The sequence below is a fragment of the Triticum aestivum genome, chromosome 7A (assembly GCF_018294505.1).
Source record: "Triticum aestivum cultivar Chinese Spring chromosome 7A, IWGSC CS RefSeq v2.1, whole genome shotgun sequence".
NCBI lineage: Eukaryota > Viridiplantae > Streptophyta > Magnoliopsida > Poales > Poaceae > Triticum > Triticum aestivum.
In genome coordinates, this window is record NC_057812.1 from 24,007,700 (window position 1) to 24,151,878 (window position 144,179).

At 45.0% G+C, this 144,179-nt stretch overlaps 1 protein-coding gene across 1 annotated transcript; it reads left to right on the forward strand.

Moving 5' to 3' along the window:
- The first annotated feature begins 108,475 nt into the window (after positions 1–108,475).
- LOC123152017 (uncharacterized) lies at positions 108,476–110,445 on the forward strand. The gene is made up of 2 exons (XM_044571628.1): positions 108,476–109,902; positions 110,163–110,445. The coding sequence occupies exons 1-2, from the start codon at positions 108,774–108,776 to the stop codon at positions 110,216–110,218; spliced, it is 1,185 nt and encodes a 394-aa protein (XP_044427563.1). The 5' UTR covers positions 108,476–108,773; the 3' UTR covers positions 110,219–110,445.
- The last annotated feature ends 33,734 nt before the right edge of the window (positions 110,446–144,179 follow it).

Here is a 144,179-nt window from a genome sequence, read left to right on the forward strand (position 1 = left end):
GTGCCCCCTTATTCCGGGATTCTCATCAATACGGGCATGGGTAACCCAACCGCGCCTTTGATTACGGCGCTTGGAGATAAGCAAGTTTTACCAGGCTGGTGGGGACATGTAGTCGCGTCCACCCATATATGGGGATAAGGATCCACCTTTTCACCCACGCCTTCTTCCTCCTTTGCCTATCCATTCTTGCACACTCGAGCTCCAGCGCCCAAGTCCGCACTACCACCTCAACCTTCTCCAGTTATGTCCGGAGCGGGAGGCAAGTGGATGGTCTCCTCCGTCACGGAGGGACACATCAAAAAGCTGAGGAAGGCCGGATATCTGGCTAGCGACATCGCGCACCGGCTTCCCGAAAAGGGGCAGCTCATCCCCACTCCTAGGCCCCATGAGAGGGTGGTATTCCTCCCCCATTTCCTCCGCGAACTGGGCTTCCCACTGCATCCATTTGTCCGGGGGCTCATGTTCTACTACGGCCTAGATTTCCACGATCTGGCCCCGAACTTCGTCCTCAACATCTCGGCGTTTATCGTCGTGTGCGAGGCTTTCCTCCGCATCCGCCCCCATTTCGGCCTATGGCTTAAGACTTTCAACGTCAAGCCGAAGGTGGTGCGCGGCAGCCAGGCGGAGTGCGGCGGTGCCATGGTTGGCAAGATGGCCAACGTCCTGTGGCTCGAGGGCTCCTTTGTGGAGACCCTGAAGGGGTGGCAATCATGGTGGTTTTACGTCACCGAGCCACGCGACGCCGAATGGGTCGCACCCCCTGAGTTTCGATCCGGCCCCCCTACGCGGCTCACCTCCTGGAAGGAGACAGGCCGGTCTTGGGGTAAAAAAGGAGAGCTGACCGGACTCCAAACATGCATCCAAACCCTGGTGGACAAGAATCTCAATCTTGTCAACGTAGTCCAGGTTATGCTCATCCGCCTGGTTCTCCCATGTCAACGACGGGCCTTCAACCTGTGGGAGTTCGACCTGGCGCAGCATCGAACTCTAAACAGGCTCTTCGACACGATGTACGAAGATGCCTGGAGGATGCTTTTCAAGGGCGCCGAGGCTCCCGCATCCGCTGCCGAGGATCGCGGATTCAGTACTCAGCATCACGCTCATGCGGTAAGATGTTTTTGTCCTTTTATAGGGTATCATTTTTTCATAGTTTGACTCTATGCGGGATCTAAGCTCCCTTATCTTTGACAGGATTGGGAGGTGACATCCGGACAGATCAACTGTCCGGCTCCTTTGCCCGAAGGCCCAGCGGACGCTCGCTTGGCGAAGCTGCTGGTTCCGGCGCCCTATGTGGTGCCGGAGAAGAAGGCCACGAAAAGGGCCACGGGGACTCGAAAGAGTGCCCAGCGCCAGGAGGTGTCGGATTCATCATCCGACGGTCCCGAAGTGCCTTCCTCTCGTGAAGACGAGGAGGAAGAAGAAGAAACCTCTCCCCCTCCAGCGGGAGGAGAGAAGAAAAGGAAGGCCGCCCTCTCTGAGGAGGCCGGAGGGTCCAAGAAGGGGAAAAGCCTTCCCCCGGACTACTCCACCGATGCCGACGATGGCGGAGAGGAGTGGCAGCCCAGGGCCAAGCCCCTGGCAAAATCGTAAGTATCCGGATACCGGAGTAATTCATAGTACTCGTTTATTGCACAACTTTCTCTTATGTCGAATATGCTTATGCAGCCCACCCAAAGACCGGCTCGACGCGTCGTCGAGCGGCTCACTGGACTCGTCGGATGTGAACTCACTTTCAACGGCTTCCTCCCCCCGCCCTACGGACGACACCGAGGTGTTGTCCCAACAGGTTCCAAGCAGGGAGGAGGTGGTCCCGGAGGCGCCGCAAGGCGACCTCCTGGACTCCAGGAGTAAAGGGGATGAAACCCCCCAGGGCTCCAAGTCCGGCTCTAGGCCGGACACCGCTCCGGAACCTTCAAAGATTCCAGAGTCCGGCGGGGGACCTCCTTCCAAGAGGAGCAAGTCCACCGTGTCGGCGGTCCCCGTCCAACCGGAGGCGCCGGACAATATGTTGGAGGCGCTCCAAGGCGCCTCCATCAACGAGGAGCACCGTGCTATTATGAGTGCGGTGGTCCAGAAGGTTCAGTCCGCTAAGAGCGGACCGACTGAAGCTTGTACTAGCCTCTTGACAGGCTTTGAGGTAAGTAAATAATGTGTAAATAATATTACCGCATAGACAGTAGCCCCTGATGCTCTGTTGGGCGTTCGGGAAGAAAAGCCGAATAGAGGATCAAAGAATTTGCAGGAGTCTAACAAAAGGAGTCAATATGCATATGCAGGCTTCTCTGCTGGCGTCCGCCGTACTGACTGCGGAAGTGGACACGCTGAAGCGGAGCCTCGAGAAGTCCGAGCAAGAGCTCGGGCGTGCAAAGAAGCAGCTCGAGGAGAAGGAAGGTAAGAAATACCTTGGTTGAATATGTATATATAAAAAGGTGCAATTGCGAGAAATGACAGGATTAACATGGCTATTGTAGGGGCCACATCTGAGGTGGCGACCCTTAAGTAGGCGCTGCTCGAGGCCGAGAAGAGTGCGGCCGCGGAGCGCACCGAGCGGGAGAGGTATGAGGCCGAGGTTGGCAAGGTGCGGCAAGAGCTCCAGGTTCTCATGAAGAAACATGGGAGTTTGGAGCTTGACTCGAAGACGCGAGCGTCCGAGCTCGCGGTGGCTATTGAAAATGCCAAGTCTGCCAAGACCGAATCCCAGAAGACCTTCCAGGAGTTGTATGAGGTGAAGAAGATAGCGGCGGGTAAGGCATTCTTTATGCAAAGTAAACACATAAACGTGAGTTACTTGATACTTACCCGAATCTGGAGCTCTCCAGGGGCATTTGCAGATCTTCCCCGGAGTGTATCCGATGTTGCCGCATTCTATCGAGCCGAGGAGGGCAGCTCGACAGAGAAAGTGTTCGGGTCTCAGTATGCTGAGGCCGAACACCCCGTGCCCCTGAGCGACCAGCTGAAGCAACTGGTCGAGCTCCACAAGGCGGCCGAACAGGCCATGAAGGGCCTCCTAGTTCGGCTGTGGCCTGGAGAGGCTCTGCCTGGGAGCTATTTCGGGCTGGTGCGGCGGCTGGTGGAGGCCTGTCCAAGGCTCGAAGTCATCAAGCGCTCCGTCTGTATTGAAGGTGCCCCGTAGGGCCTTTGCCCGTGCTAAGGTGCACTGGGGCAGGCTGGATGCGGAGAAGCTTGTGAAGGACGGGCCACCAGCGGGGAAAGAGCATCGCAAGCCCGAAAATTACTATAAGGATGTTCTAAAGGGTGCCCGCCTTGTGGCAGATGAATGTACTAGGGATGTAATTTTTGAGTAAAACTCGCTCGTTTTTGTCCTGTGCGCTGAAAACTTGTTCATATGCGCTGAGCAATGCTGCTTGAATTTAAAATATTACCTTCTGTGCGGCTGTTTATCAAAACTGAGAGATGGCAAGTCGTCGGCTTCTGCCCCCTTGCCGCTAGTGCTGGGGTGTTCAGGGATAAACCTGGGCGCTCTTTTTCCCATATTTGGGGTCCTTCAAGGGAGGCGCTCAGACCAACGAACGAGGCAATCAGACTATAATGCGTGAACACTCTCACTTAGCCATAGAATTCTATAATTTTAAATTTCGGCGAAGCCCCTAGTATTCGGAAGACCGAGTTCGGGGCGCTATCCACGCCTTGGCCATACAGAGCCGACTCCTCGCCCTAAGCGGCATAAGTCTTTAGGGACTCGAAAAAAACCTCTCGAACAGTGACCAGCTCTCGCTTCATCATGACAGTCAGTTTTAGCTTTCTCCACTGAGGTGCTCGGCCCAGCTCAACTGGGGCACAATCGCAGTGGTTCTCCTAGTGCTACCTTAGCCGATATAGCGGAACGTAAGGCACCAAAACATAGGAGCCGGGCAAACCCAACTATTGACCCAAGACATGATTCGGAGCCGATGCATGTAATGCTATAAGTTCGGGGTGCCGCACTTGTGGAAGTGTTCGGACTTCTCACACCATATTGAGGGGTGTTAAAAGCCCCTGGCGTATTTTGGCCGTACCAAGTTGTACGGGTGCAACATGTCGTTAAGGAACATTTATTTATAAAAAGATAATGCAAAAATAGACAAAAGCTATGCATTGTTTAGTAAAAATAGCTGCGATCAAAGCAGAACGATACAAGTAATGCGATAAACGAAAAGTTGGACTATTTAACATGTCTGCTCCGGGGCAAGCTGCGGAATAGTATGCGAAACAGGTATACTGCTCGTGATAGAGACCACCTGGGATTTCCGTAATGCGGCATGGCTTGTCTGCTTCCCTGGTTCTTGCATCGTTTATGCGGCAATTGAACTGCCGAACAGGCCTTCCGAAGAGTAGAGTCCTGGAAGTAAGAAAAAAGTAAAAAAAATTGGCAGCCCCTGGTGCGGTTTAAGCCATGTTTTGGGCGTGCCGTGATGGTGCCCCTCCCCCTATGCCCATGGTATTTCTAGAGCGTAGTTATGTACGCGAAGTACTGGCGTCGCCTTTTTGCGAGGGTTGGGGTTGGGGCCGCATTGCTACGCCTGCTCAGCACGTGCCAGGCGGTCTTGTTGTAGGTTACTCCAAGCGCGCTTGACGGTGTCCAGGCGTTTAATGGCCGGACTGGAGAACTGCCTGGAGAGGCTGCTTTGTACTTCCGCTTCAAGGGCCGCCATGTGCTCCTCCGTTCGGAGGGAGCGTTCGGTGTTTCCATTGACCGTAATTACTCCACGAGGGTCTGGCATCTTGAGCTTAAGGTATGCGTAGTGCGGTACCGCATTTAATTTGGCGAACGCGGTTCATCCGAGCAGTGCATGATAGCCACTGCAGAATGGGACTATGTCGAAGATTAATTCCTTGCTTCGGAAATTATCCGAGGATCCGAAGACCACTTCAAGTGTGACTGAGCCTGTACAGTTGGCCTCTACACCTGTTATTACGCCTTTAAAGGTCGTTTTGGTGGGCTTAATCCTCGAGGGATCGATGCCCATTTTTCGCACTGTATCCTGGTAAAGCAGGTTCAGGCTGCTGCCGCCGTCCATGAGGACTCTAGTGAGATGAAATCCGTCAATAATTGGGTCTAGAACCAATGCGGCAAATCCGCCATGACGGATGCTAGTGGGATGGTCTCTTCGATCAAAGGTGATCGGGCAGGAGGACCATGGGTTGAACTTTGGGGCGACTGGCTCTATCGCATATACGTCCCTTAACGCGCGCTTCCTCTCCCTTTTGGGGACGTGGGTGGCGTATATCATGTTCACTGTCCGCACTTGTGGGGGAAAACACTTCTGTCCATCGTTGTTCGGCGGCCAGGGCTCCTCGTCGTCATCGCTATGCAACCCCTTGTCTTCATTGTCGGCGCTTAACTTGCCTGCTTGCTTGAACACCCAACAGTCCCTGTTGGTGTGATTGGCCGGCTTTTCGGGGGTGCCATGTATTTGGCACAAGCGGTCGAGTATTCGGTCCAAGCTGGACGGGCCCCTAGGATTCCTTTTGAATGGCTTTTTCCGCTGACCGGATTTAGAGCCTCTGAATCCGGCATTAACTGCCGTATCCTTAGCATTGTAGCCGTTAATGCGGCACTTCTGCTTGTTGCGACGCGACATGCCACTAATGTCCCCGGTGTCCGAACTACCAGGGTTCTTGGTCATATTGTTGCTACGAGCAAGCCAGCTATCTTCTCCCATGCAAAAGCGGGTCATGAGTGTCGTGAGTGCTGCCATAGATTTCGGCTTTTCCTGTCCGAGGTGCCGGGCCAGCCACTCGTCACGGATATTGTGCTTGAAGGCGGCTAGGGCCTCAGCGTCCGGACAATCGACTATTTGATTTTTCTTTTTTAGGAACCGTGTCCAGAATTGCCTAGCCGATTCCTCTGGCTGCTGAATTACGAGACTTAGGTCATCGGCATCTGGGGGTCGCACATAGGTGCCCTGGAAATTGTCGAGGAATGCGGCTTCCAGGTCCTCCCAACAACTGATTGATCCTGTTGGCGAGATGTTAAGCCAATGCCGAGCTGGTCCTTTAAGCTTGAGTGGGAGGTATTTGATGGCGTGAAAATCGTCACCGCGGGCCATGTGGATATGAAGGCGATAATCCTCGATCCGTACCGCAGGGTCTGTGTGCCATCATATGATTCGATGTTTACGGGTTTAAAACCCTCGGGGATTTGATGATCCATTATTTCGTCTGTAAAGCACAGTGGGTGTGCGGCGCCTGTGTACTGGGCGATATCATGACGTAGCTCCAATGAGATTTGTCTACTGTGTTCGGCCCTGCCGAATTTCTGGCCGGCGTGACAGTTACCGTCTCGAGCCCTGGGATGCCCACGCGATCTGTAGATCAATCGTGTTTGCCTTGCCTTGTCCTCCAACATGTCTCGTATGTCCGGCGCATATTCCCGTGCCTTGGTACGGGGTGTGGCTTGAGTGGACGGCTGGGAGGCCTCTCTGTCGCGGCCACGAGGTGGCCGTTCGGCCGCATCAAGTGCTTCCTCCTCTAATCGGGGTAGCAACCTGCGCTTTGGGTAACTCTTGGAGGGGCGTTCGAGTTTATGCTCTTCGGCCGCAAGGACTTCAGTCCATCTATCAACCAGCAAATCTTGATCAGCTCTGAGCTGTTGCTGTTTTTTCTTGAGGCTTCTTGCCGTGGCCATAAGCCTGCGTTGGAAACGCTTTTACTCAACGGGATCCTCTGGCATGACGAATTCGTCGTCGTCGAGGCTTGCCTCGTTTTCGGATGGAGGCATATAATTATCGTCCGCGACCTCTCTGTCTGCCGCTCTCTCATGAGGGCTGGTTGTTGGGGAACGTAGTAATTTCAAAAAATTTCCTACGCACACGCAAGATCATGTGATGCATAGCAACGAGGGGAGAGTGTGATCTACGCACCCTTGTAGATCGACAACGGAAGCGTTTGGTTGATGTAGTCGTACGTCTTCACGGCCCGACCGATCAAGCACCGAAACTACGGCACCTCCGAGTTTTAGCACACGTACAGCTCGATGACGATCCCCGGACTCCGATCCAGCAAAGTGTCGGGGAAGAGTTCCGTCAGCACGACGGCGTGGTGACGATCTTGATGTACTACTGTCGCAGAGCTTCGCCTAAGCACCGCTACAATATTATCGAGGACTATGGTGGCTGGGGGCGCCGCACACGGCTAAGAATAAGATCACGTGGATCAACTTCTGTCTTTGGGGTGCCCCTTGCCTCGGTATATAAAGGATGGAGGAGGAGGAGGCCGGCCAAGGTTGGTGCGGCCAGGATGTGGAGTCCTACTAGGACTCCAAGTCCTAGTAGGAGTCCACCAAGAGGGGAGGAAGGGAGAAGGAAGTGGAGGAGAAGGAGAGGTGGCCGGCCCCCTTTTCCCTAGTCCAATTCGGACTAGAGGGGAGGGGGGGCGCAGCAGCCCCTTGGCCCTTTCTCCTCTTCCCACTAAAGCCCATCAAGGCCCATTGCTTCTCCCGTAACTACCCGGTACTTCGAAAAATACCCGAATCACTCGGAACCTTTCCGATGTCCGAATATAGTCGTCCAATATATCAATCTTTACGTCTCGACCATTTCGAGACTCCTCGTCATGTCCCCGATCTCATCCGGGACTCCGAACTCCTTCGGTACATCAAAACTCATAAACTCATAATATAACTGTCATCGAAACCTTAAGCGTGCGAACCCTACGGGTTCGAGAACAATGTAGACATGACCGAGACACGTCTCCGGTCAATAACCAATAGCGGGACCTGGATGCCCATATTGGCTCCTACATATTCTACGAAGATCTTTATCGGTCAGACCGCATAACAACATACGTTGTTCCCTTTGTCATCGGTATGTTACTTGCCCGAGATTCGATCGTCGGTATCCAATACCTAGTTCAATCTCGTTACCGGAAAGTCTCTTTACTCGTTCTGTAATACATCATCCCGCAACTAACTCATTAGTTGCAATGCTTGCAAGGCTTAAGTGATGTGCATTACCGAGAGGGCCCAGAGATACCTCTCCGACAATCGGAGTGACAAATCCTAATCTCGAAATACGCCAACCCAACATGTACCTTTGGAGACACCTGTAGAGCTCCTTTATAATCACCCAGTTACGTTGTGACGTTTGGTAGCACACAAAGTGTTCCTCCGGCAAACGGGAGTTGCATAATCTCATAGTCATAGGAACATGTATAAGTCATGAAGAAAGCAATAGCAACATACTAAACGATCGGGTGCTAAGCTAATGGAATGGGTCATGTCAATCAGATCATTCAACTAATGATGTGATCCCGTTAATCAAATAACAACTCTTTGTCCATGGTTAGGAAACATAACCATCTTTGATTAACGAGCTAGTCAAGTAGAGGCATACTAGTGACACTCTGTTTGTCTATGTATTCACACATGTATTATGTTTCCGGTTAATACAATTCTAGCATGAATAATAAACATTTATCATGATATAAGGAAATAAATAATAACTTTATTATTGCCTCTAAGGCATATTTCCTTCAGTCTCCCACTTGCACTAGAGTCAATAATCTAGATCACATCACCATGTGATTAACATCGGTAGTTCACATCATCATGTGATTAACACCCATAGTTCACATCGCCATGTGACCAACACCCAAAGGGTTTACTAGATTCAGTAATCTAGTTCACATCGCTATGTGATTAACACCCAAAGAGTACTAAGGTGTGATCATGTTTTGCTTGTGAGAGAATCTTAGTCAACGGGTCTGCCACATTCAGATCCGCATGTATTTTGCAAATTTCTATGTCAACAATGCTCTGCATGGAGCTAATCTAGCTAATTGCTCCCACTTTCAATATGTATCTAGACCGAGACTTAGAGTCATCTAGATTAGTGTCAAAACTTGCATCGGCGTAACCCTTTACGACGAACCTTTTTTCACTTCCATAATCGAGAAACATATCCTTATTCCACTAAGGATAATTTTGACCGCTGTCCAGTGATCTACTCCTAGATCACTATCGTACTCCCTTGCCAAACTCAGTGGTAGGGCATACAATAGATCTGGTATACAACAAGGCATATTTTATAGAACCTATGACCAAGGCATAGGGAATGACATTCATTCTCTTTCTATCTTCTGCCATGGTCGGGCTTTTGAGTCTTACTCAATTTCACACCTTGTAACATAGGCAAGAAACTCTTTCTTTGACTGCTCCATTTTGAACTACTTCAAAATCTTGTCAAGGTATGTACTCATTGAAAATCTTATCAAGCGTCTTGATCTATCTCTATAGATCTTGATACTCAATATGTAAGCAGCTTCACCGAGGTCTTTCTTTGAAAAACTCCTTTCAAACACTCCTTTATGCTTTGCAGAATAATTCTACATTATTTCCGATCAACAATATGTCATTCACATATACTTATCAGAAATGTTGTAGTGCTCCCACTCACTTTCTTGTAAATACAGGCTTCACCGCAAGTCTGTATAAAACTATATGCTTTGATCAACTTATCAAAGCGTATATTCCAACTCCGAGATTCTTGCACCAGTCCATAGATGGATCGCTGGAGCTTGCATATTTAGTTAACACCTTTAGGATCGACAAAACCTTCTAGTTGCATCGTATACAACTCTTCTTTAGTAATCCATTAAGGAATGCAGTTTTGTTTATCCATTTGCCAGATTTCATAAAATGCGGCAATTGCTAACATGATTCGGACAGACTTAAGCATAGATACGAGTGAGAAAATCTCATCGTAGTCAACACCTTGAACTTGTCGAAAACCTTTTGCGACAATTCTAGCTTTGTAGATAGTAACACTACTATCAGCGTCCGTCTTCCTCTTGAAGATCCATTTATTTTCTATGGCTTGCCGATCATCGGGCAAGTCAACCAAAGTCCATACTTTGTTCTCATACATGGATCATATCTCAGATTTTATGGCCTCAAACCATTTCGCGGAATCTGGGCTCATCATCGCTTCCTCATAGTTTGCAAGTTCGTCATGGTCTAGTAACATGACTTCCAGAACAGGATTACCATACCACTCTGGTGCTGATCTCACTTTGGTTTACCTACGAGATTCGGTAGTAACTTGATCTGAAGTTTCATGATCATATCATTAGCTTCCTCACTAATTGGTGTAGGTAGTCACAGAAACAGATTTCTGTGATGAACTACTTTCCAATAAGGGAGCAGGTACAGTTACCTCATCAAGTTCTACTTTCCTCCCACTCACTTCTTTCGAGAGAAACTCCTTTTCTAGAAAAACTCCGAATTTAGCAACAAAAGTCTTGACTTCGGATTTGTGATAGAAGGTGTACCCAACAGTCTCCTTTGGGTATCCTATGAAGACATATTTCTCCGATTTGGGTTTGAGCTTATTAGGATGAAACTTTTTCATATAAGCATCACAACCCCAAACTTTAAGAAATGACAACTTTGGTTTCTTGCCAAACCACAGTTCAGATTGTGTCGTCTCAACGGACTTAGATCGTGCCCTTTTTAACGTGAATGCAGCTGTCTTTAATGCATAACCCCAAAAACGATAGTGGTAGATCGGTAAGAGACATCATAGATTGTACTATATCCAATAAAGTACGGTTATGACGTTCGAACACACCATTACACTGTGGTGTTCCAGGTGGCGTGAGTAGTGAAACTATTTCACATTGTTTTTAACTGAAGGCCAAACTCGTAACTCAAATATTTGTCTCCGCGATCAGATCGTAGAAACTTTATTTTCTTGTCACGATGATTTTCCACTTCACTCTGAAATTCTTTGAACTTTTCAAATGTTTCAGACTTATGTTTCATCAAGTAGATATACCCATATCTGCTCAAATCATCTGTGAAGTTCACAAAATAACGATACTTGCCGTGAGCCTTAACACTCATCGGACCGCATACATCAGTATGTATTATTTCCAATAAGTCAGTTGCTCGCTCCGGAGAATGGAGTCTTAGTCATCTTGCCCATGAGTCATGGTTCGCAAGCATCAAGTGATTCATAATCAAGTGATTCCAAAATCCCATCAGCATGGAGTTTCTTCATGCGCTTTACACCAATATGACCTAAACGGCAGTGCTACAAATAAGTTGCACTATCATTATTAACTTTGCATCTTTTGGTTTCAATATTATGATTATGTGTATCACTACGATCGAGATCCAATGAACTATTTTCATTGGGTGTGTAACCATATAAGGTTTTATTCATGTAAACAGAACAACAATTTATTCTCTTACTTAAATGAATAACTGTATTACAATAAACATGATCAAATCATATTCATGCTTAATGTAAACACCAAATAACACTTATTCAGGTTCAACACTAATCCCGAAAGTATAGGGAGTATGCAATGATGATCATATCAATCTTGGAACCACTTCCAACACACATCGTCACTTCACCCTTAACTAGTCTCTGTTTATTCTGCAACTCCCGTTTCGAGTTACTAATCTTAGCAACTGAACTAGTATCAAATACTGAGGGGTTGTTATAAACACTAGTAAAGTACACATCAATAACATGTATATCAAATATACTTATGTTCACTTTGCCATCCTTCTTATCTGCCAATCACTTGGGGTAGTTCCGCTTCCAGTGACCAGTCCCTTTGCAGTAGAAACACTTAGTCTCAGGCTTAGGACCAGACTTGGGCTTCTTCACTTGAGCAGCAACTTGCTTGCTGTTCTTCTTGAAGTTCCCCTTCTTCCCTCTGCCCTTTTCTTGAAACTAGTGGTCTTGTCTACCATCAACACTTGATGTTTTTTTCGATTTCTACCTTCGTCAATTTCCGCATTACGAAGAGCTCGGGAATCGTTTCCGTTATCCCTTGCATATCATAGTTCATCACGAAGTTCTACTAACTTGGTGATGGTGACTAGAGAATTCTGTCAATCACTATCTTATCTGGAAGATTAACTCCCACTTGATTCAAGCGATTGTAGTACTCAGACAATCTGGGCACATGCTCACTAGTTGAGCGATTCTCCTCCATCTTTTAGCTATAGAACTTGTTGGAGACTTCATATCTCTCAACTCGGGTATTTGCTTGAAATATTAACTTCAACTCCTGGAACATCTCATATGCTCCATGACGTTCAAAACGTCTTTGAAGTCCCGATTCTAAGCCATTAAGCATGGTGCACTAAACTATCAAGTAGTCATCATATTGAGCTAGCCAAACGTTCATAACGTCTGCATCTGCTCCTGCAATAGGTCTGTCACCTAGCGGTGCATCAAGGACATAATTCTTCTGTGCAGCAATGAGGATAAACCTCAGATCACGGATCCAATCCGCATCATTGCTACTAACATCTTTCAACACAATTTTCTCTAGGAACATATCAAAATAAACACAGGGAAGCAACAACGCGAGCTATTGATCTACAACATGATTTGCAAAATACTACCAGGACTAAGTTCATGATAAATTTAAGTTCAATTAATCATATTACTTAAGAACTCCCACTTAGATAGACATCCCTCTAATCCTCTAAGTGATCACGTGATCCAAATCAACTAAACCATGTCCGATCATCACGTGAGATGGAGTAGTTTCAATGGTGAACATCACTATGTTGATCATATCTACTATATGATTCACGCTCGACCTTTCGGTCTCCGTGTTCCGAGGCCATATCTGTATATGCTTGGCTCATCAAGTATAACCTGAGTATTCCGCGTGTGCAACTGTTTTGCACCCGTTGTATTTGAACGTAGAGCCTATCACACCCGATCATCACGTGGTGTCTCAGCACGAAGAACTTTCGCAACGGTGCATACTCAGGGAGAACACTTCTTGATAATTAGTGAGAGATCATCTTAAAATGCTACCGTCAAACTAAGCAAAATAAGATGTATAAAAGATAAACATCATATGCAATCAAAATATGTGACATGATATGGCCATCATCATCTTGCGCCTTTGATCTCCATCTCCAAAGTACTGTCATGATCTCTATCGTTACCGGCATGACACCATGATCTCCATCATCTTGATCTATATCAATGTGTCGTCACACGGTCGTCTCGCCAACTATTGCTCTTGCAACTATTGCTATCGCATAGCGATAAAGTAAAGCAATTATTTGGCGCTTGCATCTTATGCAATAAAGAGACAACCATAAGGCTTTTGCCAGTTGCCGATAACTTTAACAAAACATGATCATCTCATACAACAACTTATATCTCATCACGTTTTGACCATATCACATCACAACATGCCCTGCAAAAACAAGTTAGACGTCCTCTACTTTGTTGTTGCAAGTTTTACGTGGCTGCTATGGGCTTAAGCAAGAACCAATCTTACCTATGCATCAAAACCATAACGATAGTTTGTCAAGTTGGTGCTGTTTTAACCTTCGCAAGGATCGGGCGTAGCCACACTCGGTTCAAATAAAGTTGGAGAAACTGTCACCCGCAAGCCACCTATGTGCAAAGCACGTCGGGAGAACCGGTCTCGCGTAAGCGTACGCGTAATGTCGGTCCGGGCCGCTTCATCCAACAATACCGCCGAACCAAAGTATGACATGCTGGTAAGTAGTATGACTTATATCGCCCACAACTCACTTGTGTTCTACTCGTGCATATAACATCAACACATAAAACCTAGGCTCGGATGGCACTGTTGGGGAACGTAGTAATTTCAAAAAAATTCCTACGCACACGCAAGATCATGTGATGCATAGCAACGAGGGGAGAGTGTGATCTACGTACCCTTGTAGATTGACAACGGAAGCGTTTGGTTGATGTAGTCGTACGTCTTCACGGCCCGATCGATCAAGCACTGAAACTACGGCACCTCCGAGTTTTAGCACACGTATAGCTCGATGACGATCCCCGGACTCCGATCCAGCAAAGTGTCGGGGAAGAGTTCCGTCAGCACGATGGCGTGGTGACGATCTTGATGTACTACTGTCGCAGGGCTTCGCCTAAGCACCGCTACAATATTATCGAGGACTATGGTGGCTGGGGGCGCCGCACACGGCTAAGAATAAGATCACGTGGATCAACTTCTGTCTTTGGGGTGCCCCTTGCCTCGGTATATAAAGGATGGAGGAGGAGGAGGCCGGCCAAGGTTGGTGCGGCCAGGATATGGAGTCCTACTAGGACTAGGAGTCCACCAAGAGGGGAGGAAGGGAGAAGGAAGTGGAGGAGAAGGAGAGGTGGCCGGCCCCCTTTTCCCTAGTCCAATTCGGACTAGAGGGGAGGGGGGGCGCAGCAGCCCCTTGGCCCTTTCTCCTCTTCCCACTAAAGCCCATCAAGGCCCATTGCTTCTCCCATAACTACCCGGTACTCCGAAAAATACCCGAATCACTCGGAACCTTTCCGATGTCCGAATATAGTTGTCCAATATATCAATCTTTACGTCTCGACCATTTCGATACTCCTCGTCATGTCCCCGATCTCATCTGAGACTCCGAACTCCTTCGGTACATCAAAACTCATAAACTCATAATATAACTTCATCGAAACCTTAAGCGTGCGGACCCTACGGGTTCGAGAACAATGTAGACATGACCGAGACACGTCTCCGGTCAATAACCAATAGCGGGACCTCGATGCCCATATTGGCTCCTACATATTCTACGAAGATCTTTATCGGTCAGACCGCATAACAACATACGTTGTTCCCTTTGTCATCGGTATGTTACTTGCCCGAGATTCGATCGTCGGTATCCAATACCTAGTTCAATCTCGTTACCGGCAAGTCTCTTTACTCGTTCTGTAATACATCATCCCGCAACTAACTCATTAGTTGCAATGCTTGCAAGGCTTAAGTGATGTGCATTACCGAGAGGGCCCAGAGATACCTCTCCGACAATCGGAGTGACAAATCCTAATCTCGAAATACGCCAACCCAACATGTACCTTTGGAGACACCTGTAGAGCTCCTTTATAATCACCCAGTTACGTTGTGACGTTTGGTAGCACACAAAGTGTTCCTCCGGCAAACGGGAGTTGCATAATCTCATAGTCATAGGAACATGTATAAGTCATGAAGAAAGCAATAGCAACATACTAAACGATCGGGTGCTAAGCTAATGGAATGGGTCATGTCAATTAGATCATTCAACTAATGATGTGATCCCGTTAATCAAATAACAACTCTTTGTCCATGGTTAGGAAACATAACCATCTTTGATTAACGAGCTAGTCAAGTAGAGGCATACTAGTGACACTCTGTTTGTCTATGTATTCACACATGTATTATGTTTCCGGTTAATACAATTCTAGCATGAATAATAAACATTTATCATGATATAAGGAAATAAACAATAACTTTATTATTGCCTCTAGGGCATATTTCCTTCACTGGTTTCTCCATCCTCCTGTGCTAAACCTTGCTGGAGGGGGTTTTCTTCGGCACTCTTGGAGTGTTATTATCTCCCGTGCTGGAATCACTGTTTTTGTGTTGGCGGGATTTTGGGTGGCGCCGCTGACGCCGGCGCTTTTGCTGTTTCTTGGAGGGGTCATCCTCCGCTGTTCCATCGCCATCTCCCTCTTTTGGGGTGTCCACAATGTATATGTCATATGACGAGGTGGCTTTCTAGGGCCTAGTAGGCGCTGGTTCTTCATCATCTCCTTCATCGGTGTCCATACCGTCGATGTCTTCGGAGTCGAAGTCGAGCATGTCGGTTAAGTCGTCGACAGTGGCTACAAAGTGGGTGGTGGGTGGGTTTTGAATTTCTTCATCGTCCGTACCCCAACCTTGCTGACCGTAGTCCGGCCAGGGCTCTCCTGATAAAGAGAGAGACTTCAGTGACTTCAGGATATCGCCGAAAGGCGAGTGCTGAAAGACGTCCGCGGTCATGAACTCCATGATCGGCGCCCAATCGGATTCGATCGGCAGGGGCGCGGAGGGTTCGGAGTCCGGAGAAGAATCCGGCTCCATGGAGTCACGAGTCTTGCAGAGTACGGGGCTGGTGTTCGGCTTAACTGCCGTTGGGATCACAGCCCCCGAGGGGGCGTCCAACCGTCCATCCTCGATCGGCGTGGTTGGCTCCGAACTAAGGGTCGGAGCCGATGCGGGTGCGGCCTCCAGGGCACTGTTCGGTGGCAGAGCTAGATCATGCTCGTCGTGACAGTGCGGCGCGCTCGGCAGTGGTTCGAATCCGTCGAAGATCAAGTCCCCGCGGATGTCAGCCGTGTAGTTTAAACTTTCCAATCTGACCTGACGGCCAGGGGCGTAGCTTTCGATCTGCTCTAGATGGCCAAGTGAATTGGCCCGCAGTGCGAAGCCGCCAAAGACGAAGATCTGCCCGGGGAGGAAGGTCTCACCCTGGACTGCATCGCCATTGATGATCGTAGGAGCCATCGGGCCTGATGGCGACGGCACAGAGGAACTCTCAATGAAAGCACCAATGTCGGTGTCAAAACCGGCGGATCTCGGGTAGGGGGTCCCGAACTGTGCGTCCAGGCCGGATGGTAACAGGAGGCAAGTGACACGAAGTTTTACCCAGGTTCGGGCCCTCTAGATGGAGGTAAAACCCTACGTCCTGCTTGATTAATATTGATGATATGGATAGTACAAGAGTGGATCTACCACGAGATTAGAGAGGCTAAACCCTAGAAGCTAGCCTATGGTATGATTGTTGATGTGTATGTTGTCCTACGGACTAAAATCCTCCGGTTTATATAGACACCAAAGAGGGTTAGGATTACATAAAGTCGGTTACAATGGAAGGAGATCTGAACATCCGTATCGCCAAGCTTGCCTTCCACGCCAAGGAAAGTCCCTTCCGGACACGGGACGGAGTCTTCAATCTTGTATCTTCACAGTCCAGGAGTCCAGCTGAAGGTATAGTTCGGCTATCCGAACACCCCCTAATCCAGGACTCCCTCACTAACCCTCTCCGGTGTCTATATAAACCGAAGGGTTTTAGTCCGCAGGACAACAACCACAACATACAATCATACCATAGGCTAGCTTCTAGTATTTAGCCTCTTAGATCTACTTTTGTACTTCCCATATCATCAATATCAATCAAGCAGGACGCAGGGTTTTACCTCCATCAAAAGGGCCCGAACTTAGATAAAACATTGTGTCCTCTACCTTCTGTTACCATCCGGCCTAGACGCATAGTTCGGGACCCCCTACCCGAGATCCGCCGGTTTTGACACTGACAGGCCTGTTTGCAAGTCAACGTGAACATGAGGAGTGAGGGCCTTGTAAATGTGGTTCTAAACCTCGTGGAGGGTCTATTCACCCCTTTCTTCTATGATATATGATATACACACTCATGCATATTTTAGAAAAAACACATGAGGGGAGTAGATGCCGTCGGTGCTTCGGTATGACGATCCATGTATGAGACGAGAAACTGAATGGAGGGTGGAGGGGCGGATGGGAGGAAAAGGACGAAGCTCGCCGTACATGTATCGCTGGCGCTGCCCGATGGTTTCACCCCTGTGGACCACTCACTCTTGGCGCGCCGGTGGGGGAGCCCCCCTGGCCTCCGCTCCATCTTGCCTACCTTGCTCGCCACATCTTGCCTTCCTCCACCGCCTCCCCCTCCCTTTTCAAAGGCTCTGGGACAACAACAAACTGACCCGCTCCCCGGGTAATTGACCGCCTCATTTTCCTACGGTTTGGGAATCCAATCCATTTTCCATCTTTCCAGGAAGCGGGTGGCCATTTGTTCACCTCGTTTGGCAATCCAACCATTTTTCATTGTTGGTGATGGGTCGGATTCCTAAACCAGGTTAACAAAAGGCCACCCAAAAACACAAGCCAGCCCCTCCCCGACGGACGACACATGCTAAGATTCGGGCAAGATCCATCGGACCACAATTCGACTGAGAGTGAAATCAAAATCCTGTCCATTGAAGATTACTCCCTTTGTTCATTTTTGTAAGTCAGTTTTAGACAAGTGAAGTTAAACTGTTTTGCATGCTCTCTTAAATCTCTACAGCGCCTTATAAAAGTGGGAAGTAGTAAAAATGAATCCTAAACTTACGGAGTATGGACGTTCCTTGTTTGTAGACCTGGCCATCCTCCGGGCCGGGCCAGGCTTCGGGTCAGGCCTGACCAAGCCCGAGGTAGAAAACTCAGGCCTGAGCCCGGCCGTCGGGCCTAGATTTCAGGCCCGAGCCTGGGCCATCACAGCAAAAAACACATCGGGCCTTGGACCTCGGACCGGGCCTCTTCAGTAAATGGCATAAACAGCGGGCCCAGGCCCGGCCCGACTTAGTCTTCGGGCTTAAAACCTAGGCCCAGGCCTGGCCCGGGAGCAGCGTTGGGCTGGGTCGGGCCGGGCTGTTCGGGCCGGGCGGCCCATGGCCAGGACTACTTGTTTGACAAGGGAAAAGCGCTGCTGCGCCGCGTGGGCGTCCGCACGCGGTCTCTGTTACGCCGATCCGATTTCATCGCCTGCTCCATCGCTGCAGCGATATAGCATACGGTAACCAATCCACAATCCCATTCCTCGGGTCCTCGCCCCCGTGATCGCGTTGTGCTCTGCTGCTCACAAGCCGTATATATAATCTGCCGGGATGACCGACGGCGGCGACCCCGGAGTCTGCGACGAGTGCGTGGAGGCGTGCTGGCTCGCGTGCTGCTGCGCCTTCTTCCTGGACGCCATCGGCGGCAAGGCGCTCACCCGCGTCGCCTGCGCGATCGTCGCATTCGCCGTCCTCGCCGCCGGGGTCACGCTGCTCGCCCGCCACCGCATGTACCGCCCGCCCCTCGGCGTCACCGTCGAGGACGCCGCCCTCGCCCGCCTCGCCCTCGCCGGCCGCAACGCCACGGCCACCGCGCTCGCCTACGACGTCTCGTTCGCCGTCGCCCTGCACAACCACCACTGGCTCAGGCGCGCCCAGCACACCGCGCCGCTCGACGCCGAGCTGCTCTTCGCCGGCGCGCGCTTCGCCCGCGTCGAGCTGGCCGGCAAGGGGGCCGCGGTCCGGGCGGGCAACTCGGAGGCGTACCGCGCCGTCGCGGCGGCCGACAGGGCGGGCGTCGCGCTCGGGAGCGCGGGGGTGGCCGAGTTCGTCAGGGAGAGCACGGCGGGGGTGTTCCGGCTGGAGCTCAAGGTTGTCGGGGAGCTCAGGTACCCGCCGGGCCAACACCTGTACAGGCTCGACGCGCTCTGCCCGCTCGAGTTGCCTCTCTCAACAGCCACGTCGCCGGCCACCTTCAGAAAGGTCAAGTGCGCCGTTTTTAGTAGCTAGCTCATCCATGACATCTCTTCATGCCAACCAGTTTTCTCTCTAAGAATAATAAGGTTCATATATGTAGCTAGCTCATCGATGGCATTTCTTCTCGTGCTCCCCTCTCTATATGTAGAGTCATTACATTGTTTTTCTTTTTCCCATTCTTTTCTATAGAACGATCAGATGGGCAGGCTAGTTATTAGCCAGTCTCTTTTCCTCTTTTTAGTATTTCATAATCTGGGGGCGAATTAAATACGTTATATATTGGGATAGCATTGTTTTCTTCTCGAGGATAATAACACCTTTTATATTCGCCATTTCTTTCAGTTCTATAGGTTACCTAGATTTTTTGTGTGAATTAATTGCTGTCACATAAATTTCTATGTGTGTAAAATTTCGGAATGAAATACCTTGAATTGTGAGCTGCACAAACGAGGATGAACAGTACATATTCTAAAAAGCCATAAAATAATCATTTTTTGTAGCTCTCATTTCAACATATTTCGACCTGAAAATTTACACACATGTACATTATGTGTCTAGGTATATGTGTACATTTTTAGATTCTATTAAAAGTTAAAAGTCTGAATTTTGAACTTTTCAAATTAAGGCATCGATGGAGCCCGACCTCCATTTAGCATTTTCGAGAAGAAGAGCACAAATATGTCATTTGTAGCAAATTGGAGAGTACATCACATAACATAGAGGAAACATTGAAAAATGCTCAAGTTATGGATGTGCTCCATACCAGTAATGCACATTTTCCATTTATCTAAGGCATTACTATAGTATACCAGCTCGTGGAGTGCGAAGTTGACTATTTGAAATAACTTCCTTGTATAGAAGATAATTGAAGAAAATGAGAGAACTTAGAGTAGTATGTTGAAGTAAATTATTTTTGTGACAAAATTTAAACAAAGTTTTATCTCCAATTAGATAAGGTACAATGCAATATAAAACAAAGTTTCTTATCCATTTAGACAAGGTACAACATAATACAAAACATGTCAAAGTACAAGACATGAAGAAATCCTTTTAAGTAGGATATCCATATATACACCCAAATATTTAGACACAACAAGCCACCAAGGATCAACTGCCAACCACTACCATTTGTAATGACATCACTGATAGGAATTCAAGGATGCAAAATTTAATAGCTAGCTCATTGAAAGGTCAAGTGCGCCATTTTAAGTAGCTAGCTCATCGATGACATTTCGTCATCCCAACCAATTTCTCTCTAAGAATAATAAGTTTCGTGTAGCTAGCTGATCGATGACATTTCTTCTCGTGCTCGCCTCTCTAGAGTCATTACATTACTTTTTTTTCCTTTCTTTCCTATAGAACGATCAGATGGGCTAGCTAGTTAGCTAGTCTCTTTTCCTCTTTTTAATTTTTCATAATTTGGGAGCAAATTAAATACTTCCTCTGGAATTACTTGTCGCAAGAATGGATATATCTAGATGTATTTTAGTTCTAAATACATTCATTTCTATCCATTTTCACGGCAAGTAATTTCAGATGGAGGGAGTATGTTATTTGGATGTCATTGTTTTCTTCTCGAGGATAATAAACACCTTTTATATTCACCATTTTTCAGTTCTGTAGGTCACCTAGATTTTTTTGTGAATTGCTCTCACCTATATTTGTATATTGCTACATCTAAAACTGCACTTATCTAACATGTGCAACTGTGTAAGATAAACATGGTTAAATGTTGATCCAAAAGCTTAAAAATGTGTCCAAACCAAAAAGAACTAATGAGCTACCCGACGGCCGAGATGTGCATTTGTACAAAGTAATTTAGTAGTACAGACTATCGAAAGCATTGTCATTTTGCGATTTGAGTTCTGGAGATACACATCCTTTTAAGTAATTACTGTAAGATAAAGATGGGTGTCGCCACGTCAGTTCCTCTATAGGTGACAATAGATGCACAAATAGTAGAGATGAAGAAAAACAATATCGTCGTCATTCCAACTCAGTAGTTCAGCCACTCTTACAAGAACACATTTCACCATAGGGAAGTTAAGAAGAAGCGCACAAATATGTCATTTGTAGCAAATTGGAGAGTACATCACACAACAGAGAGGAAACGTTGAAAAATGCTTTAGTTACGCATGTGCTCCATACCAGTAATCCACATCTTTCATTGATCTAAGGCATTACTATATTAGACCAGCTCGTGGAGTGGGACGTTGACTACTCCCTCCGTCTAGGTGTATAAGTCATATTAGAAGGTGTATCACAACCTAGGTACAAGCTGATTGGAGGAGAAGAAAAATCTGTACCGATCCTCCTTCCAATCAAAGAGTTGATTTCTTTTTTCTAAACATAGCATTTAATCACAACAATTAAGAGGATGGCAGTTTAACTACCGTGCACGCCCACATACGTCTAGAATGCAAAGCCCCTTTGATTTCTTGCCTAGTCAACGCATAGACGTGCTGCGTGCATTGGTCATTGCCTGAGATATAAACGAGAGGAGAGGGGTCTTCGCTCAAAGATAATGAGGCATAGGAGGCAAAGCTGGCTGGCGAACGAGGCTGGGAGGGAATCAAGATGGGGAATTAATGAACGGCGCCTACACGTTTTGGTAAAATATAATTTTCGTAAGGTGACTTACACACCTCGACGGAGGGAGTATTTGAAATAACTTCCCTGTATAGAAGATCATAGAAGAAAATGACAGCACTTTGAGTAGTATGTTGAAGTAAATGTTTTCACGACACAAAGTTTTTTCTCCAATTAGATAAGGTACAATATAGTACAAAACAAAGTTTTATATCCAAATAGATAAGGTAAAGCATAGTACTCCTTCTGTTTCTTTCTACTCTACATAAAAAAAATTGTTTGAAATCAAACTACGTAAAGTTTGACCAAATTTATCTTAAAAGATATCAACATTTCAATAGAAAAATCATATAGTATGAAAAATAATTTCATGATGCATCTAATGACATTGATTTCATATTGTGTATGTTGATATTCTTTTCTTATATAGTTGGTCAAATTTTACGAAGTTTGACTTCTGGTAAATTTTATATGCACTAAAAAGAAACGGAGGGAGTACAAAACATGAGAAATCCTTTTAAGTAGGACATTCATAGATACACCCAAATATCTAGACCCAAGAGCCACCAAGGATCAACTGCCAACCACTGCCGTTTGTAATGACATCATTGACAGGAACTCAAGGATGCAAAATTGAACGGTAAAGAAAGCTTTGTTTGTAATGAAATCACTGACGGGAATTCAAGGATGCAAAATTGAACAGTAAAGAAAGCTTTGTTTGTAATGACATCACTAACAGAAATTCAAGGATGCAAAATTGAGCGGTAAAGAAAGCTTTGTTTGTAATGACATCACTGACGGGAATTCAAGGATGCAAGATTGAACGGTAAAGAAAGCTTTGTTTGTAATGACATCTCTGACAGGAATTCAAGGATGCAAAACTGAACGGTAAAGAAAGCCTTGTTTGCAAAGACGACAATGGTAAGTTTCCGGAATTCATCTTTTGGAATTTTATTTTGGATTTGATTAAGAAACAAAAATCTTAGGGAGAAAATAAAAGAGTCAAGAACACCGGGGCAAGTCAATAGAAGGTTTCGTGAGTCAACCAAAATTAGTACATATGCATGACTAAAAGTATGAACTCACTGTCATTATACTTACAATATAATCCAACAATCTGTAGGGCAAGGATAAAATAATCCATCTGGAAATGTGTGAATGCACCCCTTAATATAACTATAGCGTGAGTGGGAAGTCATAACTTGGGAGATAGAAAATGCAGTGTCACTAAGAGAAGAAGCACAATAGGATAAGCGATGAACTTGTAATCCAAATGTAGTCCCAATGTGAAATGTATTACATCTGAGTCAGTAAACAAACTGGAGGAAATACTCTAACCAAAACCAAGTTTCTATATTCTAATAACCATTCGCTCATTCACAAATCGCCGAGGGAGTATATGATAGCATGACTAGCTTTTATTCTGATACACAAAGCGGCGAACGCAAGCTTTTAGGGCTGGGTCCGCCGGCAGCTTCTTGAGGAATAAGATGGATAGGGAATGGTCGGAGGAACAAGAAGGAAATAATCATTCCTCTGCTGGGAGGAAATAATCATTCCTGATACTACAACGGCTAGGAGTCAAAATGACTGAAGCCAAAACAAAAGTCAGGTACGTGATGGATAGGCAGTCCCTTAATTTCTTTTTCTCGCTGGGTATGTTGATGGAGCGCTTGACAGATAGATCGTGGCATTCCTAAGACGACGCGATGCAGGAGTATCCGCCCGGCCCTCGTGTCACCCCCTTGGGCGACTCGGGGGCGACTAGGGTTCCGCGACCGCCGCCACCCCCTCCACTCCTCTCCTCCCCTCGCCGCTACTGGAGACGGCCGCAGGGAAGCACGCGCGGGCGTCGGTGAAGGTGGTGGCGGGGATCTCAGCGTTCAATCCCCTCTCGGAGGCCAGCGGTTCCTGGGGCGGCGGCCCCAGCCGGAGAGGCGGCGCCGTCGGGCGGTTGGCGGTGTGCGCAGGGGTGCTGGCCAGCGTGCCTGGCCGCGCGGGCGGCGGGTGGCTGGTGGAATCCGGTCGCGGCGCGAAGTTCTTTGTCAGATCTGGAGGTTCAAAACCCCTTTCCTTGCTGCCTCTCTCTCGCCATCGGCGGGGCTAGCGATTTGTTCTCTGGCTCCGGCGTTGGTGCGTGTTGGTGGCCGGCTAGGGGACCGGGGGAAATCTTGGCCGGTCCGGCCGGCCCGGCGGCGGCAACGCCCAAGGGCACTGCTTTCCTCCATGGGGGCGCAGCCGAGGTCCCTTGCTCTTCACCCCGACCCCTCTGCCTGGGTGAAAACCCTTTTATCCTCTGTGGATTTGGCGGCGGCGGCGCCTTGCGCGTCGTGACCTTGCTGGAGGCATCGTCAGGGAGGCTGGATGTGGTCGGGAGGCTCTGCAGGTGAGGGATTGAACTGCCTCCTCTTCGTTATCCGATCCCGTGAAGCCTGTCTCCAACTAGTTGGGCAAGGATTGTGGCGGAGCGGCCGTCTAGGGATATCCCAAATCGAAGTGGTCGCATTGTGCCCACCTTTCGAGGGCGGCATTCTTCTAGCTCTAGGGTGAGCTTCTCGAAATCCCGACGGTGCGGCGCCTACGAGCCATGGCGAGGGGGTAGGGTCCCTCTTCGGTGACAGAGAAGGAAGTTGTTGTTCCCCTTCTTCTTTAGGTGTTCCTGGAGCATGGCCATCTTTGAAGGTCGGCAGTGCTCTGCTGCTCCGCTCTGCTACATCTGATCCTAGTGTGGAGTGCTCGGCCTTTTCTAGCTATAATCGTAATTTCCATGTAATTAGTTGCTGGTGGAGGTTGTAGTCAGTGTTTCAGTCCAGTGTTCCCCATTGTACTTTTCTCACTGTTGTAGTTTGGGTTGTTGGTTGTAACTCCTGGCCGGTTGATAGCTTTGTTAATTTAAAGTCGGTCTCTTCGCTAGCCTTCCTTCTAAAAAAAGAAGACGACGCGATGCACGGTGTGGCTCGTGAAGGTGGTCTGGCCAGGGGTGCATGGTTCGGGAAGTTGCAAATGGTGCCGCGTGCGAGGGGGGCGCGGTGGACGCCAGCCGGACTTGTGTAGTTGTGGAGTACACACTGCCGCGCCCCTCGCAGGCTTGACCCACAGCAATGGAGCCGCCATTAGTTTACCTTTGGGTGTATTAAGAATAGAATAGTTACTTATTAATGAAGCTAATTAGGATTAAGTTAATTGTTAGATATGTTGCTTGGTTCTTAAACAACCATGTACTTCCTTGGCTCTCAAGATAACTATGTAATTTCTTGGCTCTCAAGTAATTATGTGTTTACTTGACCGCCAAGCACCATGTATACTTCCGTCTGGATGTAAATACCCCACTTTTATTATCAATAAAGACTGATGGATCATTTTTCATTCAAACTCTCTCATTCTTTACTTTTCACTCAAAATACATTATCAGCACTTCGCTCTCCGCTCAAGCGATTTGGTCACGGAGAAAAGGGGATCAGCCTAACAGACGAGGCCAACGAAGAACACGCGAACGGCACCGTCCTTGACAAGAACGGATGCAACTCCGGCGATCTTCAACATCGACCACCGGACACAACACTGACATCGAGAAAATAAATCGGAGTCCAACAACGTGCTCCTTTTTCCGATTTAATTCCTGCACATAACAATACTTTTTCTAGGAAGAATAGAGAAGGAGAAGATGCAAGAGGAATCAGCGAAAAATTAGAAACACTATTACGGCGGGCGCTCTTCTCCGAGACGATCAAGCATACCAATGCTTTGATATAATTGCTACAGAAAAAGGTGTTTTCTTTACTGATTTCAATCTTGTACGCAACAAATACTATCGATTGAGTACCTTTGGCCTTCGCCATGACAGCGTGGAGGCCACGGTGCACAAGGCAAAACCATGGCTTTACGCCTCGGCCCTCTGCCTGGCGCTCGGCCAAGAAGCAGCGCCCTCCGGCGCAACTTCCCGCGACTCGTCCCCACACCGGCTCAAGACGACACAGCCTGCGCGGCGTGGAGACTGGAGCGGACCTCCGTTGCGGCGCCCGAGCACTCTTGGTCGGCATCAAGGAAGCGACGAGACGCACGGCGCCTTCCGGCATGGCCGCTTGCAGACACGGCTACTCCCGTGGCATCAGGCCCTCAGCCACGGCCGCAACGTCTACGGCGGCAGTGCTCCATAGCGCGGCAATGCCTGTTACCAACCATGGCCGTCAGCCTGGTCCTGCCCGACGCGAAGGCGGCCTCCCGCAACAGCCAGAGGCGCGCGGCGACTCCCGGCGTCGGCGGTCCTCGGCCCTGGGCCTCCAGGCGCGGTGCCTTCTGACCGGAGTTCCCGACCACCAATGGAGACGGCGTCTAGAAAAATTCCCCACAGGGAATAGTAACTATACCAACGGCGGTGGTTTGCCATGGTCAGAGTCACAAACACGAGACCAGGAATGGGAATATCTTATTCTTTCAGCGTTTTGCATTTAGGCTCCTTCTAAATTTGTTACCCGTGGAAGGCCCATATTTTCTCTATTATGCCTTCATGTCTCCTTATATAATTATATGCATTATTTGTATCATGTAAAATACCATTCGAAGCCTCATGTCTTCAGGTATTACATAAACTGCATCCATATGTATTGCCTTTGGAATTATGTTGCAAATATTCCCTATGACATGTGATTTTAGGACAACAACTACAATTTTGCAATAGACTTTTGTTCATGCAAACATTGATACACATTCAAACAAGAATTATAATGTGTCATAGTTAATACGACTAGCCCAAGTTTTATTTGTGAATCACAAGGTATTGGTGTCATCTACTGCATCATTTGCAGATTATCCATCACTACTGTGAGGTCTACATCTTGCCATTTTAACAAGATCACTACCTTCGAAGTGTTCTTCCAAATATAAAAATTGATGTGACTACCTCAAGATATCATAAGGTAATACTGGCATCTACTACAAAATTTTGCAGACTATCCACTATTACTGCAAGGTCTACATCATGTCACTTTGACAGATGATTACCTTCAAAGTGATTTCATAAATTTAGCATAACATAAGGTAATAGAATTATGAACATCTACTGACAAAAGTCAGATTATGTTTTCTATTACTGCGAGATCTACACCATTGGTGATTATCTTCAAAGTGTTATCCTATATAATTTGAGGTCTACACATATGGTTATAAAGCACCAGATATTTATAAAATTTTCTCCTCTGAAGCATTTGTTGTTGTTGACTAAAATATTTTACTCTCATAGTAAATATTGTTCTTGCACACTCGCTATATGACGAAATGGTATTGTGTGCTAATATCAACTATTCAAGCCTCATTTTGCTTGAATATGTCATAGGAAACTACATAAATATTTGCATATAATCGCGATTGACTTCTATTACATTGGTATAATACATGACAGTGAAGCATATGCCACTATTTATAATTATAGTGTTGTCCATCCATCAAGATGGATCCCATAATTATGGCAACGATTGAGTGTCTCAACACTTTTGCAATGTCCACATCACATTGTGGTTATACTTTCACGGTGACTAACCAATGTCAAACATGCAACATCTATGTTTTTGGCGGTGACTCTAAAGTTCCAACGCTCATATGCATTTTATGTGTCCCAACTTCACTTAGTTCTCAAACTAAGTACATAATGGATGAATTTTTACCCACTTTGAATATTTCCCTTAATATAAACATGATGCATTGAGCACATCGCGAATGATTACCCATTCGTTTTTCAAGACCTCAAGTCTATCGTAGCTCACAATTCTATCACTTAATCAACTTCAAGTTGAGATCTTGTGATCAAATATTTTGATATGCCCTTAATACACTTTACATCCTCTTATGATGGTACCACAATTTTCCATGATGAAGAAACATAGAATTTCTTGAAATCATCAGATTCACCCAACAGGTGATATACCATTATTTGAAATATTTGCTAATACTGAGAATACTATGCATGTCAGTGGTCACAAAAATGAACCACAAGGAATGCAAAATAAAGTGTAGGCTAAAAGATAAAATTACCTCTTAATAGGGAATATATCATTTTCAAACAATCACAATGACAAATCTCAAGTTTGTCCTTAACATATGGTCAAACCAAACCAGAAAATTGGGATAAATTTGAAAATTTGCAAACTTACAACTAGAAAATATTTTGGTAAATGATTGTTCTCAAATCTTCATCAGAAGGAGAGAACCAAAAATCTAGTGCAATAAAAAATGGTGATTTCCTTTACACTGATGATATGTTTGCAATATATATCTAGTGCAATATATTTTGGTTCTCTCCATTGATGATATGTTTGCAATATATATCATGTGTATATGAGTACCATGATACTTCATGGTACTCATATACACATTCATAAAGTGTTTGTAAGTGTGTATCTTACCACACACAACCATGATCTTACCAAATAAATTGCTTAAATTATCAAAGTAGGAGCAAATTCTCCCAAACAAGGCATAAACCCATTTGAATGCGCAATGCCGTACAACTCATTTCACGAGCATTTTCAGCTTGCATTCAGTACTCTATGTACATACCCAGAATGGTTTAACTAAATTTCTTATCAAACATAGTCAAATGAATTACTTAACCATTTTTAAAGAATTGTAAATTTACCAGCCTCTTGCTGGACACATACGACCTTACACACCGTAAGTATGATCTAAATCATACCAGCTGCATATCATACTACTTTCCCCTTGTAGTAACTACGTGGAAATCAACAAAGTATTTCCCATCTGCGATAATTCGGTTACATACTGATATCACCACTCTAGCGTACATCAAATGGCACTCACGAAAAATTAGGGATCTATGTGAGGAATAAAAATTTATCCGTCAATGAACATTATTCATAGCTCGTATGCTGATTGCATCAGCAATAAGGATATTTTCCGGCATTAAGGGGAGATAAGTACCACAAAGTATGCCATGAAATAAATTAGAAATGTTATTGACATTCAATCCTTATATCCACATACTCAAAATCTGAACTAGAAGTTTAGAGAATCATATATTTGCAACACATTGCAAATCTGCCACATACATTTACTGATGACAAGGTGTCACTAAATTCTATATACCTGCAGTAAAGTGTCAGAAAGAGTGGAGGTACCTGATAAACCACTCTTCTCCCCAAATATGAGCAAGAGGGGGAGAAAATATGACAACATGAGATATAACTTCTCATATGCTTCCGTGGAAACAGAGGAAATTAAATCCTCAATAAGTAAATGTAATTCAACATCAAGTTGAAAGACACCTCACTGGATGCTCATCATCCAAAGCCCGTCATAAATGTGCACAAATGTTTCAGTGCCGGGACATCGAAACACCTTGACTCCATTTGTTGTAGGAAATCACAAGGAGTTAAAAAGGAATAAATATATTATCCACAAACTTCAATGATTCCATTAGAATCATATAAACTAAAGACTACATTTGTCGACATATCTTCTCAAATTGCTAAAACCCTTTTGGGACCTTTACCAAAATCCATGGTAGAGTGCCTCTTGCACTCATATTGGTTCACATAAAAGGAAGCAAGTAATGAAGAATAGCACCCGCTCAACAAATGAGTGGTATTTACTACAGTAATACCTACTCCTCATAAGTATCCTCCATATGGAATACTAAAAACTTCTCATTCATAGACAAAGTCTATGAGGTGGTGAGAAAGCGAGGCTTGTAGCAAAAGGGTTCAGCAGAGACCCAACATCAATTATGTAACATACCCTCTTGGCATAAGTGGAATTATGTTTCAATAGTAAATATCATGGGCAATAAAAATAATAATGTTATCCATGCAGTTGGTGGATGAAGTGGCTACATACTCATATGAGTCACTTATTTCCAAAATCTCTATTGAAGTCCCTGAAGGGCTTATACTTCCAAATCCAAAAGCGAATCGCAATAAGTTTTGTGTAAAACTTCATAAGTCACTCTATGACTTGAAATAGTCAAAAATCATATGGTACTACCGACTAAATGAGTTCCTGCTTCAAAAGGATTACTTGAATAATGATGATTGTTTATGTGTTTTAATAAAGAAAGCAGAAATTTTATTTCCTTACATCACCGTGGTGTATATCGATGATTTCGTCATCAATGTCTCTAAAGGACCTAAAAATACATAAAATCATCTCAAGACGGAAAATTTGGATTCAACCAAATTTAGCTTAAGCTTACAACTTGAGCATTCTATCAAGAATACATATATCAGTCTACATATATCCAAAACATATACGAGAAGTTTAATGTGGATATATCATATCAATAAAAGACATGTGATATGGTCATATTACCCCTGGTATGGTACAAATCCATTCATACCTAGGGGTGTTAATGAAGTGATATCAGGACCTAATGTTCTATATCTCACTAATGTCAAAGCACTCATATAATTGCAAACTACGTCAGGCGTGACACTATATTTGCTATCTTTGTTCAGAGTGCAACCCCCAACAAAAGGTATATGGTCGATATAAGAAATATCAGCTTATATCTCAAGCTCACCATAAATCTTGGATATTTCCATCAGGAAATACAAGATATGGCCATGAAATGATATAATGATATTGGCTCTTTCTTTGGTTCCAACAATGCCATATCAATGACTGAATTTGATGGAATAGCCTTCATATGGAAGTCATCTAAATGGGCTTTAATGGCTATTTCCAATTATCATTCTGACATAATTGCTCTATCTAAAAGCATTGCAAAATATGCATGTCTTAGCAGAATGATTAGCCACACTCAAAATCACGTGGTTGAGATTCAACAGAATCACATAACTTGGTTTATCAAGATGCTACCACTTGTGTTACTCAAAAACTACAGGTTATATGAAGAGCAATATCATAAAGTACATTGCTCGAAAATTACTTATCCTCACGAATTATAGAAAGCGTCGAAACAATATGCAAACAACATACTTTGAAAATCCTACAGATTATTCATAATGTCATGATCATATCAATGAAATTTGCATTACACATTCTCCAGGTTTGCAAAGTTTAGGGGGAGTAATTTCCCAAATCTATAACCTATTAACAATCCTAAGATTGCATATATTGTACTCTTTTTCCCTTCATGAGTTTTCCCTAATGGTTTCTCATAAAGGTTTTTAACGAGACAATATAAACACAAGTGCCCGTATATGTCATACACTTTCTCCTTATATTTTCCCACTGGGTTTTAAAGGAGTTTTCAATGGCATATCATATCACACTCTTTTCCCTTATGAGTTTTCTATCAAAGTTTCTCATAATGATTATTAATGAGGCAATATCTTATCAAAGATCATACGTCATACTTTCTATTTTCCCTATCGAGGTTTTAAAGAAAGTACTCAAGACATATTAATTGCTCTCTAAACTCATCGATGATTTTTCTCCTTCTTCAAAGGTTTTTCTCATATGAGTTATCAAGAGACAATAATCATTATATGTTGCATCATTTTCTCCTTATTATTTTTCCCACTGGGTTTAAAGGAGTTTTAGCAACATATTTGCACTATTCTCCTCATATTTTTCCCACAGGGTTTTGGAGGAGACATTCAAGATTATTCAAAGAATTTGTCAAGATGATGGATGTACCAAAGAAGAGGCGTTGTACAAGGGGGAGTGTTAAGAATAGAATAGTTTCTTATTAATGAAGCTAATTAGGATTAAGTTAATTGTTAGATATGTTGCTTGGTTCTCAAGCAACCATGTACTTCCTTGGCTCTCAAGGCAACTATGTAATTTCTTGGCTCTCAAGTAACTATGTGTTTACTTGACCGCCAAGCACCATGTGTACTTTCGTCTGGGTATAAATACCCTACTTCTATCATCAATAAAGATTGATGGATCATCTTTCATTCAAACTCTCTCGTTCTTTACTTTTCATTCAAAATAGGGTGGACTTGGAAGAGAGGGTTGGATGGATGGGAGACGTGACCGAGACGACGAAGCACAGCTGCCTACGCATGCATGCGTGCTTTGGACGTCGCACGCGCCAGCGAGGGACATTAATTAGCCGAGCCGAATCCGAAGAGACGAGTCCTCACTCCTCACTCCTCACAAGACAGGACTGTGGCCGCGTCTCCATTCCACATCCCCTCGGCCCCACCCACCTGCTCAAACTATTCCCCTCCCGAAACCCTCCCTCGCCTCCATAGTCCACACCGGCCGACCATGCCGGAGCTGCCGGACGAGCTCGTTGAGGAGATCTTCCTCCGCCTCTCGCCGGACGAGCCCGCGGCGCTCGTGCGGGCTTCCCTCGCCAGCAAGCCCTGGCACGGCGTCCTCATCGGCCCCGCCTTCTGCAGCCGCTACCATGAGTTCCACGGTGTTGCCCCCATGCTGGGCTTCTTCTACTCCTGGCCCGACGGTTCCGACGACGGGGAAGACCCCGTCCCGCCCTTCGTCCCCACCACAAAATTTGGCCCGCGCATACCAGACCTCACCACGGTCACACACCGTAGGTTGGATGCCCTGGGTTGCCGCCATGGACGGGTTCTCCTCAGGTGTACCAGCTCAGATCCTACGACTACGATAGTCGTCGTATGGAACCCCATGACGGGATGCACTCGGGAGGCGCACATCGGCGGCGATGGCTACCAGGCTGCGGAGCTCTACACCGTGAGCGGCTGCGACCACCGCTCGTGTCATGTGGGCCCCTTCAAGATTGTCTACGTGGGCGTGAGCAGGCTTGCAGACGGTGAGTGTGTTGCATTCTCGTTCGTGTCGTCGCTCAACATGGGTGACTGGAGCAAGCCATCTGATGACTTTGATCTTGAACTTGAGGAGTGGGAGTGGGACGACGAACCGTGCGATGATCTTGATCTTGCAGCTGATGCATTCATCTATTCAAGGCCCGCTATGCCCGTCGACGACACACTTCACTTCATGCTTGGGTACAAAGATGGTAATGCCCGTGTAGGAATTCTCAAGTACAACTTGGGCTCTGATTCGTTATCAGTGATCGATGCGCCGCTTGCGGAGTCTGTCATTGTCCGTGCCGGTATCCTCATGGCAATGCAGGATGGCACTTTGGGATTTGCACATGTGGATGCACTAGTAGAAAAGAGGGCTTTGGTTCAGGCCGGGTCAGCCCATTACTCCCTGTTCAGTCCAGAACCGGGACCCATGGGGGCATTGGTCCCGGTTCGTGAGGCCAGGGGCCTGCCAGGCCTCGTGGGGGCATTGGTCCCGGTTCATCATGCCCCTTTGGTCCCGGTTGGTGGGACGAACCGGGACCAATGGGCCTCGCTCCTGGCCCACTACCATTGGTCCCGGTTGGTGGCTTGAACCGGGACCACATGCTTCCCTTTAGTCCCGGTTCATGCCACGAACCGGGACCAATGAGGTGCCTATATATACCCCTCGCCCGCGAGCAGAGTACCCCCAGTGCTCTATTTTTCTCTGGCCGGCGAGGGGAGGGCTTTGTGGTGCTCTAGCTCACCTCCTATGCACATGAGGTGTTCGATGAAATGCCTGAGCCACACTAGTTAAGCTTTCTCCTCTCGAAGCTTGACCTCAAAGCTCCATTTTCCTCGAGATTTGTCTAGGTTTAGCGGCCCGTCACGTCCCACTCCCGTCTTCACCGCCGTCGATCTCGTCGCCGGCACCACCGTGGTGAGCCTCTTGTTCTTATCTTCTTTCTGAAAGGAAAAATATTCTTACTTTAGATAGATACTTGTCTAATTTTCTTACTTTTATTATTGCTTGTTATTATATAGTGCGATGGTTTTGGTATCCGCCGCCGTCGGCCCTCGTCCTGGCTATGATTCGGATGTGGTATATATTATCTTTTTATAACTATTTGGTTCATTTATTGTTTATGACAATTATGCCGACCAACGTGACATAGATTTTATTTATCTAGGAGGTAGTTGAACCGGAAATTCCAACCGACCCTATTGTCGAGAGATTAAATTTAGTTGAAGAAGAAAACAATTACTTGAAGGAAAAAATAAAAAAATTGAGGAGGAGAAGATGATATTGGAGTTGCATGTTGCGGATGTCATCACAAGATCAAGATGGATGCAATGCGGTTGAAGATGAGAAAGATTAGAAAATATGCCATTCATACCGAGGCTTGGTATCATTATGCCGTTGGATCAATTGTTACCTTGGTTGTGATTATGATCGCATTTTTTTTCACATTGAAATGTTTTACATAGTTTCAATGTATGTTTTAATTAATTAGATGCTCTGGAGAGCTATATGTTGTTAGATGAGAACTATGTATGTACTTTGGTTTTAATGTGATGATGAACTTCTATTAATTTGGTCACTTAATTATCTATTCATGATGTTCTGTAATGGTTTTTGACACACTTAATTTTATATAATGCACGTAGATGAACCGGCAATGGATGTACGGTGATAGACACACCTCCGAGTACATTAAGAGCGTGCATGATTTTCTCGAAGTGGCTGAGGCAAACAAGCAGAATGGTTTTATGTGCTGTCCATGCCCTAAATGTGGGAATACGAAGTCTTACTCTGACCGGAAAATCCTTCACACCCACTTGCTTTACAATGGTTTCATGCCACACTATAATGTTTGGACGAGGCACGGAGAAATAGGGGTTATGATGGAAGACAGTGAAGAAGAAGAGGACGATGACAACTATGTGCCCCCTGAATACGATGATGCTGCAACGGGGGAAGCTGCTGAAGATTAAGAGGAACCAGACGATGTGCCCAATGATGCTGCAATGGGGGAAGCTGCTGAAGATCATGAGGAACCAGACGATGTGCCCGATGATAATGATCTCCGCCGGGTCATTGTCGATGCAAGGACGCAATGCGAAAGTCAAAAGTAGAAGCTAAGTTCGATCGCATGTTAGAGGATAACAAAAAAGGGTTGTACCCCAATTGCGAAGATGGCAACACAAAGCTCGGTACCGTACTGGAATTGCTGCAGTGGAAGGCTGAGAATGCTGTGCCTGACAAAGGATTTGAGAAGCTACTGAAAATATTGAAGAAGAAGCTTCTAAAGGATAACGAATTGCCCGATAGTACATACGCAGCAAAGAAGGTCGTATGCCCTTTAGGATTGGAGGTGCAGAAGATACATGCATGCCCTAATGACTGCATCCTCTACCGTGGTGCGTACAAGGATTTGAACGCATGCCCGGTATGCGGTGCATTGCGGTATAAGATCAGATGAGATGACCCGGGTGATGTTGAGGGCGAGCCCCGCAGGAAGAGGGTTCCTGCGAAGGTGATGTGGTATGCTCCTATAATACCACGGTTGAAACAACTGTTCAGAAACAAAGAGCATGCCAAGTTGATGCGATGGCACAGTGAGGACCGTAAGAAAGACGGGAAGTTGAGAGCACCCGCTGACGGGTCGCAGTGGAGAAAAATCAAGAGAAAGTACTAGCCTGAGTTTGCAAGTGACCCAAGGAATGTATGGTTTGGTTTAAGCGTGGATGGCATTAATCCTTTCGGGGAGCAGAGCAGCAATCACAGCACCTGGCCCGTTACTCTATGTATGTATAACCTTCCTCCTTGGATGTGCATGAAGCGCAAATTCATTATGATGCCAATTCTCATCCAAGACCCTAAGCAACCCGGCAATGACATTGATGTGTTCCTAAGGCCATTAGTTGAAGAACTTTTACAGCTGTGGAATGGAAACGGTGTACGTATGTGGGATGAGCACAAACAGGAGGAATTTAACCTGCACGCGTTGCTATATGTAACCATCAACGATTGGCCCACTCTCAGTAACCTTTCCGGACAGACAAACAAGGGATACCACACATGCACGCACTGTTTAGAAGAAACTGAAAGTATATACCTGGACAAATGCAAGATGAATGTGTACCTGGGCCATCGTCGATTTCTTCCGACCAACCATCAATGTCGAAAGAAAGGCAAGCATTTCAAAGGCGAGGCAGATCACCGGAAGAAGCCCGCCATGTGTACTGGTGATCACATACTTGCTATGGTCAATGATTTACACGTAATCTTTGGAAAGGGTCCCGGCGGACTAGCTGTTCCGAATGACGCTGAGGGACACGCACCCATGTGGAAGAAGAAATCTATATTTTGGGACCTACCCTACTGGAAAGACCTAGAGGTCCGCTCTTCAATCGACGTGATGCACGTGACGAAGAACCTTTGCGTGAACCTGCTAGGCTTCTTGGGCGTGTATGGGAAGACAAAAGATACACCTGAGCCACGGGAGGACCTGCAATGTTTGAACGAAAAAGACGACATGCCTCCGAAGCAGTATAAAGGTCCTGCCAGCTACGCTCTTACGAAAGAAGAGAAAGAAATCTTCTTTGAATTCCTGCTCAGTATGAAGGTCCCGACTGGCTTCTCGTCGAATATAAAGGGAATAATAAATATGCCAGAGAAAAAGTTCCAGAATCTAAAGTCTCATGACTGCCATGTGATTATGACGCAAGTGCTTCCGGTTGCATTGAGGGGGCTTCTACCGAAAAACATCCGATTAGCCATTGTGAAGCTATGTGCATTCCTCAATGCAATCTCTCAGAAGGTGATTGATCCAAAAATCGTACCAAGGCTAAGGAGTGATGTGGCGCAATGTCTTGTCAGTTTTGAGCTAGTGTTCCCACCATTCTTCTTCAATATCATGACGCACGTCCTACTTCATCTAGTCGACGAGATTGTCATTCTGGGGCCCGTATTTCTACACAATATGTTCCCCTTTGAGAGGTTCATGAGAGTCCTAAAGAAATATGTCCGTAACCGCGCTAGGCCAGAAGGAAGCATCTCCATGGGCCATCAAACAGAGGATGTCATTGGATTTTGTGTTGACTTCATTCCTGGCCTTAAGAAGATAGGTCTCCCTAAATTGCGGTATGAGGGGAGACTGACTGGAAAAGGGACGCTGGGAGGGGCCTCAATAATATGCAGGGACGAATATTCTTGGTCTCAAGCACACTACACAGTTCTACAGAACTCTACCTTGGTGACCCCGTATGTCGATGAACACAAGAACAGTCTTCGCTCTAAACACCCAGAGCAGTGCGACGACTGGATTACATGTGAACACATCAGGACTTTCAGCAGTTGGTTGGAAACATGTCTCAGAGGTGACAACACTGTTTGTGATGAGCTGTACTTGTTGTCCAGGGGACCATCTTTGACTGTATTGACTTACAAAGGATACGAGATAAATGGGAATGCATTTTACACGATCGCCCAAGATCAAAAGAGCACCAACCAAAATAGTGGTGTCCGCTTTGATGCAGCAACCAAGAGGGGAAAGGACACATATTATGGTTACATAGTGGACATATGGGAACTTGACTACGGACATGATTTTAAGGCCCCTTTGTTTAAGTGCAAATGAGTTAATCTATCAGGTGGCGGGGTACAGGTAGACCCATAGTACGGAATGACAACAGTGGATCTCAACAATCTTGCGTATGCAGACGAACCGTTCATCCTAGCCAATGATGTGGCACAGGTTATCTATGTGAAGGACATGTCTACCAAATCGAGAAAAAGAAAAGATAAGGAAGCGAATACATCATACGATGAGCCAAAGCGTCACATAGTTCTTTCAGGAAAAAGGGATATCGTGGGAGTGGAGGGCAAGACAGACATGTCTGAAGATTATGAAAAGTTTCATGAAATTCCTCCCTTCAAAGTCAAGGCTGACCCAAGCATCCTGATAAACGATGAAGATTATCCATGGTTACGGCGCAATAAGCAAATGACACAAGCGAAGAAAAAGTGAAGACTTTCTCTCGCAACTATTATGATGATACCATGCCAACTTTGTAACAGACGAGTATGATACCATTGTCCGTTTTGTACATGCACATGCTATGTGGGTGAAATTATGATACCATGCCAACTTTCAACTTTTTCAGAGTTCATTTGAAATGCTTTAGTGTCTTATGGTTCGGCCAACGTAATACCGTTATTCAAATTTGAACTATTTAAATTTGAAAACTAATGGCACTAACAGAAAGTTTATAATTTTTTCTAAAACAAATGGCACTAATAGAAAGTTTATAATTTTTTCGACCTAAAAGCAAAAGGAATTAAAAAATAAAGCAAAAAACAAAAGAAAATAAATAATGCAATCAACAAAACAAAAAAACTGGAAAAAACTATTTTTATAGTAAAGTTAATCACAAACTTGTGATTCGCACAAATTTCAAAGAATTCAAATTTTAACTACTTAAATTTGAAAACTAATGGCACTAACAGAAAGTTTATAATTTTTCTAAAACTAATGGCACTAACAGAGAGTTTATAATTTTGCTGACCTAAAAGCAAAAAGAATTAAAAAAAGCAAAAAACAAAAGAAAATAAATAATGCAAAAAACAAAACAAAAAATGGTAAAAAAAATATTTTTATAGTAAAGTTAATCACAAACTTGTGATTCACACAAATTTCAAAGAATTTTTAACTATTCAAATTTAAAAACGAATGGCACTAACAGAAAGTTTACAATTTTTCTGACCTAAAAGCAAAAAGAATTAAAAAATAAAGCAAGAAACAAAAGAAAATAAATAATGCAAAAAACAAAACAAAAAAACTGGAAAAAAAACTGCCACCTATTGGGCCACCACGGCGTGAATACGACTAGAAACCCAACCTGGGCCAGGATTCAGGCTCGCAGAAGGCCCAATAGGCGCACAGACAGCATAGTGTGAGATTAGGCCCGTAAGCCTGCATTTGAGAGGAGCTCGAGAGGGCAGCCATAGTGGGGCTTATAAACCACTCCTAGCCCCTCTCAACTAGCAAGGTGGGACTAAACTTTTGGCCACGGGCAGCGCAAGGCCTTTGGTCCCGGTTGGTACCACCAACCGGGACTAAAGGGGCATTGGTCCCGGTTCGTGGCACCAACCGGGACCAATGCTCCTCGCCCCTGGCCCATGACCATTAGTCCCGGTTTGTGCCACAAACCGGGACAAAAAGGGTTGGTCCTCGTTGCGGGCAGAGTTTAGTCCCACCTTGCCAACCGAAGGGGGCTCACACCAGTTTATAAGCCCTTCCCTCTCTGGCTTGTTGAGCTCCTCTCAAAATGAAAATAGATGCCTTTATAAAGAAAAGTTTAACCTAAATTCGGAGTGAATTTCTTTGAAATTCATAGAAATTTACTATGAATTTAGGTTGAAATTTCTCTATAAGCGCATCTATGCTCATTTTTAGTAAGTTAATCACAAACTTGTGATTCACACAAATTTCAAACAATTCAAATTTTAACTATTCAAATTTGAAAACTAATGGCACTAACAGAGAGTTTATAATTTTTCTGACCTAAAAGCAAAATGAATTAAAAAATAAAGCAAAAAACAAAAGAAAATAAATAATGCAAAAAACAAAACAAAAAACTGGAAAAAACTATTTTTATAGTAAAGTTAATCACAAACTTGTGAATTCACACAAATATCAAAGAATTCAAATTTTAACTATTCAAATTTGAAAACTAATGTTATATTTTTTCTAAATCTAATGGCACTAACAGAAAGTTTATAACTTTGCTAACCTAAAAGCAAAAAAGAATTAAAAATTAAAGCAAAAAACAAAAGAAAATAAATAATGCAAAAAACAAAACAAAAAACTGGAAAAAACCATTTTTATAGTAAAGTTAATCACAAACTTGTGATTCACACAAATTTCAAAGAATTCAAATTTTAACTATTCAAATTTGAAAACTAATGGCACTAATAGAAAGTTTATAATTTTTTTGACCTAAAAGCAATAAAAATTAAAAAATAAAGCAAGAAACAAAAGAAAATAAATAATGCAAAAAACAAAACAAAAAACTGGAAAAAAATAAAAATAGCAACATTAAGTATTTTGTTGTAAGTAGAAACAAAATAAAATAAATAAAGCAACAAAGAAAAAAAGTGCCACCTATTGGGGCCCCACGGCCTGAATACGACTAGAAACCCTACCTTGGGCCAGGATTCAGGCCCGCAGGAGGCCCAGTAGGCCCACAGGCAGATAAAGTGACTTTAGGCCTGTAAGCCTGCATTTCAGAGGAACTCGAAGTGGTCAGCGCAGCAGCGCTTATAAACCACTGTCGAATCCTCTCGGCTAGCGAGGTGGGACTAAACATCCCACCGCACTGCGCCAGTTTCAGCACAAGGCCTTTGGTCCCGGTTGGTGCCACCAACCGGGACTAAAGGGGTGCATTGGTACCGGTTCGTGGCGGTACCAATGCACCCCTTTAGTCCCGGTTGGTGCTACCAACCGGGACCAAAGGCCGCCGCTTCCCGCCCTTTGGGCTGCTGAAAAGAGGCCTTTGGTCCCGGTTGGTGCCACCAACCAGGACTAAAGGGTGGCATTGGTCCCGGTTGGTGCCACGAACCGGGACCAATGCTCTCAGTATATAAGAAAGCACTTGGCGTTTTTCAGACATCATCTGCATCAGTTCGCCCAACGACGCTGCCAGGCTGCTCGATCGAGCTCGCTCCGTCGACGTCGTCGCCGCCCTCTACTGCCTCATCGGCGCCGTCGCCGCCCTGTCCCGAGCACGCCGCCGGCAGCCCGCCCCGACCACGCCGCGCGCCCCTGCCCCGACCACGTCGTCGTCGCCCCAGCTGCCCCGCGCCGCCGTCGCTTCTGCCCCGCGCGCCCTGCCCCAACCACACGCCGCCGTCGCCCTGCCCACAGCTACCCCGCGCCGCCGTCGCCCTGCCTCATCCATTTGGTCAGGGCCGGCACCGCCCCCCTCTTCGTCCCTGTTTTTTTGCATATATATAGATGTTTTTTCCTGATTATATGCATATGTATGAGTATATGTATGTGTTTATATCTGTTTATATGTCCTTTTTTTAGATTTTATGTTTTTTGCATTTTTATAAAAATGTATATATGTATGTATGTATATATATATATATATATATATATATATATATGTATGTGTATATATATATGTTCATGTATATATGCAAAAGATAGATTTTTAGAAAAATTAGGATTTTTTCTGTTCATATAATTTTTTGGTGATATTATTTATTGTAAATATGCAAATGTTTGTATATTCATATGAACAATGAATTAGGCAAAACCTTATTTTTAAAAATGAGACAAAAAGGAAGCAATACTACTTTTATTTTTGAACATTATTTTAAAAAAAGCAAGCAATACTACTTCATGTATTTTTAAGAAGGAAGAAGAAGAAAAAGAATGAGAGGGAAAAGGAAATAAGAAGAGGAAGAAAGGAGAAGAAGAGGAGAGGTAGAAGAGGAGAAATAAATAAGAAAAGGAAAAAAGAAGAAAAAAAAGAGGAGAAGAAGAAAGGAATAGAGGAGAAGATTTTTTCTTCTTCTCCTCTATTCCTTTCTTCTTCTCCTCTTTTTTTTCTTGTTTATTTTTCTTCGATCTTCTCCTCTATTCCTTTCTTCTTCTCCTCTTTTCATTTCTTCTTTGTCTTCTCATTTTTTGTTGGATATGTCGTTGTCGATATACCCCGTGTCCCGATAATTTCAACACGGGGGGGGGGGGGGGGGGGTTCGACCTACCCCCTCCCCGATAATATTATTTTCCCATGTATGTATGCAAAAGTTACATTTTTAGAAAAGTTTTATATATCTAGCTAGGAAAGGAAGAAGAAGAAAAAGAATGAGAGGAAAAAGGAAAATAAGAAGAGGAAGAAAGGAGAAGAAGAGGAGAGGAAGAAGAGGAGAAATAAATAAAAAGAAGAAAAAACAAGAAAAAGAAGAGGATAAGAAGAAAGGAATAGATGAGAAGAAGAGAAAATAGAATATTCTATTTTCTCTTCTTCTCCTCTATTTCTTTCTTCTTCTCCTCTTTTTTTTCTTCCTTTTTTCTTCAATCTTCTCCTCTATTAATATATTCTTCTCCTCTTTTTATTTCTTCTTCGTCTTCTTATTTTTTATCGGATATGTTGTTGTCGATATACCCCGTGTCCCGATAACTTCAACACGAGGGGGGTGTTCGACCTACCCCCTCCCTGATAATATTATTTTCCCATGTATGTATGCAGAAGTTACATTTTTAGAAAAGTTTTTTATATCTAGCTAGGAAAGGAAGAAGAAGAAGAAAAAGAATGAGAGGAAAAAGGGAACTAAGAAGAGGAAGAAAGGAGAAGAAGAGGAGAGGAAGAAGAGGAGAAATAAATAAGAAGAAGAAAAAAGAAGAAAAAGAAGAGGAGAAGAAGAAAGGAATAGAGGAGAAGAAGAAAAAATAGAATATTCTATTTTCTCTTCTTATCCTCTATTTCTTTCTTCTTCTCCTCTTTTTTCTTCTTCTTTTTTTTCTTCAATCTTCTCCTCTATTAATATCTTATTCTCCTCTTTTTATTTCTTCTTCGTCTTCTTATTTTTTTTATCGGATATGTCGTTGTCGATATACCCCGTGTCCCGATAACTTCAACACGAGGGGGGGTCGACCTACCCCCTCCCCGATAACATTATTTTTCCATGTATGTATGTCGTCGTTGTCGATATAACCCCCTCCCGGATAACTTCGACCGTGATAACTTATACCACGGGAGCACCCCTCGGCCCTCTCGCTCGACCAAAACTCTCGAGGACACCCAAACCCTAGAAAAAAAGATGTCAGTCTCCTACCCCCTCCCGTCGCGCCCCTAGCCTTGAAACGTTGCCGAGGCCACCCTAAACCCGGAATAAGCTAGGTCTACATTTGCCACTAATATATCCACATGCTGTCATGTTTGTGTAATAATTGTCATGTTGTAATATTTGCAGAAACAATGGAGTTCGGACGAGCCGAGGAACAAGAACAGGTGTTGGGGGACATAATCTTAGCCGGAGGTGATGTCATGTCATATCTTAACGACAATGATGGTCTGGAAGCAGAACAAGGTGAAGAAGAAGCAGGCAACGGTGACCCAATGCTGGTGCAAGACGGAGCCCGTGGTGACGGCTCCGGTGACCGAACAGAGTCTGGCCAGGTAAATATATTAGTTAAGCCTGTGACGACTAGCTAATTGATGCATTCATTGTTTTGGTATGTACACATATTAATTAACTCTCGTCTAATTCTTCTTTTTTCTATCCCTCCGGATCAAGCACAACTTTGGTAAAGAGACGAGGCCCGAAGAAAAAGTTGCGCTTGGATGAAAGGTTTGAGATCATAGATATCGCGCGCGATGGCATGCCGATTGAACCCATCCGGACAAAGGAAGCATTTGCTGCTCAGTGTGGGGTTCTTGTTAGGGACAAGATCCCGATCAGCATCCAGCAATGGTGTAAGCCTAAGAACGAAGACCCTGAGGTGTCTTATGTCAATGATATGCAGAAAGATGATCTTTGGACTGAGCTGAAGGAAAATTTCACCCTACCGCCAGAGGAGGATCCGGAGAAGCCAGTTAAAGAGCAATTAATCAAGTCTCATGCTCTTAAGAAGATGGCAGACCTATTCAGGAGGTGGAAGAATGAGCTGAAAACATTTTTCGACAAAGAAGAGACACCAGAATTCATCGGCAGATATGAGAAGATCAGAGATCACTGGCCCGCATTTGTGGCCTACAAGACATCAGAAAAGAGTAAGAAGATGTCAGCGACAAACAAGAAAAATGCTGCAAAGAAGAAGCTTCACCGTCGCACGGGGTCAGGTGGCTACCTCAAAGCCCGGCCTAAGTGGGCCAAGGCTGAGAATGATCTGCTTGATAAAGGGATCGAACCAGAGACAATGAACTGGCCAGACCATTGCCGGACTTGGTTCTTCGGGGCTGGCGGAACCTTGGACCCTGTATCAGGGAAATGCATTTGGACGGACGAGCAAATGAACATACCAGTCAAGAAGCTAAAGCACTATATCGATGCAGCGCAGCAAGGGACGTTCGTTCCAGACAGAGAGAACGACGAGCTCACAATGGCCCTCGGGAATCCTGAGCACCCTAGACGGACACGAGGCACGCCAGGCTCCGTTCCGTGGAATGCTGGTTTTCCGGACGCAGGCGGTTACAAATGCCAGGAGAGGAGGAAAAAGTGGAGCATGCCCAAATTCAGGCACTGCACGCAAGGGTACAAGCGATAGAGGAACGAGAAGCAAATCGCAGCAAGCGACCTGCCGAAGCTTACCTCGAAGCTACCCCGCCATCTCAGCGGACAAGCAGCGTGGCTTCCACCGAGCTGCTTCAGCCGGAGCATGTCTTGACGGCTCCTGCCAGCTATCCAATGGATGCTATCACGGAGTCTCAAAATTGCCACCTTATGATGCAATGGATGAATTTGAAGGTCAAGGCGGCTGTTGGCTCTGTTTTTCCTACTGAACCCGGTGCAACTTTTCACTTCCGGCCGATTCCAGAAGGATATGCTAGGGTGATGGTGGATGAAATAACGGAGGGATTTGAGGACCTCCAGCTTGACCACCCTACCAGTGAAGGGGAGTGTCGGTGTCAAAACCGACGGATCTCGGGTAGGGGGTCCCGAACTATGCGTCTAGGCGGATGGTAATAGGAGGCAGGGGACATGATGTTTTACCCAGGTTCGGGCCCTCTTGATGGAGGTAAAACCCTACGTCCTGCTTGGTTTATTCTTGATGATATGGATATTACAAGAGTTGCTCTACCACGAGATCGGAGAGGCTAAACCCTAGAAGCTAGCCTATGGTATGATTGTTGTTGTCCTATGGACCTAAACCCTCCGGTTTATATAGACACCGGAGGGGGCTAGGGTTACACAAGGTCGGTTACAAAGGAGGAGATATACATATCCGTATTGCCTAGCTTGCCTTCCACGCCAAGTAGAGTCTCATCCGGACACGGGACGAAGTCTTCAATCTTGTATCTTCATAGTCCAATAGTCCGGCCGAAGGATATAATCCGGCTGTCCGGATACCCCCTAATCCTGGACTCCCTCAGTAGCCCCCGAACCAGGCTTCAATGACGATGAGTCTGGCATGCAGTATTGTCTTCGGCATTGCAAGGCGGGTTCTTCTCCAAGTTCCAAGTGTTTGTAAGCAGTGTCTGGCCCCATAAATGTTGAACCTCTTGGCTTCTGTGCCTAATAAGGGCTATCTCCCATGCGTCGAATGAATACGAGGCACCAGGGCATTTTTACATTTGCCTCCCTAGCCAGATAAATAAATTGTCTATTAAAGGGATAGGGATTCTTAGATCCGATCCACACCATCCTCCCCTCAGCGAGAATCCATCAGAGCGCGTTTCGGAAAGATCCATTCCAGCATGGCCGACCTCCGCAGCTCCTCCTCCTGCCCCCTAGCCCTAAGCCCGGTGATTGGGAGAGGTGTTCAGTCCTACACAGTCGATTGGTCAAACTACAAACCAAGGGATTTCTCCCTCCGGCATATATGGTGCATGTTCCAGCCGGGCTTGCCACCTATAATGGCGGGGAGCAAGCGGAGAGCTTTCCCTGTCCCTCTATGGGGGAACGGGTCTGCCTTGTTCCCTATCTATTAAGGGAACTCAGATTTCCAATTCATCCGTTCCTCCGCAGGCTCCTGGAGTTCTACGGCCTCCAATTACACAATTTCACCCCCGCCTCCATCCTACATATCGCCGGCTATGTAGCTCTCTGCGAGTTGTTCCTGGGCTGCGAGGCTCACTTCGAGTTGTGGACAAGGCTATTTTGCCTCGTCCCTCGCACACAGAGGGGGTCACTTTATCAAGTGGGCGGAGCCGAAATATGGCGCGTCGCCGATACCGGATACATGTCCGGTACTCCGAAGAAGTCACCCGAAGACTGGCCTTCAGAATGGTTTTATATGGAGGACGTTCCCCTTTCGGACCCTATTCGGCGGGGTCTTCCTGAGTTCAATAATGCTCCTGTGAAGACACGCCGGAGTTGGTGCCCACGGAGCCCCCAGGTGGAAGACAATGGAGAAGTCCTCTATCTGATGAACCGAATTAAAGCACTGGCTCGATCAGGATTGACAGTAATCGAAGTTATGTCGATTTGCATAATGCGGGGAGTGCAACCACTTCAATATCGTGGGCACCCCTTGTGGTGTTATAACGGGGCGGATGACGCCACCCGATGCGGGCGTAAGGGTCCGGACAATACTGCCGCTTTAGCGAAAATTCTATCCGAGTTGTTCAAGGGTGAGGAAGAGGAGTTCACCCGCATCAAACCACGGGATGGATTCTCCATGTACAATCCTCCAATCTGGGTAAGTTATATCTCCCTGCTCCCATTTTTCCCGCATTCTTTGTCGTAAGTATTCACCTTGCCACTTTGCGGTAGGAACTGCGAAAAGCCATAAAGGAGGTCAGCAGCCCTTCTCCACAACCAGAGGACCCTGACCGGGCCCTCGATTCCGGACTTGAAGAAAATTCGGTTATATTCGTGGAGCTGATAGACCGGCAGTTCTATTAGTTAAGCTGCGACGATGCCATGGTGGCCATTACGGCCGACTATCCCGGACTGCTCCCTGCATCGCACGTAAGAAAAACCAAAAATCCCAACTCCAAAACTAGGATCCCCTTTTAGACACTTCACCCACCATATACACATGGCATTTTTACAGGGAAGGCATTCGAGACGCCCCGCCGAACCCGCAGCAATGCGCCAACAGGAGGCGCCGAGGCTGGGTAGGCCAAAAAGGAAGGCGGTCAGGATGGAGACGCCGGTGCAAAGGTATAACAAACCCCGCTCCGTGGTTGTCGTCTTTCTCGAAATATAATGATGCCCGTGTTTCTTTAACAGAAAAAATGCTCGCCGGAATATGTCTGGCGATGTTACTAATCACGCTTCCACTAGCCGGGCGCCAGGACCAGACATAAAGGCGGAAGCCGATATGGGGCGGGCGCCGGATAACCCCCTTACAGAGGATGCAGATAGATTATCCGCTACAAACTCATAGGTGGAAAGCGCCGTACTCCGTGACGCTTGTTTCTCACCAGAGGCATTTGATGCCTTCAATTCTGGAGAGGCATACTTTCGAGCTGCTCAAGATGGTCTAGCCAGAGCCACTGATCAGTATGTAAAGGATGTATGGGTAAGTAAATCTGGCGATTTATATGTATCAGTAGCCCCTGAGACTTGAAACAGTTAGCAGAACTGGTTTAAGGATCATCTTTATTGTGCAGGTTCTTACATATAAGAATACTAGGCTGTCACAGGAGCTAGAGGAATGCAAGACCCAACTGCGGGCTGCTGTGGCCGCATTGCAGGAGCCGAAAAAGTCACTTGCTGGTAACATTTACTTTAAAGAATGATGGTTACCATATAATGTGCGGCATGGCTGCAGATCTAACAACAGATGTTGCAGATGAATCCGGAGAAAATCCGGAGGACCAGCATGTTATGCGACAGCTAGAGGCTGGCAAACGCGTGCTGACTGAGGTTAGGAGGGAGAAAAACAATCTCCAAGACGCCAATATTAAGCTGAGCATGGAACTAAAAGACGTTCGGGGCCAGCTTGCAGACTCCAAGAAGGAGAATAAGCGGCTTCGGCGCGGCATTTTCAGTAAGTGCTTGAACGAATCCTTTGAAAGGAGTTCGGCGAAGAAGCCGACTAACATCGTTATGTCTGTAGGTATGCTGACGGGTCGTCCCGCGGAGGAAATGCCCAGGTCTGCGGGTGATCTTCTATCCGAGCTGTCGCATATGCACGAACAAGCTCGGCAGGTGATGCAAGGTGTTGCCCAGGCCTTGTGGCCATCCGCCTCCCTGCCAGAAGGCGTTGCAGAGCTTATGGAGAAGCTCGAGGGAGCACGTCGGCGCTTCCGATTATGGATGATGTCGGCCTGCCGACAAGGTGCCCAAGAAGCCTGGGCCATGGTGAAGACGCGGTACACCAAGGCTGACCCAAATCGCATGACCGAGGTCGGACCTGTGGGGCCCGACGGAAAAGAGATCCCCGTTAGCTTAGTTTGTGGGAAAGTAGAATTAGCCGCAAAGTATTCCCAACAGGATTGTAGGCTAGACCGCCTGTTGGATAGTATAGAGGAGGAATTTAGTCAGTCTGCATGACTATGTAATTAAAGTGACATCTATAATGCCTTCTAGCCGGATTGTAGATCATTCGTCATGGCGGACCTTTTCGCTTCAACCTCGGGACCCGATAGTCCGGGGTGTATCCTAATACCCGCTCGGTTATATAAGAACCGGGGTATGCGTGGAGACCAGGCGTAGGGGTCATTGGTGCTTGAACAGACAAGTGCCCAACTAGTTATGTTATATTACATGGGTAGTAAGAAACATCTTCCAGGGAGAATAGTTCTGTTAAGGGTTCCTTTCCCTGGGTAAGCATGCCCTAAAGTGCATGTCCGGACTGCGATAGGAAACGCAGGAAAAAAACATCTAGGGCAGATATGGAAAATAAATAAAAATCATCTTTTGTTCGCCAACCGAATATTCCCTTAAGAACGCTAGCTTTCGGCTTCACCCAATCTGAGGTACACATCCGGCTGACCCGACAGTAACAATTGCAGAGGTGCTCCCCTTATGCCCTAGCCGAGTTAACGGGAACGTAGGGCATAAATACAAGAGCCAGGCAACCCAGCTTGGCCAAAACTTAAGTCATATCGATGCATATAATGGCGAAAAAAGGTACATGTGGAAGCATAACACATGTGCGGGGCACGAGGCCCAAATAAATAATCAAGCTTCTGTGAAAGAAGCCCCCGGGTATTATGAGTGCGGCTGGCGCATATGTAATGTGCAAACGAGGCGCAAGTTGGCCTTTGAAGGCCTAGAGAAAGAATAAAAGAAAGAAAGAAAAAAAGACAGATAATGTATAAAAAATGGACAGAGGAAAGGGACGAACACAGGGTCCGGCGCTAGGCGTAGAATCTTCGAAGCCTGGCCGCATTCCATGGGTTCAGCTCGAGTCGGTTAGTCGATGCATCCCGCAGTCGGTACGCTCCACCGGTCAGAACTTGGTCAATAATGAAGAGACCTTCCCATTTGGGCTCGAGCTTGTTCTTTTTCTTATCCGGCAGGCATAGAACTAGTTCACCAACGTTATAAGTTTTGGCCCGTACTTCTCTGCTTTGGTATCTGCGAGCCTGTTGCTGATAAAATGCGGAACGGGATTTTGCTACGTCGCGCTCCTCCTCCAGGGTGTCCAGACTATCCTGAAAGAGAGAAAAATAACAAAGCGGGAAGCCCCTAGTGCGGTTTAAGCCGCGTCTTGGGGCGTGCCGTAGTCATGCCCCCTCCCTAACTGTGCCCATGGTATTTTTAATGCGTAATTATGTACGCGTGGCACGAGTTTTGCTGTTTGGCTTGGGCCGGGGTGGGTGCCGCATTGCTATGCAAGCTCGGAACGTGCCAGGCGGTCCTGTTGCCGATTACTCCGGGCGCGCTTGAAGGTGTTCCGGTCCTTAAATGCCAAACTAGTGGATTGCCTTAAGAGGCTGCTTTGCGCTTCCGCTGCGAGGGCCGCAGTGTGCTCCACTGTTTGGAGAGAGCGCTCTGTGTTTCCATTAACTGTAATGACCCCCTGAGGTCCTGGCATCTTGAGCTTGAGGTATGCATAATGCGGTACCGCATTGAATCTCGCAAATGCGGTTCGCCCGAGCAGTGCATGATAACCACTGCGGAACGGGACTATATTGAAGATTAACTCTTCGCTTCGGAAGTTATCCGGGGATCCGAAGACCACTTCCAGTGTGACTGAGCCTGTGTAATGGGCCTCTACACATGGTATGACGCCTTTAAAGGTCGTTTTTGTGGGTTTGATTCTTGAGGGGTCTATACCCATTTTGCGCACCGTGTCCTAGTAAAGCAGGTTTAGGCTGCTGCCGCCATCCATAAGGACTCGAGTGAGGTGAAATCCGTCAATAATTGGGTCTAGGACCAGTGCGGCAAATCCGCCATGATGGATACTAGTGGGGTGGTCCCTGCGATCTAAGGTGATCGGACAGGAGGACCATGGGTTGAACTTTGGGGCGACTGGCTACAACGCATATACGTCCCTGAGTGCACGCTTCCGCTCCCTCTTGGGGATGTGGGTTGCGTATATCATGTTCACCGTCCGCACTTGTGGGGGGAACCTCTTCTGTCCTCCAGTATTCGGCTGCCGGGGCTCCTCCTCGTCATTGCTATGTGGCCCCTTATCTTTGTTTTCGGCAATTAACTTGCCGGCCTGCTTGAACACCCAACAATCCCTGTTGGTGTGGTTGGCTGGCTTGTCGGGGGTGCCGTGTATTTGACACGAGCGGTCGAGTATACGGTCCAAAATGGACGGGCCCGGAGTGCTTCTTTTAAATGGCTTTTTCCGCTGACCGGGTTTAGAGCCTTTGAATCCGGCATTGACTACCGTATCCTCGGTATTGTCGTTGTTAATGCGACGCTTATGTTTGTTGCGACGTGACCTGCTACTGCCGTCCTTGGTATCCGAAGTACCATGGTTCTTTGATATGTTATTACTGCGAGCCAGCCAACTGTCTTCTCCCGCACAAAAGCGGGTCATGAGTGTTGTGAGGGCTGCCATAGATTTCGGTATTTCTTGACCAAGGTGCCGGGCTAGCCACTCGTCGTGGATGTTGTGCTTGAAAGCTGCTAGAGCCTCTGCATCTGGACAACCGACGATTTGACTTTTCTTTGTTAGGAACCGTGTCCAGAATTGCCTGGCCGATTCCTCTGGCTGCTGAATTATGTGGCTCAAGTCATCGGCATCTGGTGGTCGCACATAAGTGCCCTGAAAGTTGTCGAGGAATGCGGCTTCCAGATCCTCCTAACAGCTAATGGACTTTGCTGGCAAGCTATTGAGCCAATGCCGAGTTGGTCCTTTGAGTTTGAGTGGGAGGTATTTAATGGCGTGTAGATCATCACCGCGTGCCATGTGGATATGCAGAAGGAAATCCTCAATCCATACCGCAGAATCTGTTGTGCCGTCGTACGATTCTATATTTACGGGTTTGAAACCCTCTGAGATTTGATGATCCATTACTTCGTCTGTGAAGCATAAGGGGTGTGCGGCACCTCTGTACTGGGCTATATCGCGACGCAGCTCCAATGAGTCTTGCCCGCTGTGTTCGGCCCGGCCGGATTTACTTTTACTGTATCCGGCGTGACGTTTATCGTCTCGCATAGTGGCACGCCCTCGTGATCCGTAGATCGATCTTGCATGTTTTGCTTTGTCCTCCAATATGTCTCGCAGGTCTGGCGTATTTCTCCATGCCTTTTTATTTGAATGGCGTCGGGGTGCAGGCTGAGCTTTTGGATGGAATGCTTCTCTATCGCAGCCACGAGGTGGCCGATCAGCCGCGTCCTACGCTTCTTCCTCCAGTCGGGGTAGCAACCTACATTTTGGGTAACTCTTGGAAGGGCGTTCGAGTTCATATTCCTCGGCCGCGAGGACTTCAGTCCATCTGTCAGCTAGCAGATCTTGATCAGCTTGAAGCTGCTGCTGCTTTTTCTTAAGGCTATTTGTCGTGGCTATAAGCCGGCGCTTGAAGCGCTCTTGTTCGATGGGATCCTCTGGCATGAAGAATTCTTCATCGTCGAGGCTTGCCTCGTCTTCGGAGGGGGCATGTAATTATCATCCTCCGCTTCTCTATCTGCTGCTCTCTCTGGAGGGCTGGCCTCTCCATCCTCCTGTCCTAGATCGTGCTAGAGGGGATTGTTGCCATCTTCGGCACTATCCGGAGTGTTATTATCTCCTGTGCCTGTATCACCTCTTTTGCTTTGGCGGGACTTAGAGTGGCGCCGCTGACGTCGGCGCTTGGGTTGCTTCTTGGACGGGTCATCCTCCGCTGTCTCGTCGCCATTGCCTTCTTTGGGTGTGTCCACCATGTATATATCGTATGATGAGGTGGCTGTCCAGTGCCCTATGGGCAGTGGTTCCTCTTCGTCTCCCGCATCATCGTCCATACCGTTGATGTCTTCGAAGTCGAAGTCGAGCATGTCGGTTAAGTCGTCGACAGTGGCTACTAAGTGGGTGGTGGGTGGACAGCGAATTTATTCGTCATCCGCATCCCAATCCTGCCGGACATAGTTCGGCAAGGATCCTCCTGACAAGGAGAGAGACCTTAATGAGTTCAGTATGTCGCCAAAGGGCGAGTGCTGAAAAATATCCGCGGAGGTAAACTCCATGATCGTCGCCCAATCGGATTCGCTAGGAACGTGGGCAGGCGGTTCGAAGTCCGTGGCCGGAGAAGGATCCAGTAGTTTGACAACACGGCTCTCGTGCAGGGTAAGGTCGATGTTCGGCTCGATCGCCGCTGAGGATAAGGCCTCCGTGGCGGGGTCCATCCACCCGTCCATGGACGGCGCAACTGGCTCTGAATTGAGGGTCGGAGCAGCTGCTGGTGCGATCTCCTGAACACTGTCCGATGGTAGAGCTAAATCGTACTCATCGTGACCGCGTGACGCACAAGGCAGTGGCTCGAATCCGTCGAAGATCAATTCTCCGCGGATATCGGCCATGTAGTTTAAGCTTCCAAACCTGACCTGGTGGCCAGGGGCGTAACTTTTGATTTGCTCCAAATGGCCAAGCGAGTTGGCCCGCAGTGCGAAGCCGCCGAATACAAAAATCTGTCCGGGGAGAAAAGTCTCACCCTGGACTGCATCACTAACGATGATCGAAGGAGCCATCAAGCCTGATGATGACGACACAGAGGAACTCTCAATGAAAGCACCAATGTTGGTGTCAAAACCGGTGAATCTCGGGTAGGGGGTCCCGAACTGTGCGTCTAGGCAGATGGTAACAGGAGGCAAGGGACACGATGTTTTACCCAGGTTTGGGCCCTCTTGATGGAGGTAAAACCCTACGTCCTGCTTGATTTATTCTTGATGATATGGATATTACAAGAGTTGATCTACCACGAGATCGGAGAGGCTAAACCCTAGAAGCTAGCCTATGGAATGATTGTTGTTGTCCTACGGACCTAAACCCTCCGGTTTATATAGACATCGGAGGGGGCTAGGGTTACACAAGGTCGGTTACAAAGGAGGAGATATACAATCCGTATTGCCTAGCTTGCCTTCCACGCCAAGTAGAGTCCCATCCGGACACGGGACGAAGTCTTCAATCGTGTATCTTCATAGTCCAACAGTCCGGCCGAAGGATATAATCCGGCTGTCCGGATACCCCCTAATCCTGGACTCCCTCAGGGAGACTCGGCTGGGTTCTGCTCTGAAGACTCCATGCCTATGGCGGAAGGAGCTCATCAACCTTCCGAACTGGACGCCTCCGCCTCCTCCTCCTCCTCCTCCGGCGAGTCAGGGCACTCCGCCTCCTCCACCGCCTCCTCCTCTGGGGAGTGACGATCAGGGCACTTGGCGTCCTTATCCGGTGCGTGGCGGCACTCCGCCTCCTTCTCCGCCTGCGCTGGCGCGCCCGAGCAGCCAGCCTCCTTCTTCTCCGCCTCGTCAGCAAGGGCGGAAGAGACCCGCCGCCGCTCCGACTGCTCCGGCGGTTCGTAGTCCTTCTCCTTTGCCTCGTAAGCAAGGAAAGAAGATAGCCGCAGCCGCTCTGTCTGCTCTGCCAACGTCTAGCAGTATAGCTAGAGGCGGGAGGCAATACAGATTCTCTGAAGACTCCAGAGAAGTTACCATACGAGAGGACCCCGGAGGAGAACGCAAAGATCGCGCGAGCTGAAGTGAGGAACTTCTTTGAAGGGGTGAAAGCAAAGAAACATCCACCTCCAGATGAGAAGGTAGATCCGGTGAAAGCGAAGGCACTCTGGCTGCCCTGAAAAAACCAGCAAAGTCTCCGCTGAAAGGCAACTATGACCGCATTATTATAAAGTCATTTGTCAAAGCGGAGCGGTCGGGAAGTACTGTAAGTGATCAAAGGTTAAAAGAACGATGAGCTGGGAAAAAAATTCCCCAGCTCGGCGAACAAGCGAACCAATCGTGCCTCCCGCTCAAGGTGCCTACTAATGATCCGAGGATGGTGTCCGGTTATCACAATCTTGGAGATTACCTGCCTGACGATGTACGTTATGAGTTCTTGGAGGTGGAGGAACACAAATACGAGTACGGGAAGCCTCTCGTCAAAGATGAAAGATCTCTAACAACGATGATGCGAAGATTCCATGATTGGTACATGAAAACCCGCAGAGAGTCTGGGGGAGGAATACTTTGACGCTGAGAGTTAGAGAGGAGTATGAACTCGTTGGAATTGAACTGTTGAATGTTCCATTTGAGGAGTTCTTCCAGTTTTTCAATCAAAAGGCCCTCGATAAAGCAACGGTCACTTGCTACTGTCTGTAAGTAGTACTACTTCTGTCATTAAGTCTCTCTATATAGGTCAGCTCTTTCATTGCATGTATTTATAATTATCCTCACTATATTATGCAGATTGAAGATCGCCGAATTGAAGAAAAGACAAATCGGTGATATTGGGTTCATTAACACAAATCTCATAGATGCAACTGAGGTTAAATATCGTGCCGAAGATACTGAGGCCAACTTGCTACGATCGTTGGTAATAAATGAAAACAAAGATATAATACTCTTTCCTTACAACTTCAAGTGAGTGTTACTGTCTTGTGCATATTCGGTTTCCCTTATTAGTCCAGTTTATAGTAATGTAATTGATGAGTTATGCATGCGTGTGCAGATTCCACTATATTCTCCTAGAGATTAAGCTTGAGCGGGGACTAGTAACCGTGTTAGACTCGAGACGAAAAGATCCCCAGGACTATGCGGACATGACTCAAATGCTCGAGAATTAAGTTAAATCAATCATTATCCACCATATCAGCAATTTTGTTCATTTCCTGATATCAAGTAATTGTTTTCTTTATCTGGCAGGGTTTGGAGAAAATTCACCAAAAAAGCTCCAGGACTGCCGAAGAAGCTACAATTTAGACACCCGAAAGTAAGTACTATAGTAACATATTCCACGCATCTCCTAGTGATTCAAGCGCTAGTTTCATCAATACCATTTGGCATGCTTGCTTATCAGTTTGATTGACCTCTATTTCTTGTAAAGTGGTTGTGGCAGGAATAAGGGAATGATTTCTGTGGATACTACATTTGCGAGTCCATCCGCCACACGACTTGTGAACGGGGCTACTCTGATGAACAATATGAAGTGCGTAAGCAATAATATTCACAATTTTATTTTATTACCATCATTTGTGTTGAGTTTCATTTATTCATATATATATATATGTATTGACCCTCTTGTTCAAATTAGATGTTTCGGATGCGGGATGAACTCCTAGCACCAGATCGTATGCGAGCAATTCAAGAGGAATTGGCGGCATTCTTCCTTGACCACGTGATCGCTGAAGACGGGGAATACTATGTGGACCCTGTGTTTATATATAATTAGGACATTAATTACATTGTAAGAGATAATTATTTTATATATGTAGCCGGTAGTGTCGGGTAGATATACGAGAACTTGTTGTTCGACCAATCTCTCGGAGAAGGAGAGGTGACCGATATCACTTCTCTCTGTATGCATATGTTCATGATGATCTTCTGTTTCCTTCATTTTCTTACTAGCTAGCGTGTCTAGTTCTCTCTATATATACATATATATAGCGTCGACCAAGCACGGACATAAGAGAGGACACTTCTCTCTATTAATTAGCTAGCTAACACAATATATGAAACACCTAAATTAAACCCCCCCCCTTTAAAATAAACAAAAACCCCAGCCCCTGAAATGCTGACGCGTGGATGCCTATTGGTCCCGGTTGGTGCCACCAACCGGGACCAAAGGCCCTCCTGCCTGGGCTCGGCGCACCGGCCACGTGGAGGCCCATCTGTCCAGATTCGTATAAGAACCGGGACTAAAGGGTTAGGGCATTAGTAACGACCCTTTAGTCCCGGTTCACAAACCGGGACAAAAGGCCCTTACCAACCGGGACGAATGGGGGTTTTTCTACTAGTGACGGGTTAATCCTCTACGTGTGGTCCAGAAAAATAGATTCCGACGGAGGTGCGTCATGGGCTTGTGGTACAGTTGTGTATCCCAAGTACCTTCTCCCTATTGAAAATCCCGAGAGTGAACCTAGACTGATTGGGTTCATGGAGGGCGGCGATATCATTTTTGTGAACACAAATGAGGTAATATCACGCGGAGTCATTAAATTTGTGTTAGATGTTCAGTTTGGTGCTAAAACTTTAAAAATACGGATTTATGGTCATTCAACTTGTGTTCTCGTGCAAATACAGTCACTTCGCTCATATACAAACATATCATGCGCTTATATGGCACGGCAGCATGACTGTGACCCATTGTCAGTGAGTGAAATAGCTCGCGTGTATTTTTTTCCTGCAGAAGTACCCCTCATTCTGTATTTAATTAAGCAGAATCCCATCAATAACACGTATGGGTGAGCACTAGTTGGTGGGAGAATTGACAATAAAATGGTCAAGCCCGATCTCCCGTCAAGAAAAGAGGCCACGCCCGACCTCGTATACACGCATGCAGTAGTGAACCACTGCACTAATTACGTATTCATGATGCGTGTAAAGAGATAGGCTCGGTTTTATGTTGGACGCAGATTCTTTTTTTCTACATTCCTTTTTTTCCCGGCTTCGGACAGAAACCGGTTTCTGAAAAATCTTTGTTTTTGTCGCCAACAAAATTCAAATGGAATTCGGATTTGAAAAAATCACATAAAATGTGTAATGTTTAACCCATAACGTATAAAACTTTTCCATGAGCGATATCTTTCTTCATTACCTTTTTCAGAAGAGGCCGAAAAATCTAGGTTTCAAAATATCTCGGGAATTCCAGTTTTTTTGGTCCAAACTTTGAAATGAAATTTTAAATTCAAATATTTTAATGCCTAAATATATTCAGTTTAACAAATAATTTAAATAAGTGCATCCTATTACAGTCGCCAGCTCGACTCCTCTTATAGAAGGTCGCAAGTTCAACTTATTGTTGCAGCACCGAGACCAAACTTTTTCAAAAATGAGCATGAATAATGTGAAAAAAACAATACACGAAATAGAACCACATACCATACCATTGAGCTAACTGTGTTATTATTACATTGTATGCATACGAAAGATATATAATTTATGGCATCATTTCTGTCGTTTAAATTTAAATTTTTGCACAATAACAAATTTTTCACGGGACCATCGAAATTTCTGGTAACAGGTCGGTTATCAGAAATACTGCCCTGGAGAAAACTTGAATACAAGTAGTTGTTGTGGTTCAAATATAAAACTAAGTGTTGTTTCTTAATAGACACTGACACGTACTTGGTGTGGTCGTTTGCTCCTGCGCTTCCACGCTCGAGGTCGAGCAAATCCATCAGGACCTTTTTTCTACATAATTATCATGCGCCCGGGTTATAAACTTTTGATTAGCCCACTGACAGGTGGGCCCTATGTAGATTAGCCTTAATTACCAGGTTAGCCTAACCCGTTTTTCGTATCCCTAACTAGTGGCCCTACCCCTAAATTACCCAGTTAGACATGTGGGCTTATTTATCTGATTGACCGGAGATGCCTAGAAAACCAGATTGACCAAGACAAACTTGATATGTTTTTGTATATGTAATTAAATAAATCTTACTTGTGCATGTTAAACGTGATTCGGGACTGGTGCGGTGGATGTACTTCTAAGTGTTTAATTAACAGGTAGTTGGTTCGAACATCATCAAACCCAACAGTTTTTCATATTTGAGGGCTTTTGCGTAGTTAAATAAATTGCGAGGGCATTTTTGGTTTAATAAACCGGCACGCTAGGGTCACCCAACGCCTTGTGCACTCCTGGTCACTGACGGGTGGGCTTCTGTCAGGCTAGGGCGCCACATGCGCGATCATACGGGTGGATACGAGCGAAGTGGCCGTACTTGCACGAAAACACAAGTTGGATGACCACAAATTCGTATTTTTAAAGTTTTAGCACCAAACTGAATATCGAGCACAAGTTCTATAACTCCTGGTGATATTACCTCAACACAAATCTTGGCATCTACGAGATTGATCTCAAGACACTAGAGTGGAAGGAGCGACGGAAGGGAGAAAACTTCCGTGCTTTGATTCCGTACATGAGTTTCTACAATCCATCAGGTATATCTATGTCTTTGTACTTTTATGATTCGTTAACAACTCTTATAAGTAACAATATATCAGTTAGTGGTATCACGGAAACATTCAATTGCTAATCATATTGAAATTAGTGTTTAAGTTTTGCTCCAACAAATTTCAAGTAGTATAATGCACTAATTGAAGGTTTACAATCAATTATGCACACCTAATTGTCAATTTGCACTTCCCTCAACCAAAAAGAAAACGAAAAAAATAAAACTATTCATATCACACAAAGAGAGAGTCACTTCCCCGTTTTACTATACAAATGATATTCAAAGCTAGTATCATGTTATCTCCTCTTTGGAATCACATTGATAAAACTATGTTTACAGAAAGAGTGATCCGTGGTGATGCAACACATTGAGAATGCACAGTTGAGTATCCAGGATGCTACTACTCATCAACAAGAAACACAACAACTTGGAGGCATATCTTTTGATGAATTATTTCCCCACTTAGTAGCCCTTTTGGTGCCGTGGTGCATGCATGTTTTCTCGTATTAGTGTTGGCTTCTGTGTGCTAGTTTGGCAGTTTCCCTGTGTTGGGGACAATGGATTATCTTGTCGTGAACCTTTAATTTCTTGCATCCATGTGAACCGTTGTTAAATTTATGCATCTGCAAAAGTGGCTTAAGTCTACAATATGCTATCCCAACTTCGATTTAGTCCCTGAATTCATATCCCAAAATGGGTATCTTAACTGATCTAGATTATTTTGTTTGTGCTACATGTTAGGTTGATCTCCACTGTATGGGCCCGGCCCACCGGGCCCTTAGATCCGCGCCCTGATCGGGGGCGCTCAGCCCACTATGGTTGACAGGCCCCCGTCGCCTACGCTATATAAAGAGGTGGGGGCGGTGGCACATCTCACGAGGTTTGTCGCGTTGCCGCAGCCGTCTAGATCTCGCGCAGTGCTGACGGGAAGTTCCGCCACCACCTCTCACTCTCACTGCCACCGCAGCCGCCATCACTCATACACGCACTCACCGCCGCCACCATCCAACCATGGCCTCCGGCTCCAGCTCGTCAGGCCAGGCAGAAGGTAAGATCACCGATGATCTGACCTACCCGATCCACGAGGTCTATCTCTACACACCTACATGTCAATTGCCAATGGGATGTTACTGCAGTTTTTTTTTGTCAAGCGATGCTATGGAAGAGTATAAGATTTGAACTGGAATCTTGGGTTATAAGTTTAGAGATCTAACATACTGCATGGGGATCTTATAGAGCTCTCACTTAGTTCAAATAAAAATAGTTCGCATAGAGCTCTCACTTAATCCATTAGTTCCATGAAAATGTTAGGTATTTGTTTGCAAATTGGTTGCAATTTTTTGGTGTGAGTGGTCATAACAGTACACGGCGCTGTCCAATAGTGAGATGAGGATGATCAGAATTCAGAGTGCAGGGCTATAGTGGTCATCACCATTGTTTTGGTTTATCATGATTTCCAAACAGATTCCATTTATTTTCTTTTTACATAAGATCTTTCACTCAAAGATCATGAACACACATCTCACTATGGTTTCTCTGAGTGTATCCTTCATGGGCACAACGAACTAGCTTTTATTCTCATACACAAATCGCACATGCATGATACACGTTGAACTTACAATGTTGATGGACAAAGGCGCGCACATCGAGTGTGCGATATTTAATACTACGGTTTCGCTAAATGGCATGTATTTGGAATTTATTTTCTCTCGCGTCAATCGCCTTATTTTCTAGCGTAAGACGAGGCTGACGGCGGGGACGACACGAGGATCGCCGGTCACGGTGAGGCTAAGCCGTGTATGAGCAGGAGCCAGCGATAGCCGGCGGGAACGAGTAAGAAATATAACAGGGGGTCGCCGGAGCTGTTCATCAAGGTCGAGAGAAGGAGAGGATGAGGCGGCAACAACGAGGCAGAGGCAGACGTTAGGGCTGGGTCGGCCCGCGGTTTCTTAAGGAAGAAGTTCAGCATGGAACAACTGGAGGAAGAAGAATGAGATATCAGCTCAGAGTAAAAGTTACCGATGCCAAAAAATATCAGGTACCCCATTTTTAGGGTAAAAAAATCTGGTATCTTAGTGGAGCGCTTAGCGGTACGCGGTATAAACGCCGGCCAGACTTGTGTACACACCGCTGCGCCCCTCGCAGGCTTGACCCACAGCAATTAGGGGAGGAGCGGGAGGTATAGCTAGATCACACATCGCGTTCCTTGGTGCCTGGTGCAAATCTCTGTTTGGCATATCGGATCCCTTCATAGCGGAGTTGCTTGCTCTTCGGGACGGCATGATCTTTGCGCAACTCCGGGGTTTTTCACATGTGATCATGGAGATTGACTGCTTGGAGCTAGTTGATCTATGGCATTCGCGCGGCAATACCAGATCGGTTGCAGCGCCTATCTTAAATGAACTGGAGGAAATTGGTGCTTCGTTTGCTTCTTTATCTGTCACGCATGTCAGCAGGGAGGCCAACGTATCAGCGCATCAGTGTGTTCGCCTAGCTAGTACACTCGATGGAACTGAGAGTTGGCTTGATGTAAGCCCTGTTTTTTTAGCCTCTTGCCTACGAGCGGATTGTAAAACTATGATTCTAAGTTAATAAAGTTCCTGAGTTCGATGCAAAAAAAAAAAAAGAAGCAATTAGGTAGATGCTAGGCGTCATCCGGCTGATCCGCGCGTGGGATCAGCCGGGTCGCTAGCCACCCGATGGTTGGTCCAGCATGTCCTGTAAGCCGTACGATCCACTTGATTCCACGCTTTAATTTATTTCTTCTCTTAGCTGATCACAGGAGCCGCTTTCACATGTCTATCCCACCCCGACAAGTTTGACTAATGGCATGCGCAGCAGCGACTCCAAAGAAGGTTATTGTTTATTTTTTTGCGGGTAGAGAAGGTTATTGTTGCAACGCACATGTGACCCAGCGAGGTGCTTCTAGTTCAGGTAAGTACCTTCCCTAAAAAAAAGCAAAGTCATCCATTCTCACGACATAAGCTGCTTCAAAAAGACCAGGGTGGTCTCGGCTGTTTGCGGGCGTAGTGTGAGGCATGGCTGCGGCGGTCGCACGACGGCATGCTTCGACGGCCGCGGTGATGCTGCGACAATACCCGGCTGCCTCGGTGATGTTGGGATGACAAGCTTTGACGGCCGCGGTGTAATTTGACTGTCACGGCAATGTTACAACGGCAACCTGTCTGCTTCAATGATGTTGTGACGGCCTGCTTTGACGACGACGATGGGTGCTTTGGTAGCCGTGGTGATGCTATGATGGCAAACCGACTGTTTCGATGATGTTGCATCGGCAAGCTTCAGTAGCCGCGACAATGCTGCAACAAACCGCAATGACAACATGCTTTGAACGGTCACGACAATGCTGCGACCACGTACTTCGACGAGGACAGTGGGTGCTTCGGTAGCTGTGGTGATGCTACAATGGCAACCTAGATGCTTCAATGATGTTGTAACGGCATGCTTCAACAGCCGCGACAATACTGCAACGAACCGCGGCAACGGCATGCTTCGAACGGTCATGGCGATGCTGCGACCGCGTGCTTCGACAACCGCGGTGATGCTATGATGAAGGCACACGAAGGCCTAGTTGCTTCGATGATGTTGCGACAACATGCTACCCTGCTACGACAATGTTGTGACGATGTCACGATTGTTTCGTCGACGCTATGACGGCAGCCCGGCTGCTCCGATGATGATGCGATGGTTCTATGCTGCGACGACGGCGGCGGCGGCGAAGGCGTCAAGAACACTACCCTAAGCATTATCCAAGCAACCATGACACCATGAGCTTGCTAGTAGCAAATCCAACAAACACCCACAGTCAAGAATATGGTGTTCTGGAATCTTTGTTTGCTACTTGCTACGTGTTTCCTCTTGAGAATACTTCATCACGTACATGCGTAGCTACGCGGGTAAACACCACGTGAGAAAGTAGAAACGGAATGGAATTGTTAAACAGTTACTGGGACCACTTAGCTTTAGGTATGCGTCTAGCCACTACCACGGCTGCGCGGTCAGAATCAGATAGATGGGCAGCTTCGCGTGGGCACAGAGAGAGGCTTCGCCCCACAGCGATCGAACGGCAGTGGACGCGGATGATGAAACCAACAAATCATCCGACTGATTTTAAACATTTTCCATTATTAATGGGCATGCATGCGTGCTTTGGATGTCGCGCGCGCCACCACCACCAGGGCCATCAATAAATTAGCTGAGCGGAACCCGAAGAGACGAGTCCACACGAGACAGCCACTGGCCGCGACTCCATCCCCTTCGTCTCCGGCTCTCCGCCCACCAGTTCGCCTCAAAGCTCAAACTATTCCCCTCCCGTTCCCTCATAAAAAAACCCATCCCCACCCGAAACCCTCCACCGACCGGCCGACCATGCCGCCGCTGCCGGACGAGCTCGTGGAGGAGATCTTCCTCCGCCTTCCGCTGGACGAGCCCGCGGCGCTCCTGCGGGCCTCACTCGTGAGCAAGCCGTGGTTCGGCGTCCTCACCGGCCCCGGCTTCTGCGGCCGCTACCGCGAGCTCCACGGCACTCCCCCGATGCTGGGCTTCCTCTACTCCCGGCCTGACGGCTCGGGCGACGACGACGAAGACCCCGCCATGCTCTTTGTCTCCACCTCCAAATTTTGGGTGCGCTTTCCAGACTTCACCGAGTCCACGCACCACCGTTTGGATGCATGGGACTGCCGTCATGGCCGGGTTCTCCTGAGGGATAATGACAATTACCCTATGATGCTCGTCGTTTGGGACCCCTTGACGGGCTGTGCTTGGGAGCTGTACGGACCCGACGGCGGGGCCGATAGCTACGAGATCGCGGTGCTATGCGCCATGAGCGGCTGCGACCACCGCGCGTGTCACGCAGCCCCCTTCAAGGTGGTCTACGTCCGCGTGGACAATAGTGAAGAGGGTGAGTGTGTTGCGCACGCGTGCGTGTTGTCGCTGGACACAAGTGACTGGGGCAACCCGCGTCCTTATTTTTGGTATGAGTGGAAGGAGCCGTGCCCTGGTCTTGGTCTTGCTGCAGCTGATGCATTCATCCGGCCAATGCCTTCTGTCCTTGTCAACGACGCACTTCACTTCCTGCTTGGGTACAGATATGACGATGATCGTGTAGGAATTCTGAAGTACAGCTTGAGCTCTGATTCGTTATCATTGATTGATGCGCCGATTGCCGAGTCTGTCGCTGTTCATGCCCCTATCCTCATGGCCATGAAGGATGGCAGTCTGGGGTTTGCACATGTGGACAGGTTAACCCTCTACGCGTGGTCGAGACAAATAGATTCCAATGGAGTTGTGTCATGGATTAATTATAGACTTGTGGATCTCAAGAACCTTCTCCCTATTAAAAATCCAAAGATAACACCTAGACTGATTGGATCTGTGGAGGGCGGTGATATCATTTTCGTGAACACGGATCTTGGCATCTATGAGATTGATCTCAAGACACTAGAGTGGAAGGCGCGACTGAGGAGAGAAAACCTCCATTCTTTGATTCCGTACATGAGTTTCTACAATCCGCTAGGTATAACTATGTCTTTCTTCTTTTATGATTCATGAACAACTCTTAGGTAACAATATACTAGTATCTGTTAGGGAACCATCAAAGATTGAATGCCCGAGCAGATTGAAAATTGTGTTTGAAATTTGCTCCAACAAATTTCAAGTGCAATGTAATAATTGAAGGTTTTAATTAATATTATGCTTACTTAAATTGCTACATATATATATATATATATATATATATATATATATATATATATATATATATATATATATATATATATATACTAGGTAATTGCCCGTGCGTTGCAACGAGGCAAACATATTCTAGTCACTTAATTGTGTCTAACATATACCTTCAGGGATCATTGGGTTGTATTAACTTCTTCCTCGACTAATTTAATCACTCTCTACTTTCTGTGTAGAGATATGCATAAATCATATTTTTGGACTCCCTTTAGAGACATGCAAAAATCATAGGTATGGGAAAATACACTGATACGGTATGGATAGTTCGAACCTCTAAATCATAGGCATGGATAGTTGGAACCATGTTGGCAAAACTTCCACAACATGGATGGAATAATCAATGTTGTGAAGATGGCGATGTAGAGGAAATATCACCTCTAAATATGCCACTTTGCTTTCATTCTAACAAAAGAAAATTCAAAAATGAATGTCCCACATATATACCTACTTATGTAAAAATTGTGCGTTGCTATGGAATAAAATTACAATTTTCTACAATGTTTAACTAACACTTAGGATTTGCTGTTATATAGATTATTTTAAGAATTGTCCAAAACGTTTGCAACATTTTGCCATGTATAGATGATAAAGCAATTAAAAAAGGCACTCATTTCGTGCTATCAAGCTGCGATCTGTACCCCGGCCCTCTCGGCTCCTTCCCTCTTGTGAGCACCATTGCTGCCATAAAAGGATGTTTCCAAGCAAGTAAAATGCAGGATATCAAGAAATTAGTATCCCATATTAGAGAAAATTGCTATACACAATCTTCAATATATGTAGCATGGATGAACCTAAAGAAATATTTAATATTTCACTGAAAATAGATATGAGTTCAAATAGATCAAGTTACTGAGAATTATAGGATTTTAACACCTTGATTAACTATTTGTGGAAATCTATGATCGAATAAGCTGATTATGCTTCTTACAATAACTATTTTTAATATTTGATTCAGTGGATCATAAATATATATGTAGTTTCATTCTATATGAAGATGTTTCGAAGTCAGTAAAATACAGAATATTAGCCCATATTAGATAAGATTTTCAAAATTGTTAAACCGGATATCCAATATGTAGCGTAAAGCAATATAACCGTAAAAATGAACATGTTTAATAAATTCGAGCTATTCTCATGAATTTCATTTAATCAACTCAAATTCTGAATATAGTGGGCTAGAATGCTCAACGTTGTTTTACGTACAAAAATTCCTGAAACATTTACTGTCTTCAATCATCGGAAATTGTTTTTGGAGCTCGGCCCTCCAAATACAATATTCAATTTTAATCAAAAGTCATATATTTACGTTTCAAAAAATTGTGAAATAAAAAATACAGATATACATGAAGGCATAACACACGTGTGTGTAAATTTTTAGAGCAATATACATTGAAATGAGGGATGTGCAAAACCAAATCCTGGGGCTTTTTAACACATGATACTATTCATCCTCCCAGGCCATGATTTTATCTTTTTTTTGTACAGATCACATTTCAAAGTATTTCATCATAAAAAGTTACACACATGCACATAACATCCTTGTTTACTTGCACGGTTTTTTTCAGATTTTTTGAAACCGGAAAGTTTGAATTTTGATTTTTTTCAAAAATTTCGAGCTCGAGTGAGCTCGGTCACCAAACGTCTGTTCTCATTCAATCATCTGCTATTTGACGTCTATATTTTATATAGGACCATCAAATAAATCTAGAACCACCATTTGGCGTCTTCATGTATAGTTTAGTTTATGATCATTGTTTGCTGAACAACATGGTCAGAACATCAACAGCAAAGAGCAAACTTTAGATTTTCCTTCAAATCATCTAAACCAATAGTATGCATAAGTTGTAGACAGAAAAGACAATGGCAGTCCAGCAGAAGACAACAAGGTGCACATGTGCACGCACACAACAATACTTACAGTTTGGAAAGAAGATAATGTCTTCTGGCCGGTACAGCCCTCTACTTGAGGTACAGAGGTCGTCACCGATGAAAATGCCGTTCAGTGGAGGCTTGTAGCGCTGACATGCTCTGGCATGGCATCGTCGCGCTGCTGCATGGGTCGCTAGTGATGCCCCATGCCCGCCGCCTTAAGGGCCAAACAATGCTTGCCGTACGAAGACCCTTGCCGCATTTATCGAAGCTGGCTTGCTGCAATCACCGAAGTCCAAAACGCACTGCGCACCTCACCAGACAAAACATCCACAGGCCGCAGCTCCAGTGGCGGACCAGAAAGGTGTGAAGCAAGGGACGAGAAACCCCGTGGTGTTGCCATTGAACAACAGCAGCAACAACTCTCGCATCTATGCATCTCCTTCCTGGATCAAGCGCTACACCCCTATTCCCTTCCCTCGCTGCCATCTCCCTTCGAGTACGTGCATCAACGCCACAACGCACACCAGCGCGTGGTCACACACCTTGGCTGCATCGCTGCACAAAGAGCAGGCGGACCTCTATCCCGGCTAGCGACCCGCCTTCCGCCTCCCCTCTTTGCCGCGACGGTGACCTCTCCTCTACTCGGGACAGTTCCCTCTCTCTCCGCCATGATCGACTTGACGCGCCCATGGTGGATCTAGTTGAGCCAGGCCAGAGAGGGAGGGTTAGGCATCTGGTGGGTGGCGGCTGGGAGGAGCGAATAAAGGAGAGGATTGAGGGAATGGTTAAAGGAAGGAAAATGAGAGAATACCGTCCGTGATTGACCTGAATTAATACGTTAACCAAATATGATATTCATTGCCATCTATGAATTGAATGGATTACCAAATATTGGTCGGGGGAGAGGGAAATCGCTGCAGGGGTGGAAGAGGACGGACGAAAGGGTGGGAGGACGTAAGAGGGGAGACGGAACCTTACGGTTCTTTTAGGTAGTAGAGATATTGTACTATGTCATCTCCTCTTTGAATCACATTGATAAAACTACCTTTGCAGAAAGGGTGGTCCCCGGCGATGCGGCAATTGAGAACACACAGTTGAGTATGCAGGATGATACTCATCAACAAGAAACATGACAACTTGGAGGCATATCGTGTGATGAATTATGTCACTACTTAGTAGCCCTTTTGGTGCAGCGGTGCCTGCATGTTTTTCTCATATTAGTGCTGGCTTTTATTTGTTAGTTTGGCAGTTTCCTGTGTCGTTGTGTGCGTCAGTGGGTGAATGGATTATCTGCAAAGAGTGGCCTAATTCTAGAATTTGCCATCCCAACTTTGATTTAGTCTCTAAATTCATCTCGCAAAAGGGGCATCTTCGGTGAGCAGATGCTCCAGAGGTAGTGCTCGCTGGTATTTCTTAACTGATCTAGATTATTTTGTTTGTGCTACACACCTACATGTCAAGCGCCAATGTGATGTTGCTGCAGTTTTCTTTAGCAAGCGATGCTACTAAAGAGTATAAAATTTAACTGGAATATTGAGCTATAAGTTCATAGATCTAACAGACTAACATGATATGAGCTGTGTGACTGCATGGGGATCTTATAGAGCTCTCATTTGGTTCAGAAACAAAAGATCTCATAGAGCTCTCACTTAATCCAGTAGCTCCACGAAACTGTTAGGTATTTGTTCGTTATTAGTTGCAATTTTTTGGTGTGTGTGTGTGGACATAATAGTACATTGCGCTGTCCATGTAGTGAGATGAGGATGCTTGATCAGAGTGCAAGGCTATAGTTATCACTGTCATTGTTTTGGTTTATCATAATTCCCAAAAGATTCCACTGTTTTTTCTTATCTCTTACATAATATCTTTCACTCAAAAATCATGAACAAACATTTCTCTATGCTTTCTCTAAGTTCATCCTTCATGGGTACAACAAATTGCCATTTGAGTCGGGCAGATTTTCTGCATGTTAATATTCTTGGGTTTACATGACCTGCCCGTCTCTCTGTCATATTTCCTTCATGTGTGGTTTTCTATATAGCAAGGCATATATATCTGGATCTTATTGGTGCACATTGCTTGGGTATTTGCTTGGTATGCTGCCAGATTATGTTTATGGAGTATTTTCAGTCAATAGGAATGACGGTCACTATGAGGCAACTTGAGTCTTGTGATTAACCATGTAGTCTTGACTGGTGGCACTTTTATTTTTACATGCTGTTCTTGGCCTTTGTCACGGTTTGCTCTATGTCGCATGTCCAGAGCTGCTATTTTCTGTTGCCTAACAGATGATGATTTGGCCTTTGCATGCGCATGGACTGGACTAGCTAGCACTACATGTCGAGTGATGTTGATTCTACAGTAGTTCATTTTAGAAGGCAATGTTAATGCAGTACACATTGGATTGGGAGGAGGGATAAAACTTGACGTTACAAACTGGACCAAAAAATTCGAAGGACTTGAGATCACAAGTAGCAGAAACAAACAAGTAGACAGATTCCTCGAGAGCCTCTGTATCTCGGTTTCGAATGACAGAAAAATGAAACAATATGTCTGGCTGCTTCAGTTAACTTATTATCATGCTTATGATTAAGGGCATGTACAATGGTGCTATCTTAGGAGTGCCACGTAGGATAAATGATGAGGTGGAAAAGAGATAACTCAAAAAAAAGACTTGTCTTCTCTTATTTAAGAGAAGACAAGAGATGATCTCTTAGCACAATTTGTCTCACCATATTTTAAGGAATGACAAGTTATTGAAGATAAGGCTAAGATATAATCCATTGTAGACATACTTTTTTATCATCTCTAAATTACATGCAAGATTTAAGATAAGACCGCCTTATCAACCATTGTACATGCCCTAACGAGAATGCTATTTTCCTGCCGTACGATCGCTTCCACCTGTTTTTTTTCCTTCAATCTTTTTTTACGATCGCTCCCGCTCCCGCCCGCTCTCGGTCCACAATTCCCGCACGTCTCGCTCGTCCCCGAGCCTTTTTTGGGCTGTCTTTTTTTTAAATTTCGGTAAAAAAAATAGGAGTGTTGAGGGAGTCGAACCTAGGATCTGATAGATCCAGCTAAACAAACTCTATGTTGTGATTTGATTCTTGTTACGTACTTTTCATACCTTTATGTTGAGGTAGGCTTTTCTACTCACATATCTGATCGAGTGTTCTTCTGCTGTCGTTTTTAGTTTTTCTTACAAACTTTTTACCAAAAAATATACAAAACATACATTTTTATCAAAAATAAATTAGAGATGTGAGTTGAGCTCACGATTTAACATATAAGACTAGACTCTTGTACTCTTTGTACATAGATATGAGCTGAGTTCATGGTCTTAACATGATAATTTATTCACCGCAACCTTGATAACTTACATACAAATATTGTAGAAACTTCGATCAGGTGAAAAACCATTTTTGAAACACACCCCGATAACTCGTGTAAAAATAGCATGATAATATAAGTACCATATACATGATAATTTTGGTCCAGTGGGGGAGTGTTGTTTGACGATAATTTATGTGTAAATAGCATGGTAACTTACGCATAACAAACTTGATCACTTATATACAAAAATCTTGATAACTTTTGTACAAACATCCTTATAGCGTGCTAGTGGTGTGGCCCACGTAAACGACTTGTTTTTGGCGAGATATAAATCTCATAACTTGATGAACAAATATTATGTTAACTTTGGCCCAGAAAAAAGTTGCTTAAATATACTCCGGCATCTTCAGTGGTACGTAATACTCACGGTATTTTTGACCCGGCAGAAAATAGTGGTTAAATACACAACTTGATGACTTCAATATAAATAGTATGGAAATATGCGCACCATAGACCAGATAACTTAGGGGCACAGACAATGTGATAACTTTGACCTGTGATTTTTCTTTCTTAAAACCATATCTTCAATTACTTATGTGTAAAATAATATGGTAATATACGCACCGCTTACCTGATAACTTAGGTCCAAAAACCACGGTAATTTTCATCCGGGAAAGAAAATGTTGAAGACACATCCGCGATAACTTCTGTATAAATAGCATGATAATATACAACAACAAACCTGATAACTTAGGTACAAATACCCTGGTAACTTTAATCTGAGGAAAAATGGTTCTTTAAAATGTAACTCCGGTAACTTTTGTGTGCCCACACATCTGATAACTTATATACAAAACACCATAGTAACTTTTTACTTGGGCGAAAATATTTGTTGTGCGTGAGTTATCATGGTGTTTGTGCGTGAGTTATCAGGTTCGTGCATATGCATTATCATGCTCTTTACAAAAAAGTTACCGGGGTATGTTACAACAACTTTTTTTCTTCGGGCGAAAAGTTAAGCAGTGTTTGTGAGTGAGTTAACAGGTTTGTGGCTTATATATTACCATGCTCTTTATAAAGAAATTATTGGGGTTTGTTACAACAACAAAAATTCACGTAGTGAGAAAATTTACCATAGTGTGTTGTGTGTGAGTTATCAGATTCATGGCGTAATAAATTATCATGCTCTTTTTCCAGATAAGTTATTGGGGTGTGTTGCAACAACACTTTCTCTTCACAGTTACCACAGAGATTTGTGAGTGAGTTATCAGGTTCATGGCGTATAATTACCATGCTCTTTTACAGATAAGTTATCGAGGTGTATTATTACAACACTTTATCTAGGGTCAAAAGGTTACAGCGGCGCGCGAGTTATCAGGTCTGTGATGCATGGATTACCATGTACAAAAGGAAAGGAAATTTGGTAAATAAAAAAGAAAGAAAGAAAAACAGCTTGTTTTTCTGGTCGCGTATGTAGAAGCACAAATATTTGTTGGCATTCTATGTAATCACAACTTGAAACTAGACCAGATGGATATGACAAGCGATCTTGAATCAAGAGGTAGTGCGGATATGTTTACCACAGTCCGGTATAAATATTACCCAACCTAATTATAGCCAGAATTTAAGCTAGTTCGGTTGGTTGTGAATAGCTATGGTGAACCGTAGGTAGTGGGTTCGACTCCCACTTCGTACATTTTTTTTACCACACCAGAAAAAAAACGGGAGAAGGGAGGGGAACGAAGCGGGGAGCAGGAGAAGCGATCATGCGGATCTGTCGCTAACGACCAGTCGACTGGTCGTTAGCACAAGGACACGACTAACATCCTACCAGTCGGAATTTAAGGAACCGATCCGCACGATTGAGTTAATCTCCTTCGATCCACTTCTCCGGCTTCGTTCCCCTCCCCTTCTCCCCTTTTTTTCCGGCGTGGTAAAAAAAAGTAAAAACAAAAAGACATATGAGGTGGGACTTGAACCCACTACCTATGGTTCACCATAATTGTTCGTAACCAGCTGACCTAGCTTAAATTCTAGCTATGATGAGGTTGGATAATATTTATACATGTACATGACGCGACCATGAGAAACCATTTTCTTTATTTTCTTTTTCACCGATTTTTTCTTCCCTTTTGTACTGTCTTTTGTTTTGTTTTTCTAGATAGTCAGCTGCTTTGTGTAATAACATGAGGTGAATATACCCATTTTTTCTTCCCTTTTGTACGGTGATAACTTTTCTGTACAACATAGTGGTAACTTTTTTTTCTAAAGTACATTATGGCAACTTTAACCTAAAAAAAGTTGTTGACATAACTCAGCAATTTATGCGTAATAACATGATAATTTTTGCACCATAGACCTGGTAATTATGTGCAACACATACCTGACAACTCGAGCACAAACACCGAGGTAAAATTTAACCCAAGGGAAGAAAATTGTTGTAACACACTTCCATAACTTTCTCCGTAAAGAGCATGGTAATTTATAAGCTCCGAACCTAATAACTCACACAAACATCACGGTAACTTTTCACCTACAGAAAAAAAATGTTGTAACACACCCCAATAACTTGTTCATAAAAAGCATGGTAATTTATACGTCACGAACCTGATAACTCATGGACAAAAGACCACATAAGTTATCAAGGGTATGTTTTTAAACAACTTTCTCCCCACGGTCAAAGTTATCATGGTGTTTGTACATGAGTTATCAAGTCCACGGTGCGTACAGAGTTATTTGGGAGGGAGGGGGGTATGTTTTCGAACAACTTCCTCCCCTCCCACCACCCCCGAACCAACGTTGTCATGGTATTTACGCATAAGTTATCACGTATACGTTGCATACAATACCACTCTATTTACACGGAAGTTATCGGTGATGTTTTTAAACAGCTCCTCCGTGGGTCAAAGTTATCACGGTGTCTGCGCATCAGTTATCAGGGTTGTGGTGTGTAAAAAATCATGCTATTTACGCAGAAGGTGTAGGGGGATGTCTTCAACTTTTTATCCTGGGTCAAAGTTATCACCGTGTTTGTGCATGAGTTATCAAGTTTATGGTGTGTAAATTATCATGCTATTTACGCAGAAGCTATAGGGGGTGTCTTCAACTTTTTTTACTGGGTCAAAGTTATCATCATGTTTGTGCATGAGTTATCAGGTTTATGGTGTGTAAATTATCATGCTATTTAGCAGAAGCTGTAAGGGATGTCTTCAACTTTTTCTACTGGGTCAAAGTTATCATTGTGCTTGTGCATGAGTTATCAGGTTTATGGTGTGTAAATTATCATGATATTTATGAATAAGTTATTGAAGGGTGTATTATCCCACATGTAGCCCGATAACTACAAAAATTAACCATGTTGATAACTATATTACATCTAGCCCGATAATTGTATAGTAACCAAGTTGGTAACTATAATACATCTAGTCCAATAACTACAAAATAACCCTATTGGTTAATATTACACATAGTAACTATGTTGTGAGATGGTGCATCTTGGCAATCTTCAAAATTTTGGTCCAGGAGAGGACTGCCGGTGGACACTCCCAATCTACTCAACTCCTCCCAAATCAAGTACAAGCTGAAGCATTGTTTTCAGAATTGATTGAACATTGTTTTCCTTGATCTAAGATTATTTCTTACGAATCCTCATCATCGCCTGATTACATAAAAATAAAAAATCTCCCGATTCAAAGTAACCGTGGTATTTACGTAGTTTGTTATGACTACGTCAATTAAATTACCATGCGATTCACATCGAAATTACCGAGGGTATGTTTCAACAATTTTTCCCCCTCACCAAAGTTATGAGGATCGAGGCACATAAGTTATTAGATCCGCGGTGTGTGAGTTATCATGCTAATCACACAACAGTTACTGGGGAATACTTCATCACTCCCCCCCCCATCGCCAAAGTTATCAGGACGGAGGCACATAATTTATCAGATCTGCGGTGTGTGAGTTATCATGTTATTCAGACAACAGTTACCGGGGGATAATTCATCCCCCCCCCCCCCCCCGGCCAAAGTTATCAGGACCGAGGCACATAAGTTATCACATCTGCGATGTGTGATAGTGTGATAGTTATCATGCTATTCACACAGCAGTTATCGGGGGATACTTCATCACCCCCCCCCCCCCGGCCAAAGTTATCAGGACCGAGGCACCTAAGTTATAGATATGCGGTGTGTCAGTTATGCTATTCACACAACAGTTACCGGGGGATACTTCATCACCACTCCCCTCTGGCCAAAGTTATCAGGACCGAGGCACATAACTTATCAGATCTGTGGTGTGTGAGTTATCATGATATTCACACAACAGTCATCGGGGGATACTTCATCACCCCCCCCCCCAGCGCCGCCAAAATTATCAAGACTGAGGTACATAAGTGTTCTCAGGGTGTCTCAAACTATAACATACAAAAAAGACTGAAATCAATCCATAAGTATACACTAGTAGAAAACAAGGCATTAAACCTGGTTCCTAAGGGTCTTTAGTCCCGGTTCTGCAACCGGGACTAAACAATCGGGACTAAGGGCCCCACTTTTAGTCCCGGTTATGTTGCAAGCCGGGATTAAAGGAGCTTCACGTGGCCACTGTGGGGCGCCCAGGTAGGAGGACCTTTAGTCTCGGTTGATTACATCGACCAGGACTAAAAGGTAGCCACGCGTCAGCAGCTGCCAGGCACTGGGGTTTTTTGTTTTGTTTTTTTAAGGAGGGGTTTAGGGGTTTCATACGGAACGTTTGGAAATTAGTTGATGTTATCGTGTTGTTTGTATGTAAGTTATCAGCTCTCTTGTGTATGTATTATCATGCTACTTACACACAAGCTATCGTGGTATGTTGTCCAACAAGTTTTTTTCGTTAAAAATTATCAAGGTGTTTGTATGTGAGTTATCAGCTCTGTTATTTATAAATTACCATGCATGCTACATACACACAAGTTATCACGATATCTTTTTAACAACTTTTTTTCCTTTTCAAAAGGTTATCATGATATTTGTATGTGAGTTATCAGCTCTATTATGCGTATATTATCATAATATTTAATATAATTTTTTAGGGTATATTTTTAAATAATTTTCATCCCAGGGTGAAAAGTTACCGGGTGTGTTTCAAAAACTTTTCCCTGGGTAAAATTTACCATTGATTTTTTTGTGGGTGTAAAATTACCTCATAGAAATCTCCACCATGAGTGCAAAAAAACACCTCATAAAAATCCCCACTTGTAAATGGCATGGCTTGGAGAAATTAGAAATTTTCTTTGATCATTACATAAGTATAAAAATAACCTAGCCCATACCTAAACAAAACATGGAGTCGGTCCAGATGGTTACTTAGTGGAATCTTAAAACATGCATCCACCCAGGTCAAATGAACGAATTCTACAAGCAGCTCTCTTTTTGTGACAATATTGCGATTTTAATGCAACAAAATTAGTGCCGGCAGATCTTAATCAATCATGATTTAACGTGAGCGAAATTGAAGCATGTGATTTTAATGCCACGAAATTAGCGCCGCGAGATCCGGATCAGACTGGTCGTAATGGGAGTATCATAGCTAGTATCATGCATGTCAACTAGACTATTTTGCTGAGGTGGCATGGAATTAAATGAGGAAAGAGAGGGTTGAGTATCATATCATGATACTGTATCATAATAAATGCTATGTTACTATGTGTTATGCATGGCAATAAATAAGGTCACCTAGGATACTAGTATATGATATTATGCATTACGGAGGTAGTATCATGCCTTAGTATCATGTGCATGATACTAAGGTATGATACTACCCATTACGGGCAGCCTCAGACCAAAATTGAAGCCGCGGGATTCAACCAGTTGCGATTTTAATGCTAGCAAAATTAGGGCCGCGAGATCGGGATCAGACGAAGATTGTAATCAATCATGATTTAACGTGAGCGAAATTGAAGCCTGCGATTTTAATGCCACGAAATTAGCGCCGCGAGATCCGGGTCAGACTGAAATTGAAGTCGCGGGATTCAGTCAGTTGCGATTTTAATGCTAGCGAAATTAGGGCCGCGAGATCGGGATCGGACAAAGATCGGATTGTTCAGATCTGTTGCAAAATTACAGTCGGCAGGAAAATAGTTTTCTCGATGATTAAAACCATCCCTGCCCTCTCATGCTTTGTGTTGCAACTTGCAAACCAGGTGTGAACGGGCTGTCAAGAAATAAGGGCATGTACAATGGTTGATAAGATAGTCTTATCTTAAGTTTTGCATGTAATTTAGAGATGACAAAGAAAAATGTCTACAATGGGTCATCTCTTAGCCTTATCTTTAATAACTAGCAATTTTTAAAAATGTGGTGAGACATATTGTGCTAAGAGATCATCTCTTGTCTTATCTTAAATAAGAGAAGACAAGCATTCTCTTATAAGTTCTCTCTCCTCCACCTCATCGTTTATCCTATGTGGCACTCCTAAGATGGAGCAAATTGATAAAATTGAAGGAAATATGCCCTAGAGGCAATAATAAAGTTATTATTTATTTCCTTATATCATGATAAATATTTATTATTCATGCTAGAATTGTATTAACCGGAAACATAATACATGTGTGAATACATAGACAAACAGAGTGTCACTAGTATGCCTCTACTTGACTAGCTCGTTAATCAAAGATGGTTATGTCTCCTAACCATGGACAAAGAGTTGTTATTTGATTAACGGGGTCACATCATTAGTTGAATGATCTGATTGACATGACCCATTCCATTAGCTTAGCACCCGATCGTTTAGTATGTTGCTATTGCTTTCTTCATGACTTATACATGTTCCTATGACTATGAGATTATGCAACTCCCGTTTGCCGGAGGAACACTTTGTGTGCTACCAAACGTCACAACGTAACTGGGTGATTATAAAGGAGCTCTACAGGTGTCTCCAAAGGTACATGTTAGGTTGGCGTATTTCGAGATTAGGATTTGTCACTCCGATTGTCGGAGAGGTATCTCTGGGCCCTCTCGGTAATGCACATCACTTAAGCCTTGCAAGCATTGCAACTAATGAGTTAGTTGCGGGACGATGTATTACAGAACGAGTAAAGAGACTTGCCGGTAACGAGATTGAACTAGGTATTGGAATACCGACGATCGAATCTCGGGCAAGTAACATACCGATGACAAAGGGAACAACGTATGTTGTTATGCGGTCTGACCGATAAAGATCGTCGTAGAATATGTAGGAGCCAATATGGGCATCCAGGTCCCGCTATTGGTTATTGATCGGAGACGTGTCTCGGTCATGTCTACATTGTTCTTGAACCCGTAGGGTCCGCACGCTTAAGGTTTCGATGACAGTTATATTATGAGTTTATGAGTTTTGATGTACCGAAGGAGTTCGGAGTCCCGGATGAGATCGGGGACATGACGAGGAGTCTCGAAATGGTCGAGACGTAAAGATTGATATATTGGACGACTATATTCGGACATCGGAAAGGTTCCGAGTGATTCGGGTATTTTTCGGAGTACCGGGTAGTTACGGGAGAAGCAATGGGCCTTGATGGGCTTTAGTGGGAAGAGGAGAAAGGGCCAAGGGGCTGCTGCGCCCCCCCTTCCCTCTAGTCCGAGTTGGACTAGGGAAAAGGGGGCCGGCCACCTCTCCTTCTCCTCCACTTCCTTCTCCCTTCCTCCCCTCTTGGTGGACTCCTACTAGGACTTGGAGTCCTAGTAGGACTCCACATCTGGCCGCACCAACCTTGGCCGGCCTCCTCCTCCATCCTTTATATACTGAGGCAAGGGGCACCCCAAAGACAAAAGTTGATCCACGTGATCTTATTCTTAGCCGTGTGCGGCGCCCCCAGCCACCATAGTCCTCGATAATATTGTAGCGGTGCTTAGGCGAAGCCCTGCGATAGTGGTACGTCAAGATCGTCACCACGCCGTCGTGCTGACGGAACTCTTCCCCGACACTTTGCTGGATCGGAGTCCGGGGATCGTCATCGAGCTGTACGTGTGCTAAAACTCGGAGGTGCCATAGTTTCGGTGCTTGATCGGTCGGGCCGTGAAGACGTACGACTACATCAACCAAACGCTTCCGTTGTCGATCTACAAGGGTACGTAGATCACACTCTCCCCTCGTTGCTATGCATCACATGATCTTGCGTGTGCGTAGGAAATTTTTTGAAATTACTATGTTCCCCAACAGTGGCATCCGAGCCTAGGTTTTATGTGTTGATGTTATATGCACGAGTAGAACACAAGTGAGTTGTGGGCGATATAAGTCATACTGCTTACCAGCATGTCATACTTTGGTTTGGCGGTATTGTTGGATGAAGCGTCCCGGACCGACATTACGCGTACGCTTACGCGAGACCGGTTCTCCCGACATGCTTTGCACATAGGTGGCTTGCGGGTGACAGTTTCTCCAACTTTAGTTGAACCGAGTGTGGCTACGCCCGGTCCTTGCGAAGGTTAAAACAGCACCAACTTGACAAACTATCGTTGTGATTTTGATGCGTAGGTAAGATTGGTTCTTGCTTAAGCCCGTAGCAGCCACGTAAAACTTGCAACAACAAAGTAGAGGACGTCTAACTTGTTTTTGCAGGGCATGTTGTGATGTGATATGGTCAAAACGTGATGAGATATAAGTTGTTGTATGAGATGATCATGTTTTGTTAAAGTTATCGGCAACTGGCAAAAGCCTTATGGTTGTCTCTTTATTGCATAAGATGCAAGCGCCAAATAATTGCTTTACTTTATCGCTATGTGATAGCAATAGTTGCAAGAGCAATAGTTGGCGAGACGACCGTCTGACGACACATTGATATAGATCAAGATGATGGAGATCATTGTGTCATGCCGGTGACGATAGAGATCATGACAGTACTTTGGAGATGGAGATCAAAGGCGCAAGATGATGATGGCCATATCATGTCACATATTTTGATTGCATATGATGTTTATCTTTTATACATCTTATTTTGCTTAGTTTGACGGTAGCATTTTAAGATGATCTCTCACTAATTATCAAGAAGTGTTCTCCCTGAGTATGCACCGTTGCGAAAGTTCTTCATGCTGAGACACCACGTGATGATCGGGTGTGATAGGCTCTACGTTCAAATACAACGGGTGCAAAACAGTTGCACACGCGGAATACTCAGGTTATACTTGACGAGCCAAGCATATACAGATATGGCCTTGAAACACGGAGACCGAAAGGTCGAGCGTGAATCATATAGTAGATATGATCAACATAGTGATGTTCACCATTGAAACTACTCCATCTCACGTGATGATCGAACATGGTTTAGTTGATTTGGATCACGTGATCACTTAGAGGATTAGAGGGATGTCTGTCTAAGTGGGAGTTCTTAAGTAATATGATTAATTGAACTTAAATTTATCATGAACTTAGTCCTGGTAGTATTTTGCAAATCATGTTGTAGATCAATAGCTCGCGTTGTTGCTTCCCTGTGTTTATTTTGATATGTTCCTAGAGAAAATTGTGTTGAAAGATGTTAGTAGCAAAGATGCAGATTGGATCCGTGATTTGAGGTTTATCCTCATTGCTGCACAGAAGAATTATGTCCTTGATGCACCGCTAGGTGAGACCTATTGCAGGAGCAGATGCGGACGTTGTGAATGTTTGGCTAGCTCAATATGATGACTACTTGATAGTTTAGTGCACCATGCTTAATGGCTTAGAATCGGGACTTCAAAGACGTTTTGAACGTCATGGAGCATATGAGATGTTCCAGGAGTTGAAGTTAATATTTCAAGCAAATACCCGAGTTGAGAGATATGAAGTCTCCAACAAGTTCTATAGCTAAAATATGGAGGAGAATCGCTCAACTAGTGAGCATGTGCCCAGATTGTCTGAGTACTACAATCGCTTGAATCAAGTGGGAGTTAATCTTCCAGATAAGATAGTGATTGACAGAATTCTCTAGTCACCATCACCAAGTTAGTAGAACTTCGTGAAGAACTATGATATGCAAGGGATAACGGAAACGATTCCCGAGCTCTTCGTAATGCGGAAATTGACGAAGGTAGAAATCGGAAAAAAAACATCAAGTGTTGATGATAGACAAGACCACTAGTTTCAAGAAAAGGGCAGAGGGAAGAAGGGGAACTTCAAGAAGAACAGCAAGCAAGTTGTTGCTCAAGTGAAGAAGCCCAAGTCTGGTCCTAAGCCTGAGACTAAGTGTTTCTACTGTAAAGGGACTGGTCACTGGAAGCGGAACTACCCCAAGTGATTGGCAGATAAGAAGGATGGCAAAGTGAACATAAGTATATTTGATATACATGTTATTGATGTGTACTTTACTAGTGTTTATAGCAACCCCTCGGTATTTGATACTAGTTCAGTTGCTAAGATTAGTAACTCGAAACGGGAGTTGTAGAATAAACAGAGACTAGTTAAGGGTGAAGTGACGATGTGTGTTGGAAGTGGTTCCAAGATTGATATGATCATCATCGCATACTCCCTATACTTTCGGAAATAGTGTTGAACCTGAATAAGTGTTATTTGGTGTTTACGTTAAGCATGAATATGATTTGATCATGTTTATTGTAATACGGTTATTCATTTAAGTAAGAGAATAAATTGTTGTTCTGTTCACATGAATAAAACCTTATATGGTTATACACCCAATGAAAATAGTTCGTTGGATCTCGATCGTAGTGATACACATAATCATAATATTGAAACCAAAAGATGCAAAGTTAATAATGATAGTGCAACTTATTTGTAGCACTGCCGTTTAGGTCATATTGGTGTAAAGCGCATGAAGAAACTCCATGCTGATGGGATTTTGGAATCACTTGATTATGAATCACTTGATGCTTGCGAACCATGCCTCATGGGCAAGATGACTAAGACTCCGTTCTCCGGAGCGAGCAACTGACTTATTGGAAATAATACATACTGATGTATGCGGTCCGATGAGTGTTAAGGCTCACGGCAAGTATCGTTATTTTCTGAACTTCACAGATGATTTGAGCAGATATGGGTATATCTACTTGATGAAGCATAAGTCTGAAACATTTGAAAAGTTCAAAGAATTTCAGAGTGAAGTGGAAAATCATCGTGACAAGAAAATAAAGTTTCTGTGATCTGATCACGGAGACAAATATTTGAGTTACGAGTTTGGCCTTCAGTTAAAAATAATGTGAAATAGTTTCACTACTCACGCCACCTGGAACACCACAGTGTAATGGTGTGTCCGAACGTCATAACCGTACTTTATTGGATATAGTACAATCTATGATGTCTCTTACCGATCTACCACTATCGTTTTTGGGGTTATGCATTAAAGACAGCTACATTCACGTTAAAAAGGGCACCATCTAAGTCCGTTGAGACGACACAATCTAAACTGTGGTTTGGCAAGAAACGAAAGTTGTCGTTTCTTAAAGTTTGGGGTTGTGATGCTTATATGAAAAAGTTTCATCCTAATAAGCTCAAACCCAAATCGGAGAAATATGTCTTCATAGGATACCCAAAGGAGACTGTTGGGTACACCTTCTATCACAAATCCAAAGGCAAGGCTTTTGTTGCTAAATTCGGAGTTTTTCTAGAAAAGGAGTTTCTCTCGAAAGAAGTGAGTGGGAGGAAAGTAGAACTTGATGAGGTAATTGTACCTGCTCCCTTATTGGAAAGTAGTTCATCACAGAAATCTGTTTCTGTGACACCTACACCAATTAGTGAGGAAGCTAATGATATTGATCATGAAACTTCAGATCAAGTTACTACCGAATCTCGTAGGTAAATCAGAGTGAGATCCGCACTAGAGTGGTACAGTAATCCTGTTCTGGAAGTCATGTTACTAGAACATGACGAACTTGCGAACTATGAGGAAGCGATGATGAGCCCAGATTCCGCGAAATGGTTTGAGGCCATAAAATCTGAGATATGATCCATGTATGAGAACAAAGTATGGACTTTGGTTGACTTGCCCGATGATCGGCAAGCCATAGAAAATAAATGGATCTTCAAGAGGAAGACGGACGTTGATAGTAGTGTTACTATCTATAAAGCTAGAATTGTCGCAAAAGGTTTTCGACAAGTTCAAGGTGTTGACTACGATGAGATTTTCTCACTCGTATCTATGCTTAAGTCTGTCCGAATCATGTTAGCAATTGCCGCATTTTATGAAATCTGGCAAATGGATAAACAAAACTGCATTCCTTAATGGATTTACTAAAGAAGAGTTGTATACGATGCAACTAGAAGGTTTTGCCGATCCTAAAGGTGTTAACTAAATATGCAAGCTCCAGCAATCCATCTATGGACTGGTGCTAGAATCTCGGAGTTGGAATATACGCTTTGATAAGTTGATCAAAGCATATAGTTTTATACAAACTTGCGGTGAAGCCTGTATTTACAAGAAAGTGAGTGGGAGCACTACAACATTTCTGATAAGTATATGTGAATGACATATTGTTGATCGGAAATAATGTAGAATTATTCTGCAAAGCATAAAGGAGTGTTTGAAAGGAGTTTTTCAAAGAAAGACCTCGGTGAAGCTGCTTACATATTGAGTATCAAGATCTATAGAGATAGATCAAGACGCTTGATAAGATTTTCAATGAGTACATACCTTGACAAGATTTTGAAGTAGTTCAAAATGGAGCAGTCAAAGAAAGAGTTTCTTGCCTATGTTACAAGGTGTGAAATTGAGTAAGACTCAAAAGCCCGACCACGGCAGAAGATAGAAAGAGAATGAATGTCATTCCCTATGCCTTGGTCATAGGTTCTATAAAATATGCCATGCTGTATACCAGATCTATTGTATGCCCTACCACTGAGTTTGGCAAGGGAGTACGATAGTGATCTAGGAGTAGATCACTGGACAACGGTCAAAATTATCCTTAGTGGAACAAGGATATGTTTCTCGATTATGGAAGTGAAAAAAGGTTCGTCGTAAAGGGTTACGCCGATGCAAGTTTTGACACTAATCTAGATGACTCTAACTCTCGGTCTAGATACATATTGAAAGTGGGAGCAATTAGCTAGAGTAGCTCCATGCAGAGCATTGTTGACATAGAAATTTGCAAAATACATGCGGATCTGAATGTGGCAGACCCGTTGACTAAGATTCTCTCACAAGCAAAACATGATCACACCTTAGTACTCTTTGGGTGTTAATCACATAGCGATGTGAACTAGATTACTGAATCTAGTAAACCCTTTGGGTGTTGGTCACATGGCGATGTGAACTATGGGTGTTAATCACATGATGATGTGAACTATCGATGTTAATCACATGGTGATGTGATCTAGATTATTGACTCTAGTGCAAGTGGGAGACTGAAGGAAATATGCCCTAGAGGCAATAATAAAGTTATTATTTATTTCCTTATATCATGATAAATGTTTATTATTCATGCTAGAATTGTATTAACCGGAAACATAATACATGTGTGAATACATAGACAAACAGAGTGTCACTAGTATGCCTCTACTTGACTAGCTCGTTAATCAAAGATGGTTATGTTTCCTAACCATGGACAAAGAATTGTTATTTGATTAACGGGATCACATCATTAGTTGAATGATCTGATTGACATGACCCATTCCATTAGCTTAGCACCCGATCGTTTAGTATGTTGCTATTGCTTTCTTCATGACTTATACATGTTCCTATGACTATGAGATTATGCAACTCCCGTTTGCCGGAGGAACACTTTGTGTGCTACCAAACGTCACAACGTAACTGGGTGATTATAAAGGAGCTCTACAGGTGTCTCCAAAGGTACATGTTGGGTTGGCGTATTTCGAGATTAGGATTTGTCACTCCGATTGTCGGAGAGGTATCTCTGGGCCCTCTCGATAATGCACATCACTTAAGCCTTGCAAGCATTGCAACTAATGAGTTAGTTGCGGGACGATGTATTACAGAACGAGTAAAGAGACTTGCCGGTAACGAGATTGAACTAGGTATTGGAATACCGACGATCGAATCTCGGGCAAGTAACATACCGATGACAAAGGGAACAACGTATGTTGTTATGCGGTCTGACCGATAAAGATCTTCGTAGAATATGTAGGAGCCAATATGGGCATCCAGGTCCCGCTATTGGTTATTGACCGGAGACGTGTCTCGGTCATGTCTACATTGTTCTCGAACCCGTAGGGTCCGCACGCTTAAGGTTTCGATGACAGTTATATTATGAGTTCGGAGTCCCAGATGAGATCGGGGACATGACGAGGAGTCTCGAAATGGTCGAGACGTAAAGATTGATATATTGGACGACTATATTCGGACATCGGAAAGGTTTCGAGTGATTCGGGTATTTTTCGGAGTACTGGGTACTTACGGGAGAAGCAATGGGCCTTGATGGGCTTTAGTGGGAAGAGGAGAAAGGGCCAAGGGGCTGCTGCGCCCCCCTCCCCTCTAGTCCGAATTGGACTAGGGAAAAGAGGGCCGGCCACCTCTCCTTCTCCTCCACTTCCTTCTCCCTTCCTCCCCTCTTGGTGGACTCCTACTAGGACTTGGAGTCCTAGTAGGACTCCACATCCTGGCCGCACCAACCTTGGCCGGCCTCCTCCTCCTCCATCCTTTATATACTGAGGCAAGGGGCACCCCAAAGACAGAAGTTGATCCACGTGATCTTATTCTTAGCCGTGTGCGGCGCCCCCAGCCACCATAGTCCTCGATAATATTGTAGCGGTGCTTAGGCGAAGCCCTGCGATAGTAGTACGTCAAGATCGTCACCACGCCGTCGTGCTGACAGAACTCTTCCCCGACACTTTGCTGGATCGGAGTCCGGGGATCGTCATCGAGCTGTACGTGTGCTAAAACTCGGAGGTGCCGTAGTTTCGGTGCTTGATCGGTCGGGCCGTGAAGACGTACGACTACATCAACCAAACGCTTCCGTTGTCGATCTACAAGGGTACACTGGTGGAAAAACAGGCTTCCGTCCAGCCCCATAAGTCGCGAAGCTGTAGGAACCGCGACTAATGGGACCTTTAGTCGCGGTTCTGGAGGTGAACCGCGACCAAAGGCCTGGGCCCAGGGCGCTCGGTGGCCAGCTGGCGCACGTGAGGGTCTTTAGTCGCGGTTGGCCAGGACAACCGCGACTAAAGGCCTTCGGGCACCTTTAGTCACGGCTTGCCAGGCCAACCGCAACTAAAGCCCCTCCCCTATATATACCCATCCAGCAGCCAACACTTAGCCATTTGGAGCCATTCTCTTCACAAGTGGGTGTAGGTTTGCTTTTGGTTCCTCTTATGCACATAAGGTGTTTGATGAAATGCCCCAAGAGCATGAAACAAACATGACATGAAGTGTTGGAGCCACACTCCTCGATCGCGGTTAGCAACTTGATGAACCTTTGATGTGTCATTGATAAAATATGCATGTGTGTAGTTCATTGTTTAATTTATATTGTTTGTAGCTAGTTAGTTTAACAAATGCATGATGGTTAATTATATATTTTATATTATAATAATGCAGATGAATCGGCAATGGATGTACGGTAACCGACTCTCCGGCGAGTTCACTACGGGTTTGAAAGATTTCCTCGTAGTGGCTAATGCGAACAAGCAGGGGGGTTTTGTTATCTGTCCATGTGTTATCTGTAAGAATCAGAAGGGTTACTCTTCCTCAAGAGATGTTCACATGCATCTGCTTCGGCACGGTTTCATGCCAAGCTATAATTGTTGGACCAAGCATGGAGAAAGAGGGGTTATAATGGAAGAAGATGAAGAAGGGGATGATTTCATCGATGAAAGCTATCTTGCTCATTTCGGTGATACTTTCATGGAGGATGCTGAAGGTGAAGGGGAAGGTGAAGAAGAGGCACGTGATGATCCCGTTGATGATCTTGGTCGGACCATTGCTGATGCACGGAGACGCTGCGAAACTGAAAAGGAGAGGGAGAATTTGGATCGCATGTTAGAGGATCACAGAAAGGCGCTGTACCCCGGATGCGATGATGGTCTGAAAAAGCTGGGCTGCACACTGGATTTGCTGAAATGGAAGGCAGAGGCAGGTGTAGCTGACTCGGCATTTGAAAACTTGCTGAAAATGTTGAAGAATATGTTTCCAAAGGATAACGAGTTGCCCGCCAGTACGTACGAAGCAAAGAAGGTTGTCTGCCCTCTAGGTTTAGAGGTTCTGAAGATACATGCATGCATCAACGACTGCATCCTCTACCGCGGTGAATACGAGAATTTGAATGAATGCCCGGTATGCACTGCATTGCGTTATAAGATCAGAGGCGATGACCCTGGTGACGATGTTGAGGGCCAGAAACCCAGGAAGAGGGTTCCCGCCAAGGTGATGTGGTATGCTCCTATAATACCACGGTTGAAACGTCTGTTCAGGAACAAAGAGCATGCCAAGTTGTTGCGATGGCACAAAGAGGACCGTAAGTCGGACGGGGAGTTGAGACACACCGCAGATGGAACGCAATGGAGAAAGATCGACAGATGGTTCAAAGATTTTGCAGCTGACGCAAGGAACATAAGATTTGCTCTAAGTACGGATGGCATGAATCCTTTTGGCGAGCAGAGCTCCAGCCATAGCACCTGGCCCGTGACTCTATGCATCTACAACCTTCCTCCTTGGTTGTGCATGAAGCGGAAGTTCATTATGATGCCAGTGCTCATCCAAGGTCCGAAGCAACCCGGCAACGACATCGATGTGTACCTAAGGCCATTAGTTGATGAACTTTTACAGCTGTGGGGTGGTGTCCGTGTGTGGGATGAGCACAAACAAGAGGAATTTGACCTACGAGCGTTGCTTTTCGTAACCATCAACGATTGGCCTGCTCTTAGTAACCTTTCGGGACTGTCAAATAAGGGATACAATGCATGCACGCACTGCTTACATGAGACTGAAAGTGTACATTTGCCAAATTGTAAGAAGAACGTGTACCTTGGGCATCGTCGATTTCTTCCGAAAATTCATCCAGTAAGAAAGAAAGGCAAGCATTACAACGGCAAGGCAGATCACCGGCCGAAGCCTGCGGAACGCACTGGTGCTGAGGTATTTGATATGGTCAAGGATTTGAAAGTCATCTTTGGAAAGGGTCCTGGCGGACAATCAGTTCCGAAGGGAGCTGACGGGCACGCAGCCATGTGGAAGAAGAAATCTATATTCTGGGAGCTAGAATATTGGAAAGTCCTAGATGTCCGCTCTGCAATCGACGTGATGCACGTTACGAAGAATATTTGCGTGAACCTCCTAAGCTTCTTGGGCGTGTATGGGAAGACAAATGATACAAAGGAAGCACGGCAGGACCAGCAACGTTTGAAAGACCCTGATGACCGGCATCCGGAATGGTTTCAAGGTCGTGCCAGCTACGCTCTGACCAAAGAAGAGAAGGTCATCTTTTTTGAATGCCTGAGCAGTATGAAGGTCCCGTCTGGATTCTCGTCCAATATAAAGGGAATAATAAACATGGCGGAGAAAAAGTTCCAAAACCTGAAGTCTCACGACTGCCACGTGATTATGACGCAATTGCTTCCGATTGCTTTGAGGGGGCTCCTGCCGGAAAATGTTCGAGTAGCCATTGTGAAGCTATGTGCATTCCTCAATGCAATCTCTCAGAAGGTAATCAATCCAGAAGTTCTACCACGGTTACAGAACGATGTGATCCAATGTCTTGTCAGTTTCGAGTTGGTGTTCCCGCCATCCTTCTTCAATATTATGACGCACCTCCTGGTTCACCTAGTCGAAGAGATTTTCGTTCTCGGTCCTGTATTTCTACACAATATGTTCCCCTTCGAGAGGTTCATGGGAGTATTAAAGAAATATGTTCGTAACCGTGCTAGGCCAGAAGGAAGCATCGCCAAGGGCTATGGAAATGAGGAGGTAATTGAGTTTTGTGTTGACTTTGTTCCTGACCTTAAGCCGATTGGTCTTCCTCGATCGCGGCACGAGGGGAGACTAAGTGGAAAAGGCACGATCGGAAGGAAATCAACGATATGTATGGACGGCCATTCTCTGACTGAAGCACACCACACTGTACTGACCAATTCCAGCTTGGTGGCTCCGTACTTTGAGAAACACAAGAATATTTTACGTTCTGACAACCCGGGGAAGCCTGAATCCTGGATTAGGAAGGCCCACATGGAGACTTTCGGCAGTTGGTTGAGAAAACATTTAATGAATGACAATGATGTTGTAGATCAGCTGTACATGTTGGCCAAGACACCATCTTCGACTATAACGACTTTCCAAGGGTACGAGATAAATGGGAATACATTTTACACGATCGCCCAAGATAAAAAGAGCACCAACCAAAACAGTGGTGTCCGCTTTGATGCAGCAACCGAGAATGGGCAAGAGGTCACATATTATGGTTACATAGAGGAGATATGGGAACTTGACTATGGACCCTCCTTTAAGGTCCCTTTGTTCCGGTGCAAATGGTTCAAGCTAACAGGAGGTGGGGTAAAGGTGGACCAGCAATACGGAATGACAATGGTGGATTTCAACAATCTTGGTTACCTTGACGAACCATTCGTCCTAGCGAAAGATGTCGCTCAGGTTTTCTATGTGAAGGACATGAGTAGCAAACCGAGGAAACGGAAAGATAAGAAAACGATCAGTACATCATGCGATGATCCAAAGCGCCACATTGTTCTTTCAGGGAAAAGAAACATCGTGGGAGTGGAGGACAAGACAGACATGTCAGAAGATTATAATATGTTTGCTGAAATTCCGCCCTTCAAAGTGAACACCGACCCAAGCATTAAGTTAAATGATGAGGATGCTCCATGGATACGGCACAATCGTAAGCAAGCAGGGACACAAGGGAAGAAATGATGTGTAATAATTTATTGTACCAAACTTTGTTGAATGGATCATGTGAATTATATTACCCGTGATGTGTTTGGTGTCCATTTTCGAATGATTCGAGATACCACTGATGATACATGAAATTTGGAGTGATTTAGTCATACTGTCGTTGTACTGGTAGTCGTCGCCTTCTAAGTTGCCGCCGTCGTCGTCGCTGCTGTCGTCGCTGCTGTCGTCGCTGTCGTCGGGCGGCGCTCGTGGCTCGAACTGAGGGTAGCGCAGGCGGGGGATATCGCCGGCCGTGATGTAGTCCATGACGCTCTGCAGAGTCCGGCCATACCACCATAGCCGACGGCCGGCCTCGTGGAAGTTCCCAGGAGGCAGACCGTCCTCCTCATACCTGGCGAGCGCCCTCTCACGCCGATTGATGAAGAAGGCGTCCCAAGTATGCTGGTTATCGGGATGCCAGCGGGGATTCATCCGCTGCTCCGGCGTGAGGTCGAGGTAGTAGTGGTTCGTGATGGCCGCCCGGCGCGCAGTACCCTGAGGGACGGGAGGGACCGGCACGCCGCCGGCGCTTAGGCTCCAGCCGGTGGGGACGCGGTAGCCCGGTGGACAAGGGTAGTTCGAGGCGCAAAGTATGTAGTACCGTAGAATATGTGAAACTCCTTCAAAATTAAAATAAAGCACAAAAGAAATAAAACAATACAAATTAAACAGAAAACAATACAAATTAAAAAGAAAACAATACAAATTAAACAGAAAACAGGTTTGGGGGGGGGGCTAAAACCCTAAACCTGCGGCGGCCTTTAGTCGCGGTTGGCCAGACCAACCGCGACTAAAGGTTACCTTTAGTCGCGGGTCGCCTCCCCAACCGCGACGACTAAAGGGGGGGCACGGGAACGCAAAAAACCCGCCAAAAACCCTTTAGTCGCGGTTGGGCAGGCGACCCGCGACTAAAGGATGCCTTTAGTCGCGGGTCGCGTCGCCAACCGCGACTAAAGGGGGGGGGCTATAAATACAGGCTCCGATTCTCGTCTTCTCCGATTCCGATTCTCGCCTCGTCTCTGCCGCGCCCTCGACGCCGCCCGCCGTCGCCCTCGCCCTCGACGCCGCCCGCCGTCGCCCTCGCCCTCGACGCCGCCCGCCGTCGCCTCGCCCTCCGCGCGCGCGCCGCCGGCCGGCCTCGGTACTGCCGCCTCGCTCGCCCGCCCTCAACGCCGCCGACCGGCCTCCCTCGCCGCCCCCAGCATGTTCATCAATTTTTGGAAAAAGTTCACAAATTTTGGAAAAGTTCACAGAATGAAAAGGTTCACAAATTTGAAGAAATATAACAATTTTGGGAAAAGGTTCATCAATTTTGAAGAAAAGTTACCAAATTATAAAAAGTTCATCAATTTTTTAAAAAGTTCACAGAATGAAAAACAATTCTTCAATTTTGAAAAATGGTTCAGGAATTACAAAAAAAGTTCTTCAATTTTAAAAATGTTCACAAATTTGAAAAGTTGATCAGCCATGAAAAAAGATCATAAATTTTGGAAATAAAAGTTCATCAAGTTTGACATAAATTTGATTTTCTTTCGAAATGTACATCGATTTTTTAAAAAAAGTTCAGGATTTTGAAAAAAAGTTCACGTGTTTTGGAAAAAGAAGTGTCTGGAATCGGAAAAAGTTCACAGCTTGAAATAGTTTGTCAATTTAAGGGAAGTTCAAAAAATTTAGAATTTTATAAGAAAATTTGACGAAATTTGAAAGAGAAATAAAATCAAAAAATACATATAAAGTGAAAAAACAAAAAACAACAGAAAACCGGCCAAAGAAAAACAAAAAAATAAAATGGAGGGGGCGGCGAGGGGCGGCGAGGGGGCGGCGATGCGCGCGGTGTTTTTTTTGGGATCGAGAGGGGGCGGCGAGGGTTATACATGTGTGTTGTCCTCGCCTCCCTCTCCGTGACGCCGTCGTCTGCCGCCCCGTCTCGCGCTCTACCGCGACACCCTCTCCCACCCCTTCCTCGCCCCCTCCTTTTGCCACCGCCCTTTCGCCACCGCCACCGCCACCGCCCCCCTTCTTCACTTAATTAATTTGTTTTTACTACATGTTTTCAGGACTGACATAATGGCGGACGATAGAGCTGACCCGATTATGGACAACTATGATCCGGACGGTGAAGCACATATGTTCGGCATCATAAACGGCGATATTCTATATGTGCCGACCGGAGAAGAAGAAGATGATATCTCTTCTTATCTGAACCTTGACGGTGAAGATGAAGGGCGCCGTCAGCAAGATGATGCCGAACAAACGTCGATAAACGACGATCTTCAAATGGAAGTAGCAACCACCTCCGGCGCCGAGGTATATATATACATTGAGCCTCTGGTGATACAAACTAACTGATTTGAATAAATATGTGTGTACTAACGCGCGCGACTCTTTCTTATTTTAGCCCTCGGCCGGATCGTCGAAACAATCGAGTACGTCGTCAAAGCGTGGCGCAACCAAGACGATGAAACAAGGAGAAACATGCACCATCGAGGTTGTCGACAGTGCAACCGGCAGGCCGCTGGAGCCCCGCAAGAACGCCACCAAGTTTGTCAGCCAATGCGGAGCCATTGTTAGAGACAACGTCTCGATCACCGTCCAGGAGTGGAATGAGCCAAAGAAGGCACGAATTGATGGTTTCACTTTTGTCGATAAGAGAACAAAAAAAGATTGCTTCAAGAAGCTTATGGAACATTTCGTTCTACCTCCGGAATACAACAAATTCGATGAGGAGGGTAACAAGATTGAGGAAAACAAGGAGAGGAGGAGGCTAGTCAAACAGTTCGCTCTTCATAAGATGGCCGACGCATTCCGGAAATTCAAGCAAAATCTAGCCCATGACTTTGTCAAGCAGAACAAGACTCCGGATTTCAAAGGACAATATGAGAAACTGAAACATGATTGGCCAGAATTTGTGAAGCAAAAGAAATCGGAGCAGTTCATTCAAATATCGAAAAAAAATAAGGAAAATGCGGCTAAGAAGGAGTACAATCATGTTATGGGGCCAGGAGGGTATCGCATTTGGGTGCCTAGGTTGGAGAAGATGGAGAACGAGCTGAGGGCGCGAGGAATCCGTCCAGGTACGGAGGGATGGGACCCAAGGGCCAAAAGCTGGTGGTACGGGCATGGGGGAACGCTGAACCCGGAGACAGGGGAGTGTGTTTACCGGGGCAAATTAATTAAACCCACCCAAGCCCTTATTAACGCAATGAGGGATGCTCAACAGGGGAAGATCAAGTTCAACAGAGAGAACGACGCGCTGACAAAAGCCCTCGGGAATCCTGAACACGGAGGACGTGTACGAGGCATGGGGCACATTCCGTGGAAAATAGGGTTCCCCCAGAACGATGACCCGTACGGTTACAGAAGCCGTAAGAGAAAGATGGATCGGGAAGCAGATGTTGTGGCGCGGTTGGCATCGGAAATGGATGTGATGAAGAAAACCATGAGTGTACTAGTAGCCGAAAGAGATGCAGCTCGGGTGCAGCATGAAGATCATCCAGCGGATCTCGGAAGCCAGCAGCGGAGAAGCAGCGTGGCTTCCACGGAGGCCCCACCGGCTGGTGCAGATGCACCGACGATCGAAATTACTGCACCGGAGCCTCTGGTGGTCGAAATTACTGCACCGGAGCCTCTGGTGGTCGAAATTACTTCACCGGAGCCTCCTCGCTACCCCGTGGACGATATAAAGGAGATGAAAGAATGTCATCTGTATTATCCTATCGGGAACATGTCCATGAAGGTAGCCATCGGCAGTGCTTTACCATGTTTACCTGGAGCACTCCACCACAACAACCCCATTCAAGATGGCTATGCTCGTGTCACGGTGGAGGACATAGTCCAAGGGTTTGAGGACCTGGAGATTGACATTGCTACACCTGAAGGGGAGAAAAGACTTGGAGATGTCAAGCGCCATTTCATTCTATGGCAAAAGAAGTTTATCAAGTTTCCAGGCGAGGCGCCAAGGACAACAAGTCCACCCCCCTACGGTGGTGGTGGTGGCGGTGGCGGTGGTGGTGGTGGTGGTGGTGGTGGCGGTTCACCTACACCTCCGTCACGTCAGCCGACGCCGCCCCCCAGTCCACAACGTCCGGCGGGTGATCAGCCGCCGCCCCCCAGTCCTCGTCCGGCGGGTGATCAGACGCCGCCCCCCAATCCACCTCCGGCAAAGAAGCAGAAGCAGTCCTGGATTATTAACCCGGACCCTTATGTACCTAAGACCACAAAGGTACCGGAGCCATCACTGAAGCCTCTCCCCACAAGGCCTTGGGAACGTAGTGCCGAGGAAGTCGACGCGGCCGCGGCTGCTGATTTGGAGAAATGGAAGGCGGACTGCAAGAAGAAAAGAGAGCCCGAGCCCAAGCCAGTATTTTCTGATGAGCAAAAGAAGTGGGCTAAGTCATTTTTGAGCACACCGTCCCAAGCCGCGAAGAATCTGCCTAACGACTATGCACGTGAACTTCGCAGGCAGGCACTCATGTTCAAGGAGAACAAAGAGCGGGAGAAGGCCGAAAGTAAAAAAAGCGGGAAACAAGTTGCCCAGCTCGGGGAACAAAGTAAACAATCGATTGCCCCGCTTATAGTGGAAGCCTTCTGTCCGGATGCCCCCGAGATCATACAAGCTGCGGCAGCACAGGGATTGACTGTAACGAGTGCCAGAGAACAAGCGGCCAACTTAGGTATTACTCTTCGTGAACTGTTAGGCCTTGATGAGGCGCCAGTGAAGGAGGTAGTAATTACATATGTCAAGAATGGGCCTCTCGTCGAGCCTGCGCAGGAAAAGGATCTACCTCCACAAATGAAAGGTCTGCTGAAATGGTACAAGGGTTACATAAAAAATAAAAACGCCAAAGAATATATTTATGCGGAAGTTAGACATGAGCATCACTTCAAACATTACTATGTACAAATTGAACTGAGTGAATTGTTCCAGCTTTTCAATCTGCGCGAGCTCGATAAATCTATCATCAGTTGCTACGTTCTGTAAGTGATTTATTAATTTCTACCCCATCTCGTTCATATTGCCTGCACTATATATATGTCCTAACTATATTGTTGTGTCCGCTATTATACATGCAGAATGAAGATTAAGGAATGCAGAGTAAGGAACATCCATGATGTTGGGTTCATTGACCCACACATCGTTAATGGACATGTGTTGGAGCGTCACCCCGCCGACGTGGAGGCAGACCTGTGGCAGTTTCTTACAAAGCAGGAACTCAAAAGTGATATTCTATTTCCTTACCATTTTGGGTGAGTGTTTCTGTCTTGAGCACATTCTCTTTTGTTTACTCCATGCATGGTATGTGGCCGGCTAATCGATGAGTTATGCATGACGTACTGTGCATGTATCGTGTCCGCAGGTTCCACTGGATTCTGCTAGTAATTAAAGTTAACACCTCAGAATGTCTCGTCCACGACTCTGTGAATATGGATCCAAAGCTTTGGGGCGGCATGAGAAGAATGCTGCAGAAGTAATTATTTTCATTCATTTGCGCTCTATATCGATCGGCCTATTTCGTTCATTTCCTAATATCAAGTAACTAATAACTCTCTTGTTCATTTAATTTTCTTTGCCTCGTAGGGTTTGGAGACGGTTCGTAGATACAAAGGTCGGTGAATTCAAAAAAGAGCTAGAATTCAAAAGGTCAAAGGCTAAGAATGCTGGGGATATTCAGCCACCGGAGACCAATCTATGTGGATACTATGTCTGTGAGATGATCCGGAGATACACCTCTGAGCGGGTTCCGAGTGATACCAATGCTCAGAGGAATAACCTCCGGTGGATGCTTAGTCCAGAAGCTCGCTTCCGACCACTTCAAGAGGAACTAGCTGGATGGTTCAGCAGGGAAGTCCTCCATCCTAAAGGAGAACACTATTACGAGGACGTAGAACTTTATATGCATTAAATCATGTATGGAAACTTGTTCAAAATTGTATATGGTCATCCGATGATATTGAATATATATTGTATATTCCTCTTGAATTCTTTTTGGTTCTAATTTCAAATTTATTTGAAATTGTACATTCATATGCATGTATGTAGTACCGTAGAATATATGAAACTCCTTCAAAATTAAAATAAAGCACAAAAGAAATAAAACAATACAAATTAAACAGAAAACAGGTTTAGGGGGGGGGGCTAAAACCCTAAACCTGTGGCGGCCTTTAGTCGCGGTTGGCCAGAAGAACCGCGACTAAAGGTCCTCCGCCCCGACGGCCGCCTGGCGCCCACGTGGACGGGCCGTTAGTCGCGGTTCTTAAGCAGCCGCGACTAAAGGTGGGGGGCTTTAGTCGCGCTTATTTGGTCGCGGTTGCGCAACCGCGACTAATGGCAGTTGCGAACCGCGACCAAAGGCCTTTTTTCCACCAGTGGTACGTAGATCACACTCTCCCCTCGTTGCTATGCATCACATGATCTTGCGTGTGCGTAGGAAATTTTTTGAAATTACTACGTTCCCCAACAAAAATGACACATCTTTTCTGGGAGTTTGATCCAGTGACACACATTACTTTTTGTTTGATTAGATGACACATCTTTGATTGGCAACTTGATGAAATAGCACAAATAGAGTTTTTATCTCCTTTTTTCATGGATGGGCCTGCACTTCATAATTTGTAGGACGATTCTGCCCTTGCATCGACTCATCTGCCTGACTCAGCTTGGTTCCATTGATCCTACGAAACGACGCAGAGAAGGCCAGACGAGGCGATGCACAGGAAGAGGAAGCACTGCGCCGCCACGCCGGCTCCTACCCCGGTCCGCCAGGTCCCCAGCGCTTGCCTCGCCATGAATATTACCCGATGTGCTGCCATGTCCCCGCCGCCTCCTGTCCTGCTTCCTCTCCTCCCGCGAGGCTTCCGCCACTGTCACCGTGCTCATCGATGAACTCACAGGTGATACCCCATACTCAAAGAACAATGAACAACTACAGAGCTAGCAAGCAACAACGCCGAGAAGTAAGCACGGCGAGGCAGCAGCGCCGGAGAGGAGGCACAACACCGTAGCGCCGGAGAGGAGGCGCCGTAATTTTTTTTCAATTAATAAACACTTTGTTTGCATGGAGGATCGCCTAGTTCCATATTATGTGTCCATGCATGTACTGATCCAGGTCGGCCTCCCGTGCATCGTTCCGTTCGACCAGAAACATATCGATCGAACCAGGCAACGGGTCAATCGATGCCAGGGTAGAACCGTCCTAAAAATTATTAAGTGATGCCCCATAAGTGAAAAAGGAGAGACAAACTCTATTTGTGTCATTTCATCAAGATGCCAATCAAAGATGTGTCATCTAATCAAACAAAAAGTAATATGTGTCACTGGATCAAACTCTCAGGAAAGATGTGCCATTTTATCAATTTGCTCCCTAAGATAGCACCATTGTACATGCCCTAAGTAGTGATGCTTGTGTTGCTAGTTTGCCACCTAGGGCGTGTCTGAAACATGGACAGATGGACATTTCCAGGAGATCTCACTTGTGCGTGCCCCCTCCTCCTCGAGCTTGACTTTACACCAGTAGAGGTGGGGCTTGGCGGCCTGCCCATCTCGTCGCTGTGGAGATCGGCGTCCGGTGGTCAAGCTGCCCGGGCATCTCCTTGATCTTCACCTTGGCGGCGCTCCGGGCGGTGTTCTGCTGGCAAGGTCTTCTTGGCTTCACGTTGAGTTGAGTGCCCGTTGCACCGTTTGTATTGCAGTCGATTATCTATGTGCAGCACAAGCACTTACCCTGGGAATTTTTACAGTTGTTAAATCATCTTAGGGACAGTCTATTTAACACGTGCCTGAGAAAAAGGTTTCCATCAGCCACATTATTTTCCGACCATCGGATCAAGATCTAACGGCCTTCATCACGCTGTAGATTGTTCATCTTCTTCCTCCCGATGCAGAACCTTCTTCCCCCAACCTACCTTCACCCCTGGCGGCCGGCGGGCGCTACCAGGCACCACCTCGCCGCTCCGCCCTCCCCTAAACCTCTCCCCACCGCGGTTGTTGGCCATCGCCCCGACCATCCCTCTAAGCCCCATCCCACTGGAAAAAACTTCTGGCGATCCCCCCACCCCCCACCCATAGGATAGATAATGGGGTTGTCACTCCCCCTAGTGAGGCCATGACTTCCCAAAAGACAGATGGTGGGCTATGGCTTTCTCCGGCGAGGTCCATCTTCTTTGGCGAGCTCGGGATGAACTAGAATAGGTAATTGACGCAAATAAAATTGTCAAGGGCCTGAGATATAGCAAAATCGGTCATCTTATACTACTACCTACGAGGTAGAGCAATCAACATACCGTTGGTTAACTTTTCTAAAAGAGAAAGATAAACGCTTTTTTCCGGACGTATACCTACCTGTCTTTCCGTGTCTCAGTTCTGGTGTGGGTTGTTGAGGCGACATGAGCCAGACTGACACGCGAGCTGGGCCGGGTGTGTGAATTCCTCATTGTAAGCCTTCGGGCAGCTACAACGCTAACGTAGTTCTCCCGCTGACGACCTAAGCGATGCAAAGCGCGCAGTTCCTATTCGGTGCTCAAGGCGCCCGTTTAGGCCTTCTTTGATTTAGAGAAATTTCATAGGAATTTTAGAGGGATTCTTATAGTATTTTTTCCTTTAGAGCCCTTTGGTTTATAGGAATGGATTCCTATTCCTACATAGGATTGGTTCATATCCTCCATATTTCATAGGAAAATAAAAAAAAGGCTAGACTCAATGGAAAATTTTCTTTGGTGTCAACCAAATGGCATCTTGTTTCCCATTCCTACTCATAGGATTTGAGATACATGTCATCTCATTTCCTACAAGATTTCTATTCCTATGATAATCCTATCCTATGAACCAAAAGGGTTATTGGTCGATTCATTCGGTAGCTTTAACTGGGTGGCCCAAAACATGTCTCGCTACACCACTCTTGAGAACGTTCTAGAAGGTTACCCTAGTTTTCAGGTTGTTTTTCTTTGGTTTTCGTTTTCACCCGGATTTCTTGGTTTTAGTTTCATTTTAGTTAGTTTTTTGTTTTTAATTGTTTATTTTCCTTTTTCATTTTTTCGGAAGTCAACTATCTTTGACAATGTTCATGGTCAACGACCATGGTCAACAATGTGATGATCAATCGAGGGAACGCCCACGTTGTTGGGCCGGCCCATGAGAGTGGGCCGTGTGAGAGTTGGCTGGATAACTGGCGCATAAGGTGTCGTATAGGAGCTCTCTTCCAGATCTGGCCCGCGACCATGGGTGGCGACTATGCGGCTATCCTTGCTGCGAGGCTGGCGTGGTTGTGGTGATTACGGTGGTGAGGTTGGCGTGGTTGCCTGTTGCTTCATGTGCGTGACATCAACAGTCTGCGGCTCTGTGCGCATCACTTGGGCACCAGGGCGGCAGCCCTGGACATGGCGGGGTTGGCCTCCTCCTTTCACCGGAGGTGGGTATCATGATATGGTTGATCTTGGGATCTCATGTATCACAAAATAATCTGCCAGGTGGTGGACCTAGTGGTCTTCACGCAAAGTCACCGGTCTACCTGCGATTAGTCCTCTTTGATCTGGCCATCGATGAGTTTCAGACTTCTCCATCGAGGGAAAACAAGGACTGGCATATATGGCGCTCTTTGGACACCTTGCTTGGATAGGGTCCAGTCGTGTGCACCCGCGACATCAACATAACCAGCTTCACTGGGGTATCGCGAAATGCTGTTTTTGTTGATACCTTGGGACATGTTTGCACCAAGATTTCCAAGGGATCAACACATGCGGAGGATGCCATGGCGTGACTGGAGGACCTTCAAGTGGCGAAGGCGGGGTCTTGGATGCAATGAAGACTTTGCTTCGCAGGAAGTGGTTCAGACTTGGCTTGCAGGATATGTTCCCGTTCAGACAAGGCATGAGTTTCCTGTGAGCCTGGTGGTACGTGACTTATAGTAGTAGCCTCCGCAAGTGGGGGCTGCAGCATTGAAGGACTTTATTTGTTGGTGGTGCTCCTTTGAGTACCGAGTCGTGATTTCAGGGTGAAAACCCAAGGTCTGGCCTTTATTGGTTGTGCCTGGCAGTGGCCTTGTTGAAGGCATTGTTTTGGGAATGCGGTTTTTCTCCAGGGTGAAAACCTACGATCTTTAATTGGGTAACAACAACACTTGTGCACTGTTTCCTTCATAGAGGCGTTACTTTTGTATAACCTTCTTCTTTCTATTCCGGGTGTTGTCTTTGGTGGTGGTTAGAGCGCTGATACCGCGGGAGATTGATCAGCGTGGCAGGGTCTTTTTTCTCTTTTTTCCTTTTTTCGGCTGCATGTATCCTGAATGTTTTAGGCATCTTGTCTATACCCCTATATAGTGTGGGAATAACTTTTGCTATCAGCCGTTGGATGTGCTCAATCCGACGACTGTGAATTGGCAAATCCAGGAGCTGCTGGCCGTCAGATCAAGTCATGTGCTGCACAAGATCCTTCCACGTGGACATGAGTGAAAAGTTGAATTCGTCGCGCGCACGCTTTATAGGGACTCCAAGGCGCGCAACTGTAGTCTGGAACCAACTGGAAGCTCCACCGACAAAATTACCTCGACTGTTCCGCCGCGTAACTGCTCATACCACCGCCAAGCTCATCCCCTTTGTCGATCCGTGTTTCCTAAACCGAATCAAACCACCCCATCAATCGCACATCCGTCACACCTTAATCCCCACCCTTCCAATCGCTTCTCCTTCTCCCTCTCCCTCTCCCTCACCAATCCGATCCTTGGATCCGGTCAGCAGATCGCGCTACGCTCCTCCCTCTACCTCGCCACTCCAGCCGGGGCATCAATTCGCGCTAACCTCCTGTCATCATTGAGCTGCTCTAGGCGTTTATTCTCAAACACAAATCCGGTGTGCTGGGTGTCTTCTCGCCCACTACAATATCCCGTGGATATAGGAGGGATCGTTGGAGAGCTGCACGGGTGCTACTGGAATTTGGACCACGCACTACCGTACTGGCCATATATCATTCAATTTCACCAAGTTGAGGAACAGGTATCGTATAATACTTCTGGTATTATAGCCAGTTTTTCTTGACTTATTGATTTGTGTCTTCCGATCCTACTTAAATCAAATAATGTTTCGCATTATAATTTTTGACCACCAACTGTTTGTGTTTATGTGCACAAAGCCTTTTGTTTTTCTACATTGATGATTTGTACAATCCAGTCAAGGGGATATCAAATAATGCAAATATCCTAAATTTCGACCTTCAAGTGTTTGTGTTTATGTCTATAAGCTTTTTGGTTTTTTAAGTCCGATCTTATATGTTGCCATACAAGATAAAACTATGAGAATCTCACATTGAACAATTTTTTGATGGTATACTTTGTCATGCAGCGACTCGATTTAATTTGTGTAAGATCAGAACTCGTATATGAGGGCAGGCAAGGAAAACTTAAACAATCAATTACCAAGGTCGCTTGGATTACAAGCACATGATCCATTTAGAGATATCACTAATGTGGCTGATTGCCGACAATCATTGAAAGATAAATCTGGTATGGAGTTTGTCTCATATGATACTTCTTTTTCTAAAAGTATGTACACATGAACAATTATAACTTAGTAAATTAGTGTTCACAGGTTGTGTCCAAGCATCCTCTTCAGCACAAGGTTTTGTTCAGTCTGTGGGCGATTCTGTTGCTAGAACTCAGCATTCGGTAAATCCATTTGCTGTATATAGTGATCATAATACTTCCTCAATTGAGTGTAGCGGTGCTGGTCCAACAAATGCTCTTGAGAAAAAAGCGTTATAATAATCGGGAAAGATACTTGCGTATGACTCCAGAACAGCGTGATGTCTATCTGCAAAGAAATCGCGAGTACAAACGGAGTAGGAGGCAAAATCATGATACATATAGCGACGGTATGCAATCTGCAGTTAGCCATACCAGTAGAAGTAGCAATGGTGGAACAAACTCATCAACTCAAACAAGTAAAAAAACAAAAGGTATTTTTTTAATTTAATTGGTATTATTTCTTTGTTGATAATATCATTGTAAATGGTGTAATCCGGTGTTTCCTGGGTACAGTTTAACGAGTTAATAAATGATAATTATGTCCAAGAAAACTTTCAAAACATGTATGCTTCAATATTTAATCCTTCTCTCACCATGCAACTTTTTTTTACATCAATACAGTGGCCGCAACTGGAGATCCAAGCATGCCTCCATCTGATAAAATTATCTTTCAAGAAAGTTTAGTCAACCCAGTTATTGGAAGGCAGATCATGTTAAATCCATCTGTTTTATCGACATCACATTGCACTTCTGAAACTACTGTTTCGCAAAAGCAGATACCGACAACATACTTGATTAATAGTGGTGAGGACAATATAAGAAGATCGTCTGATGGTGCGAGTTGTAGCACTGCTACACAATCTTCTATGTATAGAAAAAGGAGATGTGGTCATGTGTCGACAATTGTTGGTAAAGATAAGCAGGCAGCAACATACTTGGACATGGGAAATGATTATAAGAGAAGAAGACTGTCTAATGGGGGTTATAGCAGTGCTTCACAATTTTCGTGTGGTACTGCATGTTGTATCACTGCACAAAAGGAAAATGGATATACATGTGACTTGCTTGACCAATATGTTCCTGTGCAAATGCAACACCATGTCACCGGAGAACAAGAAGACCATGACAACACCATTTACATGCCAAGGGATAATTTTCCTGCTGTACAGGGTAAGTAACTTCTAAGCTATGGAACAACAATTTTGGTTTCTGTATCTATCTTTGATATATTGTATATTTCTGATTCTGTTTTTATATAAACTAACACGTCTAATTTCCGTGAAATGATATTATAGATGAAACTAGGCAAGATGAAGATATGGCTGAAAACAGTGATGAAGATGAAGAAGGAAATGTATTCCTTGGACAAGGTAAAAAAATAAGTATGTGTATATTATTTGATAAAAACAATATAATATATTTATCATCACTGTATTAATATTTTATTTTTAAAACAATGGCAGGTTTTGAATATCTTTCATATCGAGAACTAAACCCTGATATTCGTGGAACACAAGTTGACCTGTACGACCGTATATATCAAAATTTACCCGCTGGTCATCATGTTCTGAAGCCAATGCCTAATTGCATTCATTGCAATGCTAAAAGGTTCCAGTTTGAGAAACCAACATTTTGTTGCATGGGCGGAAGGGTCAAGATAGTAATACCCCATGTTCCTGCTGAAATGCGTCGACTGTACACGAGCCAAGATCCAGAAGCAAAGTACTTCCAAGATAACATACGGTACTTCAATTCTCACTTCTCTTTTACCTCACTTGGTGTTATTTTGGACCAACGATATTGCAATAAAAGGTCTGGTGTATACACTTTCTGTGCACAAGGACAAATTTATCACCGAATCGACCAATTGGTTCCAATGGAAGATGGGCCCAAGCATTTACAATTATACTTTTATGACACAGATGCAGATTTGCAGCATAGGTTTTGTCACTCACCTAATCTTGGGGCTCTTATTAAAAAATGGGTGCGTATACTTTCATCAAATCCATACGCCCAAACATTTCGAAGCCTTGGTTCAGTGTCAAGTCTTGATGAGTACAAAATTGAGCTGAACACAAGCATTTCTTTAGATCAGCGGGTATATAATGCACCTACCGCGTCACAAGTAGCAGCAATCTGGGTAGAGGGAAATGACCCCCAATGCCATTTTGACAAGAGCATTATGGTATATGGAAAATCAGATAATCCACAATACATAAGAGGGTACCATGGTTGTTATGATCCACTATCTTACCCACTATTTTTCCCTAACGGGGAAGTTGGGTGGAACTTGAGTATTCAAAAAGTGGGAGCACATTCTGTTATTAATATTAGTCATGAAGAAAAAGAATTGAGCGAAGAAGGTAAAATGCATTTTCTTATGATAATCGAGTAGTCATTCTAAAATTAATGTTTTAAAATAATGTATTTTCTTAAGATAAATATTCCCTATCATAAGAAGGTAAAATGCATTTTCTTATGATAATTAAGAAGGTAAAATGCATTTTCCCTATCATGCATTTTCTTATGATAAATATTCTTTTTTCCCTATATATAGGGCTGGATTGCAATTTTGGTCCATGTGTTTCACCAAGGGAATATTATTGTTATAAACTGCAAATTCGGGATGGGGAATTTAATGTCTTACTCTATGGAAAGCGACTTACGCAACAATATATTGTTGATATGTACATTAAGATTGAATCCATAAGATTAGCATTTTATTTGAAGCCATCAATCAGAGACTCATACGAGCAGATTTGTATCAAGGACTGGTTGATAGTGTTGTAGCTGGCGAGACACGTGCATGCATGATAGGCAAGCGCATTGTGCTTCCTCCCACTTTCATTGGGGGTCCACGGGACATCCGTCGGAGGTATCTAGACGCCATGGCTTTGGTCCAACGATTTGGAAAACCAGATATATTTCTTACAATGACATGCAATCCAAATTGGGAAGAGATAATAAAAGAGTTGGAACCAGGCCAGTTACCACAAGATCGACCAGATTTAGTGGCACGAGTCTTTAAGGCTAAACTAGAGGATCTTAAGGACCTTATATTCAAGAAGAATTTTTTTGGTGAAGTTGCCGCTCATGTTCATGTGATTGAGTTTCAGAAGAGAGGGCTACCACAAGCACATTTTTTAATAATTCTAAAGTTGTCTTACAAACTAAATAACCCTGACCAGTATGATCAGATTATTTCAGCTGAGATCCCTGATAGAGATAAGTACCCTTTGTTACATGATTTAGTTATTAAACACATGCTCCATGGACCATGTGGTGTTCTCAACAGTAAAAACCTCTGCATGCAAGATGGAAAGTGTAGATACCATTATCCCCGTCCGTTCTCAGAGGCTACATTCCAGGGAGAGGACTCATATCCAGTCTATAGACGTAGGGATGATGGTCATCGAGTTCATATCAGGGGTGCTCTTTTGGATAATAGATGGGTTGTGCCATACAATCCGTACCTACTTATGAGATACAATTGCCATATAAATCTTGAAGTTTGCTCCAGCATCAAGGCTGTAAAATATTTATTCAAGTACATCTATAAGGGTCATGACCGTGCCTCTTTTATCGTACAAGCTGCAGGAGATGTAGTTATTGATGAAATTCGTGAGTATAGAGATGCAAGATTTATATCACCTCCGGAGGCAATATGGAGGATTTATTCCTTCAATCTCAGTGAGATGCATCCTTCTGTTTTACAATTACAGGTGCATTTGCCAAACATGCATGTGTTGTGTTATAAGGGTTCTGATAACTTAGAGAGTGTGATAAGGCGGGAATCATCTTCTAAGACCATGCTTACTGAGTTTTTCAGGATGAATACAATTGATAATTATGCTAGAAATTTTTTATATAAGAAATTCCCCGAGTTCTATGTATGGGACAAAGCCCATAAGAGATGGAAACGTCGTGTGAAGAGAACTCAAGTAGGTAGGCTTGTGGCTGCTCACCCCGCAGAAGGAGAGCGTTATTACTTGAGAGTGTTGCTAAATCATGTGAGGGGGCCTACGTCATTTGAGGATTTGCGTACTGTTGGAGGTATTGTTTTCTCAACATTCAGAGAGGCTGCAGAAAAGAGAGGCCTTATTGAAGCAGATGAAAGTATTTCTGACTGTCTCACTGAAGCTGCAACATTTCAGATGCCATCTGCACTTAGAAGACTCTTTGCAACCATTTTGGTTTTCTGTGAGGTGACAAATGTTCGTGCATTATGGGAAAAACACTTTGAGGCGATGTGTGATGATTTTCAAAAGGAGGGCATAACTAATGAATCAATTGAACAAATGGTCCTTAGAGATATTGGTGATTTGTTATATTCTATGGGGAAGGACATCAGGATATTTGACCTTCCAGAATTAGTGGATACTGATGATTTGGAGAGCTTAAATAGGAGAGAATTATCCGAGGAACTATCTATTACAGTTGCTAAAGAGGACTTAGAGTTGTACACAAGCCTAAATAGTGAGCAACGACTTGCTTTTGATGAGATAATGGACCATGTATTGCACAACAAGTGTAAAGTATTCTTTATCGATGGTCCAGGAGGTACAGAAAAGACATATTTATATAAAGCTTTATTGGCTAAAGTGCGCTCTATGGGACTAATAACCATCGCAACAGCAACGTCTGGTATTGCAGCTTCTATTTTGCCCGGTGGTAGAACTGCTCATTCCAGATTTAAAGTACCAATAAATATTCAAGAAGATATTGTTTGCAACTTTAGTAAGAAAAGTGGGACTGCAGAATTACTTCGAAGAGCATCTCTAATAGTTTGGGATGAAGTTGTTATGACAAAACGACAAGCTGTCGAGGCACTTGATAGATCCCTCCAGGATATTACAGGTTGTACATCACCATTTGGAGGAAAAGTAGTAGTGTTTGGAGGAGATTTCAGACAAGTCCTTCCTGTTGTTAGGCATGGCACTAAAGCGCAGATTATAAATGCTACACTCCAAAAGTCTTATCTCTGGAAGGATATAAAACAAATAAAACTCCGCCGCAATATGAGAGCACAGTCTGATCCATGGTTCTCAGATTTTCTTATGAGAATTGGAAATGGCACTGAAGAATCGATTGGTGAAGATTATGTGTGTCTACCAGAAGAAATAGTTGTGAGATATACAGATTCAAAAACCTCCATCAACAACTTAATCGATGATGTCTTTCCTTCACTTTACCAGAATGGAGGATTAACTTCTTATATTAGTTCCCGTGCTATTCTTTCCACTAAAAATGAGTATGTCGATGAATTAAACGGGATGCTTATAAAGCGGTTTCCCGGGGAAGAAAAAGTCTACTATAGCTTTGATTCAGCAGTGGATGACACACAAAATCACTACCCACCTGAATTCTTGAATTCTCTCACACCTAATGGCCTGCCTCCACATGTACTCAGATTGAAGATCAATTGTCCTGTGATATTGATTCGCAATTTGGATCCATCTAATGGGCTATGCAACGGCACGAGGCTTATTATTAAGGCATTTCAAGATAATGCTATTGATGCAGAAATTATAGGAGGACACCATGCTGGAAAGCGAGTATTTCTTCCCCGAATTCCTCTCTACCCCTCTGAAGATGATGTGCTTCCCTTTAAGTTTAAAAGAAAGCAATTTCCTATCCGCCTTAGCTTTGCAATGACAATCAATAAAGCACAGGGTCAAACCATTCCAAATGTTGGCATCTACCTTCCAGAACCTGTGTTCTCTCATGGCCAACTGTATGTTGCTTTGTCTAGAGGAGTATCAAGGCATACAACAAGAATACTTGCCAAGCCAAGCAAGGACATCGACCCATCAGGGAAAAGTACAAAAAATATTGTCTATAAGGATGTTTTGTTATGTTAAATCCACAAAGTGCTCCAAGTACACGAGCATGGTTTTCTTTGTTTCATTACACCCTATTGTTAACGTGCATAGGTATGTTGATCACCATTTAACTTTGGACTAGGAGGAAGCATTCTATTCATTTTCCATTCAATTTTTTAACATGATATTACTTCTGAATGTTTTTGCAAATTGCAGAGTAGCTGATCTTGGACTGGGTGGCGCTTCAGGTACTTGGGCGTGTGTGAACCATGGATTTGCAGGAAGAGATGTATTTTTAGGATAATAAATGATGCAGAGTGTGTGAACCTGTACAGTATGATCTTTAGTGTAGCCGGAGTCTTGGTGAGGGTAATGTGAACCAATGCAAAGCAATAGGTTCTTCCTAAATAGCACTTGACACTTTTTCGTGCTTTTTGGAGCTAGGAATAGTTTAGCTCTGTATGTGCCATTTTTTTTCTTGTACTAGATGACATCCCTGATGGCACCAGGTGGATTGTCTTTGAAGATTGTAATATGTTTAGCAGTGTGTTGTAGTAAAGCTTTCTCCTTTGTGTAAAAAATTAGTTAACCTTCTGCTCTTATTATTGAGTGGCATTGCCATGCTGGTCAAACTACTTTATGTGAGTGAAATCCCAAACTGGGCAAACTTTCTTGTGTCATGTTTCACTGAATATGAACAATACACACCAAGCACATTGCACGTATAGGCAGAATCACTGGTATTTCCAGTGCACATTACAGAGTAGGATGACGTTAATGACTCATCAACCACACTTGTAAATTATTACCATTTTCTTCATTGCGAGTAGTGCATATGACAGTTCTCTTTCATTGCATATTTGGAGTAATTCTCCACATGACGCAGAAACAACCCACGCACACAAAAGAAACGTTAAAACTTCAGCTATAAGGAGCACTTCTGTAACTCTGTAAGCTTCAAAACCCCTTGCTCTCTGCTGTATCATCCGACAGTGTGGTGGTCCGATCTCCACACTCAAGGTGCTTCATAATGAGCCAGCCAGAGGTACTACTTCTTGCGCTCTGCTTGGCTTCGGGATGGCAGGTGGCGCGACGCGGTAGTAAAAAGTGCAAACAGTTCCTGCAACCTTTAACAACCTGAAATTCAGAATGTTAAATTACTTTCAGAACAATACCATGCCTCACACGGAGAGGTCACATGACCCTCGGTTGTCGTCCAAGTCCACGTGAGGGGGGCGTTGTCCCTGAGCAGCCGACCGAAGGGCGAGCAGCGGCTTCTCGCCCAGAGGTGTAGACCGGCGGCGAGATAGGATTCGCCCATAGCAGTACAGCCCGGGAGGGAAGGCGCTGCAGACGAGGGTGGCGGAGGTGGTAGTCAAGGAGGCGGCGACGCTGGTTATTGCTGCCGGTGGTTTTTTGAATATAAACGCTGACGAACTTGCGTCGATCCGATCTGAGAGAGGGCGAGAACTCAACCCTGATCGAGAACTAGAGGAGGAAAGTGGATCGGGTGAAGACGAATGCGAGAGATGGGTGCCTGCCTTTTTTTTGCCTGTTGGGTTGGGCTACGCGAACATGGGCTATGTGTGTGTCTGGTTTAGTGGCGTGATGAGTTGAAGCATCTCAAAAAACAACTAGGAGTTTTTATTTTTTTTCTTGCGTCGAATAGAAAAAAAAACTAAATGTGTGAAGCATACAATAAAAAAACTGAATTTTGTAGGGTCAAAAGAAATCTGAAGCTTACTACATGTCATTTTATTTTTGTGAACTCATTGGTTCAGTTATTTTATTTTCATTTATTACAAAAATTGCAGGGAAGACTGCATACAAAAGACCCAAAATGGTCGGATCATTCCCCTAACCGTGCACAATCGGGAGCTACATGCACCGGGCAGCCTTTTTCTTATCTATGTGATAAGTAATTTTGATGATCAATAAATGAAAACCTTCCTCTAAAAACTATTGTTTTAGATGGATGAACCACTCTTTTGGTATGATCACATATAGTACTTGATTGAATTGATGGTGACGTGCACGTGCACACTTACTAGTTGGTGTAGAGGCTAGATGTAATTGATATTTACTTGACATTAATATAATCCTCTTGTCAAAAAAATTACACTTGCATTGGCCATGTTTAAATTAATTTTCTCAAAAAGGGGGTTGGGTATGTTATTGGATTCAGTCTTGCAAGTAATAAACCGTAGTGACAGAAAATGGAAAATGATTTATTGTGTTGCTGTCACTAAGGATAAAAAGATAGTTGAGTAGTTGTCCTTTCAAGGCAGGGTGAAGACAATATAGTATCTACATCATGTCATCACACTTATTGTAATATTCAGTTTTACTTAATACTTTTGATATGCATGCTGGATAGCGGTCTTGGCGTAGAGCATTAGCTATAGATGGAGATGGATAACGGTGTATGAATATTTAGACATGTTGCCTATATAGAATTATGCCATGTATAGTCATATTCAAAATAGCAATTTAATCAATAGACAACTGAATTTGCTCAGCAGTGAAACTCTGGTCCCAATCCATTCTTCTTCATTGCTTTCAACCTCGACCAAACATTCTTTGCAATTCCTTGCTTTTTTATTTCTTTTGCTTCAATCACTACTTTCAAATACAAGTTGTTTTAGTCCTCGTAACTAGCAAGCTAGTAAGACTGACAATCTTACCAGTTTTGATGTGGGCCGACGCAAGTTCCATATTGTGCGTGTGTGTGTGTGTGCATGTACTGATCATTGCTAGCAATTCAAAGCTCCTACTAGTGAAGGATCCTCTTGAGTGAAATTGCTACGTGCCTACAAACAGTCGGGGCCCAATACCTTCCTGGATTAGAGGAAGCACGGGCCATAGTAGTGTCTACCACCGGTACTATTTTTCAAATTTTTAGTGTTAGTGTTTTAGTGTTTTGTGTTTAGAGTTATGGTCCAAATTTTTCTGCATTAAAGGTAAATCATCAGAGCGTGTAAAAGTTTGACACTTTATATAGTTACCTTGATATTTTTAGGGCTTTAAATGAATTTCTAGGTATATAAGGGAGGTAATGGTATTTGAATCTATCATTTAATAGAGGTGTGCCCTTTTGGGCCCCGCCATCGGTACTCTATTTTTTTTAATGTTAGTACTTTAGTGTTCTGTGTTTAGGGTTATGGTACATTTTTTTCAACATTAAAGGTAAATCATCAGAAGTTCCTGTAAAAGTTTGACACTTTGTATGGTTACTTTGTATGATTTTGAAAACTTGTTTGCTTTTAAACCTCATAGTTTCCCTTCGAAACTCTGATTCTTTCTCAGAGATGCTTCGGTTTGTAAGTGAAGCACAGCACAATTTTTTTGTAGCTCTCTCAAATTTTTACCACACCTTATAGGGGCCATACCATGACATTATGCCAAGTTTCATTATTGTTACAATTTATTTACACTTGTAAAAAAACAAAAAATAAGTTACCTCCATTAAATACATAGAAATTTCATATATTGCACTAAAAATAGAGAACTAAAATTAAAGATTGCCAAAGGTTTTACATGAAATTTCAAATATTGTACCATGAACCCAATAAAACATTGGTCGATAACTCTAACAGAAAAAAATACTAAACACCACGAAAACACAATTATTCAAACCTAATTTTTTTCATCGGTAGCAGGCCTTAGAAAAACGCTTGCACTGATAAAATATTACTTACCAGGGTCGCCTTTTGGGCTAACAGCTACTGGGGAACACTGGGCTCAAATGCAGCCCACACTTGGCCCAAACGTTGCCCTAACCCCTCCCGTATCTCACTTTCTCCCCCAGCCTCCCCTTGGAAAAAAGAACAAAACTTTCTCCCCCAGCCGCCGTCCGGCCGTCTCCGTCCTCCCCGATCCTCTCTCCTTCCTCCGCCTGCCCGGCGGCGCCCTCTCTCTTCGCCGGCCATTACTTAGCTGATTGTCTGACTCGAACCCGAAGAGAGGCACTGCCCACGTCTCAATCCCCTCCGTCCTCGCCGATCCCCTCCTTCCTCCGCCCGCCATTACTTAGCTGAGTGTCTGACTCGAACCCCAAGAGAGCCACTGCCCACGTCTCAATCCCCGCCCACCGGTCCAAACTATTCCCCTCCCGGAACCCTCCCTCGCCTCCACCGACCGGCCGGCCGACCATGCCGCAGCTGCCGGACGAGCTCGTGGAGGAGGTCTTCCTCCGCCTCCCGCCGGACGAGCCCGCGGCGCTCGTGCGGGCCTCCCTCGCCAGCAAGCCCTGGCTCGCCCTCCTCACCGGCCCCGCCTTCCGCGGCCGCTACCGCGAGTTCCACGGCGCTCCCCCGATGCTGGGCTTCCTCTACTCGCGGCTCGACGGCTCCGGCGCCCCACGCCTCGTCTCCACCTCCAAGTTCTGCGCGCGCATTCCGGATTTCACCGAGCCCACGCACCAACGGTTTGATGCACGGGACTGCCGCCATGGCCGTGTTCTTCTTGGGAACAATGACTATTGTACCCCGGTGCTCCTTGTTTGGGACCCCATGACGGGCTGCACTCGGGAGCTGGACGGGTCTTGCTTGCCCGATAGCTTCGAGCTCGCCGTGCTCTGCGCCGTGAGCGGCTGCGACCACCGCGCGTGTCACGCGGCCCCCTTCAGAGTGGTCTGCGTCGGCCTGAACTACAGTGAAGAGGGTGAGTGCGTTGCGGTCGCGTGTGTGTCCTCGCCGGACACAGGTGACTGGAGCAAACCGTGCCCTGATTTTTGGTCTGAGTGGGATGAGCGGTGCCCTGGTCTTGATCTTGTTGCAGCAGCTGATGCATTCATGCGGCCAATGCCCTCTGTCCTCGTCAACGGCGCACTTCACTTCCTGCTTGGGTACGAAAATGATAATGCCCGTGTAGGAATTCTCAAGTACAGCTTGAGCTCTGATTCGTTATCGTTGATTGATGCGCCGCTTGTCGAGTCTGTTGTTTTTCATGACCCTATGCTCATGGCAATGAAGGATGGCACTTTGGGGTTTGCACATCTGGACAGGTTAATTCTCTACGTTTGGTCCAGAAAAATAGATTCCGATGGAGGTGCCTCATGGGCTCGTGGTACAGTCGTGCATCTCAAGTGCCTTCTCCCTATGGAAGATCCCAAGAGCGAACCTATACTGATTGGGTCTGTGGAGGGCGGTGATATCATTTTCGTGAACACGGATCTTGGCGTCTACCAGATTGATCTCAAGACACTAGAGTGTAAGGAGCTAATGAAGGGACGAAACTTCTATTCTTTGATTCCGTACATGAGCTTCTACAATCCGCCAGGTATCTATATGCCTTTCTTCTTTTATGATTCATGAGCAACTCTTAGCTAGCTAGGTAACTATTTATCAGTTAGTGGAGTCATCAAAACATTGATGCCTAATCAGATTGAAAATTGTGTTTGAAATTTGCTTCAACAAATTTGAATTCCAATGTAATAATTGATGGTTACTATTTTTTATGCTTTCTTAATTGGCAATTTATATGATATAGTATCATGTCATATCCATTGAAGAATCACATGGATAAAACTGTGTTTGCAGAAAGGGTGATCCCTGGTGATGCGGCACGTCGAGAATGCACGGTCGAGTATGCATGATGCTACTACTCATCAACAAGTAACGTGGCAACTTGGAGGCATATGGTGTGATGAACTATTTCACTACTTAGTAGCCCTTTTGGTGCAGTGGTGCCTGCATGATTTCTCATGTTAGTGTTGGCTTTTGTCTGTTAGTTTGGCAGTTTCCCCGCATCGTTCGCGTGTCAGTGGGTGAATTAACTATCTTGTAGGGAAACATTAATTTCTTGCATCCATGTGAACCGTTGTTAAATATTTTTTTGTCGTGGTTTTAGTTCAAAGAATTATGGAACGGAGGGAGTAATAGTGTGGCATCTGGCATGTGCTTGCGGCGTGGGCCCGGGCCTGGGCTGTCAGGTCTCAGGTGACTTAGAAATCTGACTGTGGTTTAGCTTCGTTTTGTAAAAGAGAAATGTGATTCTGACATCTGAATTGACCATGCACGGCTCAAGTACTAATTTGGTGTCGAGCGGTTAATCTTGGCCACCGGTTAGACTAGACTAGTTGGTTTTAACGTCGGTGGTTATGGCACCGCTTATATTCCGGGAAGTGTCGCTTTATTCATCAGCAGTTGAAGAGTGAGGATCATCTAACAAGATTGTTGGGACACATACCCAGTTCTGAAGTATGCAGAAGGGTGGCCCCGGGCGATGTGGCACATTGAGAATGCACGGTTGAGTATGCTGGATGCTATTCATAAATCGGAAACATAACAACTTGGAGGCATACCGTGTGATGAATTATGTCAGTACTTAGTACGTAGCTCTGTTGGTGCAGTGGTGCCTGCATGTTTTCTCATATTAGTGTTGGCTTTTGAAAGTTAGTTTGACAGTTTCCCCGTCTCGTTGTTTGCATAGGTGGTGGATGGATTATCTTGTAGTTATCCTTTAATTTCTTGCATGCATGTGAACCATTGTTAAATTTATGCATCTGCAAAGAGTGGCTTAATTCTACAATTTGCTATCCCAATTTTTGGGTCTGTGAGTGGACATAACAGTACACTGTGCTGTCCATGTAGTGAGATAAGGATGCTTGATCAGAGTGCAAGGCTATAGTGATCATTACCACTGCATTGGTTTATCATAATTTCCAAACAGACTCCATTGATGTTCCTTACTTCTTACATAAGATCTTTCACTCGAAAATCATGAACACACATTTCTCCATGCTTTCTCTAAGTTCATCCTTCATGGGCACAATGAATTTGTCGTCCCAGATGGGCTGATTTTCCGCATGTCATCTAAATATCTTGGATTTACATGACCTGCCCGTCTGTTTTCATATTTTCTCTTATGCAGCCTTATTTATAGTAGGGCATGTATCTGGATCTTATTGGTGCACATTGCTGGAGATTGTAGTCTATGTTTGGCATGCCGCCAGTGCCAGATTGTGTTGAAGAAGAGGAAATGCATGATGCCTTTTGTGACGCCCGGATAATTAGGCTACAGTAATTCCACGCGAATGATGCCACGTCACCACGATTACTGCTGCTAAGCTATCGTTAGGACAAAATCGGTCCAAAATTCAAAATTCAAATTAATGATAACAATAAAAATTTGCAAAAATTAAAACAAAAATGTTTGGATTGTACTAAATATTACAAAGGTAATTATGGTGCAACAAACCCATTTTTATAAAATGCCTAAGTAATTTAAAATGATTTAAAACAGAAGAGTAAAATAAATAAAAGGTATAAATAAAAAAACAAAAGAAAAGGGACCCCCAATGGGCCAACCGGCCCAGCTGACAGCCAGGCTAGCCCACTGGCCTAGCCGGCCGACCCACCCCACTCCCTTATCCCCTCACACCCGCTAACCCTAACCCCCCGTCGCCCCACTTTCCCCCCTCTCGATCCAATCTGGATCGAGGAGACCCCCACTCCCTCGTCCCTCTCGCCCCCCCCCCCCCGATCTGGATCGGGGCACACCCCCGACCGCACCTCGCCCCGCCGCCACACGTCGCTCACCGCCGTCCTCCACCTCCTCCCGTTCCTGGACCGGGAAGTGCCGCCGACGCCGGCGCCCGGAGCTCCCCGCCACCGGACTGCTTCGCCCTCCCCCGCCGGACTGCCCCCCTACGCACGTCGTCCCCGTCGTCCCCCCCCCCCCCCCCGAACGTCCCCGAGCCCGCTGCCAGTTTCCCTACCGCCCCGCGCGACACGCCATCGTGCGCGAGCACGCGCCCGCCTCCCCTGCGTCGGCCGAGCTCACCGCGACCCAGGGCCGCCCAGGCCACGTCCATGGAGTGCCCCCCCCCCCGCGCTCCCTCTCGTCCTCTCCCCGCGCCCGACCACGCCTCCCGTCGCCGTTGGTCACCGCGCCCGGCCCCGTGGCGCCCCTGTTCGCCCCTCTCTGCCCTGCACGTCGTCGCCGGCCCCCTCCACCATATCCCCCCTCGTCGCCGGCCCGGCCTCCTACCACGGCCCCGCCGTGCCGCTGCTCCGGCCACGGTCGCCGTGCGGCGACCCCTGGGGGCTTCGCCCGCATCCACGCCAAGCGCCCGTTCGGGCGACAACCGTCGCCTGCGCCCGAAACCCGCAAGGCCCCCCTGTGGGCCAATGACAGTGGGGGCCCACGCCCAGAACGTTAAAAAAAGAATTAAAAATAGAAATAATAAATAAAAATAAAAATGATTTAATAAAATTAATTATTAATTAATTAATTATCTAATGAATTAATTAAGTTAATTAATCCGGTTTAATTAATTTAATTAACTAGTTAGGTTAATTAAATAGTAATTAAATGAACTAATCTATAGTTAACCTAAACAGTGTATGACAGGTAGGTCCCACTGGACCAACTGGTCAGGTTGACCAAGTCAACTCTGTTGACTGCTGATGTCAGCATGACATCATGCTGATGTCATAATTCCATTTTCGAATTAATTTAAATAATTAATTAAATTCCAGAAATTAATAAAATCTTTAGAAAATCATATCTTTTAATCCGTAACTCGAATTAAAATATTTTCAACATGAAAGTTGCTCAGAACGATGAGACGAACACGAATACGCAGCCCGTTCGTCCACCACACACCTCTAACATATCAGACACGCAACTTTCCCCCTCCGGTTCATCTGTCCGAAAACGCGAAACACCGGGAATACTTTCCCGGATGTTTCCCCCCTTCGTCGGTATCACCTACTACCGCGATTGGGCACACCTAGCATCGTTACTTGTCATGTCATGCATCGATATGCATTTGTTTGCATTGTATTCATTGTTTCTTCCCCTCTTCTCTCCGGTAGACCACGAGACCGACGCTGCTGCTGCCCAGTTCGACTACGGAGTTGACGACCCCTCCTTCTTGCCAGAGCTACCAGGCAAGGCCCCCCCCCTTGATCACCAGATATCGCCTATTCTACTCTATACTGCTTGCATTAGAGTAGTGTAGCATGTTACTGCTTTCCGTTATACCTATCCTGATGCATAGCCTGTCCTTGCTACTACTGTTGTTACCATTACCTGCAATCCTACATGCTTAGTATAGGATGCTAGTATTTCCATCTGTGGCCCTACATTCTTGTCCGTCTGCTGTGCTATACTATCGGGCCGTGATCACTCGGGAGGTGATCACGGGTATATACTATATACGTTATACATGATACATGTGGTGACCAAAGACGGGTCGGCTGGTGGAGCACCCGCGAGTGGATCTTTGTGGCGGAGCGACATGGCAGGTTGAGACCGCCTAGGAGAGAGGTGGGCCTGGCCCTGTTCGGCGTTTGCGGATATTTAACACGCTTAACGAGATCTTGGTATTTGATCTGAGTTGGCTACGAGCCTATACGCACTAACCATCTACGTGGGAGTAGTTATGGGTATCCCGGCGTCGTGGTATCAGCCGAAGCACTTCAGACGTCAGCGACGGAGCGGCGCGTGCCGGATTGGACTGGAATGCCTGCTAGGCTAGGTCTGCTTCCGGCCGCCCTCGCAACGTGCAGGTGTGCTATGGGCGATGGGCCCAGACCCCTGTGCGCTTAGGTTTAGACCGGCGTGCTGGCCTCTCTGTTTTGCCTAGGTGGGGCTGCGACGTGTTGATCTTCCGAGGCCGGGCATGACCCAGGAAAGTGTGTCCGGCCAAATGGGATCAAGCGTGTTGGGTAAGTTGGTGCACCCCTGCAGGGAAGTTAATCTATTCGAATAGCCGTGATCTTCGGTAACAGGACGACTTGGAGTTGTACCTTGACCTTATGACAACTAGAACCGGATACTTAATAAAACACACCCTTCCAAGTTCCACAGACAACCCGGTGATCGCTTTTCCACAGGGCGACGAGGGGAGGATCGCCGGGTAGGATTATGCTATGCGATGCTCTTGGAGATGCTACTTGGAGATGCTACTTGGAGGACTTCAATCTACTCTCTCCTACATGCTGCAAGACGGAGGCTGCCAGAAGCGTAGTCTTCGACAGGATTAGCTATCCCCCTCTTATTCTGGCATTCTGCATTTCAGTCCACTGATATGGCCTCCTTACACATATACCCATGCATATGTAGTGTAGTTCCTTGCTTGCGAGTACTTTGGATGAGTACTCACGGTTGCTTTCTTCCCCCCTTTCCCCCTTTCCTTTCTTTCTGGTTGTCGCAACCAGATGCTGGAGCCCTGGAGCCAGACGCCACCGTCGACGACGACCCTACTACACCGGAGGTGCCTACTACTACGTGCAGCCCGCTGACGACGACCAGGAGTAGTTAGGAGGATCCCAGGCAGGAGGCATGCGCCTCTTTCGATCTGTATCCCAGTTTGTGCTAACCTTCTTAAGGCAAACTTGTTTAACTTATGTCTGTACTCAGATATTGTTGCTTCCGCTGACTCGTCTATGATCGAGCACTTGTATTCGAGCCCTCGAGGCCCCTGGCTTGTATTATGATGCTTGTATGACTTATTTATGTTTTAGAGTTGTGTTGTGATATCTTCCCGTGAGTCCCTGATTTTGATCGTACACATTTGCGTGCATGATTAGTGTACGATTGAATCGGGGGCGTCACAAGTTGGTATCAGAGCCGACTGCCTATAGGAATCCCCCTTTCCAACTCCTTGGCCGAAGTTGAGTCTAGTCATTGCAAAACTTTTACTAACTTGGCTGTGTGCCTTACGTGCCCACGTCGCCATTGGGTGGTATTAGGATCTTTTATTCCTCGACCTATACTCTGGGACTCTGATCTCTTTTCTATTCGGGTAAAATGATTTTTGCTAAATCTAACATTAGGATCTCGTTATCACTTTCACTCGGAGAGCCCCTTATTAATGATGATCGTCTGCGGCACGTGAAGACCCTGAAGATACTCTTCGCTGTTAACCCGAGAACTTATGTTCATCGCATTTGCAATTCCCCTTCCACTGTCAACCCTTATGGATAACTACTTGCAGTTGTTATTCTTACATTCATCCCCAGTTGGTCTTGTTATTACCAGATACCTCGAAACACTCATCGTTGTTTCGATAATCCTTTGAGCTTACCGCCTTGCTGTTCTTTGTCACTTGAATACCCCTATGGATAATTCTCGCACTTATCGAGTATCCGCTCATCCCCCAATTGTTCATGTGTTTCACAATGGTCTTTAAAATACTATTCGATCCCCCAAAAATCCTTAGTAGCTTATTGCTCTGTCATACTTGTCTACTTGCATGATGGATGCTTTCCATATGTCTGGCAATATTCGTTAGTATCCTTAGGCATCGTCATTTTGATCCTTTTGATTCAACATGAGTGCGAATGCACGCAATCATCAGTTGATCCTTTTAAATTATCTTTCCGGCTCAGACGTCATTTTAAACAAGAGTTGGTTCTCAACCAATCCAAATGCCGTCGATAGTACCCCTAAGGCTATTCAACTTATCCACCCCTAATCAGAACATTGCTTCTGTTCCCTTAATTTGGAAATCATAATTCCTTTGCATTTGAGCTCTGGATTAGTTAGTTGTTTCTATAATCCAATGCCCTTGCATTGTTACTTCCTCTGATTGTGTGCCGATGCTCACATCAGCTCTGCTATGGATCGACAGATCCTTTAATGTATTTTATCCGACATTGTCCTTCATATTCAATAACCTTGTGAGCCTTCCCTTGGATACATAATGCCTTTGGTAAATTGTATCATCTACCTTCTCAACCTTGCTCTGCTTTCGAGCTTGTGATATTTACTCTTGAAACTTGTGGTATATGTTTCTAAGAAGCCCCATTGGGTTGAACCTATACCTTCCTTAAAAACCGTATGAACCGGAAGGTTTTGACAAGTCAACCCTTCTAGTGTTTAGCAGATAATTTTCTACCATACAACTTCTTTGAGAACGAGAAGTGAATGGAAGGTTATGCATTATGGAAGTGGGAGTCGACCTTGAACTTTGTGTTCATGCCCATGGACACGATGTAGATCTTATCATTAAAGCTTCTCTTAAATTAATTATTCCCTTGGTATAAGTACATCCTATATCTGGGATCTGGCCTTTTGCAATCGTGGTTCCGACCATGATCTCCTTTAAATACCATTTCTCGTGCAAGTTTAAGCACTTGTCTTCTACAAAGTAATACCCCAGTCCAACCTCTACTTTGATTTGTCGTCGAGTATTACCCCCTTGGTATCTCAAGAATATCATGGGGCTGCATAACTTATTATGGGTTCTTCATCAACTATTATTTCTCACAGATTCCAATTTTCTCGGGTTCTGGGTTGTCGTCAATCGAGAACAACGATTCCACATTTTGGTTCGATAACCCTAAGTAATTTTCGTTGCTTACGATTTTATTAATCCTTTAAGTCTTTCCTAGCCTGATCGGCTAAATTTTAAACCGTGCTACCTGGTCCTCCTTTTCGGAGCACAATTTTTGATGATGAGCTAAACTTACGTCGATCTTCCTCGTCATATCAGTTCACCTTGAACAACAAGCTTGATTTCAAGTTTGTGTCCTACCCATGGTTCCAATAACCTTCCGCTTCATTATTCCTTTGACTTGATGTCGTCACTGATTGATTACATCTTCATGAAATCTCTCGACAAATGTGTCATGATTATCATCAACCTTATGAGCTCTTCCAGGATATCAATTGAGTTCATGATGAGAAATACCATCCTTGCCCCTGATGATTTGTGTTACCTTTGACCACTTATTTGCCTTCCGTTCAACACAAAATTGTTCGTGTTTTGAGTTATACCTTGAGATCCCTACTATCCAGCATTTGTTTTTCCTTACCTTGGAGTATTACCATCTTTTAATATCAAGGATGTGGTGAGGATTGCTCCACCTCTTAAGAAATTCTTGGTATAGTGATACTTCTCACCAGCACCATTCTTTCTTGGTCCTCGGTTGATTCCAACCGGGGTACCAACAAGTGAACTATGCTGTTTGGATTCTGTACTTCTAGCAACCCTATTGCTTTGAAGTTAATGGTCAACCATTCATTCTTAGACTATTGATTATTGAATCACCATTCTGACATTTGTCGTGCAGCCCAACCCATATTTCGGGCACACCTTTCAACCAATGTTTAATTGTGTATGTTGTCCTCGAGCATGCTTCATTATATCATTTGATCGGACAAATGCTATCTCCTTATCCACATAATTGAGGAGATGCATCCTTTTGGATACCTCGTTGAATTATCGCTGAGTCCGTCAGCCACTTCCTCATCCTCTCCTTGGTTTAATGATGAACTCTGGTTTTGGAACTTGCTTCCATAGTTCATTTCCTGAGAATCTTGAAATGTCTTTTCGTCTATTTGTGTTGCACCTTTTCTTCTCGGAAATCCTGAGTCTGAGGTATCATGACACCAACCGGATCTGAATCTCGGTCAGATATGATGGTTGGGACAACTTTCCAGGAGTTATGATGTTGGTCCTTTGATGACCCGGTAATATGATGTCATGCCTAGCACCCCCCCCCCCGGCTGGAGGACCTATCATTATAATTTCTTTTGCAAGGATAACCATTCTTCCTGGAGGAAACTGTAAAACTTATTTTATAAGTTGCTCCTGATGGATCATTTGTGTATCCAAAGTCAGACCCTTGATTGAAACACCATATCATTGCTACCTCGAAGCATGACTATGATACCCCGCTCATCAACAAGAACATTGGAGGCGCGATGCTAAATGTTTCTTGGTCAGTTATCCAAACACCATTGTATGGGTAACATCTTGATTAATCCTTGCCTCTTTATCTGAATGGTCGGGTACTTGCTCTCCTACCCTGTATGCCATGTTCTGCTTGCCCATGAGAAGGATATACTCCTAATAATTGTGTGTAATCACAATTTTTCTTTTCATTGGTCTGTTTAATCTGATAATCATGTTTTCCTTTCCATTCTTTTGTTTAACCTTTCCTGTAATCTGACTTAACTGAGCAGAAATAATTCCCTGCTTAGGTAAGCACCTTGTGGTACCACTCTGTCTGTAAGACCCTGTTACTATTGTTGATGACATTCCGGTAACCACCTATGGGTGAGAACTTTGCCAATTGGTTCGCCTCATTCAACGAGCAGGAAAATGTTTTCTCTTTGTTCCTCGTCCTTGGTACCGACATTGTTGCCGACATAGCTGAAAAGCTATCCACTGACATGCCTCCCTGTCGCGGCTGTGCAAGATGTCACCACCTTTCCTACTTTCAACCCACATGTTGGGCCCATAACCCACAGATCCACTGGATCGAAACCTGACTCTCCTTTATAATCCGGATTCTAATGTATCCTTTGCACCTGGCTTCGTATGTGATTCATGAGCTGAATGCTATACCATTATTCATCGTGGAATCAAACACCATGTTATTCTCGTTGTTCAAACCCCCAATCCAGCTTCTGTCTAGTCATCGAATGTTTGCCTACCCGTTTGAAACTTTGGTACCATCGTATATTGCACTCAACGAATTCATTGAGATACAACTCGTGGGGTACCTTGTGTATTTCCCATTGAGTTCACCGTTAGATGCCCAGCTTTGTGGAGATGCGTTCTTCCAGAGTTTTTCCCCTTGGTCGCGTTCGTAGGACGATGGAGATCCCGAAGAAAGGATGACGACTTGATCATGGTGACTTGAAGCAGAGAAATGAAGACATCAATGAAAGGGATCAACCTCATCGAAAGGACAGCCAAGACCGAGAAGACTCGTTAGAATTTCGTAATCAAATCTTTCCCCCTTACACTACCACGTAAATCTCGGGACGAGATTTCTTGTAGTGGAGGAGAATTGTGACGCCCGGATAATTAGGCTACAGTAATTCCACGCGAATGATGCCACGTCACCACGATTACTGCTGCTAAGCTATCGTTAGGACAAAACCGGTCCAAAATTCAAAATTCAAATTAATGATAACAATAAAAGTTTGCAAAAATTAAAACAAAAATGTTTGGATTGTACTAAATATTACAAAGGTAATTATGGTGCAACAAACCCATTTTTATAAAATGCCTAAGTAATTTAAAATGATTTAAAACAGAAGAGTAAAATAAATAAAAGGTATAAATAAAAAAACAAAACAAAAGAAAAGGGACCCCCCCAATGGGCCAACCGGCCCAGCTGACAGCCAGGCCAGCCCACTGGCCCAGCCGGCCGACCCACCCCACTCCCTTATCCCCTCACACCCGCTAACCCTAACCCCCCGTCGCCCCACTTTCCCCCCTCTCGATCCAATCTGGATCGAGGAGACCCCCACTCCCTCGTCCCTCTCGCCCCCCCCCCCCCGATCTGGATCGGGGCTCACCCCCGACCGCACCTCGCCCCGCCGCCACACGTCGCTCACCGCCGTCCTCCACCTCCTCCCCGTTCCTGGACCGGGAAGTGCCGCCGACGCCGGCGCCCGGAGCTCCCCGCCACCGGACTGCTTCGCCCTCCCCCGCCGGACTGCCCCCCTACGCACGTCGTCCCCGTCGTCCCCCCCGAACGTCCCCGAGCCCGCTGCCAGTTTCCCTACCCCCCCCGACGTGAGCTCCCTCCTCTCCCCCTTTCCCTCTATCGCCGGCGCCGTCCGCACCCAGCCGCGGCCCCGCACAGCGGTCGCCACCGCACTCGCCCCGCGCGACACGCCATCGTGCGCGAGCACGCGCCCGCCTCCCCTGCGTCGGCCGAGCTCACCGCGACCCAGGGCCGCCCAGGCCACGTCCACCGCTTGCCCTGGCCGCGTACGCACGCGCCGGCCGCGTCCATGGAGCGCCCCCCCCCCCCCCCGCGCGCTCCCTCTCGTCCTCTCCCCGCGCCCGACCACGCCTCCCGTCGCCGTTGGTCACCGTGCCCGGCCCCGTGGCGCCCCTGTTCACCCCTCTCTGCCCTGCACGTCGTCACCGGCCCCCTCCAACGTACCCCCCCTCGTCGCCGGCCCGGCCTCCTACCACGGCCCCGCCGTGCCGCTGCTCCGGCCACGGTGGCCGTGCGCCCGCGCCACACCCCTGGGGGCTTCGCCCGCATCCACGCTAAGCGCCCGTTCGGGCGACAACCGTCGTCTGCGCCCGAAACCCGCAAGGCCCCCCTGTGGGCCAATGACAGTGGGGGCCCACACCCAGAACGTTAAAAAAAAGGAGAATTAAAAATAGAAATAATAAATAAAAATAAAAATGATTTAATAAAATTAATTATGAATTAATTAATTATCTAATGAATTAATTAAGTTAATTAATCCGGTTTAATTAATTTAATTAACTAGTTAGGTTAATTAAATAGTAATTAAATGAACTAATCTTTAGTTAACCTAAACAGTGTATGACAGGTAGGTCCCACTGGACCCACTGGTCAGGTTGACCAAGTCAACTCTGTTGACTGCTGATGTCAGTATGACATCATGCTGATGTCATAATTCCATTTTCGAATTAATTTAAATAATTAGTTAAACTCCAGAAATTAATAAAATCTTTAGAAAATCATATCTTTTAATCCGTAACTCGGATTAAAATATTTTCAACATGAAAGTTGCTCAGAACGACGAGATGAACCCGGATACGCAACCCGTTCGTCCACCACACACCTCTAACATATCAGACACGCAACTTTCCCCCTCCGGTTCATCTGTCCGAAAACGCGAAACACCGGGAATACTTTCCCGGATGTTTCCCCCCTTCGTCGGTATCACCTACTACCGCGATTGGGCACACCTAGCATCGTTACTTGTCATGTCATGCATCGATATGCATTTGTTTGCATTGTATTCATTGTTTCTTCCCCCTCTTCTCTCCGGTAGACCACGAGACCGACGCTGCTGCTGCCCAGTTCGACTACGGAGTTGACGACCCCTCCTTCTTGCCAGAGCTACCAGGCAAGCCCCCCCCCTTGATCACCAGATATCGCCTATTCTACTCTATACTGCTTGCATTAGAGTAGTGTAGCATGTTACTGCTTTCCGTTATACCTATCCTGATGCATAGCCTGTCCTTGCTACTACTGTTGTTACCGTTACCTGCAATCCTACATGCTTAGTATAGGATGCTAGTATTTCCATCTGTGGCCCTACATTCTTGTCCGTCTATTGTGCTATACTATCGGGCCGTGATCACTCGGGAGGTGATCACGGGTATATACTATATACGTTATACATGATACATGTGGTGACCAAAGACGGGTCGGCTGGTGGAGCACCCGCGAGTGGATCTTTGTGGCGGAGCGACAGGGCAGGTTGAGACCGCCTAGGAGAGAGGTGGGCCTGGCCCTGTTCGGCGTTTGCGGATATTTAACCCAGGAAAGTGTGTCCGGCCAAATGGGATCAAGCGTGTTGGGTAAGTTGGTGCACCCCTGCAGGGAAGTTAATCTATTCGAATAGCCATGATCTTCGGTAACAGGACGACTTGGAGTTGTACCTTGACCTTATGACAACTAGAACCGGATACTTAATAAAACACACCCTTCCAAGTTCCACAGACAACCCGGTGATCGCTTTTCCACAGGGCGACGAGGGGAGGATCGCCGGGTAGGATTATGCTATGCGATGCTCTTGGAGATGCTACTTGGAGATGCTACTTGGAGGACTTCAATCTACTCTCTCCTACATGCTGCAAGACGGAGGCTGCCAGAAGCGTAGTCTTCGACAGGATTAGCTATCCCCCTCTTATTCTGGCATTCTGCATTTCAGTCCACTGATATGGCCTCCTTACACATATACCCATGCATATGTAGTGTAGTTCCTTGCTTGCGAGTACTTTGGATGAGTACTCACGGTTGCTTTCTTCCCCCCTTTCCCCCTTTCCTTTCTTTCTGGTTGTCGCAACCAGATGCTGGAGCCCTGGAGACAGACGCCACCGTCGACGACGACCCCTACTACACCGGAGGTGCCTACTACTACGTGCAGCCCGCTGACGACGACCAGGAGTAGTTAGGAGGATCCCAGGCAGGAGGCATGCGCCTCTTTCGATCTGTATCCCAGTTTGTGCTAGCCTTCTTAAGGCAAACTTGTTTAACTTATATCTGTACTTAGATATTGTTGCTTCCGCTGACTCGTCTATGATCGAGCACTTGTATTCGAGCCCTCGAGGCCCCTGGCTTGTATTATGATGCTTGTATGATTTATTTATGTTTTAGAGTTGTGTTGTGATATCTTCCCGTGAGTCCCTGATTTTGATCGTACACATTTGCGTGCATGATTAGTGTACGATTGAATCGGGGGCGTCACACCTCTCTAGTAAACAGGAAAGATGGTCACTAGGAGACAACTTGAGTCTTGCGAATAACCATGTCTTGATTGGTGGCGCTTTTAGTTTTTCATGCTGTTCTTGGCCTTTGTCAGGGTTTGCTCTATGTGGATATGTCCAGAGCTGCTATTTTCTGTTGCCCAACAGATGATGATGGCCTCTGCATGTCAAGTGATGTTGATACTGCAGTAGTTCTTTTTAGGAAGCAATGTTAATGCAGTACACTTTGGTTTAGGAGGAGGAAAATCACCTGACGTTGCAAACTGGGCCGATAAATCCAAGGAACTTGAGATCATAAATGGCAGGAAAAAAAATGCAGTGTTCGCCATCGTATCTGGGTTTCAAATCATAGAAAAGTGAAACAATACGTTTGACTTGCAAACCAGACGGAGGAATTGTGAGTAAACGAGTACTGATGCTTGTGTTGCTAGTTTGCCACCTACAGAAGCATGTCTGAAACATGTACATGTCGGCATCTCCAGGACATTTCTCTTGAGGCACCTCCTCCCCCAGCTTGCCTTGCGCCGGTGGAGCCCGGATATCTCGTCGCCGCGGAGACCGTCGTTCAGCGATCAAACTGCCAGGCCATCTCCTCAATCTTCGCCTTCGCGGCGGTCCGGGCGGCGTTCTGCTGACAGGGTCTTCTTGGCTTCACGTTGAGTTGGGGGCCAGTTGCACCGTTTGTATTGCAGGAGATTATGTGCAGCACAAGCATTTATCCTTGGAATTTATTTTTATTTACTAATTTATGACTTCTTAAACTTCTTTAAAAAACCGTGATTTTTTTTCATATTTGTGAGATTTTTTCAGATTAACATTTTTTTTGTCAATTTCAAGAACTTATAAAATTATTGATTTTTTTTCAAATTTATGATCTCCCAAATTCATGCACATTTTTTTTCAAATTTAAGATTGGTTTTTCTATTGCGCGAACATTTTCCTAACCTGTATTTTTTTTTCAAAAGTCAATGGTCATGGTCAACAATCATGGACAACCGAGCGAGCACCCGCACTGTTCAGCCGACCCACGAGAGTGGGCTGCGTGTGTGATGGCTGGCCCCACTTGGCGCATAAGGTCTCATATAGGAGCTCCTTCAGGAAGCCAATCTCACACCCAGCCAACGTGCTGCAGCTAAGTGGGCACGCCCAGTGTGGGACCTAGCATTGCCTGTTCGGTTTCTTTTTCTCAATCACTCTTTTTTTCTATATTTTTACAAAATTTAAGAATAGGTTTGGAATTTAAAATTTGTTCATGAATTTCAGTGAATGTTATGAAATCTGAAAAATGTCACAACTTCAACACATGTCCATGAATTAAAAATATATTCAAAAACAATTACGTGAATTCATAGAATGTTCATGAATTCGCAAAAGAATCCTGATTTCAAAAATGTGCGCGAATTAAAAGAGTTCATGAAATTCACAAAATGTTCACGAAATTGAAAAGGGTTTGTAAATTAACTTTTTTGTGATTTGATAATTGGTTAATTAATTTGAACATATTTTTTGCAAAATTGGAAAATATTCATGATTTCATTGAAAAGTTCAAGAATTCAAAAACTATTTGTAAACTTGAAAAACAAAGTTCATGAATTTGATAATATGTTAGTGAAGTTGGAAAAGTTCATAAAATAGAAAAAAATTGTGAACTAAAAAAGTATTTGTGAAATCCAAAAAATGTCGGTTAATTTGAAAATGCAAAATAAAAAGTGAAAAGCAGGAAAAAAACCTAAAAGGAACGGAAAACCAATATGGGAACCCTCCCAAAACTGGACAGTCTTGGAGATGGAACGCTCGGTCTCAGCCGTCGCCACGTGTCGCATTCGGGACGCTCGCTCCGGATTTTGTTTCTTTATTATGGGTCAATGACAACAGGTGTTTTGAAGAAAAAAAATGCTAGTTATACCCCGTAGACACGGTCTTTGACCATTTTACAACTATGTTAGTATCATTGTTAGTGGTCACCCGGTGCAAGTTATACCCCCAGGTGTTTTAGCCTTTTTTTTAGTAATGATATCTGGCGATTGTTCGCCACGAGCTCAATCCTGGCGAATCCCACGTAACCGTCATATTTCCATCCGACGGTGGCCCATTTTTAAGCCATAGTATTTGACAAAACTGCCACCCTTACACACGTACTATAACAGCGTCGCGGGCGTTTGCAACTGCCATGTCTCCCAGCGAACGTTTGCTGGGGATTGGAGTTAGCACCGATGGCGGTTCGTAGTCATTCCACGCTCGGACATTGAAGTTCGTAACTATTTTAGATTAGAATATACTACTCCTCCGGTCCTACTAGTAGAGCAGAGTCCTACTCCACTACTACTCCGCTCCGGAGTATATGCAAACTAGGGCATAGTAGTAGGTACTGTAGGGAGTACCAGTACTGTGATCACTCAAGCAAGTTGTCTGGCATCGATATGACGCTGCTGGTATGTGTCTCCTAAGTCAAGCGGCGTGTTGTAGTCATCATCACCTGTCCACTTCCCGCAGCACATATTCGCTTCTCCATCTTTGTCTGCACATAATCGTCCAATCTTCCATCCCCGCTAAGGCGCCTCTCCCCCCCCCCCCCCTTCTGAAACCCAAGCACTAACAATGGCAGAACCGAGCAGCATCCGCTGAAAGAGTGGCTGGAATTCGCTCCCCGCAGAGGTAATCAAGCTCATTGTTTCATGTGTGGACAATCTCGGTACCATGCCGCTCGCCGCGTGCTCGTCGGGGCTGTACCGTTTACTCAAAGCCCTCAGGTCGAAGCTTTTTAAGCCAGCTTGTTGCTTGCTGATGCCGCCTGATCTTCAGAAACTGTGTGTCACGCAGCATGACGATCGTAGGATGGCGAGCATCAACCCCCTTGACTGCGATCTGATCCCTGTCACCCTCAACTACATTAACGGTATGTACTGGGTCGGCATGAACACGTCTTGGATGGTGCTCTCGTCGACGGTCGCGGCTGGATGCTTGTGGAGGTCTACACCCGGCGATTGATCCCCCTTCCTTCAATTAACACTGCACTGCTTTGGCACCGCAGCCCAGAATACTCGGAATCTTACAGTAGCCAACATGATACCAAGTTTGATTTGTTCAAGGTTGTAATCTGCCAAGTGCCCATAAGATCTGCGAATCATAAAGACTTCAGGCTAGTTGCGTTCTTCAACCGTGGTCTCGCATATCTGACAGGTCACTGCGGTAAGTGGATAAATCTGCACGTCCATCGCAGGACTCCATGGTTCTCTGATGCCATTGAACACAAGGGCTTCATTTACGTTGTCGACTCCTTCTATGGCTGGATGTATTGCTGGTCTACTCCAGTCATCGCTACAAATGGCTATTACAGCAGTATGGTGGTTCCTGGCTCGATCAGACGATGGCGAACGATTGATGATCGTTCGCATGTACCGGACGTGTTGTTTCGCGGAATACAATCACAGTCACTGCAAGGTCTTCGAGCAGGATCCCAGCTTCTCTAGGCCTTCAGGAATTTTTGGCTGGAGGCTGGTAAGTAGTCTTGAAACACGCTATCTGTTTCTCGGACTGAATTATCTGATTAACCAGGAGATAACCGACGGCAAGGATCATGATGGCAGCGCGGTTTTGTTCATCAGGCAAAATTGTGTGTACACAGCGTACCATGCATCTCTGCATGCACCATACCCTGATTTGTGCCGCCATGCCCTGCAGCCCAAAGTAGGAGAGAGGGTCACAAATATCAGACTTCGACCTGCTAGCTGGAGTTTCTCCCGCCAGGCACCCATCTCATTCAAGCCGTCGGCCAATCTTTAGAGCTTAATAAATAGTAACGTCTAACTGAGCCAGTTAGTTAGATGTACTAGTAGAAAAAGGGCCATTTGTCCCGGTTCATAAGGCCCATTTGTCCCAGTTTGGGAACCGGGACTAAAGGGCCGGTACTAAAGCCCTATACCTTTAGTCCTGGTTCTTACACCAACTGGGACAAATGGGCCTCCACGCAGCCGCTGCGGAGAGCCCAGGCAGGAGGGTCTTTGGTCCCGGTTGGTAGCATCAACCGGGACCAAAAGGCATCCACGCGTCAGCAGCTGGCAGGAGCTGAGGTTTTTATTTTTTTAAAGGCGGTAGTTTAGGGGGTTTGGGGGGGTTAATTTAGGGTATTAGCTAGCTAATAGAGAGAAGTGTCTTCCCTTATCTCCGTGCTTGGTTTACCAACGCTACTGCTATGCCTAAACATGGCTTAGATTTAAGTGAAGGCAACATGTGGTGCATGTCGAAAGTAATACTAATCCTAACTTGATCAAGTTTGGATTAGTACTACTATTGACATGCACCACATGTTGCCTTCACTTCAATCCAATCCATGTTCATTTCACCCACTGATATATAATAACTCTTCATGCTCACATCATGCATCATCATAATAACCAGTCCTACTAATCATCATCATACAACTTCTACTCGTTATTAATAACAAGTCATACGATCATCATCCTCATAGTCATCGAACCAACCCAACTTAATTGTTCTTAGCACATGATCATCAGTATTAGGTAGGAAATAAATACCCTCTTTAAGGTAAAATAGCATAAAACAATATAGGCCCTGACTCTCCATTATGGAGAATGGAGATCATCATGTCTCCAATTCTTGCGCTTTGCTTCCTTTTGCTTCCAAGAACCTACTTACGACTGTCCATACATTTTTTCCATTCTTTGATTAGCATGTGTTCACCGGTTTTAGAAATCCGGTATGGAGAGGTGAGATTCGTAGGATTACCTGGCTGTATGTTCAATACATCAAGGCGACCATTCTGATACATCAAATGAGGCACACAATCCATCGGGATTCTCTGTTGAAAAACCTAGTAATAACTTCGTGGTTAGCAATGATGTACTAGTTTTAGAAGTATGCAAAAGATGCATGGATGTTTTAATAGTAAAAAATCTTACCAGGGTATCTCCATAGAAGTTACCGTGGTTCAACACGTGCACTAGTGGCATGTATTGACCATAGTTTGGAGGAGTATAATAATAGGTATTGTAATTCTCAAGGTCAGTACAAAATGCGATCAGATGATTTTTCTCCTGATAAGTTAATTCGGAGCCATCGGTGTAGTGGGTTTTGTCTACCATCTTCCGCACATTGTCTGAAGAATGAAAATAAGCTATCAATGGAAATAAGTTGTAAACTATTTTAAAATAAACAATATAAATTAGCTAATAACTATGTCTGGGAAACTCACATAGCGGTAGAATTGGAAACGTATCAACAAGGACCCAAGTGTCCATATTGTCTTGCTCGATGTCAGGATCACCAAGATCCATGGTGACAAGCATATCCTCATAAAAACCATACATCTTGCAAAGTGCTTCCCAATTTGGGAAACCAAAATGGGTTACGCTTTGAGAATTGTACAGATTTACTTCAAAATCCATACCATGATGGGTCCTTAGGTGAATTTTCTTTGTTTTGAAACTTTCATGGTATTCAAAACCCATCCTCTCCAAGACATAGTGTCTTACATGGCATGGGATAAGCTAGTCGAATTGTAAAAGATGAAAATTACACGTTGAAATAGTTGAAGTCGTGCTTAATTACGAAAAAAACACTTGTCAACGTTGCGTACCATTTTAACATCGAAGGTCTCCTGGAGCTTAATGCTGAAGCGCCGATCTTCGTCCAGGTGAGGGCACCTGTCGCACAGACCTCGGTCGTCGTTGCACCAGGAGCACTCCCCCGGGAGACTTTCGTCGTCCGAGTACGACATTTCCTATGTTCATAATTCAAAGATTAAACTTGTACAATTAAATATATGCACTACAAAAACTAAATTAGAACATTATTATCCATCACGGGTTGACTATCGATCTGTCGAGTCTTTTTTTGAAAACTCTCAGCTCACGTGCTGTATATATTTTAAACTAGTTCTATTAATTTTCTTACTAAAAATAAACTACTTCTATAGTAAAATAAAGTAGTTTTATTAAATCAACTAGTTCAACTACTAAGCACTTACTATAAATAAAATAAAGTAGTATTTACTAAAAATAAACTACTTCTATAGTAAAATAAAGTAGTTTTATTAAATCAACTAGTTCAACTACTAAGCACTTATTATAAATAAAATAAAGTAGTACTTACTAAAAATAAACTACTTCTATAGTAAAATAAAGTAGTTTTATTAAATCAACTAGTTCAACTACTAAGCACTTACTCTAAATAAAATAAAGTAGTACTTACTAAAAATAAACTACTTCTATAGTAAAATAAAGTAGTTTTATTAAATCAACTAGTTCAACTACTAAGCACTTCCTATAAATAAAATAAAGTAGTACTTACTAAAAATAAACTACTTCTATAGTAAAATAAAGTAGTTTTATTAAATCAACTAGTTCAACTACTAAGCACTTACTCTAAATAAAATAAAGTAGTACTTACTAAAAATAAACTACTTCTATAGTAAAATAAAGTAGTTTTATTAAATCAACTAGTTCAACTACTAAGCACTTCCTATAAATAAAATAAAGTAGTACTTACTAAAAATAAACTACTTTAACTAGTTCTATTATTTATCGACCCCCCCTCATGTCGAAGTTATCGGGGAGGGGGTATATCGACAACGACATACCCAATAAAAAATAAGAAGAGGAAGAAGAAGAAAAAAAAAGAAGAAGAAGAAAGGAACAGAGGAGAAGATCGAAGAAAAAAAGAAGAAAAAAAGAGGAGAAGAAGAAAGGAATAGAGGAGAAGAAAAAAATAGAATAATATATATTCCTTTCTTCTTCTTCTCTTTTTTTTCTTCTTTTTTTCTCTTCTTATTTATTTCTCCTCTTCTTCCTCTCCTCTTCTCCTCCTTCTTCTCCTCCTTCCTATTCTTATATCCATCCATACATACATACATAGCCACATGCATCCATACATATATGAACAAAATTAATATCTACTAATTAACAACCTAAATAAAAACTACATATATGAACATTATATACATACATACATAGCCACATCCACACATACATATATCCACGTACATATATACATTATATATATGAACAAAAAAATATCATCACAAAATTTGACAAGTGCGGTGGCTCACAGCGGGGGCGCACGGCGACGGCGGCGGCGGGGACAATGAGGGCACGGTGACGGCGACGGCGGGAGCGGCGCCGGCGACGGTGGGGGCTGGCCGGGGCAGGGGCGCGGCCGGCCGGGGCGCTCGGGGGCGGGCCGGGGCTGGGGCGCGCGTGGTCGGGGACAACGTCGGCGACGGTGAGGACGAGGCACGGGCGACGGCAGGGGCGGCAGGGGCGGCGGACGGCGTCGGGGCAGCCTGGCGGTGTCGATGTCGTCGGGATCGTCGGGGGAGGAACTGAATGAAAATTTTGACAAGTGTTGTATATATAGCCAGAGCTTTGGTCCCGATTCGTGGCACCAACTGGGACCAATGCCCCCTTTGGTCCCGGTTCGTGCCACCAACCGGAACCAAAGGTCTCTTTTCAACAGAGACCTTTCGTCTCGGTTGGTGACACGAGCCGGGACCAAAGGGGGACATTGGTCCCGGTTGGTGTTACGAACCGGGACCAAAGGGGGGGATTGGTCCCGGTTGGTGCCACCAACCGGGACCAACGGGTGGCACAACGATGGTGGTGGGAGTTTAGTCCCACCTCGCTAGCTGAGAGAACTTAGCACCTGTTTATAAGCTGCGTTGCGGCTCAGGTGCTGAGCTCCTCTCTAATATGCAGGCAGTACTTGCCTACCATTATCACTGCCATGTTGGGCCTATTGGGCCTGCGGGCCTGCATCCTGGCCCATGTACAGATGGGTTTCGAGTCGTATGCAGGCCGTGTGGCCCAGTTGGCAGATTTTTTTTATTTTTTCCAGTATTTGTGTTCTCTTTTTTGAATTATTTATTTTCTTTTGTTTTTTCTTTATTTTTTAATTCTTTTTGCTTTTAGGTCATATAATTATAAACTTTCTGTTAGTGCCATTAGTTTCCAAATTTGAATAGTTTAAATTTGAATTCTTTGAAATTTGTGTGAATCACTAGTTTGTGAATAACTTCACTACAAAAATATATTTTGAGTGATTCTTTTTCCTGATACTTAATATTACTGCGTTTTATCATTATATCCAAAAACATATTTTGTTATTTTAGTTTCTATCAAAAAAATTCTTTATGAGAATTCATTTTGCTATTAAAGTTTCTAACAAAAAATTATTTATGATAATTATTTTTGCTTTTCATGTTTTGAACAGAAAATACTTTGATAATTTTAGTTGCATAAATTTTATATAATTTTAGTTTAGAAAATACTAGAGGTTTATAAAAGCTTTTTAGTTGATTCCTTTTGCTATTAGAGTTCATTCTTTTTTATAATTTTAGATTTATAAAATTTTATATTATTTTTAGTTCATTCTTTTAGCTATTAGTTCATTTTTTTGCTATTAGTTCATTCTTTTTTATATTACTTCATTCTTTTGTGCTAAATGACCCTGAAATTGAAAAGCACTACAAATGAACTTTGAAAAGGTTGAAAGTTGGCATGGTGTCATCATTTCACCCACATAGCATGTGCTAAAAAGTTGATAGGGTCACAAGAAAAACTGGATGCACTTCATGTACAAAATGGACAATCTCTTTCGAAGTATCAGGGTTTCGGACGAAAACTCATCTGTTACAAAGGGATTTCATTTTTTAAAAATTATTTGAACTCCAGACTTTTTTTGTGTTCAAAATGCACCACCATTCAAAGCCACATCATCAATTTTCAACCATTTCTAACTTTATTTGTTATTTTCATGCATTTACTGATTTGTTTTGAGCTAAGTGACCCTGAAATTGAAAAGCACTACAAATGAACTCTGAAAAGGTTGAAAGTTGGCATGGCATCATCATTTCACCCAAATAGCACGTGCTAAAAAGTTGAGAGGGTTCCGGCAAAACTGGATGCACTTCTTGTACAAAACGGACAATCTCTTTTGAAGTATCAGGGTTTCATACGGAAACTCGTCTGTTACATGGATATTCTAGATCAAAGGCACCATCATAATAGTTGTGGAGAGAAAGTCTTCACTTTTTCTCTGCTTGTGTCCTTTGCTTATTGCGCCGTAACCATGGATAATCTTCATCGTTTAATAGGGTGATTGGGTTAGTCTTGACTTTGAAGGGAGGAATTTCATGAAACTTTTCATAATCTTTAGACATGTCTGTCTTGCCCTCCACTCCCACGATGTCCCTTTTTCCTGAAAGAACTATGTGGCGCTTTGGCTCATCGTATGATGTATTTGCTTCCTTCTCTTTTCTTTTTCTCGGTTTGGTTGACATGTCATTCACACAGAAAACCTGCGCCACATCATTGGCTAGGACGAACGGTTCATCAGTGTACCCAAGATTGTTCAGATCCACTATTGTCATTCTGTACTGTGGTTCTACCTGTACCCCGCCTCCTGACAGATTGACCCATTTGCACTTAAACAAAGGGACCTTAAAATCATGTCCGTAGTCAAGTTCCCATATGTCCACTATGTAACCATAATATGTGTCCTTTCCCCTCTTGGTTGCTGCATCAAAGCGGACACCGCTGTTTTGGTTGGTGCTCTTTTGATCTTGGGCGATCGTGTAAAATGTATTCTCATTTATCTCGTATCCTTTGTAAGTCAATACAGTCGAAGATGGTCCCCTGGACAACGAGTACAGCTCATCACAAACAGTGTTGTCACCTCTGAGACGTGTTTCCCACCAACTGCTGAAAGTCCTGATGTGTTCACATGTATTCCAGTCGTCACACTGCTCCGGGTGTTTGGAGCGCAGACTTTTCTTGTGTTCATCGACATACGGGGTCACCAAGGTAGAGTTCTGTAGAACTGAGTAGTGTGCTTGAGACCAAGAATGCCCGTCTCTGCATATTATTGACTGAAGGAAATATGCCCTAGAGGCAATAATAATATTATTATTTTATTTCCTTATATCATGATAAATGTTTATTATTCATGCTAGAATTGTATTATCCGGAAACATAATACTTGTGTGAATGTCACTAGTATGCCTCTACTTGACTAGCTCATTAATTAAAGATGGTTATGTTTCCTAACCATAGACATGTGTTGTCATTTGATTAATGGGATCACATTATTAGGAGAATGATGTGATTGACATGACCCATTCCATTAGCTTAGCACCCGATCGTTTAGTATATTGCTATTGCTTTCTTCATGACTTATACATGTTCCTATGACTATGAGATTATGCAACTCCCGTTTGCCAAAGGAACACTTTGTGTGCTACCAAACATCACAACGTAACTGGGTGATTATAAAGGAGCTCTACAGGTGTCTCCAAAGGTACATGTTGGGTTGGCGTATTTCGAGATTAGGATTTGTCACTCCGATTGTCGGAGATGTATCTCTGGGCCCTCTGGGTAATGCACATCACATAAGCCTTGCAAGCATTTCAACTAATGAGTTAGTTGTGAGATGATGTATTACGAAACGAGTAAAGAGACTTGCCGGTAACGAGATTGAACTAGGTATTGAGATACCGACGATCGAATCTCGGGCAAGTAAAATATCGATGACAAAGGGAACAACGTATGTTGTTATGCGGTCTGACCGATAAAGATCTTCGTAGAATATGTAGGAGCCAATATGAGCATCCAGGTTCTGCTATTGGTTATTGACCAGAGACGTGTCTCGGTCATGTCTACATTGTTCTCGAACCCGTAGGGTCCGCACGCTTAAGGTTTCGATGACAGTTATATTATGAGTTTATGAGTTTTGATGTACCGAAGTTAGTTCGGAGTCCCGGATGTGATCACGGACATAACGAGGAGTCTCGAAATGGCCGAGACATAAAGATTGATATATTAGACGGATATATTCGGACACCGGAAGTGTTCCGGGTGATTTCGGAGAAAAACGGAGAGCCAGAGGGTTACCGGAACCCTACCGGGAGAAGTAATGGGCCATATGGGCCTTAGTGGAGAGAGAGAGGGGCAGCCAGGGTGGGCCGCGCGCCTCCTCCCCCCTGGTCTGAATTGGACTAGGAGAGGGGGGCGGCGCCCCCCTTTCCTTCTCCCTCCCCACTTCCTTCCCCCTCCTAGTAGGAGTCCTACTCCTACTAGGAGGAGGACTCCTCCTGGCACGCCAATAGGGGCCGGCCAGCCTCCTCCCCTTGCTCCTTTATATATGGGGGCAGGGGGCACCCCTAGACACACAAGTTGATCCACGTGATCATATTCTTAGCCATGTGCGGTGCCCCCTTCCACTATAATCCTCGATAATATTGTAGCGGTGCTTAGGCGAAGCCCTGCGATGGTAGTACATCAAGACCGTCACCACGCCGTCGTGCTGACGGAACTCTACCCCGACACTTTGCTGGATCGGAGTCCGGGGATCGTCATCGAGCTGAACGTGTGCTAAAACTCGGAGGTGCCGTAGTTTCGGTGCTTGATCGGTCGGGCCGTGAAGACGTACGACTACATCAACCGCGTTGTGCTAACGCTTCCGCTGTCGGTCTACAAGGGTACGTAGATCACACTCTCCCCTCTCGTTGCTATGCATCACCATGATCTTGCGTGTGCGTAGGAAATTTTTTGAAATTACTACGTTCCCCAACATTGAGTCCCCTCCAAGCGTGCCTTTTATAGTCAGTCTCCCCTCATACCACGATATAGGGAGACCTATCTTCTTAAGGCTAGCAATGAAGTAAACACAAAACCCAATGACATCCTATGTTTGATGGCCCATGGATCGAGATGCTTCCTTCTGGCCTAGCGCGGTTACGGACATATTTCTTTAGGACTCTCATGAACCTCTCAAAGGGAAACATATTGTGTAGAAATACGGGGCCCGGAATGACAATATCGTCGACTAGATGAACTAGGACGAGCGTCATGATATTGAAGAAGGATGATGGGAACACCAGCTCAAAACTGACAAGACATTGCGCCACATCACTCCTTAGCCTTGGTATGATTTTTTGATCGATCGCCTTCTGAGAGATTGCATTGAGGAATGCACATAGCTTCACAATGGCTAATCGGACGTTTTCTGGTAGAAGCCCCCTCAATGCAACCGGAAGCAGTTTCGTCATAATCACTTGCAGTCATGAGACTTAGGTTCTGGAACTTTTTCTCTGGCATATTTATTATTCCCTTTATATTCGACGAGAAGCCAGACGAGACCTTCATACTGAGCAGACATTCAAAGAATATTTCCTTCTCTTCTTTGGTAAGAGCGTAGCTGGCAGGACCTACATACTGCTTTGGAGGTATGTCGTCTTTTTCGTGTAAACATTGCAGGTCCTCCCGTGCCTCCGGTGTATCTTTTGTCTTCCCATACATTCCCAAGAAGCCTAGCAGGTTCACGCAAAGGTTCTTCGTCACGCGCATCACGTCGATTGAAGAGCGGACCTCTAGGTCTTTCCAGTAGGGTAGGTCCCAAAATATAGATTTTTTGTTCCACATGGGTGCGCGTCTCTCAGCGTCATTTGGAACAGATAGTCCGTCGGGACCCTTTCCAGAGATTATGTGTAAATCATTGACCATAGTAAGTACGTGATCATCGGTACGGATGGCGGGCTTCTTCCGGTGATCTGCCTCGCCTTTGAAATGCTTGCCTTTCTTTCGACATTGATGGTTGGTCGGAAGAAATCGACGATGGCCCAGGTACACATTCTTCCTGCATTTGTCCAGGTATATACTTTCGGTGTCGGCTAAATAGTGCGTGCGTGGTATCCCTTGTTTGTCTATCCTGAAAGGTTACTGAGAGTGGGCCAATCGTTGATGGTTACAAACAACAACGCATGCAGGTTAAATTCCTCCTGTTTGTGCTCATCCCACACACGTACACCGTTTCCATTCCACAGTTGTAAAAGTTCTTCAACTAATGGCCTTAGGTACACATCAATGTCGTTGCCGGGTTGCTTAGAGCCTTGGATGAGAACTGGCATCATAATGAACTTCCGCTTCATGCACATCCAAGGAGGAAGGTTATACATACATAGAGTCACGGGCCAGGTGCTTTGATTGCTGCTCTGCTCCCCGAAAGGATTAATGCCATTCGCGCTTAAACCAAACCATACGTTCCTTGGGTCACCTGCAAACTTAGCCCAGTACTTTCTCTCGATTTTTCTCCACCGCGACCCGTCAGCCGGTGCTCTCAACTTTCCATCTTTTTTACGGTCCTCTCTGTGCCATCGCATTAACTTGGCATGCTCTTCATTTCTGAACAGACGTTTCAACCGTGGTAGAGGATACCACAATCACCTTTGCAGGAACCCTCTTTGCAGGAACCCTCTTCCTGGGGGGCTCGCCGTCAACATCACCAGGGTCATCTCGTCTCATCTTATACTGCAATGCACCGCATACCGGGCATGCGTTCAAATCCTCGTACGCACCGCGGTAGAGGATGCAGTCATTAGGGCATGCATGTATCTTCTGCACCTCCAATCCTAGAGGGCATAAGACCTTCTTTACTACATACGTACTATCGGGCAATTCGTTATCGTTTGGAAGCTTCTTCTTCAATATTTTTAGTAGCTTCTCAAATCCTTTGTCGGGCACAACATTCTCTGCCTTCCACTGCAGCAATTCCAGTACGGTACCGAGCTTTGTGTTTCCATCTTCGCAATTGGGGTACAACCCTTTTTTGTGATCCTCTAACATGCGATCGAACTTCAGCTTCTCCTTTTGACTTTCGCATTGTGTCCTTGCATCAACAATGACCCGGCGGAGATCATCATCATCGGGCACATCGTCTGGTTCCTCTTGATCTTCAGCAGCTTCCCCCGTTGTAGCATCACCGTATTTAGGGGGCACATAGTTGCTATCGTCCTCTTCTTCTTCGTTGTCTTCCATCATAACCCCTATTTCTCCGTGCTTCGTCCAGACATTATAGTGTGGCATGAAACCCTTATAAAGCAGGTGGGTGTGAAGGATTTTCCGTTCAGAGTAAGACTTCGTATTCCCACAATTAGGGCATGGACAACACATAAAACAATTCTGCTTGTTTGCCTCAGCCACTTCGAGAAAATTATGCAGGCCCTTAATGTACTCGAAGGTGTGTCTGTCACCGTACATCCATTGTTGGTTCATCTGCGTGCATTACATATAATTATGTGTGTCAAAAGTAAGAAAATTAGACAAGTATCTATCTAAAGTAAGAATTTTTTTCTTTTAGAAAGAAGATAAGAACAAGAGGCTCACGACGGTGGTGCCGGCGACGAGATCGGCGCGGGTGATCGACGGCGGTGAAGACGGGGACGGGACGTGACAGGCCGCTAAACCTAGACAAATCTCGGGGAAAATGGAGCTCGGAGGTCGAGTTTCGAGAGGAGAAAGCTTAACTAGTGTGGCTCGGGCATTTCATCGAACACCTCATGTGCATAGGAGGTGAGCTAGAGCACCACAAAGCTCTCCCCTCACCGGCCAGAAAAAATAGAGCAGTGTTGAGTGCTCTGCTCGCCGGCGAGGGGGTATATATAGCCACCTCATTGGTCTCGGTTCGTGGCTGGAACCGGGACTAAAGGCCACCCTTCTGTCCTGGTTCTAGGAACGAATCGGGACCAATGGCTGTGGACCAGGAGCGAGGACCATTGGTCCCGGTTCGTTACTAGAACCGGAACAAATGGGTCCACACGAACCGGGACAAATGCCTCCCGAGGCCCGGCCGGCCCCCTGGTCGCACGAACCGGGACGTATGCCCCCCGTGGGTCCTGGTTGGTGACATAACTAGGACTAATGGGCTAGGCAGGCCCCAACCAAAGCTGTGTTTTCTACTAGTGATGCATACACTTGGTGTAGTAGGATCTTTAATTAGTTTGATGCATACACTTATTCTTTTTTGGTAGCCCTTTTGTAATGATGGCTGATATTTGGTTTGAAAGAGAGAGTTGCGTCTTTACTCTTCTGGCCTACTTACTGCTTCTGTTGCACCCCCAACCTGGTTGTTGCTGATATTTTCAATGTACAATGAGTACTATATTTCATCTGTTGGTTGAATAAATGTGTTGTTAGAACGGCAAACACAATGTTTTGAAAGTCGTTGCATGGTCCGATCCTTTAGTGCCCCGTACTGTACGTAGAGCATACTATTTTTGGTACGAACACATTCTCCACTTGTTGATAACATGCAGCCCACTGATTAAGACCCAATAGAGGAGTCCGTAATTAACTGGAAGGGAGGCTCTCACATGAATCTGGCCCAGATACATGCTCATGGTCCCCTAGACATAAATAAATGAATAAATGAATAAATAAATAAAGCTAAATGCTTATGCACCAGTTCTTTAAATTAAAGATTTAACGGGAGGATATTATTTCCTATGATAGTGTTGTTACATTCAGTCGATATTATTCTTAGGCAAAGATAGCGACCAGTCTTCTTTCTCCCACCATTTTCTTCCTGCAACCAGTGGACCCGTGCAAATCGTAGTCAATGTCGTAAATAGTTCCGGTACATTTTTATTTTTTAATAAGAATGTCCAACCCAGCCCAGCATATTGGCGACAGCACTTTATTCTCTGCCTTAGTGCGCTTGACGCGGCGCCGCCGTCCGGCCCTGTCAACATAGTGAATCGGGAGAGGACTGTAGTTGTGAGTATGACAGTACGGACCCACCAAGTCCACTCGCGAACACAAGCAAGCGCCTCTTTTACTACTCAGATGCACTCCTTGTTTTCTTACTCTAATCCACCTTGCTGATATCTGGGACCCACATCATTTTTAACGTATAGTCAATTAACGACATAATTGCACAACTTTTTTTTGAGAATTTGTCCAGAGGAGCAGGCTATAAACTGGGTTGTGCGGTCTTTGTGGCCCGTCTAACAACATGACCAGCCTACCAGTTTTTTCTTTGGGAAAATAGGTAGCCCACTATTTGTTTTTGAAGAATACCAAAAGTAGGCCTATTTGTTTTCTCCGACTTACTGGGCTGCAAATCTTTCAAGACGAGAAGGAATGCATTCCGGCCTGGCCAAAGAGTATGGTAAGTATATGTTAAAAGTAATATCAAAGGGGTTGAAAATTCCAAAAAAATTATAACAAATGGAAAATTAGTTTCTTTTTTTATTTTTGTTCTTCGCTAATATTTTATATTTCATTGGATTTTAACATGACATAGTACTAATTTGTTTTTAAATTTTTTAGTATGGCTACTAATTTTTGGATTAAGAATATTTTGTTCCCCAGCAAAAAATTGCGAATTTTCAAAATTTTGCACATTTTTTAATTCATTTTTAACCCTGGTATTGACCAGAAAATGGGCAGCAATTCTAAAAATGGGAAATGGGCTGCAATAAATTCCATATGAATTAGCAAATGAGTAAAAATTTATAAAAAATAATAGCAAATGGGATGTACAAGCCACAAATTTCGAGGCTGACTTGTTTATGCAAGGCTTTATCAGTCAACACACGATTCTAACAGCAGTGACAATTGGATGTCCATCCAACAGCCGACGTGCTTTTTCAATCTCTGATCTTCCTGCTCCAGCTGCCTAAACCAGCGCCGGCGGGACTTCCTGCTCCCTCCTCTTGTGGCCCGCTATGATGTCGCGCAGGCTTCACCGGCCCATCCTACTCCCTTCGCTGGCCTGGCCGCACGCAATCAACTGTCTCCTTATTACGCGAAAAAAAATGATTTCTCCCACTGACATCTGGGGCGCACCGATTCGAAGGCTGACCTGTGGACCTACTAAGTTGACGCGTACATCGGGCTTTGCCAACTTAGTCAACAAACGATTCTAGCAGTAGTGACCATTGAATTTGAATCGAACGGTCCTGATGCTTCTTCAATCGCTGCTCTTCTTGCACCAGCCGCCCAAACCAGCGCTGGCGAGGTCGCCTGCTCCTTCCTCCAGTGGCCGGATGTGCTGCCGCTGAGGCCTCACCGCCCCCTACTACACCCACCGCTAGCTAGGCCCTGCGGCGACGGCAGACTCACACCGTAGCCGAACCAATGAACCCTCGTACTCCTCTTCGCGTGGGCATCCACTGCCGCATCATCCCCGGCTCCACATCGTCCCCTTCCTAGGCCTCGCCGTCGTCCATCACCCTGGTGCTCTCGGCACGGCGTGGTCAACATGGTCAACGAACGACATCCATCGGAAGTGGACTGTACATGGAGAGGCTGACAGCTGGGTCCACGGCCGCACACAAGGAAATGTCTCCTTATTGCGCGGAAAATAATGATTCCTTCACCTGACAGTTGGGACCCACCAGACGGGCCACCGTATTTCACAAAAAAAAAAGTTTCCCTCCTGAGTGCTGGGACCCACCAGCTACATCTTCGCACGCAAGGAAGTGCGTCCATATTATGGGAAAAAATGATTCGCACCCGACTGCTGGGACCCACAAGCTACATCTTCGCACGCAAGGAAGTGCCTCCATATCCTTCCTGACAGTCGGGACCCACCTGGTCGAAGCGTACGTAGCGTTGCCATTCTGGTCGCGAACGTGTACGTACATACTGGTCGATCGGTCTGCCTGCAGGCTGCAGTGATGAACCGTGGCTGAGTAAGGAAGGGCACGTGTCGTAGTAAAGGCGTGCATGTAGCATGTAGACGTACGACAACTAGGGTGCAAGAAAGTAAATACAGCCGCGTATGTACATATAGGCGGGGTCTCAAACGTCTACTCGCTCATACGTACGGTCAGGCCTCGTGTACATGGCTGGGTCGGAACAGAGAAACTGCGCCGTCATGTTTATCGGGAGCCAACTGGCTTGGACGAAACAGCCAATCGAAACGAGGCTTGCGTATCGCAGAATGGAGGAAACGGCCTTGTGTTCGACCGGCCAAGGTCAAAACGGGATCCTGTTCATCGGGAGGGGTCTGGCGTACCGCAAAACGGAGTAATAGGACTTCTCTTGGACCTCCTACGGTCGAAACGGGGTCCTGTTGATCGGGAGGGGTGTGTCATATCGCAAAACGGAGAAAACAGACTTGTGTTGGAACGCTACGGTCGAAATAGGGGTCCTGTTCATCGGAAGGGGTGTGGCGTACCACAAAACGGGACTCCATGGGCTACTCTTCATCTTCACCGTCGACTGCCTCCACTGGCTACTGTTCATCCACTGTCGACCTCCTCCAGCCTCCACCTGCGACTGTTCATCCACGGGCTCCTATTCATCCAGCCTCCACCGCTCCTCCACCGGCTACTGTTCAACCAGCCCTCTCCACGGGCTACTGTTCATCCAGCCCTCCACGGGCTACTGTTCATCCAGCCCTACAACGGCTACTGTTCAATCAGCCCTCCACGGGTTCCTGTTCAACTACCCCCAACCGGTCTCTACTACCGCGGGATCCTGTTCATCTACCCTCCCCAACTAGGCTCATTGTTCATCAAGAGGCAGCATCGATCGGCTTCATTTAGCAGCAGTAGGGAAGAAATCACTCGGGGTTTAGTAACGTAGCTAGTGCAATCGCTCGGGTTCAGTTAGACCCCAACGCCTCGCTCGGGTTCAGTTAGAACGCAACACCTCGCACACACGCGCATACGTGTATGAGAGAAACGCGCAAACTTCCGTGCATCGCTCGGACCCGACCACCCACCATAACCGGGAACTCCCTGATATTTTCCTCGCCATCGCTTCTACCACTTTTTTTCCGTCATGGACGGCCCAAAGAATGTCATGCAGCTACGTCTCCGGCCCGTCCAAGATGGAAAGCCCATTTTCTGTCATGATTTTTTGTCGCAGAAGTAGGAGCCCACCACATCTATGATGATACCGGGTTTTGTCACAATTATCGTCATAAAAGTGTCATAAGCATGACAGAAACAATTTCGTTCGGTCCAAAATGTCACGGATGTGTCTTTTTTTGTATTGAAATGATCTAAGTGCTGAGTTTGCCCTCAAGGATCTAGGGGATCTGCATTTCTTTCTAGGCATTGAGGTAAAGAAACTTGAAGATGGACTTCATCTCTCTCAAAAAAAATATGCTGCTGATCTGGTAAGGCGAGTTGGGTTGCAAGGTTTTAAGTCATCACCAACACCCTTATCCAGTACAGAAAAATTATCTTTGTTAAAAGGAGAACCCTCGAATCAAGAGGATAGCACTAGATATAGAAGCCTAGTAGGGCACTTCAATATTTGACTCTAACTAGGTCTGATATTTCTTTTGGTGTTAACAAAGTGTGTCAGTTTCTCCATGTACCCACCATAATTCATTGGACTACTGCTAAGCGCATAGTCAGATATGTGAAAGATACTATGAATGTTGGTCTCACATTCAACAAGTCATCATTCACTCTTGTAAGTGCCTTTTCTGACTCAGATTAGGCAGAATGTCTGTATGACACACGCTCTACTGGTGGGTTTACCATTTTCTTTCGACGCAATCTCATATCATGGTGTGCAAAGAAGCATGCATGCTACAGTCTCAAGATCAAGTACAGAAGCAGAATACAAGGCACTGGCCAATGCAACTGCAGGAATTATATGGGTGCAATCAATGCTAAAAGAGTTGGGTGTGAAACACACTCCAGTTTCATGTTTGTGGTGTGACAATCTTGGTGCCAGTTTTCTGTCTGCTAACCCTGTCTTTCATGCAAGAACTAAACATATTGAAATTGATTTTCACTTTGCCAGAGAAAGAGTTGCTGATAGGAAATTGGATATTCAGTTCATACATTCCAAATATCAGGTAGCAGACGGCTTCACCAAAGCATTGCCCACAAAGAACTTTGAAGAATTCAAGTGTAATCTCAACCTAAGAAAGTTGTGATTAAAGGGGAATGTTAAACGAACCTATGTCACGTTAACAGAGGAGGTTCAGATATTATCTTGTATAGGCTGGTCGCATCTGTAATAGGTTGTTAGGTAGTCTCTATCTTGTGCATATCTTTCTTCCCCTCCAAGATGTAACTCCAACAACATGTATGCATGTCAGGGATAAGCCCCTGCCTATATAAAACAAAGGCGCGGCCACGATCGTGGCATGACGCTTACCGCAAGTTTCACAAAATAGATATGGATGAGGAAGATGAGAGAAGAGCAAAAAAGCTTTTTTTTTCTTTGCCGATTGTTTTTTGTTTCCTGAGTGTAACACAAGGAAAAAAAGAAACACCAATATGCCAAGTGTTTTTTTTGGCACACTCGGCAAAGGGAGTGTTTGTCGATTCTCGATTGCCCTGTAAAATACACTCAGAAAACTATTCATAAATTGGCAATTCCGATAGTGTAGCTTGGTTTGATAGTATTAATTGAAGAGAGTGGGAGAAATAACCATGCTGAAAACCATATGGATTCATAGAGTTGGAAAAAAATAAAGAAGTCGAGTATTACGATGGTCAGATGGATATGGATGAGGAGGATGAGAGAAGAGCGAATGAACTATCCTTTTTCTGGTGAGGAAAGAACAGGAACGAACTGGGGAGCTCCTATACGGTGCTGGAGGCGCCCGTTCTCGGGAGTGGCGCCCATGCAGTGACACACTTGGACTGGCCCTAACGGGCATGCTGGCTCGCTCGGCAAGTCGCTTCCTTTGCTCGTTCATTGGTGATTGGTCGCTGGGTTCATTGCTGACTGGTCGCATTCGACCGGTAAACTGTTGACTTTAGGAAAAATTGGAAAAAATTCGCAAAAATAAATCATGAGTTCAAAAAGGTTCATTGATTTTGAAAAAATCTCAGGACCGTGAAAAGGTACATTGAATTTTAAAAAACAAACTTTACAATTTTGAAAAAAAATCATCAAGTTTTAAATAATTGTCAAAAATTAGTAAAGGTTCATCGATTTTGGCAAAAAAGTTAAGAAATTTGGAAAAAAAGTTCATCAATTTAGAAAGAGATCACAAATTTAAAAACAGTTCATCATTTTTTTAAGTAGTTTTCAATTTTGAAGAAAAAGTTCGTGCAACTGAAAAAATTTCATCGGTTTTGTAAAACAAAGTTGGCAAATTTGCAAAACATTTGCGCATTTGATAAAAAAAGTAGAAGGAACATAAAAAAGAAAAAGGAACAAGAAAAAATATATTAAAAACATCATTAAGAAACCGTCCGGAAAAATGTCCAGCGAACCAGAAAAAATCGGGGGCTTTCCGTGAAATGAGAAAGAATAAAAAGAAATGAAGAAGTATGAAAGCAGAAGCGTTAGTTGTCGCTGGTGGTTACTGCGGATTAGACTTTTTGGTTTGAAACTGGAATAACTCATTCCTTGGCAGCAACAAACAACCGAGCGAAGGTAGAAACATCACCCAACCATATAGCTTTGGGGTTGATAAACCATCTTGGATCCAAACAGCGCAACAACATTATGACAAGCCCCCGATTGGGCAATGAAGTATAGAAAATGAGATAAAATGCCTTAATTTCTCAGAATAAGACTCCATTTGGGGCGTGCTGACCGGGCTGGGCTGTTGGGATCAGTGGACCGGCCCAATTACCGCGTGGGCCGGCTGGCACTCTCTC

What these genes read in the sequence shown, in the direction of transcription:
- LOC123152017 (XM_044571628.1), top strand. Translation starts at nt 108,774, where the DNA reads ATGCCGCAGCTGCCGGACGAGCTCGTGGAGGAGGTCTTCCTCCGCCTC. An exon ending in GAGCTTCTACAATCCGCCAG is followed by an intron (nt 109,903 to 110,162) that starts GTATCTATATGC and finishes CTGTGTTTGCAG; the next exon opens with AAAGGGTGATCCCTGGTGAT.